Genomic DNA, 144,179 nt, shown 5'->3' on the forward strand with positions numbered 1-144,179 from the left:
ATTGTGTGCTTCCTTTTTGAACCTAGTTGCAATGCAATATAAGGATATACGAGGAGCAAAGGGTGTTGAGCACAAGATAGTTCTCAAGGAATCCCTTTGGTAGGAGATCAACCAGCTGTTAGATGGAGGTATTCTATACCCCGTGAAGGAGTCTGAGTGGGTTTCCCCGGTGGTTATCACTCCTAAGAAGAATGGGAAATGGCGGTTGTGTGTTGACTATAAGACATTGAATGCAGTGACTAAGAGAAACCACTACTTGTTGTCGTTTCAAGATGAGAGCTTAAATGAGGTAACCAACCATGAGAGGTATTCCATCATGGATGGGTTTCCAAGGTACTTTCATATAGGGATTGTATTTGAAGACCGGTTGGAGACAACATTTGTCTCTCCATGGGGATGTTTTGCCTATCATAGGATGCCATTTGGGATGGTAAATGCCTATGCCACTTTTCCAGATTGGATGAATATGGTGTTTGGTTCCTACTTGGGTAGATTCATTAGGGTGTTTTTGGAAAATATCGGGTGCTATAGCTCAAGGACGGATCATTTGTTGAAGTTGTGGTTATGTTTTCAGAGGCTTGATGAAGAAGGAGGTCAATTGAACCCCAAGAAGTGTAAATTAGCATAGCCTTGAGCATCATTATTAGGCCATGTGGTGTCACAGAATGAAATTGAAGCTGATCCAAAAAAGGTTAAAGCTCTAGTTCTTATGGAACCTCCCTCCAATGCTTAAGGTTTGGCATTGTTTGTGCATAAACTGAAGTATTTATCAAGGTTTTTTTGGATGTTGTCCCAGTATGTATACCCCCTTCAAAAGAGGGTGCAACAAGTGCATGCCTTTGGATGGGATGAAGAAGCTCAAGAAGCCTTTGACAGGGTGAAGAAAATCTTATGTCAGTTACCTCCAGTGTGTCCACCCAATTGAGAGGACAATTTTTATGTTGCCATGGTGGTAGGTACTGTGGCTATTGGAGCGGTGTTACTAAAGGTGGGAAGAATCTATAAGCCTATCTACTTTGAAAGAAGGGTGATAAGTCCTAGAGAGGCAACCTACACCAAAGCGGGAACAGTGGGATGGCCTTGGTCTTTGCTTGCATGAAGTTCAAAGTGCATCTCATTGTACAAAAGTTTTATGTGTTGACGCCTAACAATTTGTTACCTGAAGTGGTGTTGCACTTGAAGCCAGGGAAGCGGGTCATGAAATGGGTGATAGAGCTACATGAATTTGGGTTTGAATTCAAAATCAACCATACGAGTTGGTCTCACTTCACGGATATTTTCGTCAGCAAGGAGCCTGATTTAGTGGGAGCTTTTACTATGTGGTTTGATGGTGCATATAGAAGGGTGGTATACAAAGCAGGTGGAGGTGTGGTGATATAGGATCCACATGGCAAAATTATTTTCTCAAACGCTTATGACTTGGAGGATGTTCACACCAACAATGAGGCAAAGTATCCTAATTTGCACTTGGGATTGAAGCAGTGTGTAGAGTTCGACATTTTCCGATTGGTGGTAGAAGGTGATGCTTTATTGGGCATCGAGCAGTTGCTAGGCCAATGACAGGTGAAACGAGATTCTTCAAAGCATTGGTTTTATGCCATCAAAAATTTGTTAAAGTATTTTGAAGAGATTTAATTCAAGCATGTCAAAAGAGAGCAAAATCAAGAAGCGGGCCAGCTTGCAAGTAGCAAAGTGCAAGTGCAAATTACAGGTATATATGTGGTCCCAGCCACTTATGCAGGTCGTGAGATTTTAAAGGAAAATGAAGACATTTTGAGCACATGCAAATGTCCAGAGAGGTTGTCTGAGCTGCAAAAACGGAGGATAGCGCTAAAGGCTCACAAATTTACATTGATAGGGGAGGATCTAATGATCTATGGACGAGATGAAGTGCTACTAAGGGTGCTTTACAAAGAAGAAATTGGCATGGTGTTGTAGTAGTGTCATGAGAAAAGTGGATATCAAGGTAAAGACCAGGTTTTTTTTCAAATTTTAAGAGCAGGTTTTTGGTGGCCTTCAATAGTACGTGATGTGCACTATTGGTGCAAAACCTGCCATGAATGCCAGACTATGGGAGAGAGAAGGCTAGTAGCCGAGTCATAGGGGGCTATCATTGCCCAAAATTATTTTGAAAAGTGGCGATTGGATGCCATTGGTCCACTCCCAAAGTCTACAATTGGTAAGAAGTATGTTGTGGTGGCCATCGACTACCTCACCACGTGGGTCGAGTCCAAAGCTTTGAAGGAGGTAAATACTCATGTTGTGGCTCAGTTTGTTTTTAATCACATTTGTTGTCCTTTTGGGATACTGTGGGTGCTCATTTTTTATAGAGGACAGGGATTTAAAAGCAAGCTTACGAAAGCTTTGGGTGAGAATTTGGGTATTCAGCACCGGTTCTCTTCACCATATCATCCTCAGTGCAATAGTTTAGTAGAGAGTGCCAACGGGAAAATTAAAAATATGTTGACAAAGTATGTTTATAAGTAGAAAACAGAGTGGGAAGAAAATCCTAAGAAGTGTTTATGGGCTTTTATGATATCCTACAAAGTGGCTACCAATTTTACCCCATTTGAATTGGTCTATGGTAAGGAGGCAGTGTTTCAAGTACATACATAGCTAAGTGCTTTGAAGGGGATGTGGCGAGTCAATGCCAAGCAACATGAAGTTCTACAGGACTGGATTGTTAATCTTGAAGCTGTACAAATGAACACGGAGGCAGCAGCAGACTATTATGTAAAGCAATGGGAGAAAAGGATCACTAAGTTAATCAAAGCTTTCCAGGTAAGAAGATAAAGGAAGGGGATCTGGTGATGAAGTACGAAAGCTGCTTTTACTTTCCAAAGAAAATTTAAGAAGAAGTGGACGGGTCCGTACAGGGTATATAAGTCTTTTCCAAATGGGACCTATTAGTTGGTGAGGACGAATGGTAAGCTGCTTAGAAACGGGGTGAATGGGGTGGACTTAAGCTCTACTTTGACAATAGTTTGGTACGTGATGTGAATCAGATTGTAGCAAGGGGGGTTGGGCAACCCACCTGAAGAGACTCAATAGCGGTGGAGATACAATGCTATACATACTGTATATATGGTTGTGTGTTTTTTTCAGTATGCTTGAGTGCTAGCAAAGTGTTGCAGGTTTCAAGTTCAATAAAGCTGTTTTTGGTTGAACATGAATGTTTGATAGGGGGGTTAGGCAATGATGGTGTAGACAAAGTTGGTCAAAGCTAGAAGTGATGCCAAGTAGTGCTATGGGTGCCTACAGGTGTGGGACCAAATGTTAAAGCTAGTGTGTAAGGCGTGGGCAGGCAAAGGCCAATGGAAATGCATGCATAGTGTGGTTTTTTTGGGCCAAGAAGGCTCCAAGAAAGGTCGATTGGGATGTTGAATCCAAGTGTCCAAAGTGTTATGCTAGTGCCCGAGAATGTAGTGTTCAAAGTGCTCTAGAAGCTGGTCCAAACGGCTCATCAACTAGAGCCACGGTGTGAGAGATATAGAAGTCCAAAGTTAGAAATATTTGAAGATCCCTGATGGAAAGGGTAGGCAGGGGTGGATGGCCAGAGTTGATGTCAGCAGATAGGGTTGAAGAGATCAAATTTTAGAGCATGCCGGTCTTCTTGGTTTGTCAATAGGAGCTCAAGAGAGGAAGTTATGGTCAACTTAATGTTTGTTGGGGGCCAGCTATGGGCCAACTTACTTGCATTGAGAAGCGTGCCTACTAAGAGATTTTTGGGCCTTGACCAAGTTCTCGAATGTCATGTGCACTATATGGGGCTAGTCAAAATTAACGGCTCATCAAATGAAATCACAAGGGCTGAGAGTTGGAAGTTTGTGCCAAAAGATAACAGGGAGATGCCAAGTGTTTTTTGCCAATTTTGGCGGCCTCTATTGGCGGGCATGGGAAAATTAAAATGTGGCCATGTCGATATGGACAATAGTCAAAAACCATGTTTGCAGGTGTGGCTTCAGGGCTCTAGAACTTGATCAATGAGGAGAAGAAGGCAAGGCTTGGAAGGAGGACCCAAAAAAGGGTTTACTTTTGAAAATTTTATGAAGTTGGGGGGTTTTGGAAAGAGCTTGGGGCTTGGTTCTCTATAGCAGTGGCACATGGTGCTACCCTTATCCCACATGCAATATGGGAAGCATGAAAGGCATGGTTTATAACCTAGAATGTGCACCCCCCATAAGACAGTGAAGTGGAGAGGAGAGCTCTCCTTGGCTCGATCGTGAGCTATGGCGGTGCCCTCTTGCTCGTGGTTGGCTCTGTGTGGGCTCGCGATAGCCGCCCTAGCCACAAACGACGGATGTTGGTGGTGTTGTTGGCGTTTGGTGGTGCTCGATGAGTGCTCGACGGTGCTGATGTGGCAACTTGGGTTCCCATGAGGCTTCAATACGATCGCCCTTTTTAATTGAAGAGAAGGAGGTGCTTAAGGGTTGTCATGGCGCCGTGACAACCAAAATGGGCTCAAGCAGGTGACTCTCAAGCGGTAAAGGGAGAGAGAGAGTGTGAAATGGGGGTCATGAAGGAGTACGAGCGGAAGTGCGACGCGAGAGAGAGTGCGAGAAGAAGAGCACGACGATATGGTGAACTCGCTCTACTGTAATGTGTAGAGCATAGTGAGTTCTTATTAGGTTTTTACAAAAGAATATGTGTACATACCTGGCGGCCCGCCCACTTACCTGGGCGACCACATTGGGCTTTATACCCCAACAACCTCCCACTTAAAGTCCAATGTGGTACTTTAAGTGTGAGAGAAGCTACTATACAAGCTAATATACAAGAGATGTAGAGAAGTGATGTACTACCCTACACCTAACTGCTTGCGAAAATGCGCAAAGCTCTCTGAGGGAAGTCCTTTTGTAAGTAGATCAGCAGGATTTTCTGTGGTGTGAACTTTGACAAGCTGAAGTTGCTTATCCTCGAGCATTTCCCTGATGAAATGATACTTCACATCCACATACTTTGTCTTTGAGTGATAAACTGGATTGCGAGCCAATTGTATAGCACTTTGACTATCACAATATAACACAGGCATCTCTTCTTTGATTCCCAAATCTGTTACTAGTCGATTAAGCCAAATTGATTCTTTCCATGCCTCTGATGCTGCAACATATTCAGCCTCTGTAGTAGACTGAGTAACGCAATCTTGTAATCTAGAACGCCATGATACTGCTCCACCAGCCAATGTAAAGACATACCCTGACGTACACCTTCGGTTGTCTAAGTCACCTGCATAATCTGAGTCTGTAAAACCCTTTACACTTAGCTCCTGAATCCCATAGCATATACGCATACTCTTTGTAGCTTTCAGGTATCTCAATATTCCTTTCACTGCCTCCCAATGTTTCTTGCCTGCGTTTGACATGTATCGACTTACTACTCCCACTGCAAATGCAATGTCTGGGCGAGTAGCAATCATTGCATACATCAAACTACCCACTGCAGACGCATATGGAATCTTATCCATTTCAGCCTGTTCTTCCTCAAACACGGGACAATCTTGTTTGCTAAGTTTCACATATGGTTGCAATGGAACACTCGATGCCTTTCCCTTCTCCATATTGAAACGTTGCAAAACCTTGTCAATATACTCTGTTTGAGATAACCAAATCAACTTCTTTGATCTGTCTCTCTCAATGCGCATACCAAGTATATGACTTGCCTCACCCATGTCTTTCATGTCAAACGATTTTGCCATCTTTGACTTCAAAGCTGAAATTTCTTCCAAGTGCTTGCTAGCAATCAACATGTCATCCACATACAAAATAAGGATCAGCCAACTACCATCCTTAGCCTTCTTTGTATATAGACAGTGATCGAACTCACTACGTTTGTAGCCTTGAGAAAGCATAAACTTGTGGAATTTATGGTACCATGCCCTCGGTGATTGTTTTAAGCCATAAAGACTCTTTAACAACTGGCATACCCAATCTTCCTTGCCTTTCTCCACAAACCCTTCTGGTTGCTGCATGTAAATTTCCACATCTAAATCACCATGCAAGAACGCTGTCTTGACATCCATTTGGTGCAACACCAAATCTAATATGGCAACCAATGCAAGAAAGCATCTCAATGTAGTCATCTTGACCACCGGAGAGAAGACTTCATCAAAGTCAATGCCTTGTTCTTGCTTAAAGCCCTTGGCAACAAGCCTTGCTTTGTACTTTGGTTGACTATCATGAGCGGTGATCTTATACCTGTAAACCCATTTACAGGGTAGAGCCTTTTTGCAGTGTGGTAATTTAACTAGCTTCCATGTCTTGTTTTTATGCAGAGCTGTCATCTCTGACTGCATGGCCAATTGCCAATTCCCGGAGTCCTTCATTTGCACTGCTTCCTTGTAACATGAAGGCTCATTGCAATCAGTCAAGTTCACGTTTTATACCTTTTGACTCACAAAAGTCCTGAAAGGCCTTTGAAACATACTCTCCACCATTGTCAGTGCGTAAGCATTTAAGCTTCTTGCCACTCTGATTCTCCACAAGTGTCACAAACGTTTTGAAAACACTAAATGCTTCATCCTTGTGCTTGAGAAAGTAAACCCATACTTTCCTCGAGTAATCATCTATAAATGTCATAAAGTAAGAAGCTTCCCCTAGAGATAGGTTAGGTATGGGTCCACACAAATCACTATGAACAAGTGCCAACTGTGTATCTCTTCTACTGCTTCTATGCTTATGTGGCTGCTGTGTTTGCTTACCATACAGACAATGTTCACAGAATTCAAAATCATTAAATGACAAGCCAGGCAAATAACCAGAACGAGACAAGATTTCCATTTCCTTCTTGGACATATGTCCTAACCGGCTATGCCACAAAGAAACGTTCGGCTCCTCGGTTACATTGATTACATTTTTAGAGACATTTGATACATAAATCATGTAAAGTCCTCCAGACTTTACTCCATGTGCTACTGTCATAGAACCCTTGGATATCTTCCACATGTTCTGTCCAAACGTGGTGACGTAGCCAGCATCATCAAGTAAACCTGTGCTGATCAAGCTCTTTGTAATTGCGGGAACATGTCTCACATTCTTCAGCGTGAAAGAAGAGCCATTCTAAAACTTCAATTGAACATCTCCAACACCTAAGATCTCACATGTTTGCCCACTGCCTAGCCGAACATGATCTTTAGTGGTCACATAAGAGGTAAACCACTCCTTGTTTGGAGAAACATGAAGTGATGCCCCTGAGTCTATAATCCAGTCACTCGGTGCATTTCCATCAGATGCTGTAAGAAGAGCCGAGTCCATTGTATTCTTCAAGAAGTAGATGTCTCCTGACACTAGACTGTCATCCTTTGCAACAGTGTTTGTCACATTTATTTCTTGCTGAGGACTTGTTCTTCTCACCATGGTCTTCAGCTTTCTCTTTGCCTTTTTCTGCTTTCCATTCTCTGCAGTCTCTTTTCATGTGACCCTTCTTGCCACAATGGTAGCATTCTATGTCACTCTTGTCTTTAGCACTGCGGGACTTGCTACGAGACTGATTCCTCTTTCCACCTTTGTAATTTTCTTTGGTCCTTCCCCCGACAACTAAGGCTGTTCCTTTGCCTTTGTCCATTGTCTTTCTATTGGTTTCTTCAGTAAGCAGACTTCCTTCTACACCTGCTATGTTCAAACCATCTGGAGGTGCAGAATTACTCAAAGCTGTGCGAAAAGTGTCCCAACTTTCCGGCAATGTGATCAATAGGAACATAGCTCTAACAGGTTCATCAAACTTGACACCTTGAGCTGACAACTGACCGTAGATTGTGTTGAATTCATTCAGATGATTGGACATAGGTGTCCCTTCTTTCATCTTCAAGTCAACAAGCTTCTTAAGCCAGTATACCTGTGAAGCTGCACTCTGCTTCTCATAAAGATCACTCAGCTTTAACCATGCTTGATAAGCCGACATCTCGTCTGCTACATTGAAGTAAACGCTTTCTGCCAAAGTCAGCATAATGGTAGAAAGTGTCAATTCATCCATTTCGCTCCATTCATCTTCGTCCATATCTTCTGGTTTTATTCCCTTGAGCTTTATAGGTTTTATCTGCTTCTTTTGTACCAACACGTGCCAAATCTGCTTCTTCCACAATGGGAGATTGGTTCCATCCAGCTTCTTGATATTGTAAAGAGCAGTGTCCTGTGATCCAGCCATAGCTACGCTTCACAGTGGTTTACTTTCCTGGGAAAAATTCGGCAGAGTTTTCCCTTTAAACTGACCTCTGAACCAATATCAACCTGTCAAATGAACCAAGAAAGCTTCAGATTCTGCATAAATTTCGGCAGAGTCTCCTTTGTAAAATGGCTCTGGTGTACTCAAAAAACAGACCAAAAAACAGCTCAAAAAACACTGTCTCTCTGACACTGTAAGCTGCGGGTAAACCTGTCCTGCACCTGTACTGTCTCTCACTGTCCTGTCCTTTCACTGTCCTGTAAGCATAGACTGTGACAATGCCTCAACGGCAGTAAAGCAAAGATGCAATCTTAACTGTCTAACTCACAGTCAATACATCCTAGCTGCCTATCTAAGGGTGCTCGAGGGATCGCTCCAAGACCTATATCACCGAAAGGATCTCAACATTCGAGAATCCCCCAGCTCAATAAAACCTCACTCGACCCTCAACAAAGGCTGCAGTAAATCTGACAGTACATAGACTTCCCACAAAGTCATACATCCACAAATTTCCCACTGTATATTGTAACCGCTGCGGCGGTTGTTTGCTGCGTGACTCACAACCAACAAACCCTCAACAGACATACATCATCTCTGACAATACATCCCATGTGGAAGTACCTGCAATGTCAGGATGAAATCTGGAATATCAAGCAACAAACACAAGCTACCTGATGAACTAGTGGATGTCGCCTACAGTCTGTGTGTAGATGCGCCCGTGTCGTATGTGACACGCCTCCAAGAACTGTGAGCCGTCCTTCGATGTGTAGACAGCCACAAATCAGCACTCTGGGAGTGTCGATATCCTCAGCACCTGCAGTCGTAGGCCGAAAACCCCAATTTTGCAGAGTCGGATCTGCACCCGTCGAGACCACGTAGTCAAAAATGGCCTGCGCAGACCTTTGTCGAAGCCGAACGGTGGCCGAGTTGACCTCAGAATGAAATTCTGAGAACACCAAGCCCTTCGAGCTTACCCACAGGATTTGGGGTCGTGTCTTCGCCTGTCGAATTTCACTCCAATCTGAGCTGGTGGCTCTAGCCTCCTGCAGTGCTGCCCCGAGCCTCGATCTGAGCTCTGATACCAGTTGAAGGAGTACGAGCGGAAGTGCGACGCGAGAGAGAGTGCGAGAAGAAGAGCATGATGATATGGTGAACTCGCTCTACTGTAATGTGTAGAGCATAGTGAGTTCTTATTAGGTTTTTACAAAAGAATATGTGTACATACCTGGCGGCCCGCCCACTTACCTGGGTGACCACATTGGGCTTTATACCCCAACAGGTCAAATTAGTCCCAATTCAAAAAAATGGTCTCCCTTGACTTGAACAGGTAAAGAAAACCCACCTTTTTTGTTTATTCTGTATATGAATCCTCCCTATAAGAGGGCTTTTCAAAGTTTTGTAAAGGGGCCTTTTTCCAAGCAATTTTTTCGGAGCAAGTAAAGAGGAGCTTTTGCTCTACGTCAGCCATGGAGTCTTTGTAATATTTTTGCAAGGAGAAGTTCCCCCCCCCCCCCCCCCCCCCCCCTTCGGTGTCGATTCCCTGCTCCCTCTCCCTTCTTTTGCTCATATGCCTTGCTTGTGTTGCCAGTGTTGATGTGGTCGAGTGCAACCCCATTGAGTGCAACCCCAAACCAAGGTTCGTGCATGCAAAGTGAGTGAGAGAGAGAGACAGAGGTTTGTGTGAATCTGTGGTGTGGAATAGAGGTGTTGGGTGTGTGATATGCGTTGGAGCTTCCCAAGAAGCATGCATGTACGTTGGTGTGTCAAAACAAGCATATGTAGGTGAGATTGTGTGGATTTTGAAGTGAATCCTAGTGAATTGGGGTGTTGTGTTTACCCTAGGCTATAGAGAGGTACACATTTTGTGTTCTAGGTGTGTACCGCCTTCCCTCTTTCCAACATGTACTAGGTGTGTACCCCCTTCCCTCTTTCCAACATGTTCTAGGTGCACAAATTGGCACCCAAACAAGGTGAAGGTTGACCCAAGGCATCAAATTCATTCGTTTAAGTAGCTTGTAATTGTAATGCATGTAGGCTCATCCAAGTGATTGACAAGCTAGGTTTTTGTGTCAATATCCCACATGCAAGCTTAGAGACTACTCTAAGAGAACATTACCCCATCCTCAATTACCTCTCTTCATAAGGAATTAGCATGCAACTAATCTTTACATAGTTCTCGTCAAGAATGCTCCCTCCAAACCTCAACTCGTTCTTGAGTAGTCTTCCATTCTAGTCTTGCTAGAGCCTTTTCCTTGGGCTTGTGCCATTTTCATAGAGAGCATGTTACTCCTCACACTAACTTTACAAATATTTTTATACACAAAAAAGTAGTGTAAAATTCTCTTGTAATTTTGCAAAAATATCCAAAATACTCTTGAAATTTTATCAATTCTCAAGATACTTCTCATATTTAACCAAAAATCATAAAATACTTTTCAACTTTTACAAAATTTTCAAAATACTCCTCATTATTCTTGCAAATATCCCTAGCTTAGATTCTGACTATGCTACTCATATTTGACCAAGAAATCACAACATGCTTTCAATTTCTTCAAAAAATTTAAAATACATATGTCTAACATATAGCCTTAAAAAATCTCCTTAAAGATAAAATAATATTGTGAAGTTCCTTAATCGTCTCTCTCTCTCTCTATCTCTCTCTCTCTCTCTCTCTCTCTCTCTCTCTCTCTCTCATTTACATGTCTCTAAAGAAACAGAAACTTAGTGATCAGTGTTGAATATGTGACATGTATTAATGTATATGGTTGGACATACATGTTTTATTAAACGAAGATTGTTTTTAATATATATATTTATGGTGGTTTGTGGTGAGGTTGTTTTAAGCATGACATGTTTTTAATGTATATGGTTGGACATACATATCTTTTCAAGCGTGATATATTTCCAATGTATATGTTTTCTTTCTTAATTAACCTTTCTAGAGATGATGCCGGAACAAAAAAGGATCATCATGCGTGCAATCCGTAAAGAGCCCATATGTGGAATCTCATTGTGTGCTAAACCTATAATTCAACAAATCTTCCTCCTTGTCGACTCTTTCGCCTTTTTCATATCTCTATGTGTGTGTGTGTGTGTGTGTGTGTGTGTGTGTGTGTGTGTGTGTGTGTGTGTGAGAGAGAGAGAGAGAGAGAGAGAGAGAGAGAGAGAGAGAGAGAGAGGTATTAGGGAGGTTGAGACATAGACAAAGATTTAGGGTTTAGGGTACTGAAAACAATAACATCCATTAATAATAGAAAGTTACATTTTATTGCATTTGCATTACATGGACAAATGAGAAACAGAGGGTAAGAGAAGAAGCACAAGCAGAAGCAAAAGAACGCATTGCAAAAAGAAGGCTTCTACGACAACGACAACAAATTGGATCACCGTTGCGAATAAATGCTATTCGATTAACGAATTATAATGAAAACACAGTGGATCCAATAATTGCAGTTAAAGTGGGTAGCAACCAAGTTGACTCGACGGTATTGCTTGATTCAGGAGCTCAAGCAAATCTGATTTTAGGAGTAGATGTGCTGCCTTCGAGTGGCAAAAGAAGACTCACCACGTTCCCTAGCTGCTGCGTCATTTCCTCCTCATCCTCCTCTATGATGAGCCCAATCTTCTTCCAGCAAGAGAAAGCAAATTGTCCCTTCACGACCAAGCTGAGTAAGCTCCGCATATTCAGTTCCTTGCGGCAATGATAGAGGCGATACACATTGATTGTTGCCTTTAGAGCCTCCCTAAACCAGCCGGCTCCATACAACGCCTCTCTGTTGGGAATGGCTTCCATGGCATCCCACGCAGACTTGATTTTATTCTCAAGATAGTCGGTCATCGTGAAAAGTAATAGAGGTGCGCAACGGAAGCTACTGGAAGATTTCACAAAAATAGATTCAAGCAATGGTAATTTATAGCCATTGTGCAAATGTTATATTACTTTATTCACTATCTGACAAATAAACAACCATTTCCCAAATTTGAAAAAAACTGCAAATCAATGTACCAAAATGTGGCCATCATAAGATAAAATTAGAAACTAGTACAGTTGTCCATTTTGTGAAGCATACTAACAAAAAGTGAGAATTGACAAATGCTATGCATCCATGCCTGGATAGGTCCGGCTTCGGCTCAGTGCCCTGAAGATATCAGCATCTGCCAGAATTGGTTGATGGATAAACATGTTCTCATTTTGGCTTAACCCTAGCAGACGCAGATAAATAAAATACAAATGTTTACATGCAAGATATGGTTTTTGCTTTGACACACGTTCCATGAAGTCTGGACATGTGCACGATGGCTGGTTGCAAATACAAACTTTGTACATCCCGACATGACCATCTTCACTTTTGGTCTCTACTTTGAAGACCTCATTAACACCATTTGCTGCACATATCTCTTCTATGACCTTCGCTCTCATGGCTAGTGGTAAACTGATCTTGCGAGCAGCATCATCGGAAATGGAATTCCAATATCGTACACGCACACCATCTCGCACTGTGGCTCTTGCACTGCCTTCAAGAGTGGATGTATCTTTTGACTTGAAAGGAGAGTTGGTCATATTTTGTGCAGGAGCAACCGGCATTACATTAGATATTCCTTCTTTGCTGAGCTCCACTTGATACCCCCCTTCATGCAATATTTGCACCTCATCCTCTGATAGGTTGGTGCCCACATGCACGGGCCAAGTGTGTGGTGGATGTTGAGGCTGCGGCTCAATGTTCTGGTCTACTATATGGCAATGAAAGACATGAGCTAGACAAAACCAAAACCATTGACGCACCAACCATTTGGATGCTTTAGATATCCTTCAAGAGATGGGGCCGGTATACCAAGGCTAGAACATGCAATACTGCATCCACACCTTTGTCCTCCTCTTGGTGTGCCACTACATGTGACCCTACTACCTTGTGGAGTTCGGCGTATGGCCCACATTGCCTCATTGAGCTTGCGCTCAACTACATACTGCCCACCAAAACCTATACTTCGTTTTGGGGTTTGTGATATCCCTTCTTCTGCAAAGTTGATCTTACGTGGTCTTCCACACTTCTTGCGATCTTTGGTGACCGAGTTGTACTCATGCCTATGTAATGCATCATCTTCCACGTTGATAACCTCATTTGGCTTGCGTTTTTGCCTTGATGTCTCCTTATCTCCTGTCAATGGAGTTGGTTGTTTATACATTGGAGTGCCCTCAGTAACCGCATTCACTGCTCTTATCACTTGGCTGGGACGTTTTTCATGGCGTTCAGCAAGATTTTATATTGATGGACCCTTCCCAATGTGTTTTCCATGGCTGTATGAAATGGCCTTTGTGCTCTGTAAGATGGAATTTGCAAGGTCGGTTGTACATGCATCATATAATGAAATGCGTTTACGAAAACCCTCCCCTGCTAGCCAGCTTTCATGCTTGCTCTCCGCAAGGTTAGTGCGTGGAGTGTTTGGTCCATCAGAGCTACTTTCCCACCAACTAAGCCATGAATCTATGTATGGAATGTTACGATCTATGGAATGACCATTACGCCACCATTGGCATATCAGACGAGCCTCTGCTACTGCAGCCTCTTTTGTTGGTGCTTGCCTCCACTTCTCGCACATTTGTTTATGTGTGTGTTGAGAAGCTTGCACCACATACTTCATTGTGTGTTGATTCAAGATTTGCTTCCAATGGAAAAGACAAGAACGCTCTCGATCGCTCATTGTAGTGGTCTTGTCACCACCATTGAAAACAATTCAAAATGCATTCCAATTTGCTTGAGCTTCATCCACCATGAAGCCAAATAAATAAGCTTTGTCACACCCACACGATATCATTACATCATTGAGGCACTCCCAAAACAAACATTGCGTTTCCATGTCTTCCTGTTTCATTTCACAAGTTGCAATAGTCAAAAGGTCGTGCATACTGCAAACAAATTGTTTTAGAGAGAGTGAAAGGCAACCCACAAAGCTGTTAAGGTGCGCCATGTACCTTGGATCATAGACATGACAGGCCATAGTCACCCATTCGTTAACACGTCTGATGTGATCAAACTGGATCCACGCACGTCAAAGATCGCCATCCCGATCTTGTCTCATTCGGTTCACTAGGTCCACACCGAATGCTCGACCAATTGTGAACATTTTGAATACATAACATTTCTCCCCCTTCGTACCTTGACCAGGAAACCGGCTTCCATGGAAAAAGTCATATGTGCAGTCTCGCTTCAGCTTTAGGAGTGCATCAATGCCGAAAGATTCTTTGTCAACCCCTCTACGTAAAATAGATACTGACCTTTGAAACCTAACAATGTTCAAAGTGTTTAGATAAAAAATAACTTAGCATAGAGTTTTGCATCGAAATAAAAATCTAGGAAATGCTCATACCAATTATTTTCCACCAATGGCCCCAACTCCTCAGCGACTGCAAAGAGCTGTTGCTCCCCTAAAATTCCTTCGTTGGTGTTGTTGCAAAGAAGTGTTGTACTTATAATTTCTTTTGCCAAACACATTTGAACCTTCCTGGCTCCTGTGTGTGGATCAACAGTCAAAATCCTTTGCACCATCACCTTGGTGTTGTCCGTTAGTGTCTTGGATGTGCCGCTGCGCACATCGTGTCGATGTGTGCCACGATGAATCATGACTCTAGTGGCAGTCTCATTGGATGGCATGACATAGTATACTACACAATCACATGTTGCAATACAGAAAGCAATTGCCTTACAAAAGTGGCATGTAAGGCTCTTATCTCCAATCTTACAATATTGCCCAGGTGCAGTTGCCTTTTGTATGTACCCGTTGAAATGACTTGTATTCGGAATATGATAATTAACCAAGCGGACACATTGTTCATTCATGCACTTGAGAGATCCTTATTTGTGGTCGAAGCCACAAACGTCCAATATTGTTTTTCCAGGTGTAGTGCGTCTTAGTAATTGCATAGGATGATTTGCATTAAAAGCTTTGTCAATGTGCCCTTCTTTTCGGCCTGTAAGAGTTTTTGTCTTGTACTTTTGAAGCTATTTGAGAGCAAAACTCGAGGCGGGGTGCATAGATCTATTAACTCCTTTTGACCGAATTGCACGTGTGATAGACTATCCACAATGGCAATGGGAGTCGTGCTAAGTGAGCCTGCATATTGTGTTTGATGGGATACGTTGACTTTGTATTTACGTGAAAGCTGTTCATCCAGTACATAGATGAATTCACCCAAATTGTTGAGCGTCCTCTCAAGAGGCAAATTCATTTCAATATCACCAACTTCGATGACTGCATCTAAAGTTGTAAACTACATTGGAGAAATTAATTCTAAAGGAAATGATTCAGATATTATAAATTTACCATTGTAAAAAGGATAAGAAAACTCTTTACCCAAGAAAAATAAAGAGCAAGCCATAATAATATGCTAAACAAATAATTAAGCACAAGATCACATTGTATAAACTAACAAATTGTTTATATACTCACGTCTAATATAGCCGTTATAAATTTAAAATTAATAATATTTTATTATTTTAATAAATTAGTGTTAAAAATATACAAAATATTTAATAAAAAAATATTTGTTTGTGAATGTGTGACTGTGTGATCACGTGAATATTAGTTTAGTGCAATAGATAAAAGATAAAATTTTGGTCAATTAATTATTTAATTCTTTTTTCAATGTTTATGTGTAAGGGGGATGTGTGAGCGGTCGGGTGTGCTAACGAGAGGGGGGCAAGAAGTTGTAAGTTGAAGGGTTGGGGAGGAGGGTAACGGGGGCGTGCAGGCGATAGTACACCCCGCCCCCTCCCTCGCCATGCGGGCGGCGAGGAAGGGGAGGGACGTGTCGTTAGCGCTACCGGGGACATGTGTGCCGGCGCGAGCGCTACCGGGGACGGAGGCGGGGTAAGGGGGGGGGCGGGGCGGGGTTTGCGGACAGGGCCGCTACCAGGGGCGGAGGCGGGGTAAGGGCGGGGCGGGGTTTACCGGCGTTGGCCATTGCGGCCACGCGTCCCTGGCTAGCATGTTGGTCAAGGCGTGGCCAGCGGCAGTCTACACACACACACACTCATCTGCCAGTGTGTGTGTGTGTGTGTGTGTGTGTGTGTGTGTGTGTGTGTGTGTGTGTGTGTGTGTATGTGTGTGTGTGGACACGCACACGTGACAGTCCACGTGGCCACGCAGCGGCCACGCTAGTCGCCACGTGGACTTGCCACGTGTACCGTCGTTACACCTGGCATGCCACGTGGCCTAGAGCACTGCCACGCAAGCAACGTGCAGGCCACGTGGCCTGCCATGTGTACTACAGGCAGCGCGCAAGCCATATGGCTTGCCACGTGTACTACCGCTGGTCGAGAGTACACGTGGCACACCACGTGGAGCCTAATATAGGCTCCACATGGCATGCCACGTGTACTCTCGACCAGCAGCAGTACACGTGGATATTAGGCACCACGTGGCGTGCCACATGTACTATTGACCAGCGGCAGTACACGTGGTAGGCCACGTGGCCTGTGCGTTGTTTGCGTGGCACGCCACGTGTACAGTCGATTGTCAACGGTACACATGGCAAGTCCACGTGGCCACGAGGTTTTACAAGAACATATCACTTTGTGTCGGCATTATTGATTGGGACATTCTACTTAGAACCCCGAATAAGCAATGTGAGTGCGCGAATGCGATGCATGTGTGGAGAGTGATAAGGGGGGAGAGAGAGAGAGAGAGAGAGAGAGAGAGAGAGAGAGAGAGAGAGAGAGAACACAGGATGTGGGTGGAGCTTTCAAATATCATTGTATGAGTACAATGTGAGAATGAGTGAGAGCTCCTTATTCTTTGTATGTATAAAGAATAAGGAGATAAATGTGGGCGATTGGAAACTAGCCGGCGGACATGGGCAAAGCATGATGAGGCACACCGCCTTTACCTAACATTCTCCCACTAAAGGCCGTGTGCTCATAAGTGGTGAGAAGACTAGCTTACAACTAGTATATACAAGAGGTGAGAGAAGATGGCTCTTAACCTATGCCCACTCGCTGACTCCAAACACGTGAGTGCATATGTAACCTCTCTGGTGGAAATGCAACATGCATAGCACTAGGGCTAGAGCCACGATGGCACTCTTGATGCAGGTATCAAGTGATGATGTGCATGGCTTCACAATGCACAATGCCAGTGTCAGTCATCGCACAACTGACAACTCCCATTGCAAATGCACCAACCGCATAAGCAAGATCGGGTCTAGAGACCAAAAGGTCAGACATAAGAGACCCAAAAGCCGACGAAACATGCACTATGTGTGCCAACTTATCCCTATTAGCAACCTCAGTGCCATATGCATCCTCATTAGGAACCACCTGACTATGCATCACCATGTCAGCATCATCTGGCAAAGACATATCTACTGATAATGACTGCAAAACCAAAAAATTAGCACCACTGCAATCACACATAGCTGTCTGAAGGACATTGTTTCCCTCAAACGTATCAAATGCATCATAGAACAATGCATCGGTCTCTGGCTCAACTGATGTCACCTCAACTGATTGACCAGGTTGTGCATCCCCAAAGATATCACTATCTGCATGAACATCACCACATGACAAATGCACAACCACTCTCCATGCAGCACATACACAAAAGAGACACGCCTTGTCTCTTGCTCCAAACATGGCTGCAAATACACAGAGACTACACTGCCTCGTGTGTCAAAAATATGCAAAGGGTATACCAGACCACTCCTAGAACCTCTCGCTATCACCAGTGATCCCCTATGCATCTAAAATGATCACTCTCCAAGCAGTACACAATGTCCACTACTTTGCAACTAACTCACTGAAATGAGACTCTGGTTGAGTCTTGGTACATAACATACATCTCGTAGCACAAGCAATGCACCGCTAGGTAAAGACATGCATATATCTCTAGCACCCTCTATGTCATATGTTGAACCATCAGGAAACTATACACAACCAAGTCTCCCACTAGAGAAGGAGCAAAAAAAATCATGACATGGCATCACGTGAAAAACTACATGCTTGTCTAGTAGAAAACGCGTAGACAATGTGCTATCCCAAGACACAAAGTAGTCTAAAGGCAAGCTAGACTCAAAAGTGAAATGGGCGTCACATGCATACTCTCTAGCATCTGTCCTCATAGCAGCACCATGCATCTATCTCTTCCGTTCCTCATATGCCTGAAGCAATGATGCCTAATATACCCATCGTGGTTGCAATGGCAACATGTCGGTCCGCGATCGTGACCAAGAACTGCCTCTAACCTGAAGCATATTTATGCCAAAACTATGGCAAACAATGCTCAAGATCACAAGACTCTCCCACCGAAGTGCGAACCACTATCTCAAGCAAAGAAGGTGAGCAAACGGTCAAGCTCTCTAGCCTCTGCAACAATAGGCATACATATTGAAAAAATTTTGGCAGAGTCTCCTCTGTAAACTGGAGCAAAAAACTCAACAGTAAATCGTAACGAAGAGAACAACAAATGCCCAAATGGCCAATCCGGGAATGTACTCATCCGAAATCACCTCACAAAGTCATACACAAAGCCAAACCGCTCTAGAGAGTATCACTCAACGGTGCCACAAATGACATATACATATGTATGTGAAAAATTGATGCCAAAATGTTACAATGAATGAACAATGTGCTAGAAAACCGTAGCATGCACAACCTGTGTAAAAGTGGGAGTCAAAACTCAACCACTATCAAGAGTAACAAGAACTGTACTTGTAGAGTAACACAAGCTCATGTATGGCTGAAAAAATATGACTACAAATCAACCCCAAATTCAGCTCTCAAATAGCTCAAGAAACAGGTCACAATTGTGCTGCAAATTAGCTTACAATTGAGCCATATATAGGCACCTTCAAAGAGGGAACGATGGCTGAAAAATTTAGCTCACAAATGACCCTCAAACCTGCCTGTAAACCTGTCAATGTGAGAGCTAAGCTCGATCACAAACTATGGCGAGTAAACTCCAGTCACTATCCCACAAAATCATACACAAAGCAAAAGCTCAAGACACATGTTGTGTCTTAACCGGTATGCAAGCCAAAACACTACAAAAGATGTCCTCAATTGCAAATGGAAACACCTCTAGGAGTACTAGACTCAACCTATAGCTGGGAGTCAAAATTGGAAGCTCCAAATGGTCGAGTACTCACAGCTCAAGACCAAAAATGTAGAGCAAAACACGTCCACGATGCACCACCCAAAAGGGAAAACACTGCACGCAAATCCTGAGTGCTACAAGCAATCGCAATCTCGATCGCACCAACGATGCGCATAAAACTACTGGGAAAATGTCGCCAGAGTTTTGTTAGCAAAACGTCTATAAAACCAGTAATCAAAGTGCTTGCACACTCAAAACCATGAGCAACCAAAGCGCATCAAACCGCACTCCAAATGCATGCACCAATCTCCACACTTTGCATACATCATTGCAAACACTTGCAAATCTAGTACACAAATACCTGCTCTACCTGTGACTGCCCAAAAGCATGCTTGAGGCATACATTGACGAGCTCAAATTGCAATCACATGAGTCTCCCTAAGCATCAAATCACATAAGACATACATGGTATCCTCCCACCTGTGAGCAAACTTGCAGCCAATACCAGCCATGTGTGGAATCCTCAACACACAATAAACAACTGCTGCAGCAAAAATTTCAGAGGTCAAAATCATTCCAAATGGACATCACCATTGCATCTAGAGCATGCCAAAACCCCAGTTTATACCCTAACCTTGCATAATTTGCATTCCATATGCAAAAGTTACACAAAAAACACTGTTTTGGAGCCCAAAAAATGACATGCGGACATGAAAATCTACATTCTTTATGCAACTATGGCTGCAAAAAAGCATACACACTTGCAATACACCCTCCTCTCAAGCCTGGGAATGTCACTCAAGCTTCCATGCGTACAGATCTAGTGGTTTCTCACCAATCTCAAGCTTCCATTGAAAATGAGCTCACCATAATCGAAAGCTCACTTCTCTCTAGCACTCCATTTGTCATGAAGCCAAAGCTATGATACCAATTGTGAGTGCACAAATGCTGTGCGTGTGCGGAGAGTGAGAAGGGGGGGCGGGGGAGAGAGAGAGAGAGAGAGAGAGAGAGAGAGAGAGAGAGAGAGAGAGAACACAGCATGTGGTGAAGGAATGGATCGTAGGCCTGTGTGTGTGCAGCAAAGATGGAGAGAGGGAGAAGAGAGGGGGAGAGAGAGAGAACACAGGATGTGGGTGGAGCTCCCAAATCTCATTGTATGAGTACAGTGTGAGAATGAGTGAGAGCTCCTTATTCTTTGTATGTATAAAGAATAAGGAGATAAATGTGTGCGGCATTGGCCGACGAATACGAGCAAAGCACGGTGAGGCACACCGCCTTTACCTAACAAGCGAGTAGCAAAAAACTATGTATGCAATGCAATTTTTCTTTCAAAAGCAGTCAAGGAAGCAAGCACAATTGTTGAAGCGGCCATGGATTGCACTTTTTATATATGATCCAATGTGTAATTATGCATACGAAAAGGCCAATGACATTTATGCCCTTGGTTTTTTCATGGTGGGACAATGATAGATTTTTGGCATGCAACCAGAAGGGTGTTCTTCAAAGATGAAATATTTCATCATCTAGACCAGGACACACTTAATGCTATACAATAGAAAGTGGACACATGGATGAACCTGAGGGTTCTGACATTTTGTTATTTTTTAAAGAGCAATTAAAAATAGATCCTAGCCCTATTCAACCGCTATTAATCGAACTCATGCCAATTTTTATCTTGGTTTACTGTCTTTCATTGTCTACGCATACTCTATTTTGAACAATGTTTGTTCTTAGTCTACTCTCTCAGTAAATTTCTCAGTGAATTTAAGCATTTTCAGGTAAATTAATTCTATAAGTACTTTATTTTTGGATGGTAAACACATTCTACTTCCTCTACTCTGACCATGGTCTAATTTTAGTTGATTTGCTTAAACCCTGAAAAGTGCACATTTATGGGGTAGACAAGGAAAAAATTATAGGACATATAGTGTCTAAAAATGGCATAGCTACTGATATGGATAAAATTCATGTTATTGATGATTTGCCTAGACCGACAACAGTCAAAGGGGTTCAAGCTTTCATGGGACATTGTGGATATTACAGACAATTCATTTACATGTACGCTATAATTGCAAAACCCATGTATAGCCTGATTACACTCTTTGAATGGACTGATGAGTGTGAAGAATCGTTCATGAAGCTTAAGCAAGCTCTCATTTTAGCTCCAATATTGAAAGCAGCAGATTGGAATAAAATATTGCATATACATGTAGATGCTTCCAATATTGCCATTGGGTGTATCTTAGCTCAACCAGGACGAGAAAATTGATTTTCCTATTTCTTATTCTAGTAGACAATTGAATATGGTAGAGAAAAACTATACAACCATAGAAAGGGAAGGATTAGTATGATCTATGCCGTAAAAAAGTATAGACATTACCTATTAGCTAACAAATTTGTGTTCTTTGTGAACCACCAAGCCTTATTGTACTTGGTCAACAAGCCATGCAACACAGGAAGAATCGTGAGATGGTTCATTATTCTTTTGAAATTTAATTTCACTGTAGTTGTGAAAAAGGACACCACTCATCAAAGAGCAGATCATTTGTCAAGGATTGTTTCAGGAGAATCACCTAAGGGAGTAGACAATGATCTACCAGATGCATATCTGTTCTCCGTGGAAATGATACCTCGATGGTCGGAAAAATGGTATCATTGATGACAACAACTCAAGTGGATTCACAAATACCACTTCCTATTACAACTGGGTCAATTGAGCAATTGGCTATGTATCAATTACTAGCTAGAAGGTTGTACAAAAGAAATCGAGATGGAATATTGATGTTATGCATTAGTCCTAAGGACAGAACCCAATACCTAAGTCAAGCATGTATTACCATAGTAGGACTTTACTTTACAGAAGACCAAACTATACAACGGATCTTGAGACTTGGAGTATTTTGGCCAACTATGAGGAGTGATGTTCATTCATTTGTAAAACAATGTCCTCAATGCCAAAAACAAGCACCCATACCTCATGTGACATTGTTCCGAATATCAATTTTTCCAAAGTGGAGTAACTATCTAGTTGCTTACTTATCAAGCCAAACGTTTCCTGAGGATATGAGTAAACGCTGCCAAAGAGCAATTGAAATTGAAGCAAGAGACTACGCTCTTATTGGAAACCAATTGTATCGGAGAGGAAAAGATCAACATCTACATCTTTGTGCAAATGAAGACGAATATATTCCCATTATAGAACAAGGCCATGTTGGATTAGCTAGAGGTCACTTTTCTAGTGAAACCACCACAAGAGCAAATTTAATGGCAGGCATATGGTGGCCAACACTTTTTGCAGATGCCAAAGAATATGTTCGAAGGTGTGATGCATGTCAACGAGCTAAAATTCCATCCCGTGTAGATAGCATTCCCTTAAGACCAATGATGGGGGCTAGAGCTTTTGCAAAATGGGGTTTAGACTTTGTTGGGCCAATACAGTCACCTGCTTATAGAACCCAAGCTCAATATATCATTGTAGCTACGGAATATTTGACCAAGTGGGCTGAGGCTAAAGTAACTCAAAAGAATGATGTCAGAACCACAGCCGCATTCTTATATGAGTATGTGTTCACAAGATATGGACTGCCAATAGAATTTGTCAGTGATAGGAGAACTCATATCCTCAATGAGGTAATTGAGTATCTGCTTAATGAATTTACGATCATCCATAATAAATCGGCTCCCTATCACCCACAAGAAATACACAAGTTGAGCATACAAATAAAATTCTTAGCTCGATATTGACTAAAGTGGTTAGTTCAGGACGGATAGATTGGGAAATGAATCTCCATGCTACTCTATGGGCTTATCAAGTTTCATTCAAAACAACTTTAAATGCTACACCTTTAACCTTGTTTATAGTCTTGATGCCATACTGTCGATAGAATTTCTACTGTCGAAACTAAGGGTAGCTAAGGATCTCGAGTGGACTGGACATGAATTGTCAGAGAGGCTTCAAGATCTAGAAAAGCTTGATGAGCAAAGGCTAACAATTGTAGCTCACATCTATGCACAAAAGCAAAAACATAAAGAGTTTTTTTATTCCCATCTAGTTACAAAAATATTCAAAAAAGGGAACTTAGTTTTAGTCTATTCCCTTAAGCAGCACATTCCCAAGTTAAGAAAAAGAGAAATGGACCGTTTATCATTGAACACGTATCTCCAAGTGGAGCAATTAAGTTGTCCACCCTAGATGGTGAACCAATGGCTAATTGGATTAGTGGATGCCGTTTAAAGAAGTACAATTTGCCACTAACCAATGAATTGCTAGAAAAGATGCATGCAACAAAGTAAAGAAAGATAAAATGACAGCAGGTTATTAATGAAGCCCAAGAGGAAGCTTGGCTTTGAGTACTCAAAAGAAAAGCTGCTCTCAAAAATCAACAAATACCTATTCCCATCAACACTGTGGAACTAGATGGCCGACTATGGGAACTACAGAAAGATGCAATATCAACAGATGATGGATGGTTAGATGGAATGGACCTTCGCATCAAAAGTACAATTGAACAATCATAGCACAAATACATTGGTCGATATAAGAGCTCGGGTAAATGCAGTCAGTTATTCCACATACAAGAAAGCAACCAGTCAGTCTTTGACAACAGGAATATCGACTATTAAAGGATGCAATAAGAACCCGGCACCGACATTGGGAGTAGTCAACTTAAATGTGATGGTACATGGATGTTCATGCCCTCATCAATTTTTATGCTTACCAGATGAACACGTGAATGAAACAATGATTCTTTGAATCTCATGGATGCGGACGTACAAGGCAGTACCAGATTGAGATACCAATCGGCTCAAGCTATCACCTAAAGGTAGACAACTCATTGTTCCAATTGCACCAAGCAAAGAGGAATGGAAAGGAGGTTACCAGCAGAGCGAACCACAAAGCAATAAATCTTCTCCATCCTATAGACAAGCAAATGCTACAAGTAGCATGCAAGGAGTCGGGCAAATTTGGGTACCAAAAGCACAGCTTAAGGACAAGCCGATTCAAATTTGGGTGCCCAAAACCTCATCTACTGTATCAAAGATGGTTCCAAGGTTCAAAACACAAAGAAGAGCATCCCCAAGAAAGGAACCTATAACACAATACATATGGAAGAAAAAGGAGCACTTATCTTCTCCGTCAACTGTAAAACCAATGAAACAGTGGAAAGTTAAGTCTCAAAATACTCAACCCCAACATTCGGACCAAAGCAAACCAAGATACCAATGGCGGGTAAAAGCTTGACAACCATCAATATTGATACCATAGGCGCAGGAAATTATAGTGCCAAAGCATCCTGATGGTACAATCAAGCAAAGAGGACACAAGCTACAAGATTTGCTCTTTGGAAGACAGCAAAAGAAAACCTCGACATCAGAAACCCTTGAGTTAATTACTCAAGATACAACTCATGCACAACATAATGGTTTGAAATGCATTGATCTTCAAAGTATGGTAGAGCCAACCAAAGCTATGCATAGACATGATTGTTCAACCCATGCACACAGTCGTCCCGGAGTACGCCATCTAGGAGGGGTGGAAGGGAACTAAGTAATTAAGGGCAATGTTTGAAGAGGGAGGAAAAAGTTTGATGTTAATGTGTGATTTTTTGCAAAATTACCTAATAATGCCCTTAAGAAGTCATCAACGGGGGAAATTTAACTGATAACATCTCTTGATGAGTGTAAATAGTGTATATACTATCAAAAAATCATCAAAAAATGGTCTTTTTTTGTTATTTTTCATCATTTTTCTTGATATTGGGACTAAAAAATATAAAAATTCACCAAAAAACAATAAAGCTGTGTTTTTTTATGGATTTTCTTAAATATTGGGTTTTCATTTTTTTGCATTTTGTTATTTTCTTCGATTTTTCAATAAACATGTCAAAAATTAATAATAAATAGCAAATGAGCTCAGATGGAAAAACTGAAGATACACTGATGATCAGAAGGACAATGCGAATAGGCACAAAAAATTTCAATCAAATCGACTGATGGAAGCGGGAAGCATAAATCAGGCTGCCAAGGCCTACTTTTGCAAATTCTTGCAGAATGAGCTATCAGAATCCGATTGAAGAAATTTTTGAGTCTAACATAGATTTCACGGTTTAGTAGGACTAACGGGGGAATTTAGGGAAAAATAGTTTGGGAAGTCCGAGTATAGATATCCAAGGTAGTCCAAATTCACCTCATTTCCACTAGTCGCCCTTGGAGAAGAGAGCTTTCGACCTTCTTCGTGCACGATTTTTGGAGTCCACAGTCGCCCGTTTATAGCGTCCTCTCACACGAGACATGAGGAGTAAGTTCTAAGCTCATCAATGATCAATTCTAATTGGCCGATAGCAAGTCTAGGCTCAAGGAAAAAACCCTAGAAACCGAGCAGTGCACGAAGACCTACGACCCAAAATTGACCATAACGGCCTGTCACCTCAACCAAATCGGACAAGACTTGAATTGTAGCATGCCCCTATATAATAGAACACTTCTATATCACCAGACGATTATTCGGCAGGGGTCAAGGGGGGTCCCAAGTAGAAATTCTAGGTTTTTGCCAGATGCCAAAATTGGATTCTGACTCCACAGACAGCTTGTAGACTGGGTCTATACACAATGTACATGGATGGTTTCATGAAAACAATCAAGGCAAGCTCTCGAAAAGCAACAAATAGCTCGAAGGCTACAAAGCGTCAAATTTGACATATGAGGTCAAACTGACTCCAAATGCGCGAAAACTGGATGGGAAGCTTCAAGACTATGTAGCGGACAAGTCCATAGCTTCAAAAGTGACTAACCAACTCCACATGCCATTTAGTCAAGAAAATCAGTGATTTCAGAGTCGACAAAGCACGAAGAGATACCGACACGACAAAACTTTACCAAATTCAATTTAGGACTTGTCATAGATGTATTGAATATAGTTAGGTCAAAAAATTATCAAGTTAAGCAAAAAAATTGAATGTTGTAAATAATCATGATTATTTACTTTTGTACTTTTCAAGCTTGAAAATGGTACCTTCACTTCACATATCACTTGTACACATCTATTACATGTCACATTTCAAGTATGAGCCAAAATGATCAAGAAAAACTTTAAAAATTGTCAAAAAATGCAAAGAAGTCTTTCCAATCCAATTTTTTAGTTATCTGTCACATTTTTTGATCCAAATCACCCCATATCTCATAAACAGAATCTACATCATGCCTAGAACCCAGTTGCAACAAAAAATGTGCATTTCGATTTAAAAAAAAGTTAATTATCGCGATTATTTACTTTCTTGCCAAAATGGGAGAAAATTTCAACTTTGACCTTATGGGACCAAAGCACATGATGTCCCAAGTCTATTAACCAAGTTTGAGCAAGTTTGGATCTCAAAATCTCAGTATATCTACTGTTCAGAGTATGAAAGCCTAAATCTGGCACCATTTCCACCCAATGCACTCAATTTAGCCCACACTTCACTCAGAGCACCTAAATGCTATATGCTTCAAGCCTATGATGTCAAAAATGCAAAAAGTTGGAAAAATTTCCAGCTGTAAATAATCGTGATTATTTACCTTTTGTTGCAATTTTTTGCCTGAACTGTATGATTTTGAACTTTACATGTTTTTATACATCTATGAATGCTCCAAAATTGATTTGAAGCAAATTGGACTCAATTTGTCAGCAATTCAGACTCAAGGCAACTCAGAGTGGAAATTGCAAAATTTTCTAACTTTGGCACTGTATTCCCCTAACAGGAGCAATGCAAGCTGCCAAGAAGGCCAAGAAAAGCGTGTCCCAGAAGGAAAAGTTGCAAGAGCTGCCACCCTACCAGTTAGATCCAAGTTCAATGAAGACGGCCAAGGCAACATATTTGTCAAGAGAACAGTTTGAAGAAAACAACACCACGGTTTTCACAGGCAGGTTCAAGAGCGAAGAAGGACACCAAGTGGAGCTGCAAATGCTACCAAAAGAGATATATGATGTAGTTGCCAAGCCAGACACAAAAGAAGCCAATAGAAGGCTGGGCCTCTGAGAATTCTACGACGAGGAACCATGCGGTGTAGATTTCCAGAAAGCCTATGAGTTATTGTCTACTATCAAAGAGGATGGATCAGCCCAAATCACCAACCAACAAGAGCAGAAAGTAGAAGTCGTTATCACAAAAGAGATTGTGGTCGAGGCACTGAAGTTGCCTACTGAAGGGATGACTATGCGGGCCAGAGACAGAAACATAGTAGGCACATTCACCAAGGAGACTGCTGCTGCAACTTTTGCCGACCTCATCCAAAGACAAGTGGAAGAACCAGCACGTCTATACCATCAGCACTTCCACTTTTTATCAAAGAGACCACCACGGTACACCACCCCAGTTCATGCGGTTGCGACTACCTTCACCCAAGTGTTGAAGTCGACAACCAGGCAACCAACTGATCATGCACAGTATGTGCTGACAACACTGAAAGGCACCAAGAAAGAAGGTAAAATCACATATCTGGGCGCGCCTGAAGTATTGACAAGAATAGCATCTCATGCTATTGGCATGGTCGACAATTTGTCGCCAGGCCCCCATATCAAAACACATGGATTGTGTTTGCACAGCCTTCTCCAAGAACTACGCGTTCATCAAAGAGAGTTTATAAGTCAGATGAAGAATCTGCCAAAAGCTCCCACAAAGCTCATAGCAGTGAGAACTCAAACAATGAGGAAAGGTGAGCTAGAATTGAAGAGATGAAGAAGAAAACATTAGCTGCACATCAAGAAGAGCCTCAGCAAAAGAAGGCGAGGTTTGAAAGAGAAAAACAAACTTATGAAAGAAGCTGCCAAGTTGCAGGTGAGGACCTGGAAAGATGGCTTCCAAGAGAGATAAGAGGACCCACAACCAAAAACCCTACAAGGAAAGAAGCAGAAGACCCCACAGACTTCCTTGAACACAAGTATGCAAAGGCAGAAGCCCTAAAGTTAAAAGAAGCTCAAGAAGCTGAAAAGAAAGCAAAGGAAGATGCAGTAGAGCAACAAAGACAAGCGGAGGCTACAAAACAAAGCGAGACGCAGTACTACAAGGAGGAGATGTCTCCAAAACCCACCTCACCTGCTACAGAGCAGGCAGATCATCCAATGCCAAGCCCTCATTCTTCACCAACAGCTAAACCCAATGAGGGCAAGGAAGCCAAAGAAAAAGAGCCTAAACACCAAGACATGCAGTAGCTAGTTTTGAGCAGTCAAAAAGCACAAGAAAAAACTGAAGTGGACCCTTCTATGACCACCCAACAAGAAGCAACAGAAGCAGCTGAGGCAGCCGCAACGCCTCAAGGTGAAGAATAACCCTCGCTACAACCACAAGCAGCCACCACAGCACCACCCAAGGAGCCACACATTGAGACGATTGAAACCTCTACACAACCTACAGAGCCTAAAGAATGGGAGACAAATGATGAAGTCATCATGCAGGTGAACAAATATGCCAAGCAGATGCAGGTGATGACCGAAAAAATGCGAACAGCAGCACTTAGCCGTAGTGCTAAGGCTAGAGATCTTGAGTTGGTCATCGATGCTCTACAAGGAGAATTAGATGATAGGATGAATATAATTTCAAATCTACAAAGACAAATCAAAGAGCTGAAAGATGAAGCAGAACAACACCACTGGCCAAAGAGAAGCAGCAAAAAGAAATGGAGGAGCTAGGAGAACTTCTAACCAAGTTATCCGATGCATGCAAGACCAAAGATCAACAGCTGACAGAGGTAACAAATGAACTCCTAACCACGACTTTGTTGTATAGAAAATCCAAGTGTAGCTCAATGTAACAAACGCATCTCTATCATACTTTGAGCAAAGGATCAACGATCAGGCAGCATTTTTGAGACAGATAAGGAAAAATCTTGTTGTCACTTCAATAAAAGGTATAGATGAAGTCTTTAAGACTTTGGAAAAGAAAAACAAGGAACTTGAGCTAGAGCAATCACAGAGAAGAGACCTTGCACTTATCCGGGTACAACGAGAAGAGCAACTACTTAAGGAGATAACATAGCTAAAAAGAGTCAATCAGCTGCTGAGAGAGGGACAACCAAAGACACAGGAAGAAGCAGGTCCCTCAAAGAAACCAACTATTGACATTCCATCAGTCTCTTTTGCTGAGATGGAAACACAGCCGACAAAAGCACAAGGAGGAGAAGAAGATTTTTAGATACCACTGACTGATGTTGAGCAAGTGCCCATGGTCCAGCTATCTAAAGCTGAGGAAGATGCACTAAAGGAACAGGTTGCCGAGGAGACAGATGCCAAATGGAAAGCAACGATGGATTGGGAGTTGAGAATTCTTCACTCAATCAATGTAGCTCAACTCACTCCCAACCAAATCAATGCACACTGGCATCAGCAATCATTGCCATACCCTTTGATCAAAGTAGAGCTCTTAGAGGTAAAAGAAAGACTATACAAGGATATGCAGGTAGAAGGCACAGAGGATGTCCACCCCAAGTGGAGAAAGAGCTGGTTGAACAAGAATCCAAGATATCTGATTTTGTTCACAAGAGCACCTGCCGCACTACAAAAAGATCCAGCAATTTGTCATGTACCAAGGGTAAGAACATGGCAAGCATTTGAAGCACTGAGAAAGAAGCGGCCTACATGGCTGAACTATCCATGATTGCCAGCTCCACAGCAGGGCACACCAACAGAGAAACACGTGGTGAAAACCCTAACGGGCGCCATGACTTTCTTCAAGATCCTTCCTGACCTCTCATGTGCCATGTTGTATAAGATTTGTAGAATGTTGCTCACATGTATTCAAGCTTTTCACGAGCCATAGTAAGCAGGAGCACCATAGATGTCGTTCCTCAAAGGCAATTAGGGTCTTTGCTATGACTTAAGTGGCCAGCCTTCCGAAGAAGTCCTTTACGACTTCTACACCCGATACATGTTTTTACTCTCAAGCAATATGTTGGCGTTTGAGGAAGCATTCTATACAGGTTTCTTTACTTAGCGAACAAAGATATTTGGGCCATTGATAAGCAACCTCATATCCAGATTTGTTGGCTATTCAGCCATTGAGCTTAAAAACAGAGTCACCATGCAGTTTTTGTAGGTTCCTGACAAAGAGACAAGACTCATATATGAGAAAGCCTTACACGCACTTAAAGACTGCCTTGCCAGCCGTCAACCAAAGACTACTTCAGCCCATGAAGCTATGTCAAGGGACGACACAGTCAAGGAGGGGGGGAATGTTAGCAGCAAGCTAGCTTGGATAACATTTTTCGGAGCTTTCATTGTATAAACACTTATTATTTTGATGAATCGGGAATATTGTAACTCTTACTTTCTAGATAAATAGTGTAATTGATGAGCCGGGGCTACAAGCTTCTAAATTGTATCAACCTATCCTTAGTTAGAGCTCCCAGATTATTAGTTTTGACCACAAAAACCTTGACGAAGGTATAAAAGCTAATTTTTGTAAGTTTTTTACATAATAGAAACATAGCGTGAGCTAACGGCGCTCATTTCTCTCCTTCTCGCGCTTTATTCGTCACAATTTCAACATCCATAAAAAATTACGATCTATCTTTGTTGACATCCACCTTGCCATCTAAGTCTTCCCCCTTCCTCTTCCTCAACATGTCTCTGGTTACTTTGCCCATGTCCACCCATTCTACATTCTCTTTAGAATCACCCATGCCTCTACTAGAAACCAAGCAAAACAATTATGCTAGCATGCTAGCATCAAGTGGTGCAACAATAAACACCAATGCCTCTACAACTCGCTTTATCTTCAACACATTGTCATTATAGACATGCTGCTAGTATTTTTCACATGTTCTAACTCATTCTATGTGGTTGCAAACTTTGGGGATTTTTTTTTTTGGATTGTCATATCTACAGAAACTTAAGGTCAAGTATAAAAAGTGGGATTTATTTCAAGAGTCATAAAACAAGGTGAGGAAGCACAAAGGTTTTCTATGTTAAGGGGGGATGAGATTTATAGAGAGTAAGTTTAAACGAGTGCTTACAATCTCATGGAATTTTGTTGTAATTTAATAAAATTATGTTATTCATTATACGTATATATAATAAAAAAGGTTTATACATTAGGAAAGGCCCTACTTAAATAATAAGGTGAAAGGTGCACATTGCACATTATCATTTGAAAAAAATAAAAAAATAAAACAATTATATACATTATATTTTTCATTATATATCCACTTAAATAATGAAGTAAAAGGTGCACATTGCACATTATTATTTGAAAGTAAAATAAAATGAAAAAAATAAACTAAACATAATCAAATAAAATGACACATTAAAAAACTAAAACAAAAGAATATTTTAATGCTTTTATAAAAAAAAGATGGATTTATTAAGTATAGAGAATAATAAAACAATTTAATAGAATGAATCTTTTGTAAAGTCCTTAAATGAAAGGACTCTATGTAAATGAGAATATAAAAAATTTATTATTGAAAGAATACTTTACATCATGGATCAAACTTCTATGAATACATCTTTACTCTTTTGTTCTCTAAAGTCTTTTTCAACATGCTAAAACAAGGTAAAGACTTCATAATGGCCTCAAGAAGACAACATTTTTTGCTCTAATACATTGAGTGATTATTAGAACACATTTGACATGTTAATGGTTTGTGTATGGGAGAAATGTGTCTCAACTTAATGTCGTGTCGTTTTCAATTTCAAAAATGCCGGTTGAGAGCAAGGTGACAAGGGGAAATTTCATCCCAAAATAGAGAAACATAGTGTAAAAACCTAAAAAATAAATCTAATTCTCTAAGATTTCCTCTTGGCAAATTTAAGAAAAGGAATTTTGTATGCTTGGAAAAATGTTTTTTTTTTAATACGTTAGGGGGGAGAGAGAGAGAGAGAGAGAGAGAGAGAGAGAGAGAGAGAGAGATGCGCGTGCACACAGACACACAAACTCACTTTCATAATGAAAATCTTAAAATGAGTATAGTAAAGCTTGAAATGTCCACCATCAAAGTTAATGTGGCGGTGGTCATTGGATGGTGAGAGGTGCAAAGAGGAATTGCACGTTTTCTCTACCACTCCCCTATGACATTCTTGGCCAGAAATGAATGCATTTTTGGGAAATAGCATTTGAAAGGACATAACTTCTTTCTGTTCAAGACTTTTGAGGATCTTTTGAGGGACACATGTCAAACACTTAGAATTGAACGACCTTCACCCATATGGATACTAAGGCTGGACTCAGACGATCTTGGTGGCACATTAGGGCTGGTATTGTTCCTTTACTACCTCCGTTCATAAGGTGCAAAGGAAGATCAACACACAAAAACGACATGTGGAGATCAACTAATAGGTTTCATCCAAGCTATAAAGAGTATGAATCAGCTATTGTCGATCTGTGATCAAAACTGCATTCCGTATTTTACGCTGCTAAGCTCTCAACAGTTGTGTTTACAAGGGGGGTGTTGCCCATGAAGTGGGGGGTTCAAAAGCGTCTCTGCTTTTCTCTCTCCAACCTCTTTGTGCCACCTAGGCAACACGCACCTTTCTCTCTGTTTGTCACCGGGTCATCTGAACCCAACCTAAGGCCTTTACTAGGCCAAAAAAAGGAATTTATTTCAAGAGTCATACATTTAACGGCTTTTTGTTGTAGGTAATTTATTCAATATGCTCTTTTTGTGTGTCAAAAGATGTATTTTCTCGTGTACTCACTTTTCATGCATGAAAAAAACACCATTGAAGAAATGTACGTACCTTAGGGTAAATTTTTTGTAGAGTTTAATCTAAACTACCTGCGTTCACAAGGTGCAAAGAAAGATCAACACACAAAACGACATGTGGAGATCAACTAATAAATTTCATCCAAGCTGTAAAGAGTATGAATCAACTACTGTCGATTTGTGATCAAAATTGTATTCCGTATTTTACGTTGCTAAGCTCTCAACAGCTATGTGTTTACAAGGGGGGTGTTGCCCATGAAGTGGCGGGTTCAAAAGCATCTCTGCTTTTCTCTCCCCAACCTCTTTGTGCCACCTAAGCAACACACACCTTTCTTTCTATTTGTCATCGGGTCATATGAACCCAACCTAAGGCCTTTACTAGGCCAAAAAAAGGAATTTATTTCAAGAGTGATACATTTAACGGCTTTTTGTTGTAGGTAATTTATTCAATATGCTCTTTTTGTGTGTCAAAATATGTATTTTCTCGTGTACTCACTTTTCTCGTGTACGGACCTCAGGGTAAAATTTTGGTAGAATTTAATCTAAACTTAGACCTATAAAAAGTTCAAATTTGAACTTTACTACTCTCCAAGTTCAACTTGTAGAGCTATAGAGCTTATTGTAAACTCCATGATAATTGAATAGGTTTTGCAACAAAAATGAAGCCTGACATGGGCATTCTAAAGGGAAAAAAAAAATAAAATCCCTTAAAACCAAGCACACAAAAATTACACGCCTTTCTCTCTTTGCCTCTAGGGCTTGTTTTAGCATGCCAATAAATTCTAAAAAGGTATACTCAAGAAATTTTATCGTTGCCTAGCAATTTACTATTGCTTACTTCAGTTAATCCATTTCTTCTACTATGCTACCTTGTGAAAAGTAGGGGATGCATGCTTCCTTGTGAGTAGGTCAAGGACTTGTCCCTTGCCACCCTTGCCAAACAAAAAGATGATATTCAAAACAATGCTTTAAATTTGCCTTTTACGATCCATTTAGGGTGGCATCAATTTCCAGTGATAACTTTTGAGAGGGCTCTTCTTACATTCGGTATCCATTGAAACCCTCCTTCTGAAAGCCTTAAATGTGTTACTGGGCCAATTGTTTTGAGCCACCCCAAAGAACAAAATTAGGAACTTAACAATGGGGTGGAGGGAAACTTTGACATATTATAGTGTATGGAACATTTTGTTGATATTGCCTAATTTTTTTTCAAGGACGCAAAGAGAGGGATAGTCCATGTTGCGGAACAAAGAGAGGGATCCCCAAGCTTGCACCTCTTTTAAAGCTTGGTTCACATCAATTGGGTGGAAGGAAGCTGAGTTGTAGCCTCTTCTAGGCGGAAGGCAGTGAACTCTCTTTCTTCTACCCTGTTAGTGTTCACATAAGGCTGGGTTCACATTGGAGAGGTGGAAGAAACACTCCAAAAAGTGCTTTTCTTGGTGGAAGAGTTATAAAATGCACACTTCCGCCACCCATTTGTTCACATAGAGGGTGGAATAAAAAACGACTCGATTTTTTTCCGCTATCTATTGTGAACGTTGGGCGGCGACAGAAAAAATAGTAAAAGAAAAAAATATTTATCATGTGTACCGATAAACCTTGGGAAAATTCCCCTCTGATTTGTGAAAATTCCCAAAATAGCTCTCTAATTTCGAAAATTCCAAAAATACCGTCAATAGTCAATTAAATTGCCAAAATGCCCTTCAAATTTTCTAAAATTTCCTTTGGTTGTGAGAGTAAATTTTTCCAATTTGTTTTTTATAATAAAAGAGTATTTTGGTAATTTTCATAAACCTTAGTGAAAGAGGGTTATGAAAGTTTATTTTATTAATAGCTTAACGTGAGGGTCTGACACGGCAACCCACGTGGAGGGTGGAAGTCCTTTGGGCGAGGGGGGGGGGGGGGGGGGGGGGGGGGGGGGGGGGGGGGGGGGGGTCGGAAGAAACACGCTGAAATGCTTTCATGAGTTGGCACGCCTTTCTCACCGTTTCCGCCGCGCTATCTGAACACCTAATCCGACGTGCGCCCCTGCGAATTGGTTGCCTGCAAGCCTCTGTGTGCTGTCGCCGCCTAGTTTGAATCCACCCTAAGAGTGGAGGAAGGAGATTCTCTTGAGGGTGGGCTAGAGATGGTGGAGGCATCCCATTGGTTCCTTTTTGTTGTGTTAGGGGTGGAAGAGAGTTTGGGCTGGGGGTAAGGGAGGCCAAAAGCGTTGAAAAGGGGGGTTGGGGGGGGGGGGGGGGGGGGGGGAAAGAAAAGCTTTTTCTTCAATGATGTGGTAAAAACTTTTGTTTCTCCCACTGCTTGATGTGAACCCCATTTCTTTTCTCCTAAGCTGTGATTGGTTGGAGCCTTCATAGCTGAGCTTCCGTCGCGTGATGTGAACCCAACCTAAATAAGTAAGGTTTCTTGGAGCTAAGATATTACATCTATATCTATACTATATATAATTGAGCTTAACATTTTCAAGGAAGGATAGGGCATCCATGTGTCACTCTCTCTTTCATTTCAAGAACCTTCAGAAACATTTGGTTTGAAATCTAAAAGTAAAGGGTAGGTTTGAAATGTAAAAGTGAAGGGTAAGTAGCAAGTATGTACCAACGATTTTAAAAAAATCGTAAGTTATAAGAATCTCTGAAGATGCGAGCACTCTCAGGAGGGTAAAGGGGTCGTGCTGCGTCGGGCAAGGGGCGTAGGCAGGAGGCGCAAGGTAAGGGCGAAACGAAGGCAGGGCAGAGCATGAAGGGCTCCGAGCGTGGAGGGTAGGACAGGCGCATGTATTTTTTAAAATATATGTGAGGCTTCAATCGTGCATCACCGAGTAGCTCTGGCTGGGATGGTCAGAGCGATGAATAGTTTGTAATGTCGCCGCCATGGTTCGAATCCTCATGATGTGAAGAGCTTTTGCTCTACATGAGGAGAATCGAATGGATCTCAAAGGGATCTGTGAAAGATTCGGGGGCAATATAATAACGAAGTCACCAGTATCCTTCACTAGTATCCTTCAAAGGGATCAAGTATTGTGACGGTAGAAAATGAAAAGACTTAGTTTTGACTTCTTTGTTCTGTCAAAAAGTCACAATATTTAGTACTACATATATATTTATATTATGCAAAGTTCTTAGCAAGCCATCCTTCAATTTTGAAGGGTGATTACTTTTGTTTTTGTAAAGGGTGGCTCTACTTCCCAGCTTGAAAAAATAACGAGCAGCGAGCTATGTCACGCGTCGATAAGTTGGTCCGCCTCAAACATTCGTGCGTGTGTGTATGTGTGTGTGTGTGTGTGTGTGTGAGAGAGAGAGAGAGAGAGAGAGAGAGAGAGGGCCAATCCCATTTAGTCATGTTGAGGAGTGTGTGTGTGTGTCTATTTTTGTTCGAAAGAGAGAGAGGATGCCATTGATTGGCCTTGGCGCTTGACATAGAATCCCCCCCCAAAAACTCGATCATGAACACAACCCACCACTTACTTCATGTACAACTTCTCAAATGTTGTTGCAACAAGCCTCATGTAATCTCCTTATTTAACACCCCTGGCTGCCAACAGTTGATCCGCCACAAGCCCCACACCCTTATACAACCTCAATCTTGTGCTGGCCAGGACGTCAAGAGTTTGGATCCAATACATGTCCCACTCACCACAAGCGCTTGCTGAGCCACCTACTCCTCTACCGCTACCTGTCTGCCACCCTTGATCTCGACGGACTCCATTTTTGCATAGCTGCGGTCCTCCACACCACGAGCGAGAGAGAGAGAGAGAGAGAGAGAGAGAGAGAGAGAGAGAGAGAGAGAGAGAGAGAGAGAGAGAGAGAGAGAGAGAACTTTCTTTGTCTTTTTTGGCAAGTCAGCGGATGCTACAATGTTGAGAGCTCCAACGTGAACATCCAAGCTTTTTAGCTTTCCCAAGTTTTTACATCTCAAACTCCTGACATAGGCAAGAAAAAAGGGGTTCTACAAGGGGACAAGTGGCATTGCCTACTGCTACAGTGCTCACGGCAACGGTCGTGCAAGGCGGGTCTTCAATTCAGTGTTTGGGAAAAATGTGTCTCAACTTAATATCATGCCGTTTTTAATTTCAAAAATAGCGGTTGAGGGAAAGGGAAAAAGGAGAAATTCTGCCCGAAAATAGAGAAAAATAGTGTTAAAACCTGCAAAATAAACCTAATTTTCAAAATTTCCTCTTGGAAAATTAAAGGAAAGCAATTTTGTATGTTTGAAAAATTATTTTTCCAAAACACTGATGTGATTGCATTGGAGGATAATCATTGCCAGTCGAGGGTATTGGCCTTGGTCTTGGAGTTAGCAATCCTTTGCTCATTTGAATCCTCCTTGGTGTTGCATACCTAATGTGAGCCCTTTTCCTCCATGCATGTGCCTCCATTGTAAAACTGTCTCCATGTCATTTTGCTTTCATTTAGAGCCTGGTCACTGGAACGGCTAATAAGCCTTCCAGCTTTGTTTGCAAGTCAAGAAAATCGGTAGCTTCAAAGATAAATGCTTGATTTGATTGAGTGATGAGATAGACCTTGAGCAGGTTCCTGCTAGCCAAGAGGGCCTTAAAAGTCAACCAAGTCAACCATGTGAAAGGCTATGCCCCTTTCAAGGCTCTTAATTACCATGATTAGATAGGTAAAGAGAGAAGATCCGGGTCCTGCCGCCCGGACAAAAAGCAGGCTTGCTGGTACACGTGACGAGGCTCTTAGCCTCTCACATGCTTCATTTTAATACTACAAACTAGACATGCAGCCTGAGAGAGAGAGAGAGAGAGAGAGAGAGAGAGAGAGAGAGAGAGAGAGAGAGATTATCTTTAAAGGTTAGATTGACCTATGGGACCAAGTACGACATGTAAATTGCTTGAAGACTATGGATATAAGGGTGGCCACTAACAAGTTGAATCCATGAGGTGGCTAAGAGAGAAAGGTATGTAGGCCATGGTATGGGCTAAAATGTGGGTAAAGCAAGTTTGATGTGATCAAAAGCTGACTCATATAGGGTATGATGCTCGCACTCTCAAATAGTTAAGGGATATAATTCGCGTACAAAAAGAGACTCTCCTCCACGTAGTGCCTCAATGCTCTGTCTCTCATTTAAGGGAGTGGGAGCTAAGCCAAATGGCTGCTATGGTATAAAAGATGGGTAAGGCAAGCATGTGAATGGTTGAATACAATCTTCTCTTTCAAAGAAGAACGTGCATGTGTGCTCCATGTGTGTATATGTGTGTGTGTATTTTGTAGCATGCCCTTTCTTTTAGCATGATGCCCAAAACTCTTGAAAAGAGAAATGATTCAGTGAACTTTTTTGCTTTCATTGCCCTTACATTTTAAGGTGCCAATGGTGCCCAAATGTACACAAACAAACAATATGCGCCTTCATGCTAGCTGGATTGAGTGCAATCCAACCTTTAAATTTTGAAATTTATCCACATATAGAGACAAAGTTGCTATAGCCATGCAAATCACCCCCATGTCACACACCCATCATGAATATTTCCTTTGAGAAGCAAATAACACACTACTCACCAAATCGGTTGTGCATACCAATGTCAAAGTTTCTTCTACTACTATGTGGTGTAATGTTGGCATGTTGGTTCATGGCTAGTACATGCATCCTAAGTGCCAACAAATAGAAATTGATGATTTAGTCGAATGTGATGCCCTAAATGCAAGACCAAAACTACACGAGAGAAGCATGGGAGAGTTGCTATTATGACCAATGCCTTGATTGGTAAGGATGGTGAGAGGGGATGCTAATGCATCTAAAGAATTCGTCGTTCAATGCAAACACTATAATCATAGAAGGATACCAGCTCTCTGTTAGTCTATTTAGAGGGCCACTACCACTCAGCAGGGTCCCATATCAATTGTCTGAGGGAGACGTCTCTAGCCTAATCGCAAATTCGCTGCCTCCTTAGAGAGAAACATGGGATGTTAAAACAAGACATCATGCAAAGGGAGCCCATTACTTAATTCATTCCCAAGAGACCTCAAATTGACTTGATGATTCTTGAAAACACACACACACACACACACACACACACACACACATAGATAGAGACGGGGGGGCGGGGGGGGGGGGGGGACAAACTCGCCATGACTAGGAGGAGAATGTTGGAGCTTGGCATGATCAGCTAGAAGGAGATTTGTCCCTGGTCATTCCACAAGAATGTGGAGAGTAACTACACTTCATTAGTTGTTCGATCTTAGTCATATTGTTGATCCAAAAGATAGATTTGTGATTGGTTGATGTGAATGTGGAGGGCACTTAGACCTTGTGTGTTGTCATACATTGTCATCTAGAAAGTAGTTATAGTGGTGGTTGATGCACAAGTGTATTAAAGAGCTATAAAAGCTCACATGAATCATAGGGATTTGCCCACATTTGCCCTCCCACTGAAGGGAAGGAGAACAATGGTTGCTTCAATTGACGCACATGTAGCCGCGGCAACGCGCGGGTCACATACTAGTAAGAATATTTAAAGGTGATGTATGGAACAAAAAAGGTGTCGTCACGGAAATATGACCCTTTTTCATGAAGATTAAGGGAGCTTTACCCAATCCTTACGCATTTTTGACATAAAAGGAGATATATTTGTTAAGTCCAAAGGAGCTAGCTTGGTTGGTTGAGTGCTTGACCTATGTGATTGGCGTGGCTAGGCGACCCTCTGCGCTCATAAGGATGTTTGCTTTGACTCGCATGGGATTTGTGCAGTTGGAACAAAAAAAAAAGGAGGCATATGTCTATTCTTTTTAACTTTATATAACACACCCCATAAATATAAATGAAGTGATATAAACGAATGAGTAACCTCAAAGCGCTTTAGTTTCTGATTCAAAATTCGGTTGGGTCAATTGACCTACCCAAAATGTTAAACAATGGCAAATAATCTGCTTATTTCAATGCTATGTTATTAAACATAATAGGTTGATGTTGCATACTCTTTGTCTATCAAAGTCGATGGTTTTGTGGGCAAACCATATGCACCCTCCAATCTATAGGCACTACATAGTAGATTTCTGCTTGGAGTTGCTTGATGTTTGCCAAGTCAGCACTCAAAAAATAGTGCGTCCTGTCGTAATCAAAGTCAGCCGACTCATAATAAGAATTGCCACCTCAAAATTCAGAGTTTCCACCTATCATAGATAGCAATCAGAGGCAAAGTATTGGCCCCATTTCCATCCCAACTTTGATTGTGACTAAAGGTCTACTGGTGATCTTTCCTTGCAATGCTATTTCCACCATGGCTCTCGGCCTCCGTTTGTTGCCATGTGATGGCTTGGGGATCAGGAACCTTTCCCTACCCCTCCTCCCCAATAAAGAAGAAATACACATCTTTTAGTGATTGAAGACACGCTAGAAGGTTTTGCTTGGAATTCCATTACTCTAGATGTGACACAAGGACTTTCATGAATAGTTTTGTCCTACTCATCGAGCTCGCTTGTTAGGCGATGCTCATATGGCCCTTCCTGCCACTTCATCTCGTAATTTGAGTAGTGGTTAAGTAATGTTCATACAGCCCTTATTGCTTGTGAGTCCCCCCTTTCACTAGTGGTTTGTGTACTAGTACTGCAAAATGCAGCATATGTGTAAGGCTCGGTTCAGACGGGGCGGCTGCATATCCATCCACAGGGGCATTGTCATGAAGTGGCATGCGAGCATTGGAAGAAAGAGACGAAGAGTTCTCTGGACCCACCACGAAAATGGGTGACACCCCCCCTCGGAAGATGAGGATTTTTGCACACTTTTCAACGTGAGAGACGGAGACGCTCTGACGATGCCCTCCATAGCCTATCGCATGCGAGCATGGTTTTTCTGCAAGCTGAGGCACACTTTTTGGGTAGCAGAGAGTTGCCGCCCTTTGTGAACTAGGAGTAGGAGGGTGGAGGCAGAAGAATTCGACAAGGGCTGCCGGAGCCTTCGTTTGAACCAGCCTAATTTTCAATCTTACCCGGCCTTCACATGTGCATCACATTCTTGTGAAATTCTTGCATGGGTTGAGAATTAGGGAAATTCTTGCATGGGTTGATAACTTATGGTTTGATTAAGGTCTTCCAAAGGAAACGGAAGGCGCCGTCTTTGCGCTTCCATTTTTAACGCCTCTACCTGCCGTCATCGCCATGGTGTAGTGCAGGCAGCACAACAAAGCCTTAAAGGAAGGGAGAGAACCCATTTCTCGGGAGACTGCAGAGTGGAGAACAGCGGACAGCTGCGTGGGGCGTCTGTGTGTGCAAGCACAAGGAGGCGGCCTGCGGGCCGCTTGTGGATGGGTTCAAACTGGCTTATGCAGGAGGCGAGATAGTGGTGGCTTCATCAAGTGCCGACGCAGGTATCACGTTGTGGGACTTGGCCTCAGGGGCAGAAATCGCCCATCTCAAGTCATGTGCCTCGCCTCGCAATGCGCTTGCTTGTGTCGGCCGTTCCTCCATAGCCTCGTCCCAGGTCTTCAAACCAGGGTCTTCATCAGCCGGTGGTGCCATCTTCTTTTGGGCATGGAACAAGGTTGGCATTTTGATTCCTTTGCTTGCTATTTTAAAATCCTAAAACCAACTGTCACACACTCTCATTCATCCTTGCTGCCACGTCAAGTCTTCACTTGATAGACCTCTTCCTGAATCTGTCCTTCCTTATGTGCGATGATAGGTCAATTAGGCATTACCTCAGTCCTATAATCTGTACCACGAAACGTCAAAGCACACGGCAGTTTTGCATTTGGAATTCAAGTTTTCTTACACTTCTAAAAAACGTAAGACTTATAAGATCTAAAGTCTGGCCAATTTTTGTTGAGAAAAGGGGAAGTACCTATAAAAATATCACTATTCGCAATCACTGATCCTATAGCTCCTCACCCAAATACCTTAGGTGAGAATATTGAAGTCTGCTACTTAAAATTCTTATGACAGTTTACTTTACGTTTTTCTTTTAAGTGCATTATGCATGGGTTAATTTTACAAGCTACACCTCAAGAGGATCTTGAAGGAGGCATTTTAAGGACATATCATTTTCAAGTTTTTTAACACAATATCATTCTCAAGTGTTTCGTATGTTTGCCATTTCTATTTTGGTAATGGTTGCTCCTCATTGGTTTGAGTTTACACAAAGCATTTAAGCACCAATCAAGTGTAGTTATACACACTTTGTGTTTTTGTCATAATCTCTTTCCTCTTGGTCTCTCTGCTTGTGCATTGCCTCTCTACCCTTGGTATGTCATCATGTCTGGAAAAGAGCAGAAGCTCAAAGGCAAAGCTCCTCTGGTTGGTATTTCCCCTAAGGAACCACTAGTAAGAGTAAACTCGAGTTTTAACAGATTCTTGGCTTTCTCATCAGAGATACTATCTTTGGCACCACACAAGGTGCTTTCTCTTTTACGGGAGGAGACCTCTACTCCTCCGGGCGTAGAATCTATATTGTTTGATACATGGCTAATCCTATGGCGACGTGTATGGTGCCTCTCCATTGGGCTCCTGCGACTATTTTACCGACACTACAGTCCATGCAACATGTGTCACAAATTGCTAATTTAATCAAACTTCACTTGAGGAGCTTGAGTAGCTTGAAGTGCTCACGCTCTGGACCTTGAGGTGCTTGCTGACCAAAAATAGCAGGTGGTTGATATGGCAACCCAAAAAGAGCCGGTGGCTGATTTGGTGACCCAAAAATAGGTGGCTGATTCGGGTGCCTAGAAACAGTAGGTGGATGGCTAACTTGGCGACTCAAAGAAAATAGGTGGTTCGTTCGGCTGCTCAAAAATAGCAGGGGGCTGACTCGGCGACCCAAAAATAGTAGGTGGATGACTTGGCGAACCAAAAATAGAAGGTGACTGATTTGGCAATCCAGAAATAGCAAGTGACAGATTTGGAGATTTAAAATAGCAGGTAGTTGAAGTGGCGATCCAAAAATAGTAGCAAGAGGACACATAGGTTGTCACAAAGTGATGACGTGGCAAGGCCAACTGGACGCACTCCAGACAGAGGGAGGTCCAAACCCTAGTGAAAGATGCAGATAAAGTTATAACAACTTGCCCGAGAGGCCAAAAATGAAAGATTCTATTTTTATAAGTTGGTCCAACTTATAGGGTCCTGTCATATGGGGTCCAGGGGACACAAGAACCCTAAAATGAAGCAAGGATTCCAATTTGTGTAAGGATTGCTGATGTGGCAGCGCTCTACGGACATCCCACAAATTGCGCTGGCTGCTAACATGTCACTTGTACGGATTTCCGCGATTTGTGCTGGCAGCTTTTGGTGCTAGGCTTTGGGACGAGATGCTTTTAGACTTTTCATGTACACTACTTTTGGAGGCCCAGGGCCTATAAATAAGTTGCCAGGGCCTAAGTCTCAAGCAGATGAGCTTGGGAGCACTGTTGAGTACTTTTTCGGGTTTTTGAGATACCCACAAGGCCCTTGCTTTCATCCAAGAGTTCAACATAGCCTACTCTAGAGGACGCTTACTCAGAGCACTCCAAAGCTAGGAGAGCAGCGTCTTATCTTAAGGGAAATGTGCAAACATGGTGGTCTACCCTACTGCTACGGAGGGAAGCACCAATGAAGTGGCTACAATTCAAGCTAATTTTTACCTCTTCCTGGCTCACTCAGGAGTACGAATGTGACGTGATCACCACTTTGAATCATCTACGGATGAACAAGGAAGACACATTGGACTTCTTGTCACAAGATGGGCACCACGTGCCAAGAAAAGAACAGACTGAACAGACTTTTAGCACTTCAATAACAACTGAACTGAAATAGAGAGAGCACACACGACATGGAGTGGCGGAATTCCACCCCAGAGAGTATTGGCCCCAAACCTTGGCGCCCCTTTTGGTATTTCTTTATATTGCATCAACATAGTACAAGCCAGTACTCCAGACTCTACACCTTCTCCAGGAAGCATGCCAGAGACTGAGTCCTAGCCTCATATTTAAAGGCCTTGGCTTGAAAAGCAGTTACAGTAAAAAGCCTTTAAAACTCAAAAGCTTTTGGTCCAAAAGCAAAGCCAAAAAGCTGCCAGCGTAAATCACGGAAATCCCTACAGCCTGCCACGTCATCAACCAACGCAAAACGCGGAATTCCGTACAGCTTGCCACGCCATCATGACAGCGCAATTTTTGGAAAATCTGCCACGTCATCAGTTTTTGCGTGTGCAAGTCCTGCTTTATTTTAATCCTTTATGTCACTTGGGGCCCCATCGGACGGGGTCCCCATAAGTTGGTAGGACTTCTTTTATTACTTGCTCTTCTTAGGGTTTAGGCCCCTCGGCCGGCATTTGTAAGTTGGCTCCATTCTTTAGGCTTTGACACGTCAGCAGTTTGTTACACACTTCTACTGCCAGAGATTCTCGAATACTTTTCTACCGGCCTCTTCTAAAGATCACCTTTAAGCAGCAGATTGAGCGATTTTGTTGTGGTCTACCTAAAGAGATACAGGACTATTGTTTGTTGCAGAAGTCCGAGTCCATGCTACAGCTAATGGGGCATGCCAAACAAAGGGTCTGCAATGCACGCGAGAACTCTTACGTATCCTACTGATCAACTTTTGACATCGCGGACCGGACAAAATTCGAACGATGGTAATAGAAGAAGGGGAAAGCTTTAGAAAAAGAAACCTTCAGGCCCTCAGTGGTCAGCAGAGCAGCGAGCTAAGTACTTCAAGGAGGGAAAGTGTTACGGTTGTGGAGAACAAGGGCATGTGCTGGCCTGGTGTCCACACATCTGCATCATGTGGTCGCGGTGGGTTGCCCAAAACGCTAGCATGGGGGCTGCCCAAAAATATTGGGTTGTTCTCCCTCTTGCCCTTTGGCGACTGGCAAAGATCTGCCCCCTGGGGCCCCTAAGGAAGGGTGCCCTAGATTGGGCTGATATGCAATACCTAAGGAGGGGACCCCCCCTTGCCTGCCTATATAGGGCCTCGAGGAATTTGCTCGACTTAAGCTCAGCCCTCACGACCCTAGTAAAAAAGGAAATAATGGGAGAGAGTGGGAAAAGGGCATGGGATGTCCATGGGGCCAAGGGGAGAATTGTGCCAAGAGTGGGGAAAAATATTCCCAGCCTGCAGGACCACTATAGATCATGTAACCAAGACAAAACCCAAGTTAAACATGGCTAAACACAACCCTACATGAGAGAACAACCTCACATCGGCCGGGCACAGCCACAGAACAACCCTCACTCTAACACCTGTCCTTGGGAGAAATGGGGACCAAAGAGATTTTTGAACTCATATGTCCCATAGAGCTAACAACACTTCAAAATAGGCACGAAACATGACCTATAATAGCAAAATACATCAATAAAACATCGATGGCATGATGGCAAATTGTCACGTGACACATCCCAACCCTATGTGTCCGTGGACAAGCTACATCACAACAGGGTTCAGTCAGTTCACTCAAGTCTAGATTAGCAGTGATCTGGCACTTTTGTGAGTCTATTCGTAGTGAAGGGGATTGGGGAGCACCACAGACGGAGAGAGAGAGAGAAGGAGACACACACACGATGTGGGTGGGGAGACTGTGAAGTGGCAGCTCCCCCTATACAGTATACTCACTATAAGTATAGGGTAACAGTGAGCGGGCGCCCATGAACTGGGCGACTGGTCAAGGCACATAGGCCTTAACCCCAACAACCTCCCACTTAAAGGCCAATGTTTTTTGGAGCACCACAGATGGAGAGTGAGAGAGAGAAGGAGACACACACACGATGTGGGTGGGGAGACTGTGAAGTGGCAGCTCCCCCTATACAGTATACTCACTATAAGTATAGGGTAACAGTGAGCGGGCGCCCATGACCTTGGTGACCGGTCAAGGCACATAGGCCTTAACCCCAACAACCTCCCACTTAAAGGCCAATGTGCCTTTAAGCAAGATCTACTAGTGTACAACTAATAGAAGGTGAGATATTCTCTCAACCTATGCCCACTGACTCTCGAGCATCCGGCTCTAGTGATAGACAAACATCCCGCTGCGGAAGCCACACAGAGCTAGCTCCAAGCTCTGCAAAGAGTCTACAAGAGCTCATGCACTCCTGCAAGTATCGGTCCAATACCTGCAAACCTTCCCTATCCTCTATGCCGAGATCAGTCATCGAACAACTAATCAACCCTACTGCAAATGCTCCCACTGCAGCTGCTATGTCGGGCCTCGAGATCAGCATCTTGGACATGAGGACACCGAACGTTGATGCAACCCTAGCAACCTCTGCCACCTCCAACTTAGAACTCAACTCATGGCAATCCTGTCCCCTATCATAGAGACCATGACACTCTGACTCCGAGCTTTGGAGTGACTCCTCGTGCCCACCACATATCACATGTGTACCAAGAGTATCCATCTGCCCTGAATCTGCATCAAGCTTTGGCATAAGCATATCCAGAAACGACTCCATAATAGCCGACATCTCAGCATCCATGTGAGTCATCTCTGTCATCACATGTGATGACTTATCCTGCTGTGACTCACTAGAGCTGTCCCGCTCTACCTGTGCATCTGTAGACGCAACCTTCACAACAAGGTCACTGCTCTGCACTCCATGCAAAGCATCCTGCAACCCACAAGCAAAAGAGACTCGCCTTCTCTCGCTCTCTACCTGGCTGCAAGATCACAGAGACGACACCGTCTCTCTCGTGATCCACATGCAATGGGTAACCTGTATCACTCCTGGCACCTCTCGCAATCACGAGCGAATCCAAATGCATCACAAAATCTCCCTCTCGTAGCGAAATCTGACATCCACAGTCTCTAAGCTGACCAATCGAGATCAAACTCACTGTCAAATCTGGTACATAGCGCACATGTCGTAACAAGTAAGATGCACCACTCGGTAATGATAGTCCCACATCTCCTGCACCTGCTATCGCATGCACCGATTTATCGGTCAAACGTACACTGCCAAGCATCCCGCTAGAATAGCTACAAAACCATTCACGATGCGACGTGACATGAAACATAGCATCTGCGTCTAGCAATCACTGCGAAGGGAGTGCACTATCCACATGTATAGCATCTCGTGCATAGCTCGAGGTAAAAGTGACATCCCCGTCACTAGTATACTCCGACACTACATCTGCCTCAACTGTCAAAGCAACTGAGTCCATGGCATCACTACATACATCTCTAAGATTGCCATGTCTCCTACGATGTCGCATATGAGGAAAACAACGCCGTCTAATGTGTCCAGAATGACCACAATACCAACATATCACCTGTCGGCGTACTCGTGAATGTACATGTCTCACACGAGTCCTTGATGACTTAGATCTATCATACATATCATGTAATTTGCGCCAAAGTGCTCTTGAAGTAGTTTCATACGTAACAAGAGCATATACAGATTCCGCAAGGTGCAAAGAGAGCGTAGATAGTGCCATCTCCTCTAGCTCCCGCCACTGATCGTCAGACATGTTTGAAGGTCTACCTGCATCACCACTCAATGGTCGATGCAACCCTTGTTGTGTCAGTGCATCAAGCATACAATCTCTCCATGCCGCAAAGTCTGACCCATCAAACATGTACATTTCGGAGAGATAATAATCTGAGCGATCACCTGTCTCTGCCATGAGCACAATGTAGCAAACTAGAAAGCAAAACCACCTCACCAACAACACCTGGAAACTGTCTACCAATATGGCCAGAAACACAATGTTAAACCTGTGAGACACACTCCAAAATAGAGCTCCCGTAATGTCAATACAAGCCTCGCCTGCTCTAGTATCACACTGCAATCTGTGAGCTAATCACCAAGCCCACACTATGCGATATCCATGCATACACATGCACAAATCTCCCACCTGCAGAGAACACCGCACGCAAATGCTGAGTGCAATCCGCAATCTCTACCTAGATCGCATAAATGATGCGCATAAAACTCCAGGGAAAATTTCGCCAGAGTTTCGACGCACAATGGCTATCAACACAAAATAACCAGTGTCCTGCAAGCTCAATACAATGAGCAATCAATGCGCATCAAACTACACTACACATACATGCATAAGCTTTGCAAACCTGTGGCAAACAATGCTCGAGATCACAAGACTCTCCCGCCCGAGAGCAAACCACTGTCTCAAGCAAAGAAAGATACACAACTCCTCACTCCTACGAGAGTGGGTACAAGAACACCAAACTGACAAAACCTGTCAATGTGAGAGCCAAGCTCGATCACAAACTATGGCGAGTAATCTCCAACCACTATCCCACAAAAGCATACACAAAGCAAAAGCTCAAGACACCTGCTGTGTCGAAACCGGTATGCAAGTCAAAACACTGTAGAAGATGTCCTCAACTGCAAATGGCAACACCTGTGGGAGTACTAGACTCAACCTGTAATAGCCGGAAGTCAAAACTGGAAGCTCCAAATGGCCGAGCACACACAGCTCAAGACCAAAAAAGCAGAGCAAAACATGCTCGCAATGCACCACCCAAAAGGAAAAACACTGCACACAAATCCTGAGTGCTATAAGCAATCGCAATCTCGATCGCACCAACAATGCGCATAAAACTCTTGGGAAAATTTCGCCAGAGTTTTGTCAGTAAAACGGCCACAAAACCAGTAACCAAATTGACTGCACGCTCAAAACCATTAGCAACCAAAGCGCATCAAACCGCACTCCAAATGCATGCACCAATCTCCACACTTTGCATATATCATTGCAAACACCTGCAAATCTAGTACACAAATATCTGCTCTACCTGTGACCGCCAAAAAACATGCTCGAGGCATACATTGCCGAGCTCAAAATGCAATCACATTAGTCTCCCTGAGCATCAAACCACATAAGGCATACATCGTATCCTCCCACCTGTGAGGAAACTTGCAGCAAATATCACTCTCATATCTCCTCGACACACAATAAACAACTGCTGCTGCAGAAAATTCAGTGTTCAGAATTTTAAAATTCTGATATGACGAGCGCGTCCGGAGCATGCCAAAACCCCAAGGTAGACTCCTGGATCACATGTATCCAAGTCCGGGTGTGAAAGCTATGCCAAAAACCTCCGTTTCGACCCAAAAACACAGCATAAACTGCCAAAAGAGGGCTGAAAAATGCAGCTCCTCAACCGTAGCTCGAATGAGGTTTTTGATGGCTCGAATAGCTTCGAAAGGGGGGTAAAACTCTAGGACGCCTGGTGGAAACGCTCTCGGAAAGCTGAATTTGCCGATGCCGAAGTCGAAACCCTGTTTGCACTCTTGAAAGTGCGCGCGCGTGCGGACGCGAAAACAACAAGCACAAAACCTCGCTCTGATACCAATTGAAGGGGATCGGGGAGCACCATAGACGGAGAGTGAGAGAGAGAGAAGGAGACACACACGATGTGGGTAGGGAGACTGTGAAGTGGCAGCTCCCCCTATACAGTATACTCACTATAAGTATAGGGTAACAGTGAGCGGGCGCCCATGACCTGGGCGATCGGTCAAGGCACATAGGCCTTAACCCCAACACGTAGACCCTGCATGCCCAATCACTTAGCATAGATGCATATCCTCCGGTTGCACACAGCATGATCATCGGAATTCCCATCAGAATCCATTAGCATCAGTTAGGGGAATTTTCCAGTGCATTTAGCCTATTTTCCTATTTATTGGGATTTTCACTTATTATTTTTAAGTGACTTTCCAACAAAAGTAGGTAGGGCAATTTTGCTAAGTTTCTATATAAGCAAACCCAAGTTAGCACTAAATGGCAGAAGAGGCAGCAGGAGCTTCCCGCTCAATAGGCAACTTCTCAGCAGTACACCCCTCATGACCCCCCATCGCCACACCTCCCATCACCTTGGCGTTTTTCATAGAGCATCCTCGCCTTGAAGTTCTCCCCCCCTTCTGGCGTTAGTCCCTTGCAGATCAGCCCGCCCTCGGTGTTTGTCCCGCGATAGAACCAAATCAGCATTATCGTTTTTGCTACACTTCAGCCAGCGTTTTTGTTGCCAAAAACGCCAGCCAGCCCAACAGCAGATTTCAGCGTTTTGTGTTCAGCCACATCAGCGTTTTGCTTTCAGCCTTTATCCACAGCAGATCCACACCGTTTCAGCCAGGACACAGTAGCAGAACCACCCCAATAAGGTAGCAGATTGACCCCCATTTTCAGCCAAGAAAACGCAGCCCAAAACAGTCCATTTTTAGCCTTGAGACAGCCCCAGAAATTCAGCATCAAGAAGATCCCAGATTTCAGCCATCGTCATCATCATCATCATCATCATCGTCATCGTCATCGTCATCGTCATTGTCATTGTCGTCGTCGTCATCGGCATAGACCAAGTTGCATAGTCCATTGCATACGCATTGTACACCTTTGTGAAATCAAAGAATAGACCACTCTCGCCGAGACGAGAGTGGGGCCTTTGGAGGAGGGTTTTACAACCTCTCGGGTATCGTATCTCTTCTCTCTCCTTCTCTCAGTCTCATTCACTTGCACGCACAATATCCACTCACTTTGTTCGTGATCATAGCACTCTCCATAAGACGGAAAGCTCTCTCTTTCCCTAAGAACTAAAAGGAACCTTGAGCAATAAAGATCACTAATCTTGAGAAAAACAACATTCATTCCGCTGCACCTAACACAAATACAAGTAGATAAGTACACTCCTCAAGGGCTTCAAATATCAAATGATAAGAGGCAAAAAAGTCTAAAGTCTAACTAGGGAGGGTGTGGGCGGTCACATCAAGCCCTGAAAGTGCTTGCCTCATGAGAAGGTCGAATATGAATCTCAACATTTTGAAAGTCGTAGTCATCAAGACTGAGATGAGGATCCACCTGTGCCTCTGTATGGTCCTCTAAATGCTTATTGGCCGAAGTGGTCTCATCCTGTGCACTCAGTGAAGGGATCAACCTTCTTTGTGTGTCCCTTGCAAAGCATGTGCAGCTTAGCGCTCACAAACACTAGATCATTGGCGTTTGGGCCCAAAGACAGTTCATCTTCCTAGATGCAATGTGGCTGTATACGCTCCAATGTTGCTCCAAGCAATTGGAGCTCATGGCCTGGCCAAGAACACAAATGGCAAATTGTTGCAACTCAAGCCCATGTGATTCATAATCCTCCTTGATAGCACCGCCCCAATCTTGGTGCGATCCAACTGTGCATCTTCAGAAGCATAGGAGCCTTGATTTTATATATATATACCTTCATAAGTTCAGAATAGCTTGAACTTACGAATTATAAGAGGGGATAAAGCACTCATAAAACTATAAAAGCAAGGGACACAAGAAAAGAAAAGAAAAAACTATTCAATAGAGACTAACCTTGCGTCGGTCGTCTTTGTCAAGGCAAAGGTGGTTCAAGACAATGTAAAACCCATTGCCCGCCTCCTTGTCACTCTCTTACTTCTTGCCTTGAAATTTGGGGTCGATTATGTAGGGGAGAGTAGTAGGCATTCCACTTGGAAACACACAAGGACTTGATTTCTTCGTGAGATCAAACTCATCCATCGCAAGCTTCTTGAGCTTCTCAATCATCCGATCCATGGCTTCATTGATTGTGTGTCACAAAGTGATGACGTGGCATGTCCAACTAAACAGGAGCTGTTTTCAAGCACTCGAAGCAAAGCAATTGAAGAGGACTAGTTTAGTGTCTAGACGTGGTTGATTGTAGAGACATCTCGAAAATTGCGCCGCGAATCGTGGAAGTTGATGCGGCAGCTCGGAAATTATAGGAGCAAGCGAGCTTTTGACGCTAGCTTTTGTAATGGATGCTTTTAGGGCATGGGGCCTTTAAATATGTGCCTTGGGAGACCTCTTTGGCATTCAATTGTGTGTAGATTGCAAAGAAGGCTCTCTTCGGCAGTTGTATATTTGTGAGAGCAATATAAAAGAAATACCAAAAGGGGCGCTAGGGTTTTGGGACCAAGGAACTCGGCCACTATGTGTCTATTGTGTGGATCTTGTGTGTGTGTTTAGTTGTGTTTGAAGTGCTAAAGTCTTTTCCAGTTCTGATCTTTCAATTGGCACGTGGTGCCCACGGTTAAAGTTGTATCAAAGCTTCAGTCGTTTGCTGTGTTGACAAGCAAACCGGTCCTATCAGAACAGAGAAAAATGGCTTTTTCTTGAAGCAGGATTGATTTGAAAAGCGGATTTCATCAGATCGAAATCGCTCTGGGAGATGTTTACAAGACACAAATGGTGGACCAGTTTCAAGTAATCCTCCTTCTACACAAACTCAACATTGGGGTGACTCTGGAGTGAGCAAGCGTAAGAGTGATGAAAAGCCAATGGGAGGTGAAAGCCCCATGCTAAAGAGAAAAAAGGAAGAGATTGTGGCGACCTGTAGTACTAGAAGCACCGAAAAACCTGGGCAAGTGGTAGATGTGACAACCGCTGGTTGTGTGAAGATGGTTGGTGGTCATCAAAGGCAACGGTCCAGGAAAATTTCACATGACATGCGAGGCATAGATCCCGACTCACAAGACTTCTTCAATCAGCAAGTTTGATTCAGAACAACCTTAATTTAGCCTTTCGAACAAGCTTTGGTTTACATGAATTTTTGGTGATGCCTTTTGGACTTACCAATGCTCCAGCAACTTTCAACCGAGTGAAGGGTATTTTTCAAGAGCACCGATCTTTTGTGGGCACTTACTTTGATGATGTTATAGTGTTCTCCAAGAATGAAGCAGAGCACCGACACCATCTGCTACAGGTCTTTTAGGCATTGCGTCATCACAGATTGGTTATTAATGCCAAAAAGAACGAGTTATTCTTGTCGAAGATACATTTCTTGGGACACATCGTCTCAGCAGCACGGAGTACAGATGGATCCGGCCAAAAGTGAAACCATCCGCAATTGGCTTGACTTGAAGAATGTTCATGAAGTTAGAAGCTTTTTGGGCTTGTGTTCTTACTACCGGCGGTTCATTCTTCGGAAGTTTGCAGAGATAGCTTCTCCTTTGCACTTATTGACTAGGAAAGGAGTCCCTTTCTCGTGGGGACCGACAGAGGTGACTGCTTTTTAGACACTAAGAAAAATTGACTACTGGACCAGTGTTAGCTTTGCCAGACTTGCAAAAGCCATTCGAAGTTTATTGTGATGCGTTCTTGATGCAAGAAGGCCATGTGATTGCTTATGAAAGCAGAATGCTTTCAAGGCCAAAATTGGTAGCACAGATTTATGAGAAAGAGCTATCAGCACTGATCCTTGCTCTTACACAATGGCGACATTATCTCCTCGTAGCGGATTTCATGGTCTTTACTGATCATCAGAGTCTACGCTACTTCTTGTCACAGAAGCAACTTTCGGAAAAGCAGATGCGGTGAGCTAACAACTTGTCACAATTTCACTTCCAAATTGTCCATGTTTAGGGACAAAAAAACTTAGTGGCAGATGCATTGTCTAGGAAGCCCCTTGTTTTGGCTATTTCCACGATACATCACAGAAGCTTCAAGGATATAGTTGACCAGTACGCCACCGATCCGGATTTTACCGATGTTTTTACTCGGATACAAAACGGGGAGATAGCGCCAGGATATTGCATACAGGATGGCTACTTGATGAAGAAAACAATGTGTGTCACAGTTTCACTTCCAGATTGTCTATGTTCAGGGACAGAAAAACTTAGTGGCAGATGCATTGTCTCGGAAGCCCCTCGTTTTGGCTATTTCCGCGATACATCACAGAAGCTTGGAGGATATGGTTGACCAGTACGCCACTAATCCGGATTCTACCGATGTTTTACTCGGATACAAAATGGGGAGATAGTACGAGGATATTCCATACAGGATGGCGATTTGATGAAGAAAACAATGTTGTGTGTTACACAACCTTTGAGGGAAAAGGTTTTGATAGAGTGCCATTGTCCACCATTTACGGGTCACCGCGGGATTGACACCACCTTGAAGGGAGTGGAGCAATATTTCTTTTGTCCGAGACTCAAGAAAGATGTGGACGATTTTGTTCGCAGTTGTTTAGTATGCCAGAAGGTTAAGTTTGACAGGCATAAGGCACAAGGATTACTACAGCCTTTACCCATTCCCACCCGCCCCTGGGAAAGTATTGCAATGGATTTCATCTTTGATCTCCAGAAGACACAGAGTGGGCACGATGGCATTTGGACTATCATTGACAGATTTAGCAAGCAAACTCACTTTATTCCAGTGAAGAAAACAGTCAAGCCAGACCATTTAGCGAGACTGTTCATTGCACAGATATTTCGATTACATGGCATGCCTGAGACAATAGTCTCCGACAGAGATCCCCGATTCACGAGTTTGTTTTGAAGGGCTATGTGGGAGAACATTGGCACGCGATTGCAGTTCTCGTCATCATTCCACCCGCAAGTAGATGGGCAATCTGAGATCGCAAATTGTCTTTGGTGGAATTTGCCTACAAATAGCACGGTTCACTCTTCGACGGGGAAGGTGCCATTTGAGATAATTGAAGGTGCTAGAAAGGTTCCGCCCTTTCTCAACACTTAAGACAAGACTTTTGAAGCCGAACAGTACACGAGGAACTTGGACACTGCTTTTGCCAAGGTCCGTGAGGCTTTAGAGAAGTCTCAAGTACGACAAAAGAAGGCAGCAAATTGACATCGACGTGACTTGAAATTAAAGGAAGACGATTGGATGCTCCTACGTTTTGAGAAGGCACGCCTAAGGAAACGAAAGGGAAAAGAACGGCCTTTTCCAAAGCTTAGCATGAGGTATTATGGCCTTTTCCAAATTAAAGAGAAGATAAACGATGTCTCCTTTTGACTCAAGTTGCCAGATACTTGGAAGATTCACGATGCATTCCATGTGAGTCTCTTGAAACCTCTCAAAGGTGAGGTGCTAGTTGATGGGGAGCCATATGAGCAACCCGAAGTGGAAGAGAGCGAGGAGATACTCGTTCCTGAACAGATATTGCACACAAGGAAAGAAAAGTGAAAGGTTAAGTGATTCGGCCGTTCTTAGTTAAATTCAAGAACTATCCGGCATTAGATGCGAAGTGGATGGAGGAGGAGGACCTAGCAGATACTCCTCAAATTTTGGAACTTTACCTTGAAGCATTCGGTTTAGCTATGTCTACTCCGAGAGATCCCGCATATCAGCAGGGTTGAATCTGGGGTAGAGGGATTGCACAAGAGGCGAATCATTCCGCTCCTTTGTCACAGGTTACCTGGATTGAATAGAGTCATTGACATCCCCTTTCGGTTTTAGGGATACTGTTGTGCTGACAGTATGACTTTATGAAATGAAATTCCCGAAATTGCACATGAATGATTTGTACTCTCTCATCTCACTTGTTTGAGTGCAGAAACTGAAAGACGAAATGACTGCAACATTTCGGTCTCATGAATCTCTATAGACATGATCCCAAGGGTCTCACTTCTCAGAGCATCTGGACGCAGAGTCTGAGAGCTAGCACTCGTGGGAGTTGTATTGTGCTCAAAGATTAATATAAAAAGAAATACCGAAAGGGGTGCGAGTCTTTGGGGCAAAACTCTCTTGGCGCAGAACTACGTCGCGCAGAACTACGTCGGGCCGTGTCGACTCAATAACTGTGAAGTATTTTAAGTGAATCTCTATTGTGTCGCCGCCCACTGTCGCGACAGAGTCTGGACTTGGGGTGTCCAAGTTTGTTACACCGCGCTCGTCTTTTAGGGGTGTCTCAATGCACCAAGACCACATACCTTGTCTATCTCATCCAAATTGGAACTATTAATGAACCACATTCATATGCTTCACAAAATGCTATATAAATGACACAGATTCACATGTGTGGTCACAAAACATAAAGACATCCAACTACAACCAAACGTTCCCCACACTCCAGCTTGCATCGTTTAAAGGGTTCCACTAACTATACACTCCCCAAACCGTACCCTGCGTCATTCAAAGGTTTCCATCTACAACTAAATCCCCAAACCGTAGTTTGCATCGTTCAAAGGTTCCAAGTATAACTAAACCCTCCCGAGATTGGCAAATTGTAGCCTACGTCGTTCAGAGGTTATCAAGCAGCATTGAAACCAGAATCAAATAAATCAAATTGGCACCAAGACAAGTTCAAGACAGATATAATCTATAATTTGCAAAAGAGTATTTGCAAACAATGTTCCAAAAAGTTATCTAAATATAAAGAAAAACAAAAAACATTCAGGGCTGGTTTCCGTGAGTCGGACTCGAAGGACAATTGCCTTGCCATCCTAGTTCAGAATGATGGTCCTATTGCAGATCTGAATGGTAGCATTGTTTTCATTGTGCCAAGGCATTTCCAAAAGAGCGTCGCAATGCCCCAATTTCATGATGTGAAAGTCGACCTTGCCATCGTACCCCTGAATGGTGACAATAAGGGCACCAATAGGAGAAACAATGGTATTGCTTTCTCCTAGAGCCAGCTCGCTGCCTCAATGCGTCCAACAACTTGGTCGCACTCAAGTCCATGAGCTTGAGAAATTCTGGATTGATGAGATTTTTGGTGGCTCCGGGATCAAAGAAGATAAGTGCTTTGTGGCCATGAACACAATTCCTTGGAAGCATCGGGTGTCGATGTCACAAAGTGATGACGTGGCGGACAGGAGAAACCCTAATTTCTGCCAGAAACCCTAAAATTCCTGCAAACCCTAATTTCTGCCAAAAACCCTAATTTCCGGAAATCGCGGAGGCGGATTATTAAAAAAAAAATAAAAATATTTTTTTTTTTTTGGAAAATGATGAGCGACGCGAATTTTGCTTTTGCTTTTTTTTATTAAAAAAAGAGAAAAGACTCTCTAAGAGAGAGAGAGAACTGATGCTTTTGATTTTAAAAGCTTTTGGGGCTCTGCTTTTGGGCATCCCTTGTAACCTTTAAATTAGTGGTGAGGGCCTCACTTCTCAGAGGATGTGGACGCAGAGTCTGAGAGTGAAACCCTAACCGCTCTCTTGTACTTTGATGATTGATTAATACAAAAAGAAATACCGAAAGGGGCGCCAGTCTTTGGGGCCAATATCTCTAGGCACGAAACTCCGCCGGGCCAGTGCAAATCTATTGTGATCTGTGAATTGTTTTGAAATGGTTATTTGGTGCTGTCGCGGTTGATTCTTGACTTGGAGTGTCCAAGTTTGTTACAGTGGTATCAGTGCACGGCCGATTTCTCTTCTACGGGAAATCCGATCCCCGAATTTTTTCTCTGCGGCACCTATGGCTTCAGGCAATGATCAGTCGACTCCCTCTGCATCTGGAGATGCGGGCTGGGATCACAACGAAGATTCAGACAGAGAGTATGGCCCGCCTCAGCCTACTCAGGCGGAGCAAAGAGAGATGGAGCGTCGTCAATTGATTGGTGATGCAACAAAGATGATGCTCAATTTTGCCAAGGATCCAAAGATGGCAAAATATATGAACCAGACCTTTTTGAAAGAGGTACAGATGGAGTGGCAGAGAACCACAACACCACTCCCGAAACCCGCTCTCAAGAAACCTTCTGCCTCCAAGAAATATACGGAGAAGGAAGTGGAGAACGTGGTTGATGCACGGATTGCTCAGCTTTTTGACACGCAAAAGAAAGCCAAAAAGCACGGCAAAAAGCAGAAGAAAAGCACCGACTTCCCGGGATATTTGGGTCGTCGGTTGACATTTGACAAGGCAAAGAAACGGAAGAAGCGTGTTCGATTTGAAGGAGTACCCAGTTCTTCTTCTTCTTCTTCTGACAGTTCTTCTAGCTCCTCCGATTAGAGCGAAGAAGACAGAAAAAAGCAAAAAGCGAAGCAAGACACAAAGCTTCGGAACGGGCAAGAAAAAGGCAAAGAAGGCTACATCTCGCCCAGAGACTGACAGTTCTACTGAGGACTCGTCTACAGACAGCTCAGATTCCGATGACGGAAAGTTTTATGCGAACAAGAAGAATTTTTACAAAGCCAACCAGTATGACTTTCTCGAAGATAAAAGCAAGAAAGTCCGAGAGTTTAAGGAAGGTGGCCACTCGATCAAGTTTGATACTTTTCAGGATACTCAGATGCTTCGAAGGCTTTGTCTTTTATACAGCAGTTTGACATCGCTTTCGCGGGAGGACGCTATTCAGAGCACTCCAAGATTCGGAGAGCTGCCTCTTACTTTAAGGGGAATGCTCGTACTTGGTGGTCCACGCTTCTATTAAGCAAGACTGTGCCAGTTACATGGCTGAAATTCAAGAGGCTTTTTATTTCTTCTTGGTTGACTCAAGAGTTTGAGCGAGATATACGAGCTGCTTGGAACCATCTCCGGATGACCAAGAGCGATACAGTGAATTCTTATTGTGAAAGATTCTGGAGCTCTTTTCTACCCACCTCTTCATTCAAGAAGATCTCGTTCAGAGAACAGATTGAGCGGTTTACCTTGGGTCTAGCTACAGAGATCCGAGATCACTGCTTGGAATAGAAGTCAGCTTCTATTCAGGAGTTGATGAGTCATGCGAAGCGGGGCTTTGCCATTCACTGTGGCAGTCTGACCTACCCCACAGATGAGGCCATGACACAACGAGCCGAACAGACTTCTGGGAATGAAAGTAGAATGAAAAAGAGCAACCCAGAGAAAAAAAAGGATGCACGACCCAAGCTTACTCCTGAGGAGAGAGCTCGCTTCATCAGAGAGGGGAAGTGCTTTGGATGCGGGGAACATGGACATATATCCGCGAAGTGCCCTGATACGGCACAGAAAGAACATAATGATAAAGACGACGACAAGTCTGAGAGTTCGAGAGCAACTGAGGAATGTGGCAGAAAAGGCAGATAGAAAAGCAGAACTGGTACCACATGGCGTGGGACCTGCACCGAATCTAATGAATGAAAGTACAAACTTTGCCGCTTTCGGGGCAAAGCGAAGGATCAGGAAGCTCTTTTGAAGGAGCCAAGGCGAACTTCTTTTCACTTGGAATTGGCGGCTCGATTTGGAACTACGCCCGACAGACTGACGCCACAGGCGGAGGTAGTTCGACTGGCACCCGTATGGGATGTTTCCATTACACCGAGCATTGGCAAACTTCGTTTGCAATGACAGGGGTGTTCAGGGCACGTGAGTGACGTTCTACTCGGGATCCCTTGGTACCACAAGAACTACGCCGTGGTTGACTACCGGGCCGAGAAAGCGACTTTGATAAATGAAGGGCTTAGAGATTGTACTTGATGAACTTCAGTTTTCTTACTCATTCTTTTGGGAGAACTGAACGATGGATAAAAGTTCAATATGTTTTGACGTGAAGAAAAGAACGCCAAGATTTTTTTTCTCCACGCTCATGCCGATTGCTTTTGAGAGGACCTGAAGATCATACCATTGATCTGATATCTGGAAGCACGCCACCGAATCGGCCACCTTATCGTGTGAGCCGAGTACAGAATGAAAAGATTATGAACTCAATGAAAGACCTCTTGGAAAAGGGTCTTGTCCAGCCTAGTACTTCACCGTATTGCTCTCCAGTGTTGTTGGTTTTGAAGAAAGACGGATCTTGGAGAATGTGCATCTATTATAGCACTCTCAACGAAATCACCATCAAGAACAGATTTCCGATCCCTAGGATCGATGATATACTCGACAGGTTACAGGGATCCTCGTGCTTTAGCAGGATTGACTTGAAGAGTGGATATCATCAGATCAGGATAGTGCCAGGAGATGTCTACAAGACAGCTTTTCGGACGACTTTTGGGTTATTTGAGTTTTTGGTGATGCCTTTTGGCTTAACCAATGCTCCTGCGACATTTAACCGGATGATGGACAGGATTTTTCGAGAGTACAGGCTATTTGTTGGCACTTTCTTTGACGACATCATTGTTTTCTCCAAGAATGAGGCAGAACACAGAGATCATCTGCTTCAAGTCTTTCAGGCATTACGAGATCACACGTTAGTGATTAATGGAAAGAAAAGTGAATTTTTCCTACTAGAGATACACTTTTTGGGACACATTGTGTCAGCAGCAGGAGTGCAAATGGATCCGGCCAAGATAGAGACTATCCGTGATTGGCCCGACTTGAGGAATGCCCATGAAGTTAGAAGCTTCTTAGGACTATGTTCGTACTACAGGCGGTTCATACGAAAGTTTGCAGAGGTTGCTTCCCCTTTGCATATCTTGACACAGAAAGGAGTACCTTTTTCGTGGGGACCCACAGAGGTGACTGCCTTTCGGACATTGAAAGAGAAATTGACTACGGGACCTATTTTGACTTTGCCGGAGTTGCAGAAGTCATTCGAAGTATATTGTGATGCTTGTGGTCGTAGTCTGGGTGCGGTCTTGATGCAAGAAGGCCATGTCATAGCTTACGAGAGCCGTTTGTTCTCTAGGCCGGAGATGATAGCACAGATTTATGAGAAAGAGCTTTTGGCGGTTATCCATGCTCTTACTCAGTGGCGGCATTACCTACTCGGAGCGGATTTCATTGTCTTTACAGACCATCAGAGTTTGCGCTACTTCTTGTCACAGAAGCAGCTTTCGGAAAAGCAGATGCGGTGGGCGAACATCTTGTCACAGTTTCACTTCCAGATTGTCCATGTGCAGGGACAGAAGAATGTGGTGGCAGATGCTTTGTCTCGGAAACCGTTGGTTCTGGCTATTTCCGCGATACATCATAGGAGCTTCGAGGATATGGTCGATCAGTATGCCACAGATACAGATTTTGCAGATATTTTCACACGGATACGGGATGGGGAGACAGTAGCGGGATACTCCCTTCGGGAAGGCTACTTGATGAAAAAGACTATGTTGTGCGTTACACAGCCGTTGAGGGAAAAGGTTATGACTGAATGCCACTGTCCACCTTTTACGGGTCACCGCGGCATTGCTACCACCATGAAAGGGGTAGAGAGAGATTTCTTTTGGCGGAGACTGAAGAAGGATATGGAAGAGTTTGTGCGCAGTTGCTTGGTATGCCAGAAGGTCAAGTTTGACAGGCATAAGGCACAGGGATTGTTACCCATACCCACCCGCCCCTGGGAAAATATTGAAATGGATTTCATTTTTTTTTTGATCTCCCGAGAATGCAGAATGATCACGATGATTTTCCGATTACATGGCACGTCTGAGACGATTCTCTCCGACAGAGACCCCAGATTTATGAGTTTGTTTTGGAAGGCAATTTGGGAGAACATTGGCACGCGGTTGCAGTTCTCGTCATCGTTCCACTTGCAGACTGACGGGCAATCTGAGATTGCCAATTCAGTGATTTTAGATTTATTGAAGTCTTGTATCTCGCATCAGAAGACTCAATGGGAAAAGAACTTTACCTTTGGTGGAATTTGCCTACAATAACACGATACACTCTTCGACGGGGAAGACGCCATGAGAGATTGTTGAAACTGCTGCGAAGGTTCCATCCTTCCTGAGCACGAAAGATTAGAAATTTGAAGCGGATGAATATTCGCGAGATTTGGATACGGCTTTTGCCAAGGTTCGCGAGACTTTGCAGGAGTCTCAAGAACGACAGAAAAAGGCAGCGGATCGCCATCGTCGCGACTGGAAACTGAAGGAGGATGATTGGGTGCTCTTACTTTTCAGAAGACACGCCTAAGAAAGAAAAAGGGAAAGGAGAGGCTTTTTCCAAAGCTTAGTATGTGATACTACGGACCTTTCCAGATTACTGACAAGATAAATGATGTCTCCTTCCGATTGAAACTGCCAGATACTTGGAGGATTCACAATGCATTGCATGTGAGTCTCTTGAAACCTGTTAAGGGTGATGTGCCTGATGATGGGGAGCCTGATGAGCAACCCAAAGTGGAAGAAAACGAGGAGATCCTTGTTCCTGAACAGATTTTGGCACATAATGATACGAAGAAAGGTAAAGTTTGAAGGCTGTTCTTGGTTAAGTTCAAGAACTTTCCTGCATTTGATGCGAAGTGGATGGAGGAGGAGGACCTAGCAGATACTCCTCGGATTGTGAAACTTTACCTCGATGTTTTGGTTTAGCATAGTCTACTCCAAACGGAACCCAGAACTCAGCTTGGCCGAAGATCTGGTGCAGTGGGATGCACAAGAGGGGAGTTACTCCGCTCCTTTGTCAACAGATGCCTCGATTTTGATACTAAAGTCACTGATGTCTCTTTGAGCTTCAAGGATACTGAGAGCTTACAGTATTCTGCTGGATGACTTTATGAAATGGAATTCCTGATAATGATACTGATTTGTTCTTGACTTCTTGTGAGTGCAGGAACTGATGCCGAAATGACTGCAGCATTTTGGTCTGATTGATCTCGAATAGACATGGTTGCAATAGGGGTTAGTCAATCGGACATCGATGAGGTCCCGATTGGACCTAGATGTGATTGCTAGCTACATTGCTGATAAATCATGGTCTAAGATCCGAATGAATGTTGAATGTCATGTGATGTCCTGTGATGTCTGGTGATGTCCTGTGATGTCGTGTGATGTGACTCGATTTTGTACATGTGCTAGATGTGCGTTCCTAGTACGTAGGTACTAACAGTCAGTGTCTGCTAAGACGGTTTATGGCTTTTGTCGGTTTTGCAGGCGTAATCGCGGTCGATTACAATGCTTTCAAGAGGGGGGTATGTCACAAAGTGATGACGTGGCGGACAGGAGAAACCCTAATTTCTGCCAGAAACCCTAAAATTCCTGCAAACCCTAATTTCTGCCAAAAACCCTAATTTCCGGAAATCGCGGAGGCGGATGATTAAAAAAAAATAAAAAAAATAATAATTTTTTTTTGGAAAATGATGAGCGACGCGAATTTTGCTTTTGCTTTTTTTTATTAAAAAAAGAGAAAAGACTCTCTAAGAGAGAGAGAACTGATGCTTTTGATTTTAAAAGCTTTTGGGGCTCTGCTTTTGGGCATCCCTTGTAACCTTTAAATTAGTGGTGAGGGCCTCACTTCTCAGAGGATGTGGACGCAGAGTCTGAGAGTGAAACCCTAACCGCTCTCTTGTACTTTGATGATTGATTAATACAAAAAGAAATACCGAAAGGGGCGCCAGTCTTTGGGGCCAATATCTCTAGGCACGGAACTCCGCCAGGCCAGTGTAAATCTATTGTGATCTGTGAATTGTTTTGAAATGGTTATTTGGTGCTGTCGCGGTTGATTCTTGACTTGGAGTGTCCAAGTTTGTTACAGTCGAAATTGCATAAATGTCTTGAATAAGTTCAACTATGGTTATGACTTTCTTGGCGGAAGGTTGCTCGGGAGGTTGATCTCCATTGTAGGGACATATATAGGAAGTGTGTCTTGTCTGGAAACATTCGAAGCACCTGTAACAGACTTGGACACTCCAAGTCAAAAATCAATCGCGACAGCACCAAATAACCACTTTAAAACAATTCACAGATCACAATAGATTTGCATTGGCCCGGCGGAGTTCCGTGCCTAGAGATATTGGCCCCAAAGACTGGCGCCCCTTTCGGTATTTCTTTTTGTATTAATCAATCATCAAAGTACAAGAGAGCAGTTAGGGTTTCACTCTCACACTCTGCGTCCAGATGCTCTGAGAAGTGAGGCCCTCACCACTAATTTAAAGGTTACAAGGGATGCCCAAAAGCAGAGCCCCAAAAGCTTTTAAAATAAAAAGCATCAGTTCTCTCTCTCTCTCTTAGAGAGTCTTGCAAAATTCGCGTCGCTCATCATTTTCCAAAATTTTTTTTTCAGCCTCGGCGATTTCCGGAAATTAGGGTTTCTGGCAGAAATTAGGGTTTCCAAGAATTTTAGGGTTTTTGGCAGAAATTAGGGTTTCTGCTGTCCGCCACGTACAAAATCGACAGTCACATCACACGACATCACAGGACATCACCAGACATCACAGGACATCACATGACATTCAACATTCATTTGGATCTTAGACCATGATTTATCGGCAATGTAGCTAGCAATCACATCTAGGTCCAATCGGGACCTTATCGATGTCCGATTGACTGACCCCTATTGCAATCATGTCTATTCGAGATCAATCAGACCAAAATGCTGCAGTCATTTCGTCTGTCAGTTCCTGCACTCACAAGAAGTCAAGAACAAATCAGTATCATTATCAGGAATTCCATTTCATAAAGTCATCCAGCAGAATACTGTCAGCTCTCAGTATCCCTGAAGCTCAAAGAGACATTAGTGACTTTAGTATCAAAATCGAGGCATCTGTTGACAAGGGAGCGGAGTGACTCCCCTCTTGTGCATCCCACTGCACCAGATCTCCGGCCAAGCTGAATTCTGGGTTCCGTTTGGAGTAGACTTTGCTAAACCAAAACATCGAGGTAAAGTTTCACAATTCGAGGAGTATCTGCTAGGTCCTCCTCCTCCATCCACTTCGCATCAAATGCAGTAAAGTTCTTGAACTAAACCAAGAACCGCCTTCGGACTTTACCTTTCTTGGTATCGTTATGTGCCAAAATCTGTTCAGGAACAAGGATCTCCTCGTTTTCTTCCACTTCGGGTTGCTCATCAGGCTCCCCATCATCAGGCACATCACCCTTAACAGGTTTCAAGAGACTCACATGCAATGCATTATGAATCCTCCAAGTATCTGGCAGTTTCAATCGGAAGGAGACATCATTTATCTTGTCAATGATCTGGAAAGGTCCGTAGTATCGCATACTAAGCTTTGGAAAAAGCCTCTCCTTTCCCTTTTTCTTTCTTAGGCGTGTCTTCTGAAAAGTAAGAGCACCCAATCATCCTCCTTCAATTTCAAGTCGCGACGATGGCGATCCGCTGCCTTTTTCTGTCGTTCTTGAGACTCCTGCAAAGTCTCGTGAACCTTGGCAAAAGCTGTATCCAAATCTCGCGAATATTCATCCGCTTCAAATATCTAATCTTTTGTGCTCAAGAAGGATGGAACCTTCGCAGCACTTTCAACAATCTCACATGGCGTTTTCCCCGTCGAAGAGTGTATCGTGTTATTGTAGGTAAATTCCACCGAAGGTAAGTTCTTTTCCCATCGAGTCTTCTGATCCGAGATACAAGACTTCAATAAATCTAAAATCACTGAATTGGCAATCTCAAATTGCCTGTCAGTCTGCAAGTGGAACGATGAGGAGAACTGCAACTGCGTGCCAATGTTCTCCCAAATTGCCTTCCAAAACAAACTCATAAATCTGGGGTCTCTGTCGGAGACAATCGTCTCAGACGTGCCATGTAATCGGAAAATCATCGTGATCATTCTGTGTTCTTGGGAGATCAAAAATGAAATCCATTGCAATACTTTCCCAGGGGTGGGTGGGTACAGGTAAAGGCTGTAACAATCCCTGTGCCTTATGCCTGTCAAACTTGACCTTCTGGCATACCAAGCAACTGCGCACAAACTCTTCCATATCCTTCTTCAGTCTCCGCCAAAAGAAATCTCTCTCTACCCCTTTCATGGTGGTAGCAATGCCGCGGTGACCCGTAAAAGGTGGACAGTGGCATTCAGTCATAACCTTTTCCCTCAACGGTTGTGTAACGCACAACATAGTCTTTTTCATCAAGTAGCCTTCCCGAAGGGAGTATCCCGCTACTGTCTCCCCATCCCGTATCCGTGTGAAAATATCTGCAAAATCTGTATCTGTGGCATACTGATCGACCATATCCTCGAAGCTCCTATGATGTATCGCGGAAATAGCCAGAACCAACGGTTTCCGAGACAAAGCATCTGCCACCACATTCTTCTGTCCCTGCACATGGACAATCTGGAAGTGAAACTGTGACAAGATGTTCGCCCACCGCATCTGCTTTTCCGAAAGCTGCTTCTGTGACAAGAAGTAGCGCAAACTCTGATGGTCTATAAAGACAATGAAATCCGCTCCGAGTAGGTAGTGCCGCCACTGAGTAAGAGCATGGATAACCGCCAAAAGCTCTTTCTCATAGATCTGTGCTATCATCTCCGGCCTAGAGAACAAACGGCTCTCGTAAGCTATGACATGGCCTTCTTGCATCAAGACCGCACCCAGACTACGACCACAAGCATCACAATATACTTCAAATGACTTCCGCAAGTCCGGCAAAGTCAAAATAGGTCCCGTAGTCAATTTCTCTTTCAATGTCCGAAAGGCAGTCACCTCTGTGGGTCCCCACGAAAAAGGTACTCCTTTCTGTGTCAAGGTATGCAAAGGGGAAGCAACCTCTGCAAACTTTCGTATGAACCGCCTGTAGTACGAACATAGTCCCAAGAAGCTTCTAACTTCATGGACATTCCTCAAATCGGGCCAATCACGGATAGTCTCTTTCTTGGCCGGGTCCATTTGCACTCCTGCTGCTGACACAATGTGTCTCAAAAAGTGTATCTCTTGTAGGAAAAATTCACTTTTCTTTCCATTAATCACTAATGTGTGATCTCGTAATGCCTGAAAGACTTGAAGCAGATGATCTCTGTGTTCTGCCTCATTCTTGGAGAAAACAATGATGTCGTCAAAGAAAGTGCCAACAAATAGCCTGTACTCTCGAAAAATCCTGTCCATCATCCGGTTAAATGTCGCAGGAGCATTGGTTAAGCCAAAAGGCATCACCAAAAACTCAAATAATCCAAAAGTCATCTGAAAAGCTGTCTTGTAGACATCTCCTGGCGCTATCCTGATCTGATGATATCCACTCTTCAAGTCAATCCTGCTAAAGCACGAGGATCCCTGTAACCTGTCTAGTATATCATCGATCCTAGGAATTGGAAATCTGTTCTTGATGGTGATTTCGTTGAGAGTGCTATAATCGATGCACATTCTCCAAGATCCGTCTTTCTTCAAAACCAACTGTCACCAGCGTGTGACTACTATCTATCCTTTTTGTTGATTTCTTTCTTAATATCTATTTACTTTCACTTTTTGGAAACACCCCTCGGGAAATCTAACTGCCCTGCATTGCATAGCTAGTGTGGAACTGTCCAGAGGGAGTCCAGGCCTGAGGGCAAGAGAGCACTAAGGTTGGACAAGGACTATGGTTAGCCAAGTGGGGTCATTGACTAGCCAAAGTGGAATCCTTTGCTACAGAGGCTACATTTCAGTTTTACAAAGGGGGTCGGATGACCTAGAAAGATACAATGGCAGCATCTCCTAAAATTTAGGGAACTGCTATTTTGGGACCTGAAAATGTGTTTGCGTCATTAGCTCCGGAATGACAAGAGGAACATTTTATTACTCTGCTGTCAAGTCAACTGACGCACCAGTTGAGATATTTTTAGCCCAGTTGGTCAAAATCAGTAACTGGGCGAGGTGTCACTCTGTGAGCCTTCTGCCACTTCTGGCCAGAGGAGGGGGCGCCTAAAATGAGAGAGGAGGCTGATTTTCAGAATTTGTCACAGGTTAAGAGCTATGGAGTGTTTGCTTTCCCTCTTATGCACAGTGCGGTGCCAGGAGTGATGCCCTGCACGCTACGCACTGCCCTCTCTCTCCCCTTTGGCAGTATGTTATGCCCCACTAGTGGGCTCTTCATTTGACCAATGTACAGTTGTGTGGGTTCATGCGCGAGTGCCGAGGCAAGAGCCTCTTGCACAGGTACTGGATTAGCTAGCGGCTAATCCCCCCGCATGTACAAGTGAATTCGGAGAGGTTTCACGCCAGAAATCTCGTCCGATTCAAAGGGCAAGTAGCCCTACAGGTGCGGGAGCTCGAGGACTTGCTAAGGATGCAACCGGCACGCGAAACGGAACCCGAAACAGTAAATTACAGCCTGCTGTGTATTTTTGCAGGTTTAGGGTTTTGGCCCTAAACGGACCCTAATACCCCCAGGAGGTTCGGGGACGCAAGGGGACCGCTGTATAGGCGATCTGGCGCATTTTCAGGGCTGAAAACAGAGAATTCAGCGTGCTGCAGATTCTCGCCAGGTTTTACAAAGTGCCCGTATGCGTCGGGAAAGTCATTTAATGCGTGGGAATACTGACCGTGAAGGGTTCTAGTACAGTTATGTTGCCGAAATCAGGCCAGAACAGTCAAAATTCAGCCAAGGTTGTGCGGGGCAACTTGGAATGAACCACTGCGTTTATTCCCTCTTTTAAACAATAAAGAAATACCGAAAGGGGCGCCTAAGTTAGGGGCCAATCTAGTGTCGGTCTTCTCATACAGGTGCATTCTAGCATCTGTATCCCATTCCCCTCTCTTGTGTCACTATAGCGCAGGTATAATAGACGACTAATAATGGGTGAAAGCTAAATCAAGGTTTGAAGTAAAGTCTACCGCCCTTTTTAGATTGAACAGGCCGGTTTCACCAACAACACTGGAGAGCAATACGGTGAAGTACTAGGCTGGACAAGACCCTTTTCCAAGAGGTCTTTCACTGGGTTCATAATCTTTTCATTTTGTACTCGGCTCACACGGTAAGGTGGCCGATTCGTTGGCGTGCTTCCAGGTATCAGATCAATGGTTTGATCTTCAGGCCCGCTGAAAAGCAATCGGCATGAGTGTGGAGAAGAATCTTGGCGTTCTTTTGATCAGGTCAAAACATATTCAACCTTTATCCATCGTTGAGTTCTCTTCCAAAAGAATGAGTAAGAAACTGAAGTTCATCAAGTACAATCTCTAAGCCCTTCATTTATCAAAGTCGCTTTCTCGGCCCGGTAGTCAACCACAGCGTAGTTCTTCTGGTACCAAGGGATCCTGAGTAGAACGTCACTCGCGTGCCCTGAACACCCCTGTCATTGCAAACAAAGTTTTGCCAATGCTCGGTGTAATGGCAACATCCCATCCGCGTGCCAGTCGAACTACCTCTGCCTGTGGCGTCAGTCTGTCGTGCATAATTCCAAATTGAGCCGCCAATTCCAAGTGAAAAGAAGTTGGCCTTGGCTCCTTCAAAAGAGCTTCGTGATCCTTCACTTTGCCCCAAAAGCGGCAAAGTTTGTACTTTCATTCATTAGATTCGGTGCAGGTCCCACGCCATGTGGTACCAGTTCTGCTTTTCTATCTGTCTTTTCTGCCACATTCCTCAGTTGCTCTCGAACTCTCAGACTTGTCATCGTCTTTATCATTCTGTTCTTTCTGTGCTTAATTAGGGCACTTCGCGGAGATATGTCCATGTTCCCCGCATCCAAAGCACTTCCCCTCTCTGATGAAGCGAGCTCTCTCCTCAGGAGTAAGCTTGGGTCGTGCATCCTTTTCTTTCTCTGGGTTGCTCTTTTTCATTTTACTTTCATTCCCAGAAGTCTGTTCGGCTCGTTGTGTCATGGCCTCATCTGTGGGGTAGGTCAGACTGCCAGAGTGAATGGCAAAGCCCCGCTTCGCATGACTCATCAACTCGTGAATAGAAGCTGACTTCTGTTCCAAGCAGTGATCTCGGATCTCTGTAGGTAGACCCAAGGTAAACCGCTCAATCTGTTCTCTGAACGAGATCTTCTTGAATGAAGAGGCGGGTAGAAAAGAGCTCCAGAATCTTTGACAATAAGCATTGATTGTATCTTTCTTGGTCATCCGAAGATGGTTCCAAGCAGCTCGTATATCTCGTTCATATTCTTGCGTCAACCAAGAAGAAATAAAAAGCTTCTTAAATTTCAGCCATTTAACTGGCGCAGTCTTGTTTAAAAGAAGCGTGGACCACCAAGTACGAGCATTCCCCTTAAGGTAAGAGGTAGCTCTCCGAATCTTGGAGTGCTCTGAATAGCGTCCTCCCGCGAAAGCAATGTCAAACTGCTGTATAAAAGACAAAGCCTTCGAAGCATCTGAGTATCCTGAAAAAGTATCAAACTTGATCGAGTGGCCACCTTCCTTAAACTCTCGGACTTTCTTGCTTTTATCTTCGAGAAAGTCATACTGGTTGGCTTTGTAAAAATTCTTCTTGTTCGCATAAAACTTTCCGTCATCGGAATCTGAGTTGTCTGTAGACGAGTCCTCAGTAGAACTGTCAGTCTCTGGGCGAGATTTAGCCTTCTTTGCCTTTCTCTTGCCCTTTCCAAAGCGTTGCTTCTTGCTTCGCTTTTTACCTTTTCTGTCTTCTTCGCTCGAATCCGGGGAGCTAGAAGAACTGTCAGAAGAAGAAGAAGAAGAAGAACTACTGGGTACTCCTTCAAATCGAACGCGCTTCTTCTCTTTCTTTGCCTTGTCAAAAGTCGACTGACGACGCAAATAACCTAGAAAGTCAGTGCTTTTCTTCTGCTTTTTGCCGTGCTTTTTGGCTTTCTTTTGCGTGTCAAAAAGCTGAGCAATCCGTGCATCAACCACGTTCTCCAGTTCCTTCTCCGTATATTTTCTTGGAGGTAGAAGGTTTCTTGAGAGCGGGTTTCGGGAGTGGTGTTGTGGTTCTCTGCCACTCCGTTTGTACCTCTTCCAAAGAGGTCTGGTTCATATATTTTGCCATCTTCGGGTCCTTGGCAAAATTGAGCATCATCTTTGTTGCATCGCCGATCAATTGGCGACGCTCCATCTCTCGCCGCTCCGCCTCTGCCGGAATCTTCGTTGTGATCCCAGCCCGCATCTCTAGATGCAGAGGGAGTCGACTGATCATTGCGTGAAGCCATAGGTGTCGCAGAAAAAATTTTTCGGGGATCGGATTTCCCGTAGAAGAGAAATCGGCCGTGCTCTGATACCACTGTAACAGACTTGGACACTCCAAGTCAAAAATCAATCGCGACAGCACCAAAGAACCACTTCAAAACAATTCACAGATCACAATAGATTTGCACAGGCCCGACGGAGTTCCGTGCCTAGAGATATTGCCCCCAAAGACTGGCGCCCCTTTCGGTATTTCTTTTTGTATTAATCAATCATCAAAGTACAAGAGAGCGGTTAGGGTTTCACTCTCAGACTCTGCGTCCAGATGCTCTGAGAAGTGAGGCCCTCACCACTAATTTAAAGGTTACAAGGGATTGCCAAAAGCAAAGCCCCAAAAGCTTTTAAAATAAAAAGCATCAGTTCTCTCTCTCTCTTAGAGAGTCTTGTCTCTTTTTTTATTAAAAAAAAGCAAAATTCGCGTTGCTCATCATTTTCCAAATTTTTTTTTTCAGTCTCCGCGATTTCCGGAAATTAGGGTTTCTGGCAGAAATTAGGGTTTTTGCTGTCCGCCACGTCATCACTTTGTGACATCACCAGTCTTCTTATTGAAGAGTATCTCATTGGCAAGTAGTCAAGCGAGCTCGTGCAAGCGGAATCGAAGTGTCGCAAGAATCCCAAGAAAAAGAGCGTTGTGGTCGAGGATTCTGTGTGGATATCAACTGGTCTTCAATTGTAAATTCAAGTCTTCTCTTCATCGGTATATAACTAACCATTGCATGGTCCCTAAGCTCTTGTATGGTAGAGACTTGCTCGGACAGACAGTATTCTTGAAGAGGTGATGTGATGGTAGTCCGATAGTGTAGCGCTCACCTTGGTCCTCCAACGGTTTGAAGAAAGAGACCGGGAGGTTTTTTCAATGGCCAGCATTTTCAAGTTACCCCATTCTGCCAGAAGCTACACTTTAAGTAAGGAGGTCATGTAACTTCGAACAAAATTACTCTTGAAAGCTTGCCAAGTTTTTCGAGCATGAGGCTTTGTGGCTATAAAACTTCACTGTCTTTGAGAAAATTGACTCCTTGAGTAACTTCTTATTCTTTTGTGTAGTAACTAGTTCCCCAATGAATAGATATTGTCGAGCTGCTGAAGGGACTGCAATGCTTCCTTCGATCTTTCAATCTCAAAAATATGAAATTTACTGGTAGATCCACCATTGTACTAGAGGAGGATGATAGGGGTTGGCATACCGGCTCCAATTGTGGAACACCAATGGCAGTGGGGGAGGTGGTGGGAAAGGAGAGCAACGATGGTGAAAAATCGAATGGTGCAACCATCTATTAGAAAACTCCCAACTACGGGAAGCTTTGCACAATAGGTCTGTTCAAAATGCTTCAAGAGGATGTCACGAAGTTAATCGAAGAGAAAATGCAAGTACTCGGTGGAATCAAGAAACACCCATCTTTCCCTGTTCTGATAGGACCGGTTTGCTTGTCACCACAACAAACGACTAAAGCTTTGATACAACTTTAACCGGGGGCACCACGTGCCAACTGCAAGAACAGAACAAGAAAAGACTTTAGCACTTCAAACACAGCTAAAAACACACACACACACACACACACACACACACACACACACACACACACACAGGATCCACACAGTAGACACATAGTGGCCAAGTTCCTTGGTCCCAAAACCCTAGCACCCCTTTTGGTATTTCTTTTATATTGCTCTTACAAACGTACAACTACCGAAGAGAGCCTGCTTTGCAATCTGCACACAATCGAATGCCAGAGGAAAATGCAAGTACTCCGTGGAATTAAACAGGAGGATCCCTGAAGTCTGTCAAGAATATCATCGATCCTTGGAATCGGGAATCTGTTCTTGATGGTGATTTTATTGAGAGCTCTATAGTCTATGCACATTCTCCAAGATCCGTCTTTCTTTAGTACCAATAAAACCGGAGAACAGTAAGGTGAAGTATTAGGGTGGATGAGACCTTTTTCAAGAAGGTCTTTCACTTGGTTCATGATTTCTTCATTCTGGGCTCGGCTAACACGGTAAGGTGGCCGGTTCGGTGGTGTGGTTCTAGGAATCAGATCAATAGTGTGGTCCTCGGGACGAGATGGAGGTAACTCGCCTTGCAGGCCTCTCTCTCTCTCTCTCACACACACACACACACACACACACACACACACACACACATTGTGTATTGACAAAATATTAACTCCTATTGTCTCACATTTTTTAGACGTTGAGCTCAGGAGTTAAAATAAGTTACTTCAAGCGCGCGCGCACACACACACAGAGACTGTCTTCATTGTAAAATTGTCGGTTCTTTGGCAGCATCTGCTCTGCTCAAGGCTTACTAGGATAAAATCAAAGAATTTGGTGTGGACAGTTTTTCCTTACTTTCACTTGTGGAAACCCCTGGTTTCTTTATAGCCTACTGCCATTGCTCACAAAAAACCATTTGATTGATAAAAAAGTTTGGATGTAAGTTTGGAATATTACCAGGTTGAAGACCATTTACATTTAGGGATATTAATTTTAATATTAAATTTTGATAAAAAACTATATTTTTTTACAATAACGAGGAGACTTCCACTAGTCTCTACCTTTCACTAGGTGCTAAACTAGCTTGGTGCGTACACTGGCCATTATCAACACCACTCACCAAGGAGTTAGTGGAATAATATTGGGATGTTTTGATCTCCCGTGCAATTCAGAGATATCTGTTACCAATGCATTAATTTTTCGACAATCGGACACCATGTATATAGTTTTTTATACATTCTATACTTAAGAGTTGTTCAAGTAGAGGGTACCCAATGATGAAAAATGCAAAAAAACAAGCGAATTTGAGTTGATCCGTCTCGCAAGCTCGCAGTGAAGAGCGGGATAGTGACTTAGAAGTTGATGTGAGGCGTCAACGAGGCTCGAGGCAGCAGACCAAGAAGCTACGGGGCATGAGGGTCGCGTGCAAGGAATTGCAGGACGCTCGTGCAAGATGCATGTGTCACGCGCAGGGAAGGCAATGCAGGGATAATGTTAATCCTTTTTTTTAATGTTTTTTTTTTCCAGAAAAAGATCCTTCTATTAGTTAATGAAGCTGCCCATAGGGCTACAATGACCTCTACAAGAGAGGGCTACAACAAACATGACGGGGAGACTCTCCCAATGAAAAAAAGAAGCATATGTACAACGAGGCTAAATCAAGAGATGGCAGGAGGGAAAAGACACACAGGTGGACGGTAGTGCCATCTGAGTACACCGTGGACCATGGTGAAGAAAGGCCCAGGGCGCCAAAGTTGAAGAAAAGCCTCTCTGCGCTCCCTCATGCGGTCGGAGCTACCTGGAGTCTCTCGAACTGTCCTCTGAGAGTATGGATCTGCTCTAGCCAAAAATCCCGAACAGTCTCTGCTGGTGGTACAGGGCGAGCCTCGAAGATGCGGAAGCAGCGGGCCCCCAGATGGACCAAAGTGTCTGGCCGCAAATGAGCTCCCAACACTCCTCTCTCTCATTGCACCACTCCTGTGGCGTAAGGTCTGTAGCAGGCTGGAGTGTAGGTTGACCCCCTTGCATCACTATCATCCTGCTGGTGGAGGATAGCTCAAATTGAAGTGCCGGGCCCGTGAGAATGGACCAAGCAGCTGCCCCCCTCTTGTACTACCGAGCAGCGGAAAGAGCTGGCATCAGCCGAAGAACACGAAGCCAAACCTGCTGTGCCAAGGGACAGTCCCAAAGACAGTGCCGCTGACTCTCCACAAGATGGTCACAAGCTCCACATGCTACCGATAGACCACTATGTACCAGCCAACTCCCAACTGCTGTAGCTCGATGTGCAACTAGCCACTAAAACAACGTGACTCGCCTCGGCTGTCTGGAGTCCCACAACCTCTCCCAAAAAGCTGCCAAGAACTCAGCTGTGAGACCCTCCTCTTGCCAATGAGGTGCTGCAGCAAGACGAGCCTCTCTCTGCGTTGCCAGTATGTGATGTCCCAGCCGAACAGCGTACTGAAAGAATGGGACACCTGGATGATGTGCTGAGGAGAAGGGGTCCCTCCAAAACCACTCTCCAGGGTCCCATTGCACCCGTGCCAGTGGACAACTCTCCCAAGCCCATAGTCTCCAGTGTCCAGTTGCAAGAGCTATTGGGTCAGGATCAATGACACAAGTCCTACCACAGATGCCCACCACTCGGATCCTCTGATAACAACACTGCCACTTGTGGGGCCTCTACTGCAACTCGGTGTAAGCGTCCTGTAGCTCGAAGAACAAGGAGGGTACAGTCTTTGAACAAGCCCGAATTGAGATGAGAACCTCCAGTTGCGTGAAGGCCCCCATCCATCTGGGCACTGCTGACTCCAGAGGTGTGAGCCACTCAGCAGGTAGTGCCTCTGAGATGTCCTGACACATGCTCTGCACCCCTCTCATGCCTTATAGCTGGATGCCTTGAAGCTCCTCTGACAAGCCTGAAAACTGAAGCCAGTCACCTAAAGTGCGTGCCGGACCCTCTGCCATGGGGCCTCAGAAACATGAGGCCTACTACCAACCAAGTGGCCTCTCTGAGTGCTAACCATGGGGTTCCAAACAAGGGCTGTCTCAGGCGCTCCTCCGTGCAAGTAGGCTGCCGCTGCTCCAGGCCTCTCCGTAGCTCCTCCCAGGAGTGGAGCGGATTCACAGCAAAGCGATCCTCCAATCTCGTGCTCAAGCCAACTCTGCGCATCTCTGTGAAAATCCATCTCGTCGAAGGTTGCCAGGGGCCTCCAGCCTGAGGCACTCTAGCACTAAGCCGCTGCAACAAGAACTCCAAGAGCCCTGGAAGGAGTCCTCTGACGATGAACTTCCCTAAAAGGGCTATGCTCTGCTGTGCTGGGTCTATGATCCCCAACCCTCCCTGAGAACAAGGAAGGATGATGACCTGCCATGCCAGTTTGGCCCGGGCTATCTGAGTGTCACGCCCTGACCAAAGGAAGTTCTTGATCAGCCTCTCCACCTGGCTGATGCAAGAACTCGAAAAGATCCAACAAGAAGTGATGTACCACGTAGTAGCCAACAACACCTGGTTGGCCACTACAACTCTGCCTGCTAAAGAAAGTCGTGCGGAGCTCCAATGTAACAACTTTCTCCTGATGGACAGGAGGAGGGGAGCAATCTACTGCTCGGGAGACAAGTCCAAGCCAACCTGACAGCCCAAGTAACGAATTGTAGTCCCTGGGGGTATCCACCTGAAACCCTCACCTGACATCCAATCAGGCGTAGGAGCACTACCAACCGAGAAAGCCATAGTCTTTCTCCAGTTGATGATCAGTGCGCCTGATGCACAACAAAAGGTCTCAAGAGCCTGCTCACACTTGTGTAGGTTGGCCTCCTGGCCATCTAAGTACATGGCTGAGTCGTCTGCAAACTCAGCGTTCAATAGCTCATCTCCCCGAATCGGGAACGCTAAGCCTCGTAAACCAACCTGCTGTGAAACCAAAAACCTGCTCATCGCCTAAGCATAGAACAGAACGAGGAAGGGGGCAAGCGGGCAGCCGTGTCTGACCGAACGTGTGAGCATGAAACGATCACCTCTACCTCCTGACAAAAGTACCTGACTGTGTGACTGTCTGTATAGAGTTGACACACCTATGATCCAAGCATCTAAGAAGCCCATCCTACGTAGAGTACCCTCCAAAAAGTCCCTGTCAACTCTATTGTAGGCCTTCTCAAAATCCAGAAGAAGTATCACCAGATCCTCACCACGGAGCCGCGCGAGGGCAAAAGCCTCCCAAAAAGTAAAGATGTTGTCAAGGATACTACGCTCCTCGACAAAACCTGTCTGTGTCCCATGTATAATGCTCCCTAGAAGTGGCTGAATCCTCAAACTCAGAGCCTTGGCAAGAATTTTGTAGGATGACTTGAGAATGGTGATGGGTCGCCACTGTTGAATCTCATCCAAGGAGCCACCCTCCTTGGGAATGAGGTAGATCAGGCCCTCACTCATGCTGTCAGGCATCTCTCCTGTGTGCAAGATGTACTGAAAAGTGCTGCAAAGATCTGAGCCAAGCAAGTCCCAATACTCCAAGAAGAAGCTGGGAGTCAAACCATCCTCACCTGGACAACTACCAGGGGGGAGTGCTCTGAGAGCCTCGTGAATCTCCTCTAGCTGAAGAGGTAGCTCAAGCCTCTGGCGCATCTCCTCAGTCACAAGACAAGGCATCTGTGCCCACACCTGCTCTCTGCATGCCTCTTGGTGCTCTGACTGGGGCTCTGTAGACAATAGATCTCGATAAAAGTCAGTAGCAACTGCATGCATATCCTCTGGCTCTAAAGCGACTGACCCGTCGGGCCTCCTCAACTGATTGCCCTTGGCATGCGTATGCCGGGGTCCCACTGCCTCAAAGAAAGCACCTGTCACTCTGTCACCCTCCTGGGTCCAGTGAGATGTCTGTCTATGGAAAGCAAACTCATGGCGCCTCTCTGTGCTGATGAGCTCCTGGTGAGTCTGCTGCAATTGCTCCTCCAACCAAGGACTGTCTGGATGTTGCTCCTGCATCCTCTGCAGGGAAGCAACGCCCCGTCGGAGACGTTGCTCCACCTCTCCCGCTGCAGCCAGGTGACCCGAAAACTCCTGAAGGAAGAGATGACTAAGTTGAGCAAGTCCAGAGGCCACTCTGTCAGCAGGAGAATCTTGTAAGTCTAAGCTCTCTGTTCAAAGAGCCTCCACTTGCTCTCTGAGCGCAGAGTCCAGCAAGACCCTGCTCCCCCTCCTCTGCCTATCAGTCACTGTGAGGATCACTGGTGTATGGTCCGAAAAGGAAGTCCCAGCCAAGATGCCAACAGTCCCACCCAAGTCACAGAAGCAATCACTAGTGTAGAAGCGATCTATCCGAGATAGATTCACTCCTCCCACTCGACGGTCCGAACGAGAGAAGGCCAGGCTGTCATGTGGCCGCACAAAGCTAGAATGCTGCCACACATCTGAAACCCGCAGTCATACATAACCTCTCCCAAGCTACCAACTCATCTCCATGCACAGTAGTATGGCTATCTCGAACCTTGTCAGCTGGGTCCTCCAACATGTTGAAGTCTCCCCCAATGCACCATTGCTTTGCCTGCGCCAGAGACTCTGCAACGTGAGCCCAAAACTCTGCACGTGCGCTCGCCACATTGGGCGCGTAGATGTTCAGGAAGCCCATCAGGCAACCTTGAACCTGCATAGTAATCCATTGAGCCCTGCCTGGCACAATAATCTCCCTGTCCACAATGGTTTGCTGCAAAGAGTCCGCAATGGTCATACATACCCCACCCTGGATGCCTCCAGGTCCAAAAGCAGCTTACCAAAAAGTCTCATAGCGACCACGCAAAATCTGACCACATCACCGAATGTGGCTCTCACAAAGATGATGCTCTTGCAGCATAAGAATGTCAATCTCACTACCCATAAGGCATTTGTGCAGCTCCTGACGTAGCCGATCCCTCTGACGCTGAAATTGGGGCCCTCCTAATCCCTGCACATTCCATGAGATGATCCTCATGGAGTCAGTGAGAGAAAACAGATGTTGCCACAACAGCCAACCTCACTATCTTTGAGGCCGGTTTGGATGGGGAGTAATCCGCATCCGAACGACCTCTAGACAAGCGCGCAAGAAGTGACTGTCCCACCAAGGCCCAAGCCGAACGTGCAGCCCGAAGGGCTACATCCTCTGTCCAAGAATCCTCATGCACAAAAACATAACACGGAGGGCACTAAGTGTCAGCAAACAAATGCACCACAATGTGCCTACAACCCGTTGCATCTGGAGGTGTCACCCTGAACTTCGCAAGTGGCCAAAGTGTCTGCACTAGATCTGTCACTGCTAAGTCCCCTGTGTGGTGTGAGAACTTAGTAGCCTGGGTCTGGAGCGAGTTAAGGACTGTGTGCTAGGTCCACTCTGTGATATTCCTACCACACAACGGAAAGGAGAAACCCACAGCTGTGTCCAGGGCCTCATTGCCTCTAGCTGCAAGTAAGATGACGTGGACTCGAAAGCTTGCCTTCTCCAAGTCGGGACAGGAGTCACCCAGAAAACTAGTGAAGCTGTAGTCGAAGAATTCCCAATGTCTGCGAATGTCGAAGTTGGTCAGACCTCTAGGGACCGCTGCAAAGGGAGAAGTGAGCACCAAAAAAGGCGGCCTCAGGTGGGGCTGTCCCTCTCGAGCCACACGGCTCGTAGCGAAAGCACTACCAAGAGAACGCCTCACGGTAGAAACGTGTCTAGTACCGTGCGTCTGAGGAGGAGTGGCGGAAGGGTCGGGAGACGAGGCTGTAGGCCCCATCGGGGAGAGAGGAGGGGCGGGAGGCGAAGGTGAAGGGGGGGGGGGGGGGGGGGGGGAGGAGGCGGGGTGGCGGTGGTTGAGGGAGGAGGAGGTGGTGGTGGAGGAACAGAGGTGGACGGGGCCTCAGGCAGGTCCTGCTGAAGGGGGTCAAAACGGTTCCCAGTCGGAACCCAGTGCTGTTGAGCTGCAGAAGGTCGGTCACCAGGAGCAGCAGTGGGGCGAGCTCTCCCCTGACGGTGGCGGCCAGGCACCTGCTGCCAACCATCAGCTGGCTGGTCACTGGTCTTTGTCGATGTACCAGCCTGTGCATCCTATGTATCTGGCTGCTTGGCATGCTCAGCCTTGGGAGGCTGCGCATGCGCTGTGGGTCGAGGTCTTTTGCAAGGACATGCCTTTGCCATATGGCCCATTTGCCTGCAAATGAAACACTGGTTCGGGAGACCCGAATACTCCACACTCTGTCTGATCCATCCCCCACTCACCCTAGGCAGCAGTACCACCTTGGGGAGGGAGTGCGTGCCACGAACGAGAACCCGCACAGCAGGTAGACCTACGGCCTTGGCCACAACTGAAGCTGCCGTGCGTGGAGACTCCAGAACTGTCCCGAACATGGAACCAATCCTGGGTAGGAGGGGATGGTACTATAGACCGAAATTGGCAAGTCTGCCTCCTCCTCAAGCACATCTGTAGTAGGGTCAAAACCGTGATGCCAACGTCGGAAGTAAGCTCAAGCTGCTCTGATGCCGAGTGGGCTCATCAAAATCACCTTGGTTGTCATATCTACAGACTCGAACTCGACCTGATAGTACCTTCTACCGAGGTTCTGGACATTGGTGATCTTGCCCACATCGGGGAGAAGACGGGCTTGTAGTAAATCCCAAACCTCGCCCCGAGTGGGCCGAGTGCCAGTGATCTTATAGATAACCGAAGTGGTTTGCAAGCGCTCCACTTCGGCCATCAAGCTCGCTTGCTCTTCTGGCGAAAGAGCAAGTCGAAGGGTCGGCTCCGTGGTGTCGGGCGAGGGGGCTTCAGTGGAGTCCCTCTGAGGTGGAGCAGAAGCCGCCATTCTGAGTCTGCTGTTGAGTCGAAGAAGGCGAAAATGACGCGAAGCTCCAAGAAGGTTGCAGGGGCAGACTCCTGCGAGCTAAACAGAGGAGAGAGGGGGGGGGGGAGGGGTTTGCGGGAACGCAAGGGGCAGACGGGCGGGCTGAGGCGGGAGAGCTAGGGGCGGGCGGGCGGGCAGGCTGAGGGCTGAGGCGGGCTGAATGCGGGCTGGGGTAGGCGGCAGGCTGAAGGCGGGGGACTGAGGGCTGGGGCGGTTTTTGGGGGGGGGGGGGGGGGGGGGGGGGGGGGGGGGGAGGAGAGAGCGATGGCGAGGGAGAGGGGCTGCAGGAAGCGTGCGCAGAGGGAGGGGGTGGAGGCAGCGGCAGCGAGCCTTTTTTATTTTATTTTATGTTAAGGTTCATTTCTTTGGCAACATGGGTGCGCATGTTGGGTTGGTTACAGCAATAGTCTTCAACGATGCTGCTACACAGCGCGTTTGAGTTCGAATTTCATTGTATGTTTTAATAAACGGTTAATTGGATAAACCGGCTCCAGCCCTTGTAGAAGGGAGGAATCTTCCAGTATGGCCCTACGATTTCAAGAACAACACTTATCAAATTTGTTAGTAACGGTGGTAAAGATAACCAATTTTTCGCCATGCATCATCGCGACAGATCTCTGCAAACGAAACCAAAGAAAACCAAAGAACACGCTCAGCTTTGCCAGACTACCTGTGGCATGAGTACAAATCACACTGAGATCATTCCACGCCGTTACTTGGATTCACTAAGTATAGATGTGTTTTACACACACACACACACACACACACACACACACACACACACACAACCTAGTCAAGAGGGCGCTACAGCTAAGCGACCCAGACATAAGAGAGAGATTCGGGTCCCAGTTGAAACAGAATTTGGCGCACACGATTTTCTTCTCTCTTTTTCTCCATTTTTTCTCCCTGTCTTGTACACACACACAAACACACAGTGAACCCTATTTAAACACCTCCTGCACAACCTACGATACATTAGCTTCACAATATGTCGAGCACCTGCACTAAGTTTGCCCTTGCATTCCCATCCCCTACGTTTGCAGCAATCGAATCATGAGCCAAAGCACCTCGTTCTGTTTCTTGTTCTCTTTGATCATGAGTTCTGCCAGTTCGGCAAACTTATATTTACTTCAATTTACAAACCTTAGAAGCACCATGCCACACCCCGTTTGCCGAGAGAATTGCCCATATAAAGCACTAACCTCACAAGGTCAAGAAGCCGTGCAATTCATTGGAGGATTACATGAGGTCGGGGGCGTCTTTTGACCGGTTTGTCAATACGGCCACCCTCATGGCAGAAAATAAAACGGAGATTGATACTATGGGCTCATCGTCCTCCTCTCAGGTGGAATACTTCCTCTACATCACATAATTCTTTGGATTTTAACTAATTAACCCAAGCATCGTTGTCTAATAGGGTATTACAAATTATTGGAAAAAACACGTGGTTTTTTACCATTTGAGACACTTACAACTGTAGAAGGTTTTAAAATGTTTACTGCTTAGAGAATAACCATAGATTAATCATTTTGCTTACTAGTGCACTTAGTTTGCATAAGGTGCTTTAATGAGTATTTCTATTATATAAGTTAATGTTCTGCGAAGATGGCACATACCCAGGGTACATAACCACAAGCTGTCAAAATAAACTTTTGCGATGTTGTAATTTTTCTAAATACATGAGTGCCTAGTACCTGATTTTGCTCTCTAACCCAAGAAAAGAAGGAAAACCATGTGTACAAGACGTTTTATACTACCTCTTGGATAGAGGATACTCATGCTTTGCTCAATAATGAGCTTTGAAAAATTATTCATGAGCCTACCTAGCTCATTTCTATGATTGAAAAGTTGGTATGTAACGTACTAATTAGTCTAAAAAACATAATAGTTGATGCCATTAGCATTCAGACAACACTTCTTGTTGTTATCGAACAAATATTGAACATATGGATAAGAGGGACATGGATGACAACTGTCGGGACCGTCTTATACTTGCATTCCATGACTAAACAAAAATGCTAATGATTTTTTTGTTTGCATGATGGCTGCAGGTAAGGATTCCGACTTCTTTTATTTGTGGATTCAATTGCTGTTTGACAAGACTAAGCAGGAAACTTCTACTGTTGCTACTTAAACTTTTTTTCTTCTTAGATGTAATTTAAACATCAACATCCTATTTCAAATGTACATATATTTAATGGAAAAAATGTATGTACTCATTTTTATTTACCTTTGTCAATTCTCATTTTTGAATCGTACGATTCAAGTTGTGAATAAGTATATGGTTTAATACTCAATTGAAACTTCATCGCCACGCCACCCAAACAATAAAGATACATACCCCTCTTTGTACTTTCATGACATGTTTTTATATGAGGATAGTGATACTTATCCCCTTGTAATTACATGGCTCCAACTTGTTAAAGAGCCTTTGAAGCATAGTTTTTTTTTTGGTTTTTTCTTGTTTTATGTGCCGTTGTTTCACAACCCCAGAAGTGGAATGTACAAGCATGAATGGATTGATGTGTCCTGTAGGTCGAGCTTGGCCTCCAAAGGACGTTAACATAATCTCTCTCTCTCTCTCTCTCTCCAAATGTCAAGGAACTTCTCTAAGCAAAAAACCAAGGAACTAAGTAGTAGCCCAACCGGGCAAGGAGGATTTGTGTCATTTCTGATGTGTGTCATGATCATCATCACAACACCCCCCCCCCCCCCGGCCGCAGCCCCGGCCGCCCCCCTCCCTCCATCCAAAGCTGCAACCACTCGCACACTGTGGTGGATACACTCTTGTTGCATCTTGTAAGTTGCGACTTCCAGATGATACGAGCATTTTGGATATGGTGTCTCATAGGCTAGTTCTTTATGGCCTCTACAAGACATTAATAACTATTTTATATTTTTGGCATGGACCGCCTCTTTGGCACCTCCAACTGTACAAGATCTTAACTCCCTCTAGGCTCTTGCTACCTCAACCCCTCGTACCTCTTGGAGGAGTTTATTGCGACAAAAATACACCAATCTGTGTTTTTGCAGCCAGAGATGGAGCTGTGTGTGCCTTTCTTGTTGCCCCCTCTTCTCTCCTTGGCTTGTGACAAAATGGTGGAAAATACATTCTTTGTCCCATACTGTACCATTACTTATGTTTCTGTTGTGTCTGGTTACTATGCTTTTACCTTTCAGATGCTTTCCACCATAGTTTCTATGTTCTGTGTAACAGATTTTTTCCCCTTCGCACTGAAACTTGTGCATCACCACATTTGCAACTCTAATATGCTTAGCACGTGTTTGTATCTCCAATTATGTCTCTCTCTCTTTTGTCTCTGATCCTGCTAGTATCCATTTTACCGTGCACTTAAAATTGAAAGTTATTTTATTGCTGGGGAGTGTGGAAAACAACTTGGTTATTGACCCAAATGCCCTGGTTGTGGAGCTAGAAGTTTGGAGGTGATATTGGACCTCCTACTGGAGGTTACTCCTTACTGCTTTCTCCCTTTACCCTTATGGAGGGTTAATATATTCTGTTAATAAGGCAAGAATCTGTTTTTTGCTCTTTATTTTGTGTGTGGTGTCATAATGCTATTAGCTTATTAGGATTACATGTCATGTAGGGAAGTTGTTTAATCTGTACTTTTCTTTATGTGGTTGTTTGTAAATTTTGTGTTGCCTTTCTTGCAGGCTCCTATTCTTACTTTGATGTTTATATCTTTCTGACCTTTTGGAGGTATATTTCCACTCCTGTAAATGTTTGACGTGCCAGGTGACACACAATGACAATCCTTTTTCCCAAAAAAAAAAAGAAGAAATTGTACATTCTACATGTCTTTTGATTGAGTACAGCATGGGGAAAGGAATTTAAAATACCTTTATGTACAAAAGTTTTCACATGTTTTGAGTGTTTATAGGTTGTTTCTCCTATTGGTTTCTTGTATCCTCAAAATTATACATTGTGGTGTGTGCCACCATGCTTTGTTTCCAATGAAAAAGGCAAGATCGCTCTCGATGTTGTAGAACATTGTATTTGACTTGCTAATGGATCTACTTAGAATATTACTGACTAGATCTTTGGAATTGCAGACACAGCCAGAGCTTAAAAGTTTTCCTGTCGAACCAATTGGACCTGTGGCTTGCACATCTGATGGGTCATATCTTGTTGGTGGAGGTGTCTCTGGAAGAATATACTTATGGGAGGTAAAACCCAGCAAAGTCTTGTCCGAGCTGCCTGAACTTCACCACTAACAGTAAACTAGCTTTTTAAGACCGTAGTTAAATTGTGTCAGTACCTAACTTAAGTGTAATAGAGTAGGTGAATCATTGTAACTTTCATAGCTGTTTTGCCAAAAATTCACTGTTCTGATGGTGTTTTCTAGTTTCCCAAGAATCTGGTGCTAGAATTGACAATTTTCTATAAATGGGACAGAGGTTACATTATGTTTTTTTGCTCAAATGTTAACCTTTCTTAGAAAAGATCTCACAATGGTTTGGAAGGTTGCAAGTTGTTCATCCTAGAACATGGGGAAAGTTTGTCATAGAGGATGTAAAGTTTTGACTACTTTTCTGTGGTCCTTCTCAAAGTTTAATAAATTCTTTTTTATATATGTTGCCTTTTTGTTTTGAGAGGGCCCTTCTTAAGTTTTTAAGATCAGACTTTTCTGACCTTGTGACCTTATGATCTCAGAAGGTATAGGTTTGTATTGTCAGTCTCTTTTGCTGTGATAGTTGAGACTGGGTTGGAATAGGTATATTGTCTGGATACTTATAACCTTCACTGGTACTCGAGAAAATGGATTGCTTGCTATGTTGGCGATCTTACCATGGAATTTGGAGAGCAATCAAATATTTGGTTGTCTTTTTGAAACTCTGGATATGTTTATTTTTGATTTCATGTCAACTTTCAACATCCCTACAGATTTTTCTTTTATAACCCCAAATTCTTGTCTGAGCACCGTTGCACATGGCTTAATGCTAATGACACATCAAAACCTTCTGAATACGGTGCAAATTCTGTTTGTAATTAGGTCCTGTGTGGTTTTCAATCTATGTCAGGTGTCAAGTGGGAGATTGCTAAGAGTTTGGGCTGCACATTACAAAGCTGTATCATGCCTCGTTTTTTCAGATGACGAGTCATTGCTTATATCTGGGGCTGATGATGGATTTGTGAATGTGTGGCCTCTCTTAAGGTATTGGTATCTTGATTGATGAACAAACAAACTTTGGGCCTGTTTTTCAGAAGTTTTACTTGAATCTCGTTATTATTGCTTCTCTCGGTGCCCTGTTTTAGTTCTTATTTTGCTACCCAGTGTTGTGCACTTGAAAATCCATGTTTCAAATGCTACAAATGAAGTTTATTTGCTTGTTTTTTCAAGTACAAGTATGGTTTACCTTTGGGACATGCATAAGTTAATTTTATGTTCTGATATAGGGAAGAGCATTTTGCAAGGAATTTTAATTTTTGATGATCATGGTGTAATTTATCCCGTTTCTCTTCTCTTCTGTGTTTTGAATCTTCTCACACTGTTGCAAGTCCACAGTTCAAACCAGGCCATTTGCTCTTTCCCTCGGAATGCACTCCTCTAAGATTTTGTGCCTGTGTATAGTCCTGGAGAGGGGTCTACTGCAGGTGCATGGTCATGGGTTTCACTGAGAATAAGTCATAGGAGGACAACACAATGCCGTAGGCCTTCTGAGGATTGGGTGGTTTTGCTGTATCGTTGAGGTGGGATCTTCCGGAGTAGCTGCATCTGGAGCACTTAGGGCAGCCATACAGTAGTGGATGCATCTAGAACACTTAGGACAGACGTATAAGCCTTAAGGTCTAAGAATCACCTAGATTGTGGCTGAAATTACAGCAGCAGGGGGAGCGTATTCTTCTGCAGGGCAGCTCCCATGAAAAAGGTGCCTCAGCTTTTTGCTGCCAGAATAAGGGGGCAGATGGGCCGCCTAAAAAAAGGGCAAGAAAAAATACGTGGAGACTCGAGAGAAAATCTTGCCAGGGAGAGAGAGGGCTGATTTGCATGAGGAAGGGAGAGAAATCGCTGGGATTTAGAGAGAATTTTGCTTAGAAAGTGGGCGTCCAGCTGGTATTTCTTTTACAGAACTGCTTAGAGAGACCACCCTCAGAATCTTCTTGCAATTGGCACATTGGCCTCTTGTTTGTATGTAAGTCCTAGGTGCTAAAAGCAACCAGAAAAGCAACTTCAAAAGCAACTTATGGATGAAAGTAACTTGTTGACTTTTTAACCCACATAGGGTCAAGCATCTGGATGCTGCCACATCATCAGCTGCATCCATGCAATCTGCCACGTCAATATATCAGTGTCTGTACAGTCTGCCATGGTAGCAAATCATCGTTCATATAGTCATGCATCTGTACCTTCTGCTATGTCATCAGTTTGTGACATACCTCCCTCTTCAAGAAGAGTAAGTGTCCTTGATTAGACCTATCAAAACCAAACCCGCCAAGACATATTAGTAGACATGTGTTTAGGCATGACTGCTTATAGCTATCTTGTCGATAGCTTAATCGTGAACCTGTCAAGCAAGATAGTACACATATGGCATGCAAATGCGGGGTCTAAATGTCTTAAGTGGGTCCATAAAAATAGACCCCGTGGGTCAAGAAACTGGTTCCATGAACCTGTGTAACATGGGTCTATTCCACAGTGCACACAAGGGGGGTCTCAACAGTACACAAGTCCAAACAATCTTCAACAAATTCAAACAGGTTCAGGTGGATTTTTGTAGGTGCAAACAAGTTTAAACAGGAACAGACAAGTCAGACAATAAATCCAAAGAGATTCTCAAACAAGTACAATCAAGTGCCAATCAAATATGATTAGGCTTATCCATCGAAGCTTTATCTTCATATCAATTTCATGCGTTTTGTGCTCAACTTTGTTTTTTGCAGATAGGCCAAATTAATCGCATACATGTTAGACTCGATAAGAAACAAAGAAATCATCAAAAGTCTTTGTTGTATATAATTTACGATTTATTGATATCCCAGTCAAAGTGGAAGGAGGCTGACCAAAGCTGGTTTGCATCAAGAAGAATTTTACGTGGGAGTCGGTTCTGAGACCAAAGAAGCTGAAGGTCATTGGCATCAAGTGGGTCTACAAGATTGATTTCAAGTCAGATGATTCAATGGACAAGCACAAGCTGGAAGTGGATGGAGACAAAAATTGATTGCATCAATTTTACATGGGAGTTGGTTCCGAAACCAAGGTCATTGGCGTCAGGTGGGTCTACAAGACCAAGTATAAGTCAAGACAGTTCGATGGACAAGCTCAAGCTCGGATGGTAGCCAAAGGTTTTTCCTAGCAGCTCAGTGTTAACTATGACAAGACGTTTGCACCGCGTGAGAGTATGACCATTATTTTACCCGCCTTTGCACTTGCAACACATCATAAATGGCCTGGGTATTAGATGGATGCCAACTCAGGCTTCTATGGTGAGGAGGTACATGTGTAGCAACCTCCCAATTCCTTAGCTCGAGGATCATGAGACAACGTTTACACATTGGAGAGGGCTCTCTATGGCCTAAAGGAGGTTCTGTGTGCTTGGTACAAGGAGGTTGATGCTTCCTTTCTACTACATCGTTGTTTGCAGACCCAAATTTATACGTTTTCAAAGAAAGGGGATTGGTGATGCTTGTCATCCTTTATGTGGGTGGTCTAGTTATTATAGGTAACTATAATGAGCATGTACGGTGGAGTATGGAGGCTTTGGCAAAGGCGTTTGAGAAGATGGGTCTTGGCTTACTTCATTATTTTTTTGGGCCTGGTTATTTCGCAGTGAAAGGGGGGTGTGTTCTCCTCTATTTTGGAGCCTTCGATGTGACCAGCTGTTCGCTGATCTCCACTCAGATGGATCCGAATGACCCTTTAGAGGTGGTTGATGCTACACGTATCAAAAACTAGTTGGTTTCTCATTTATGTACTTCATACCTGTTTCGACCTCAGTTTCCCAATGGGACTTCTTAGCCGTTTCATGCAAAAGCCCATGAAGTCACATTGGCAGCATCATTTACGGATCCTGCAGTCAAAGGCATTGGGCATCGGGTATGCCTATGGAGGTAGAGACTCTGGAGGATGAGGTGATTTCAATTGGGGTGGAGATTCAGACAAACAACGTTTGACTACAGGCTACACCTTCACTCTTGGTTTAGGAGTCGTTGCATGGGGCATCAAGAAGCAGCTGACCGTAGGCTTATCTTTGCATTAAGGTGGAGTGATTTTCAGTGCATAGTGCTACATGCGGATCAATTGGGTTAGGGGGGTTGCTTTTTGAGATAGGATTTCTACAGCAGACTGTCCCAACCAAATTTATTTAGACAACCATAGATTATAGCTATTGGAAGGAATCAAATATTTCATGCCAAGATCAAGCATTTAGAGGTTTAGTACCTATATTTGGGAGAAGTTATTGGATATTAGTGTTATTTGACTTGTGTGCTGTTCAACTGTCACGTGTGCCACGTGGACATGCTTCTGCCATAGTCTAGCGTCAGTCTTAGCGTAGGACCTAGCCTGGCACCTTGTGAGCCTCTAGCAGGACGTGCATATCCAGGCCGGTCATAGTTGCATACCCTCTCTTGCACAATACAATCATTTCAGCATGAGCATTTTCCAGAGCATAGAACCCTTTTTTCCAAAGTACACATTTTTTACTTATTTATTAATAAGTGACTTTCATTGGAAAAGTAGGTAGGGAAAATTGTTAAAGAGCTATAAAAGAAACCCATTGGGCACTCAGTAGAGGCAGAGGAGGCAGCAGAAGGTGGTGAACCAAGTGTTGCACTCGGCAGGTGGTCTCTTTCTCGCAGCAGTACCCCAGCAGCACTAGCGTTTTTGGAGCAGATTTCAGCCATCAGCATTTTTGCAACAGTACCATCCCTTTAGCCTCGTCGCATCCTTGATACCATTCCTGGTAGCAGATCTTCGCTGGAAAGCCATCCATCGCGACAGATTTCAGTTTTCAGCCTTAGCGTTTTTCAGCCTTGACGCGGTCGTCGTCGACATCGTCATCGTCATCGCAGGTCCCGGACTGGACGATTGTCATTGCCACGACACAGTACCGCATTTTCAGCCCTTCCATCAGCGCCAATTCTCAGCCTTACAGATCAGCCAACGTTTTCAGTTTTCAGCCCTTAGAACAGCAGCCGTGGTCGACATCATCGTCATAGTCGGCACAGTACCCGATCGCAACAGATTCCCAGCGATCTCAGTTTTCAGCCCTAGTGTTTTCAGATTTCAGCCCTAGCCTTGCGACATCGTCGTGTCCATGACGGTCGCCGTCGTCGTCAGCATTGTCTTTGTCGTCGACATCATCGTCTTCGACATAGACCAGTAGTACCCGTCGTCGACATCATCGTCTTCGATATAGACCAGCAGTACCCGTCGCAGACCTCCCCGTCGTCAACATAGACAATCAACACCTCGTTGTCGACATCATCGTCTTCGACATAGAACCTCAGTACCTCAGTACCCCTTTAGTACCTCAGTACCGAGTACCCAGCATCAGTGGCACGAGTATCCATTAGCATCAACATCTCAGCATTTAGTCATCGTAGTAGCATTTTTGCAAGAATAAAGAAAGTACTTGCTGTGGCAAGAGAGCAAGGGGGCCCTTGAGAGTTGGGACCCGACATCCCTCTCTCTCTCTCTTGTGATTTAGTTACCCCAGCTAGCTGCTCTGCGCTGTTCACACCTAGCAGTCCAGGATTCCATAGTATATTGGTTTTGTCATTTTGTTACTCTGACTTTGTATCAGATCCACCACATTGTAACTTTTTGGTCTCATAGGTCACTTTGGCCTTTTGAAGACGTTAATATAACATTTCATTTCATTTCATTTCTCTCTCTCTCTCTCTCTCTCTCTCTCTCGTGTCTCTCTTTCTTTCAGTTCGATTCAGTTCTTTCAAGTGAAGTAAAGCAACTTTCGTGTTTGTGCGCGGAGTACTATATCCGAGTAAATCCTTATTCTCTTCCGTTGCACCTGACATTAACTTTGGTTCTGCTGATGCTTCACCAAACCTATTCTTGAGAAGACACACACCTTTTACCATTGCTCTTGTGAATTTGTTCAAGTAAAAAAACCAAGAGGGGGTGTTCAGCTTCTATCCGATGGTGGCTTCCATATCTCGTAGGAGTAGACTATGGAGTGAGCTGCTTTGTGATTGTTCCAATTGTATTGATGTAAGCGTACCTACGCTCGGCCTCTTGAGCTATGCTAGTGTCCATCTGGTAGGTTGGGATCCTAGAACCTATGTCATATAGAGGTGAGTCTTATGCTGATGTGGCATTTGTTGCTTGGCGCCCCGAACCATGTTATAATGTGGTGGGGAGGGCCTCTACAACTCCAGTTGAGGGGGTGTTAAGTGTTTCAGCTTCTATCTGGTGGTGGCTCCGGTATCTCCTAGGGGCAAACTAGGGACGAGCTTCCTTGTGATTGTCCTACAAGTGTACCTGCGCTTGGCCTCTTGAGCTACGATAGTGTCCATCTGGTACGTTGGATTGAGAATGGACCCTAGAACCCAGTTCACATAGGGGTGAGTCTTTGATAAGGCATTTGTTGCAAGGCACCCCGGAATCTGCATTTTCTAGATAGTGGGATATTGTGATGCAAATGAGGAGGGCTACTACATAGGGACCCTGAAACGAGTCGTAGCCTCACTGAAGGGCGGTAAACTTTGGCTCACCCGATCAATTCGTTGTTTAACTTTACCTGTACTTTATGACACAAAGTAACTTCACGAATAAACTTGTAACTGGAATTCTCCACTTTACAACAATTTACAACTCAGTAGCTGGAGTGCTGCCAAGTAGAAAGTGACACCCTGTTGGCCCCAAACGTTGGCGCCCCTTTCGGTATTTCTTTATTCCAATTGAACTTGAAGAAAAATGTGTAAACTTCTACAAGCTGTCCCACTTTTATTGGGCTGAAAATTACTACTCTAGCCCAATTTTGGCAACGTAACGATAGTAGAAGGCTTTACGGACAAAATCCCCATGTAATAGGTGACTTTCCACGCGCATTCGAGCACTTTTATAAAAGTGGCGAGAAAATATAGCATCTCATTCCCGATGAGGAACTTAAGTTGCCCCCAGATGAGGCAGTAGATCAACCACCAAAAGGAGAAAAGCAAGACAAGGATTATAAGAAGAGTCGGCACAGAATTCCGGCGGACAAGGATTCCAAAGCTATCTCGAAGAAGCGGTCCCGACACCACAAGAAGAAAAAGAAGACGTTCAAAGCCGGGGATAAAGATGTTAAATTCAAATGTTATGATGGAAAGAGGATTGATACGAAGGCTCTTGCTGTTATACGACAATTCGTGGTGGCCTTTGCCAAAGGTAATTTCTCAGAGCGCTCAAAACTACGTTGTGTGAGCATGTAACTGAAAGATACGACTAGCAACTAGTGGCTTACCACAATTCTAGAAAAATGCAAATCCAAAGACTAGGAAGAGTTCAAAAAGGAGTTCTATGCTCAGTTCCTTCCCCCTGACTTTGTTGACGATGTGAACAAAGAATGGGATTGGCTTTCCCAAAGAGAGAATGAAGTTGTCTCCGACTACGTCGACAAATTCTGAAAGGTCCTTCTTAAAGTAATTCCTTTTATGAAAGTTTGTGATGAAGAGAAGATGCGCAAGTTTGAAACTGGACTCCAGCCAGTCCTCCATAAAAGTATGAAGCTTTACCCTCAAAACACCCTTCAAATTATGGTGCAGTCTGCCCTCATAGCTGGAAACTTGCATTCGAAAGGAACTCTTCGAAAGCATGAGTTTAGTACCTCTCATGCAAAGTAGAAAGCTCTCACTTTTGAGGCAGAAATCTCCACACGAAAGAGGTTTTCAGATCAGACCAAAGGCCCATAAAAGAAGCTAGAGGGAGCAAAGGAAAGCAAATCTTCACTCCCTCTGAGTTGAAGGCGTACCTGGAAGAGGGATAGAAATGTTAAATACGGTACGTAAAATGCGGGAAAAAATTGTTCTGTAATGGAACTTAACTTTGAACAAAGTCGACTTGTTCGGTAATCAAACTGAACTTCAACTACATTGTGAGGACATTGCCATCCTCATTGTACTCTGGGTTCTCCTCTCGTCCATCGTGAGCTTGGCTGATCAACCATAAAGTCTGAAGGAGATGCAACATCAGCAACCTGTCAAAGCAAGTAAAAATAAAAAGTACCGCTTGGACGATAAATTCATGGAATTTATGGAATATAACACTACATATCATCTTGAATATAACATCTTGGATGATAAATTCATGGAATTTATCAGCCTTGATCAGGATATACGGGTCTCAGCCTACAGGCTTGCTTTTTATCATAGTTCTGTACTTGCTTCTCATGATTGGTGTGTTTTTGTCGTCTGAAGGGGCATTCAAGTTCTAGAAATTCAGTCCTGTATCTTGTGAGCAGCTGGGAGGATTCTTGCTTTGACTCAGCTTGGCATAAAGAGAGACACAATGATTGATTCCGATTTTTTCTTAAAATAAAAAACCTAATCCTAAAAGCCCGTCGCACTACAGCACAATGGCCTCTAGGTGTCAACTTTTAACTGGAGTCCTTCAAATAGAGCTATCTTCTGGGATCGGCTCACTTCAGTCCTGTGAATCAATGCAAGGCTTGTTCTGATCTCCTAGGCTCTGTAATGGGCCCTTTTCCAGAGTGCAGTATAGATCTTAGAAGATCAGTGAGCACTTACAAATAGGCTACTTGTGAGCATTATTTGTTGGTCTATGAGGAGACCGGTGCTCCTTTCCTTCCCTTAATTTGAAATAATTGTTGAATTTTTTTCGTGATGCACAAACTTTCTACATGCCACTGTTTGATACCTTCTACATTCAAAGAGGGGCATATTTAACGGTGCTGCAAGAGAGTCTTGCAAACACTGCTTGCTTTTTAAGCATAATTAGGGCATATCTATGAGCTCAAGTTTATTTTCTCCTTGCAACATAGGACTTTGTATTTTAATTGGGGGGGGGGGCTTTGATACAAATAAACATAATTGGCTGCTTAAAGCAAGTGCATCAGATGATGGAAGATTGATATCTATGGTCTATATAATAATGCACTAAAGATGGAAATTTGTAGGTGCTAGTCCATGGGCCGTACTTTGATATCAAGAAATTTATTCATATTGTGTTGTTGTTTTTGTTTCGGCAATGTCAGTAAAGACTTTGAACATGATGTTTTCAGGGTACTAGACTCCACTGAAGATGGGGGAGCTCAAGGAAAAATGCAAATTGCATCTTTATATGCATGGTCTGGTCACACATTAGGAGTCACTGGCGTTTTTTGTGGAAGTGGGGGTTCAAATGCAATTGTTGTATCCTGCTCCCTGGATACATCTTGCAAGGTATGCCATGCCTATTCTTTGAGCTATTTGCAGGATTTGGGCTTTGGAATTGTCCTATTTGAAATCTTGTCCCATACCACTAGAAACCGGCTGCTACAAGATAGAGATGTCTACCCTTGTCTTTTCTTCAATTCTCTGATCAATAAAAATTTGCACAGATATGGAGTCTTGCTACAGGCATTCTTCTTCGAACCATAAAATTTCCAAGTGCCATAAATACTGTTGTTGTTGATCCTGGAGAATACTCCTTATACGCAGGCAGCACTGATGGCAAGATATTTGTGGCTGCTTTGAACTTTGGTGTACCTGGTGCAAATGGGCTGGTTACGGATGGTATGATGTCCTTCTTGGTTAGTCACAGGTATCACATCTCTACTGGGCTAAAAATGGATGTTAAGGCTCTTTGAGCGTTAAGAATATTATCATATTGTGTATTTTCTGTTAATGAGAATTTTCGAGTATCAGGAAACTAATATTAGCAAAGCTATAATTGTTTTGAATTGTGTATCGACTTTCATCAATATACATGGGCCTCTTCAGGGCCCCAAGGACGGGAGGGTTGATGGAGGAATAGGCGAGTTTTTATAATAGACAGAGCAACAGTTGACTTCATTGCCTTTAGACTTTTATGGCCTTGATCATAATCAAGGGAAAAAATGGAGTACGGTTTTGTAGGAGTCAACAAGCCTGGGGAAAGGTTTTTTTTTGGGCAAGAAAAAGATCCTTCCATTAGTAAAGAAAACTGCCCAATGGGCTACAAACTGCCCCATTAGAGAGGGCTACATCAAAATGGGGGGAGACTCTCCCAATGAGAAGGTAAGATATGTACAATGACCGCTAAATCAAGGGATGGGAGGAGAAAAAAGCCACACAGGTGGGTGGTACTACCATCTATGCGTCCCATGAACCATGTTGAAGAAGGGCCCTGGTCGCCAGAGTCGCAAGAAGGGCCCGCAACTCTATCCTTCCTGCCAGCAACACCTGACTGTGCGCACACCTGTAGAGAGCTGACACCCTCTAATCCATACCAGCCTTATGGGGTTGGTCTTGTTGGGCGCCTCTGTAGTGCATGCAGGGCTGATGCTCCTCTTGTCAGGATGATGAATGATTTGTGCCAATCTGACAGTTTTGCAACATATCAGTTTTGCTAGTTAGAAGCCACCTGAAAAATGCAACGCTCTTGTTCAGATTGCTTGTTAAACCTAGGAGTCGCATGTCTTGATCATCGAGTATATGTCATCTTTTTGGCCGTCCTTATGTAAGGTGGGGTTCTCTCAAAAGAATTTATTTATAAATGATTATTGTGTCTGTTTATCCAATTTTCATGGTATTCTTCATTGAGTGCAGTGGTCCTGTAACTGCGCTTGCCTTCAGCATGGATGGATTGCTGCTAGCCTCTGCATCGGAGGATTGTACAGTATGCTTGTGGGATACTGTTAGCTGCCAAACGCTCCGCATTTTAAAGCACAGCAAAGGTGGGCACTAAACACCTCAGTTCTGAGAGGCCATAAAGCCTGCTATTTAGATGTGTGGAAAGGGAGTTTGAGACGTTCAGATTTCTGATATGAATAAATTTTTACTAGTTATGCTGCAGTAGATTGCGACATCATATGCTTTAGCATACTATTGTGCTGATACGAATAGGTTTTGTAGTAGTTATAACTTATGCTGCACCAGATTTTGCATACTTTTGTCTATGGGATTCTGCAATGTTGCTAAGAGAGATTTTTAGCCCTTGGTTGTACAATAAGCGAATGGACGACTTTCTTAGTGCTAGAGGTGTTCTAATCCTAGCAAACGTTATTATTGTAAAGCTGTTTTTGGCTGGCACTCTAGTGATTGTAGGGTGCAATGTGACCATGCAGGTCCTTTAAGCAACTTGCTGATTGTGCCACGACCAGCCACTCTCCAACATGGCCTTGTGGTGGACCCCCAAGGCTGCATGACAAATAGACGACCTGCAGTCTTCATGGCAGCTCCATTAGGCAAGTATGTCGTGGCTGATCCAAATTCACTGGAGGCGAATACGTGTAAAGGACCTGTGGTCACGCTACCACCAGAGAGCCTGGTGGACGAATCTGCTCTTGATCGCTTTACGCATAGCTTGAAAGCAATGGAAAGGCAAATCAAAGAGTTCGAGGTAGTTCTTCAGACTCTGTGCTTGTCATCACTTATGCAACGTCAACTTCTATACATCCTTAATTCACTTTTCTTTTTTGTGCTTCACAATTATCAGCAACAAGGATCAACAGCTGCGATGCAGTTGGAATTGGAAAGACTTAGGTCAGATAGACGGCGAGCATTGATTATGATCCAGCAGTGGCAACAGGTTCATCAAGACCTTTACTACTTCTGTGTTGAAGAGTTGATGGGCGGCAGTCGGGAGAGGGAGGCAGAAGATGACACTGAGAAGGAAAGAGAACGAGAGAAAGGCAAAAAAGGTCGGAGTAAAGTGGCTGCCAAAGCAAGATAAGAGTCTTGTGAAGTGGCTGGAATGCAAGCTATAGAGTCTTTGGTACTCAATTTTGAATGTAACAAAGCTTCAGTTAAGAGGCAAGTTTTGAGTTATATGATGCTTTTCTGTTAATTTTCTCTTATTGTATTTTCTCTGCAGTGCTCTGTTTTGTCTGCAATTTTGTCTGCAATTATCTGGAGGTCTTTTCATTCTGTAATCCTTGGATTTAATTTCAATCTATCCAATCTATGAGCGGTGTTCAGCGTAGGATAAGACTATGATCAGGGAAGTTTGGATTGTTTTTGGAGTTAATTATCCTTCCATGCGAAGAAGTGAGCCCACAAGATTCTTAATGAACAAAATTCAGGATGGCCCCTTGAGATACTCTTATATTCGACAGGTCAGACACGGAGCTCTTTTATTATTATTCAAAGCCGTCTTTCTTTCAGGTCAGTGTTTTAGGAATTCCCCTTTCTGAGTGGCGTTTCAAAGCCTATATAGAATCAAGGAGTTTAGTGAGGAGTTGCCCTCTAAACGATGTGCGAGTTTCGTGATACAGGGAAATTTCTGTAATTTAGATCTGATCACAAAAAAGGAAATTATTTGTACATTTTCCAAACATGTTCACTAAGGATGTCAGAAACGATTTAGCCACTAATATCTCTATCTTCATATTTTGGCACCTAGTTTACACCCCCTATTGGGCATTGATGATGTTAGTGGGGATGTAGTAGTAATTAGTCGAATCTAGGCATGATGGAGCTGATGGTTATATTGTCTTGTGGAGGACTACCATGAGTCTATACCTCTCTCTCTCTCTCTCTCTCTCTCTCTCTCTCTCTGTGTGTGTGTGTGTGTGTGTGTGTGTGTGGAGCGACGCTCCACATGAAGGTGTGAGACTTATGGGACCACAGAGAAAGGTGTTACCTAGAATTGTAATGGATCTATGCGTTTTGATGTGGGTGCTTTTGAGGATAGTTTTACTGGAAGAGACATCATATTCTACTCTGAGACACATTAGGCCCCTAGGCAATCCATGCCTCACATCAAAGGATACAAATAGGAGACATCTTACAGACAGGAGACACGATCAGAGCACAAAGGATGGGGTTCAAGGGGAGTGGCATTGTTATTTAGAGAGGATTTGCAGCCATTGATACATATAGCCCGCAGGGATGAGCAAGCTAGGTATGTGTGGGTGAGATTGAGAACAGAGACAGACAGATATCTTTACATTGCTATTTGCTACTTTCCCTTGAGTACGTCAGTCTATGCATCACGCAGAGGATAGTCCTTTTCTATTTTGGATGATTAACTATGGGAGTTTTCTAGAGATGGTGACATTATCATTCTAGTTGACCTCAATGCTAGGACTGTCCATTACCAGATAGCGTTTTATGATACTTCAGAGGAGATGCTGAGAGAGCTAGATGTTGTAGAGACAGGCCTGTCCAGACTATCAGAGGATGTGGAATATATTGAGTATGGGCGACACCTGGTAGACATGGGGCACTACACATGGATTGCCATCTTGAATGGCCTATAGAGATTTCTTGCTGCGGGAGGTTCACATGCTTCCCACACAGACATGGAGCCAACAGAATGGATTATGTCATGGCACAATCGAGTCTCATCTCTAGTATCCAGGATCTCACAGTTGGACCAGATCGGTTGGGGTGGCAGTGGATCATGCCCTTGTGTGGATGACCATCCCCTTCCAGTTCAGTGTAGCACACAGGCCACGAGTAGCAGCCCCTACTCGCTACACCTTCACGCGGGAGACGAATTCTGTATACATAGATAGGATCTACAGACGCTTATGCACTGAGAAACCAGGGTGACCTTTGGAGGAGCTTACTACTATATTGACACAGACATTACATGATGCAGCAACAAAGGTATATCCACACACCCAGCAGAGGCATATCCACACACCCAACCTGAGCAGACGTTGTTCAGGGAGCATGCCTTAGAACAGTTAGTACGATGAGGGGTGCCGCCAGACTAGAGCTAGACTTGAGAGGGAGGTGCTTTTGGGGGACATCACTCACAGACAGTCACAGATTGACTTCTGACGCCTGGTGCAGCGGAAGAAGAGGGCATTTTTGGCTCGACTAGAGCAGGATCTATACTAGCTATTCTTGAGTCAAGACTCGCGTGAGGCGTGGTGGCTCTTCCATGATTAGTCCCCCCCCCTCGTTGTTACCTCTACATAGACTTGGGGTCAGTACGCATTATCTTTGTACACAGTACTTGTACAACCGTCCCTTCCCGACCCCCCCCCCCCCGGATCCATGCCCACACACATGCGCTTTCATTGATGAGATGGTGAAGAAAGCCATTGACAAGATGAGGATTGGGAGAGCATATGACCATGATGGCTTAGTGGCTGAGCATTTCATGCATGCCAAAGATCTACTAGCAAAGCTTTTAGCAGTTATGTTTAATCGTGCCATGTGTGAGGGCTTGCCTGATACTTGGAGCCTACCTACGATTGTACCTATCTTCAAGTTAGGAGACCCTATGGAGCTTGGGAATTATCGCACTATCATGACTGGACACACACTGGCGCGGTTGTACGCATCCTTTCTTGAGCAGCAGTTGAGTAGATGGGCAGAGAGGGAAGGAATGCGTGCAGCTGGGTAGGCAGGGTTCAGGAGAGGCTTCTCTACTCTTGACCACATCTTGACACTCGGGGCCATCGTTGAGTAGGGCATATCTCATGGGAGATGGATCTATTGTAGCTTTGTGGACTTCCGCAAAGCCTTTGACACAATACCCAGAGCTAGATTGATGCGCAGATTACAGGAGATGGGAGTACCCACAGAGCTCATTTGGGGGATTGTGGCATTGAACATATCAGTAGTAGGGCATGTGCGCACGTTTGAGGGACTATCTACATCTGTTGACTCCACTATCGGGGTGAAGTAGGGTTGCCCACTCTCTCCTACTCTATTCGGTATGTATGTGGATGAGGTTTCTGACTACATTGAGAGCGATGGTGATAGAGGTGCACAGCTGGCAGGGATATGGATTCCACTTTTTATATATGTTGATGATATTGTGTTAATCTCCGAATCTCCGGAGGGGATGCAACATCACTTGGATGCTTTGCATAGGTTTGCCCACGAAAGTGGTTTGTCTGTCAACCTTGGTAAAACCAAGGTTATGGTGTTTAATACCACACCACAGTGGATCAGGAGGTTAGCACCTACATTCACATACAACCAGGAGACTAAAGTATATAGATGCTTACACTTACCTTGGAGTGGTTTTTAGCAGACCTGCATTCTCACTAAGAGAGCAGCAGAGACCACGTTGACTAGAGCCCATGCAGCATTGGGTAGATTGGAGAGGATGTGTTCGCAGGTTCAGTTTCAGGAGCCTCAGACGAAGCTCTGGCTCTTCGACACTTTGGTGGCTTCTGCATTGCTCTATGGAGCTGAGATATGGGGATCTTCTTCAGCTTACGGAGGATGGTATTGTGACGAGACCCAGATACATGGACACCCACTTGTCTCATGGGATATGATGTGCTATTGGCCAATTACACACATCTTCTCACCAGCTCCGGATTGAGACTGGGAGATACAACGGAGTACCAGTAGAGGCCAAGACATGCCCCTTGTGTGACATGGAGCTTGAGACAGAGTTGCACTACACATGCCACTGCCCCGTCTACTACGAGATACGAGGCCGCTTCCATTGCTTGTTCAGAGAGGGTTTTGGACCACTCTCCAAAGTCATGGGATACGAGGATCAAAGATGCCTGGGTTTGTTCTTGCTTGAGCTGTGCAGACACAGAGATAGCCTGATGAGTGGCGAGGCTAGCCAGTCTCAGAGACGGATCACAGATTTCTTTAGCAGACACTAAACACCCGCAGGAGCTACTTCCACAGCAGAGCTCACATTTGTCTCACACCAGAGGCACATTGATCGACCGAGCGATTGAGCTGGGGAAATCTAGTCGCCCACGACTGCGGAGGACTACACATCATCGGCGAAGGCTACATCAGAAGATTCGGAGCACTCTGGGTAGGCATGCACGACGCCCGGTCAGACTACTGACCATGGAGGAGATTGATGAGATCCGCCAACGACCGATGCTAAATCTCTTGTGATTTAGCTATCCCAGCCAGCTGCTCATTTTGTTTATTTCACATCGACCCATATATTTTTTGTTTTGTTATGTTGTTGTTATTTCGTTACTCTGACTTTGTATCAGATCCACCACACTTAACTTTCTGGTCTCATAGGTCACTTTGACCTTTTGAAGATGTTAATATAACATTTCTCTTTCATTTCATTTCTCTCTTATGAGTCTCTCTCTCTCTCTCTCTCTCTCTCTCTCTCTCTCTGCGCATGCTTGCTCCCACGCGAGCAACAGGTGGGTTATTTGTGCCCCATAGAGATGTCATCATCAAAGGATGCCTGAACTTTTGGAAAAAATGAGACATTGCAAAGAGAACCTTCTTGATTACAAATCTTCCAATTTATTTTGCAATTACATACAATTTTCTGTAAGTGTTACTTTTTTCACAACCTTTGCACTATTGGAGGGCCCAATGTATACAAACGGCCTAGCCCTAGCATGTGAACCTACTTTGAAAACATGTCCCAACTCGAACTTTATTGATTACAAATCTTCCCACTTCTTTTAGAACTACGTACAGTATCGTAAAAACGCTTAACAACCCGTGCTCTATTGGGTGGAAAAATATTTTTTCCTTTGACGACATAGTAAAGTAAATATGCCAGATAATCAAGAAAAGATTATACAGATAATCAAGAAAAGATTATGAGTGCATGAGTGACGTGGGCGATTAGAACATAAAAGGAGAGTGAAGGTTTCCAACATTTTTGACAGATGGATCTCTAGTAAAAAAGTTATATTCTCTTACCTTAGCCATTTTTTGTTATCACTTACTCTATTTCGATTAAGGATATGCTAACTTGAATCAAAACTTGGCAGTTGGATGTTTTGGTTTCTTCTTATTTAGATTATTTAGGTATTGCCACCATCCCTTCACAAGTTTCTGTTTGGAGCTCGTTTGCATCTTCAAAGGGAATGCGTCTCATTGTAAATCATATGGATTCAATCTGGCATCAATGATGATAAACACTAATGAAGCCACAAGAAGGAAAATTTTAAGATTTGTTTGGACACAGACCTCTCCACTTCGAAGTGAAAAATGCAGTTATTAATGGTTTGTGTACATAAGGATTGCCACATGGATAAGTAACATTGTTGCCAATTCAACATCCTTTTGCACTAGCATAAGATGATTCAAGCATGAGATCCAATTACATTTACAAAAAACAAGGATATTATAACAAATCTTTTCTATAGAATGTTGCTAAAACTTTTAGGTATGATTTGGGGGTTGGTTGGTTGGTTCTCTCTCTCTCTCTCTCTCTCCCCCCCCCCCCCCCCCCCCCGCTCTATGCTTTCATATCGTCAACTTTGACATGGTATCAGAGCCCTTGGTTGAATAAAGCTTAGAGGATCAGGATGACGGTTTCATGACATTGCGCTTGGAAAAGCTGAAACTTGAGGACTGCGTTCATATGAGCTTTGCTTGGTTGCATACCCAAGGGCTTTGGTGAAAGATTCGTTGTAGTAGGTTGAGACGCAGGTGACCCCGCTCTAACAAGGGTCTTCATCGGTAGTCAAGCTGTAGAGCTTTGAGGTCTCCAGGGTATGTCCTAAAACGCATCCCATATGGACTACTACAATGGGCCAGTTTTCGCATCTTGAGAGGGTGTGAAGATTGGAGCCCTTATTGTGAGGAACGCTTTGTAAAGGATGGGCAAAGGCAAGCTTGACAAGGATAGGGCTAGTACTCAGTTAGCTTTCTTGGGCAATTGGAGTTCTCAAGGTAGATAAAGATGCTTTGTTTGGCAAATGGGAAGCCAACACAAAACCAAGAACTCACAAGAGGACAAAGGCAAATGCAAGCTTGACACAGACAACATTTATAAATATTTGATAGAGGAGATTGGCATGGCACACGACGTGGTGACCATGGATATTCGAGCACTATGGTCCTAAAAAACTTGGTAGGAAAGGACGACCCTTCCTAGCATAAGGAGGAGCATCTTTTCACCTCTATGCATGGATAGTACCAATAGAGACGCAAAAACTAAATAAAAGACTTCCAAGCATGGTATTTGACATTAATGTTATCAAGGGAGCTTCACTAGCTCATCAAACTGGTATAAAGAGGGCTACCATAACCCGCAACAAGAAAGTGGAATGAAGCAAACAGCGATACGTACTCTTCCTATGCCTCATCTTAAGAAACATAACCACAACAACTATGGCTTGACACCTCATTAATGTTTGTATGGAGTGGCATATAGTCAATATGAGGGACGTGTTGTGATTTGAGACACATCACAAATATTTTTGCACCCTCAAGGTAGCACCTTTCTTGAGAAAACATATCATTTAAGGCACACGGATGTAGCACATCCAATCTAGTAGATGAGCTTAAGATTTAAATTCTTCATAGAGCCACTGAAAGCCTCATCAATGTATGAACCAAGTTGGGAAGGGGGGATTCTTTTTACTAGGGAATGATAAACAAAGAGTACCAAGTTCTAGACTAGAGTCACAATCCCATCAAAAGCCTCAAAATAATGTTTCTCACAATCAATATCTCATGGAATGGGTTCTTTCAAAATGTGATAATGTAATATCAGACTTGTTAGCCTCCTCATTCTTTCCCAAACATGTTTTCGAGGATATAATTTCACCAAAAACATAGTCATTCAAATACTTTATTTGGTATTAGTTATGGCTTCAAAAAAATTAAAAGGTATCTTTAATTCAAAGATTCCCTCAATAACAACAAAAACGATGCGTTAGTCTAGCACGCAGCGACGGGCAATGACGAAGTACATAGATTTGCAACAATATCAGCTGGATGTGAAGATGTATACAATTTTGCATGAATGTGAGTGAGAGAGAGAGAGAGAGAGAGAGAGAGAGAGAGAGAGAGAGCAAGGACTCTTTAAAGAGAAGAAAATACTAAAAAGAAAATAAAATGGAAGAGAAACGCAAATATACAATGTGAATTAGACCACCTCTTTATATGGACACAAAAGGTCTTTGGACTTTCCACCTTCATCTATCTTTTCATTTCCTAAACTCACCCTTCACTACGCACTTAATATGTTTTGAAAGACTCTTTATTTTTCTATAGATTGGGGAAACCTAATATTTTATGGATTAAGAATAGGTTATCAAGAAAGTTAGGCACGTGCGCAGGGGAAGCTCACGAGATCTGCAAGGAGTCGGGGCAGGGAGGCCCAAGGGTTTGTTGCGGTAGGACGTGCGTAGTCTTCATCGTCGTGTGGCAGGGCTTCTAGTGGCGGATCGAGGAGCTGGCGCAATGGCAGGAGAGATAGGGGCTCCTGGTTGCTTCTCCCTTGGGTAAGCCATGCCTTTCATGTCCCTCCCCCTTATTTTTGTTGCTTTTCTCTTTTGTGGCACAATTTGCCTTGGTTGGGTGACGGTGAGGCCTCGCTTGGTGGCAGCAAGTGGGGCTTTGGTGGCTCTTCACCTTCCTTGGCGTTGTTGCGTTGGTAATGAAGGCTTGGAATCCCCCCATAGGCGGCTATATCTGTTAAGGTCTGATTGTATTTGATGTTTAACTGTTGTTGATGTATTGGATGATGGGCCCCTATAAAGCCTTGGGTTGGTTTTTGTTGTCATTTGGGAGGACGGCTTATTCTAGTTATCTAGAACGGTATGGTTGGTTGTGCTCATGGCACAATATGTGCATGAGTTTGATGTAGTTTTTGATTGGTCTATACATATATCTACCCACCTGTGGTGGGTTTTGTCCAAAAAAAAGAAAGAATAGGTTATCATCAACATGAAAGGAATAAATCAAGAAACTACACAAGACACCGTGCTAGGTACCAACCATCTTCCTCAATCAATTTGAGCTAGTATTTTCCTTCCATTCTTTTACAACAATAAGAAAAAAATTACGGAGATATATGTAAGAAATTGGCAAGTAATAGAGAGAGTGCAGAAGATATATGTGACTTTGATGAAGGTTTTGAGTACTCCATTAACTTTGGAAAGGGGTAAATACTGAGGTCACCTAGCCCGGATGCTTCTAGAGCACTCATCTTCCTCGTGGAAAGTAAAAAACATGCTGCTACTAAGAAAGTGCTCTTAGAGTCCTTCGTAAACTATCAATATGCATGCACTAAACAATGAAAAGTGCTCTTAGAGTAGTAGGCTTCTATTTAGAATACTTCTTGAATTGTTTTAGAATCTACATGTGTGTGTGTGTAGAATTGATATATTTGGTAATAAAATTAAGTCGTTGATTAAAATATTATTACAATCCCACTTGGTAGGTACAAGACAAATGAAGAACAATGTGAGCAAAAAAAGGAAAAACATGGCATCATATGCGTGTTCTTGGAATGTCACAAAGTAGTAGTTTTTCTAGAATCCCCACTCAGTAGATACAAGACGGTGGATGGAGAGAAATGTGAGAACAATGGAATCAAATAGGTACCCTTGGAATGTCACAAAGTAGAAGTTAATTGAATAGAAGGTTCCTAAACAAAGGCCTTGTCAAGTGATAAGAGAAATTTCTTTCTAATCCACATCAACTTAAAACCACCACCTCAGAAAAACACCTCCTTGTATAATAAAAGGTTTCTTGTGAATTGTAGATGCCCCACTTTTTATGTTGCTCTATTGCATGAACAGTGGGAGTCTCTAATGTTTCCTTATGGATCAGTTTTTGTTCTTTCGCCACTTTATAGATATTTTCTCCTCACATTTGTGGATTGGGAGCCCTTGAGTATTTTATAGGCACCTTTGAAGCGATTTATGTGGACATGATCAAGCTCTTGAATGCTTAGTTTCAATCGATCGACTTTGTGACAAGGGATATATATTTCAAAGACCATACTTATGAGACACCAAAATGTAATGGATGGGGCACTTGAAGTACCCAAACAATGAGAAAGTGTTACCAAGCCACTACATAAACAAGCAAGGGGGAATGACTTTCAAAAAGGGGATATGACTTGCAACAAGAGCCTTTTTATTTATGACTATTGTAGCAAGGATTTTAGAAATCTCATAGTGTTGGAATTAGGGTTGCAGGAAAAGCACACAACTTGGAGAAGAGAGATGATGAAGCTCAAGGCACACAAGAGAAAGCATATTGCTTAGTGCACAATGGAAAAGATAAGTTAGCCCTAGAATGATGGGCATATAAGCACGGGGGAATTAACCTCCGAGTGAGAGAAAAAAATACCACGACAATCCTAAGCGTGTTCACACACATCACTATCACATATATATGGTAACAAATCCCCCAGGAGTGATGCGGTGAATGAGAGCTGGCACATAGTATATATGAAAGTGCCATGCCTTGAAGACATGATCAATCCACGAAGGGGAGTAAGCCCAAAGCTTTGCGGAAAGCTTTGACCTTATCATGAGGCAATGCCTTTGTGAATAGATCTACAAGGTTTGCCTGTATTGGCACATAAGCCAAGCCGATCTCTCTTGTTGAGAGTATCTCTCTGACATAGTGATAATGCACCTCAATGTGCTTTGTGTGAGCATGAAAAACCTGGTTTTTGGCAACCACAATGCGATCTGACTGTTAGTGTAGATGATGTTGGCAATGTCTTGTCCAACACCCTAATCAGTCATAAGGCATCTAAGCCTTACACACTCGATCATAGCCGTGTAGACTGCCATGTACTGAGCTTCACAAATGGAAGTGGCCACAGTAGGTTGCTTCTTGCTTAACCATGATATGCATGAACTACCGAGCATGAAGCAAAAACCACTTGTGGACACTCACGAGTCATAACAACCAACCCAATATGAGTTCAAAAAAACATGTAAATATGGCAGAAATGATCCCCCCTTGGGATAAACCAACCCCATATGTAAAGTGCCGCTCAAGTAGTGAAAGATCCCTGTTGACACCCTACCAATGCTTAGACACTAGGCTATGCATAAATTTGCTAACTCCAAACTAGATATCTGGCCTCATATTGCATACATAATAAGGCATCCAACAAGAGTTCAATAAAGAGTGACATTGGCAAGATCACCAACATCATGAAGACTTAATTTCAAACTATTTTGCTTGGGAATAGCAATATATTTTCAATCCTCAAGTCCAAACTTACATAGTAATGTCTCTATGTAGCTTGTATGCCCAAATAATGATGCAAAAGCCCCAAGTCTTTCAACTTAAAAGTAATATTCAAACCAGCCTTGAATTCAACAATGTGTGTCTCATTCAAACTAGTAATCAACAAATCATCTACATATAGAACGATGATGAGAAATAAATCACCCTCACACTTGACATACAAAGTGCTTTGTTGGATTGTTACGAAAGCCTCGTTTAACCAAATGAGTGGTAGACTTCTCATACCAAGCATGAGGAGATTGTTTCAACTCATACAAAGCTTTCTTACATTGGCACACTTTATCTTCTTGTCCTTTCTTGACAAAACCGGGAGGCTGCATCACATAAACTTCCTCAAATATATCATTATTCAAGAAAGCAGTAACAATGTTTGATTGATGTACATCTCATCCAAAGTGAGTTTCCAATTCACATAGAAATTGAACAGTCGTGCCTGGTGTAACCATCAATGAAAACCATGAAGTAGAGGTAATTGCCTAGGGATGGAGTTTTCATAGCCCACAAGCATCACTATGTGCTACATGTAGCCTTAATTGAACCATCCTTTGGAAACTTCAAACGCTGCATCTTACCCAAAATATAGCCTTCACAAACATGCTTAGAAGTGCTTCAAGAGGCGACAAAGAAGCAACCATATCAGATTTATGCCTTTGAATACACGACTGCATTTGCAAAATTTGATCCACACTTGTCATACGAAGTGAGCTTATATAGCCCACAATAGAGAATGTTAGATGCAACTATTTCATCACCAAAACTGAGATCATGAACTGTACATCTGTCATTCACAAATTTGACAACAAGAACAAGTCTAGCAAGTGTAGATACAGACAATAGGTTCTTTATGATGATACATAAATTGTATCAACAAGTGTGAAAGAACTGCCATTCGTAGTAGTTAGCACAATCTTTCCAACTCCCTTGACTAGGTAAGATGCAGTGTTGGCACAAGTGACTGTATTCCCTTGAAGGACACGCTCGAGAGAGGTAAACAAGTCACGATGTGAAGTCATATGCTTTGTAGCACCACTATATCAAAGTACCACACATGTTAATCTACAACAACTGACATACATGCATCGTGGACAGAAGGATCATAAGTACACTCTACACTAAATGCCCACTCTACATCTACATAAGCATCACATTTTCTTTCCCAAAAGATTCTACAATAGTTGCATTTGTAGTGGATCTAGCCTCTTTCTCCTTGGTCTCTTTGACCTTCAACTTAAGAAAGTGCTTGATCAAGTGATCATTAGCCTTGCGATAAAGGGATTTTTGCCTCTTTCACCAGAATTCCTAGATGAGGTGCTACCATCAGAAGCATTAAAAACACGTGATTTGCTACTCACTAGAACCATGAGAACTGGCTACATTGATGTTACCACCTTTTCTTTGAGCAGTAACAAAAGCATGTTCAATTGCACGTTGTTTAGCCTTGTTCTTTCTTGAAAGTGACTCTTGCAACATCAATCTGCATAATGCATCAAACTTGACAACTTGAGGGTTTCCTTGGGTCTTAAGTCTCCAAGTACTAGCAAAAGTCTGGTAAGAATCTGACAATGCATCAAACTTGACAACCTTGGGTCTTAAGTCTCCAAGTACTAGAAAAACTCTGGTAAGAATCTGACAATGCATCAAGATCAGTCTACACAAGTGAATTATTAGAAATGACTTCGCCTGCAGAAATGAGTTGCTCATTAATATCCTTGATACCAGCAAAAAAAGTATACATGTCATTATCCTCATGCAGAATTGACTTTGCTTGTAGTAGAAATGAGTTGTTCATTAATATTCTTGAGACCAACTATAAAAGTTTCCATGTCATCTTCCTCATGCATCATCTTTGACAACAGCTCTTTATGCAACAATGCAGTTTTATCCTCATTGTGACTTGCATAAAGACCATCCAGAATATGCCAAGCCTGTTTTGCTGAGCAAATGTGAGGAGTAATAGTGCACTTCATAGATAATGCAATCAATGCATGGGACTGCGCATCTCTAACATCCAATCGAGACTACTCAATCATAGGCATAACAACTCCAGTAGTGACAGACTTGCCACTAGAGCCTGCACATCCTCAATAGAGCTTTATCCCACAGAAGGCGGACATACATCAATACCCTACAAAACATTCTAGATGCCCTTTCGACATAAGAACATATGTCATCATGTAAGCCCACATTAGGTAGTTATCCCCATCCAGTTTATCCACAACAACAAACATCTTGAAAACATCTGTGTTGTTGTCAGCCCCATGATGAGTGACTGCACTGGATATGAAAACTGTCTAGAAAGAGAAGAAAAAAGTAGGATCAACACGTGCTATATAGCACAACCCGAAGAGGATTGTAAGGGACTTGTTCTATGGATGATTGCATCAATAGGAATTATGCACAAAAGGACAAAATCACTTGCACAGTAGTGCCTATAGTGGAAAAAGAGGCCAAAATGAGCCCAAATGAAAATTTTGAGCAGACCAAACCCTTTGACCCTACTCGAAGTCTTTGTTGATCTATTTGACGCTCACTAAAGCTCACCCAATTTGGAGAAAGTGAGCATGTGGGTGCAAGTGCTGGCGGCGCTGACAACTATGTCCGAGAGGACACAACCTATTTTGATACCACATTAGGGGAAGTTTGAGGTCTCTTTTTTGTCCTTTAATGTTTAGAGAAAGAGATAGAGAGAGTTCTTTAAGCCAATGAGGGGAAGGATTCCGTTACGGAATTTTCTTTTTGAAAATTACATTTGATTTTCTAAAATGAATTTTCTTTGAGTCACAATCTGAGGTAACTCTCAAGTACTTGTTGCCTATTACCTCAAAAATCTCTCTTTCACCGACCCCAAAGATTTTTTAAATCTTCTCACGGTCTTCTTTTCCCTCTTGCAAGCAAGCTGACGAGAGTTTCAATGTTTATGCCCATCACTGTCTTTGTAGAGTTCTTTGCAAAGCTTGATGTGAAAGTCTTTAGAACAATGATGTCGGTTAAGTTCTTAGACAGTGAAGATGTGTTAGAATTTGTGGATGAGAGTTAGAGTCCAAAAACAAGGAATGGGATCCTTCACAAAGTGAAATCTGACTCCATTACCTATAAATACGTGATCAATATCCAAAACTTTATTATTTTCTTTTTTTATAATGGATGGCATCATGTGGGGGGGACTTGGTTCCTTTAGATCAAAACATGGATGATTTCAATGAGAACCCCATTCAAGACATTGATGTATGGATGCACAATGAACACTTGGTAACATTGAAGATAAGAACCAAGTGCTCATTGTACCAAGGGAGGCAGGACTTACACAATGAGGAGATAGATTTACCTTTAACTTTTACTTTTCAAATAGCTGGAATGAAGGTATGTAGGAAATAGTTTCTATTCTGATTGAGAAGAAAGTTTTATGCCAAGAAGTGACAGAAGGAATAGTACATCTTCTTCCAAGATAAAGCCTGCTAAAGCATATACAAATTGTATCAAACTGGCATTTTGTACAAATTCTATTTGTCTCTTCTTGTAGGAGACTGACATTTTGCATTTCCATATCAATGACAAATGAAATTTTGGTTCAGATGTCTTATCTTTTTTGATTTATTATTTAGATGTCTTGTTTTATATGTTATTTGTTTTTTAATGTTCGAATGTTTTGTTTGATGTCAATGTCATCAATATTGTATGCCTTCACATCACTATAAATAGGTCAACCCGGTTTAGGTTTGTCACCCTTTCTCCTCTTCCTCTTTCTATGAGCAATATGTCAATAGATATGGGTAAGGATTCTGGCTTCTCTTCCTCATTTCTTGTGAGAAAGAAGGAGAAGAGAAAAGCCAATGATGAAAGAGGTGGAAGATAAGAAAGAGAAGGAAGACACTAAGCCATTTTTCACTATCTCCACTTACTTGAAAGAACTTCCACCATGGTTGGAAGATTTCCTAGGCCCTTCTGGGTAGGGTTGGAGGATGGTATGGATTATGGACTAGGTCTGGACATGTTGCTATCAACACAGTTGGACTATGAAAAACAAATAGAGACAAATGCAAGGGCTGCCACAATTGCAGCTCAAAATAAAAGAATTTATTGGGAGCTACATGAGAAATGGAGACATTGAAAGTTGTAAAATTTACATCTTATTCTCAAGGAGAGAATTTGTTAATTTTTCTCTTCAGAAAAATATAAGTATGTAATGTTTTCTCTTTAAAAAATGTTCTCAAGTAGGTAATATGTAATGTTTTCAAGTAGATAGTATGTCAGAGAGAATATATACTGCTTTGCTATTTACAAAATTCTGCTTCAGAAAACACTTTTAGGGGTTCTTGGAGTCCTAGGACTCTTTCTTGTGCTATCTTTCTTTGTTTCCTTGGGCTCTTTCTCTGCTTCCTTGTGCTAGCTTCCTTTGTTTCCTTGGGCTCTTCCTTGGTGTTTTTGGCTCTTCTTTTATCTGCTTGCCCTCCTTATAGGCTCTATCTCCTTGGGCTTATCTTCCTCCTTGGGCTTTGGTTCTTCAAATTTCCGCTTCTTCTGCTCCTCTTTGGCATGTGTTTGTGCTTTTTTGGGAACAACATGCTTCTTTTCCTTCTTTGGAACCTCTTTGGGTTTGTGTTCCTTCTTTTGATTCTCTTCCTTTGGATCCTCTGCCTTTGCTCTTTTGAGTAGATGCTCCTTGACCTTTGTGGTTCTTGGACTCTTCCTTTGGATTATTTGGCCCCTTGGGGGCTTGGGTGCTCTTATGGGTAGTGTAATTTGGGCACTTACCATATATCTAATCAACTTTGCCCTTACCCACCAAATATGGTTGTCGGTGTAGCAGTTCCTATTGATCTAGCAAAGAAATATTAGGTCATTAGCTTACCCTAATAACAATAGCTTTCCATATTTATATTGTCAAATGCTTACCCTAATAGTCCTTTTGGGTTGCAGTAGGTGTAGTTAAACACTAGCTTTACATTTGTTATCACTCTCCATCCACATGAGAAAGGCTCCTCCTACAATGGTGGCAACACAAACAGAAGGGGCAAAATAAATACACAATGTTAAGCTCAAACTACTTACAACCTAACAATACCACATATAAGAATTTCATATCATCCATGAGCTTTGTGATAGGAGGAAATTGCTAAATTGCCTCTATCAATCTTGAGGCAGCCCTACTTAGGAAGACCCAAAGCATTGTTATAAAATAATTGAAAGTGGGAGCATTGGGTAAAGTATTGGACATTTACACTTATAGCCTAGCCATTCCATGGTGGCCCTCAAGAGAGTTCAATATGATACATTTTTTTATCAGTGATATCAATTTCTATAAGACTCCAGTGAGAGCTATGGCAAGAACATTGGACATTGTCAAAAGCTTCCAAGATAAAAATTTGAAAATGACCTAGGGTTGTAGTAGAACATACCTCTCATGGTAGGGGTAGAGAAGGAGTTTACAATTTTCAAAACCTATATTGGATACCCAGTTCCTTATGTTAGAATCAATTCTCAAATAGTGAGAGATGGTTGGGTCAACCATGTTCACTTCTTGTTGGACATCTAACTTATAGTCATGCATCAATAATCTACTAAGAAATTATAAGAACACTTTTTGATTATGGATAGGCTACAAAAACACATATAGAATGTTGATGGTTAAGAAAATCTCAAGGATGCAATAATAATATGGTCTTTGATCTCTCTTTGACATTCTTTGAGGATTTCAATACACTCAACATCCATGGTAATATAATCTGTCCTTTGAAGAAGGTCATCCTCTAAGAAAGCAGCCACCAAGAAGCCTATGGAATTGACAACTCTCAACAACAAAGGGAGTTAAGATTCAATCTTCCTGAGTTAATTTGTTTCCAGCTCCTCCCTGTCAACTTTGGGCTCTTCTAAAACATCATCCTTTGATATCTCCTCAACCAACATTTAAGGCTCTTTTGCCTTTCTTGATGGGGGTATGTTGAGAATATTGAAGGTTTTCTCATCTTGCAGAGATACTGGTTCAAGAATTTTTCTGAATCTGTACCTTAATCTCCTGAAGATAATCATATGCTCGTCCATAAGTATGACCTTGTGAGAGTGGGTTGCACATACGTATGCATCTTGAAAGAGCTCAATTAAAAAGTCTTCAACAATTGCATACATGCCAAGGCACCTCTTGTCCATCTCATATCAATCTTAAAAAGAACTCAATTAAAAAGTCTTCAAAAACTGCATACATGCCAAGGCACCTCTTGTCCATCTCATATCAATCTTAAACTGCTTTTTTTTTGTCTCTACAAAGACTTTGGAAAGGAAGCCTTGAAATTACAATTGTTAGAGACTTTTGTGCTCTCCTTATCTCCCTCAATCCTCTCACCTTCTGAGAGAATATCCTTTTCTTTGCATGTGGGAGTTTCATACCAACTCCCTTTTTGGCATGTTGCTTGAAGGATGTGACTCCCTTATCTCCTTGTGAGCTCTCACCTTTGTCCACCTTTGAGCTCTCACCTTTGTCCCCCTATGAACTCTCATCTTTGTCAGTGGTTTGAAATTAACTGGTGTTCCCTTGACATCTTTGGGTTTGACATTTTCTCTAGGAACCTTCCTTGCAGTTTGTTTGGTTTATGCCATATGTATAGATTAGACCTAAAAGGCGAAAAAAATTATGGACATAGAGTCGCTATAGATTTTTTTTCAACAAACTATCACTATAGTTTTTCTTCTACAAACTATCTTAGACCTCTTCATTAACCTCAAAAGGACACATTCTAACAATATTGCACCGAAAATAAGACGTGTGTAGCAAGGCGGCTACACTATTGAGAGGACAAATTCAAGTAAAGTTATAAAAGTATCTCTAATGAATATAGAAAGACCTATATAGAGATACATTGATTTTCCTTAACACACTATGTTAGAACTCCTCGTTAAGCTCAAAAGTACACAAGATGAAAGTTGTGTCCCCTCTATGCGAAAATAGTGTAGCCGGACCAATGTGCAACTACTCTATTTTTGCATAGAGAGGGCACTACCAAAAAATGTCAAAAAAAAAAACACTCCTCTCATCTCTACGCGATAATAGTGTAGGCGGACCACTGTCCGCCGAATAGTCTATTTTGCATAGAGACGACACTACCAAAAAATGTCAAACAAACATTTGCATCATCCCTACGCATAATTAGTGTAGTCCAACTACACTATTTTTGCATAAGGAGGACACATCTTAAATAAAAATATCAAAACAGCTCTTATGTCATCCCTATGCGAAAACAATGTAGTTAGATATGTGTCCGACTACACTGTTTTTGCATCGCGACGACCCAATGCGAAAACAATGTAGTGTCTGACTACACTGTCTTCGCATAGGACAACACGCTGTGAGTTTACCAACATTTCTACAAAAAGCATTAATATTACAATGGATTACCTTACAATAAAAATCCAACTATTTGAATTGAGGAGACGAGGAGAAATTTGGAGAAAACGTGAAGGTACGGTTGAAATCCAATATGTGAAGAAAGAGAAGAAGGCACGATTTAAGTCGACCTTGAATCGACTTTGTGGATCAATGCGGAGAGAGGAATGGAGCTAATAGAAAAAAATTTGCAAAAATCTTGTGCGAGTGCGAGCGTCTCTTATTATAGGAGTGCACAATTCGAACTAACACAATTTATGATGCATGGAGTTGACCATTATGTATGGATTTGACCATTGGGCACGTGTCCCAAGGTGCATGATTGGCATGTTGACATTCTATTTATAGCTCTCCAAGGGTCTATATATAACATTTAAAGATCAATCTATCGTATTTGGTGAAAATCTTTTGTACAGGTTCCAAAGCTAAAGATCTCAAAATGTTCCTAAGAAAATATAAAGGTAAGTAATTTAATTCGGATTTTTCTTGTAGCTTTTTTTGTGTGTTTATGTCGTCTCTCTATGCAAGAATAGAACACCCAGACGGATGTTCAAGTGCTCTATTTTTACATAGTAAAGACACAATTAAATGAATAAGAAAAGAATCTATGAAATCTGTTGTTGCCCGTATGCAAACCTAGAACACCCGAACAACCATTGGATTGCTCTATTTTTGCATAGTAAATACACAAGGTTGCAAAAGAACATATTGTGTGTTGCCCGTATGTGAAAATAGAGCACCCAGACAACCCTCCAAGTGCTCTATTTTTGCATAGCGAAAACAAAAAAAATTGTGTTGCTGGTATGCAAAAATAGAACACTTGGACACCTGCCCGGGTGCTCTATTTTTGCATAGCAAAGACACAATGTTATACGTCAATAGTATATTTTTGTGAATCTATTGTCTCACCTATATACAAAAATAGAGCACCTGAACAACCGCCTAAGTGATCTATTTTTGCATAGCGAAGACACAACGTTATGCGTAAATAGTGTATTTTTGTAAATCTATTGTGTCGCCCGTATGCAAAAATAGAGCACCCGAACAGCCGTCCGGGTGATCTATTTTTTCATAGCAAAGACATATGACTATAGTTATTGTGTTGCTTGTACGCAAAAATAGGACACCCGGATAGCCTTCCGTGTGTCCTATTTTTGCATAGCGACGACATATGACTATGGTTATTTGAGGATCAATATGACCAATATTTTTGCATAGCGAAGACATATGACTATGGTTATTGTGTTGCTTGTACGCAAAAATAGAACACCAGAATAGCCTTTTGTGTGCTCTATTTTTGCATAGTGACGACATATGACTATGGTTATTTGAGGATCAATATGACCAATATATTTTTCAATTATATGACATTCTAAAGGATCTTTTTTGTTTCTTATGCAAAAAAAGGCTACTAGAAAGAGTTTGGAGGGTGTTGATATTAAAGAGGTTGAGGAGACATGTAATGACATGTTGATGGAGCTACTATACGAAGAAAGAAATCTATACTAAGTTTTCCTATGTGAAAGAAATCTTTAATGTTCCTTTTGATATCGAGAGTTTTTTGAAAGACTTTAATGAAATTCTTGACTATTAGAAGGTTCTTGCTGACCTTACCAGGGAGCACAACTTGACAACTTTGTACACTTTAATAATATTTTTAAAGCAAACAATTTAACACCAAACAAAGGCTCCAAGAAGTTGGCATTACGCTGAGATGATTGGAAGAAGGTCCATAACCCATGTCAATGGCATGGAAGGCATGGTTGTAAGCTTGCGATTGACCATATACCATTTTTTCTCTTTTTGACTCTTATTCGAGTAGAGGAAGGAGAGTCCAAACCTTTGCAAAGTACAACATCTCTAAATGTCCAAGATGTGGAGGAAACACCTGAACATTTCAAAGAGGAAATGGAGAGGCTTGAAAGCAAAGAGATATCGAGATGTTGCAACATCACCACAGTGGAGGAGCCAATCCATATTCCAGAGGAAGAGCTTGATCCCTTGCTGTGCACACCAACCATGCCCACCTACAAGATAAACAATAAGGAGTATTTGCTACTCTACAGGACATACAAAACCTCTTTCATCTAAGAGAGGACTACTGCCTTGCTATTTTGGCAGACTGGGGAGAGGATGATAAAGGCTTTGTGGACTAGAGTACACCATGCCCATTATCATTACTTGAATACAAAATCTGAGAAGTTATTGATCAGTTCCATGTTGGAGAGCATGTGCTAAATGTTGTTCAAAGCTCTGAAGAGCAAGGACTTCCCACAAATGAGGAGTTCTAGCAAATTTAGAAAAGATTGAAGATTGAACATGTGGGCAGATAAGTTCCAAGAGAGATCAAATAGAATAAACCAAGCTTTTCCATTGACCTTTGAAAAGAGGACATTTTTGAAGATGGTGAAAACCCTAAGGTAAAATGGTAAAACTGTATATAATTTTTGCGAGCATATTATTTAGGCCATTGAAACCTTAATGAAACTTCATTTCTATTAATTTATTTGAGAGTTTTTTTTTTGCACAGATTGATATTGTAGATCCTGACAAGTTTCTAAGGAGAGGGAAGGACTCTAGGCCTTTGGATTTAAAGAGGGACAAAAGTTTGGGCCATTATGTTGGGAAGCTTAACAAGGAGACAATAGCTATCTACCACACGAAGATTTCCCAATCACCCACTCTCTCCATACTTGCACTAGATGCTCTGTAAAGGGTGGTAGATTGACATCCAATAAGAGTTGGAGTGGACAAAAGCATACTTCTTGAGAAGCAAGAAGCCATTAGAGTTTTTGGAATTGCTCCAGGATTTATGGACTCAAGAAGTGTGGGTAGAAGAATGTATTGGTGGTACCACTTTTTGCACTATTTGGTGGTACCCTTTAAAAAACGTGGGGACTAGTAAATTTTTTGCAAAAGAATTTAAAATTTGTTGGACTTTATAGTTTTAGCTCCTACATGAAAAAATATATCCATTGATATATAACATGCTAATTTATTTTACATGTACCACATGAAGATGGGTCTTGTAAAGTGTTACCGAAGGACTGTCCAAGACACCCCTTTTTGGTACGACCAATACATGCTTTGACCCACGTATACTTTGGCACTATGGTGAGTTATATCCTTGCCTCTTCTATTGACTTGAAGCAGGTGCAGGGTTATAAGAAGCAGGAGTACTTGAAGTGGAGAGGGAAAAATGAGAAGTCTCTATTGACTCAAGCAACCATAACTGATCCTTGTATTTTTCCCCATTTTCCTCCTTGCCTCTCTCTAGTGAAAATCTATTTTAAAAACCTTTCACTTGTAAATGATCTACTATATGCATCCTTCCTTTTTTGTATACTCCTTTGTATAGCTGTAGCAATATCAAAACTGTCTAATAATATTTCAGTCTTTTGTGATCTTGTTCTATGCCACACTTGCTTGTAAAACCACCGGAATACTTCAAGCAAGATGTTAGCTTTTTGAGCTCCTCCACCATGTCTAGTGTGTTTGGAAAAATTAGTTCTTGCTTGATAGTGTGACTCTCCATACCTTGAGTAGACTAGATTGACAAGCTTCCATATTTGTTTACAAACCAAGGAGTGTGATTGTAGATAGTGTGCTGCACAAAAACAGATAATTTCTTTAACAACTTAAACAAGTATTGAAGCAAATGAGTAGAGTTAAAATTCATAATTACTACCATGTAGTGGTGAAGTGCTCTGAGCTCTAAGAACTTCTCATAGCTTTCTTAAATCTACTCAACTCTTTCTTAAAGTTGGAGAGGTCATTCTTTTCCCAATGAATTTTATCACAGTAAGAAAAGACTGCATCCAAGGCTTCTTACACTTCTACCTTCTCATTTCTTGCTCTGCCAATCAACTCCATGGTCCTTCACAGCATTGTATAGAGCCTTCCATTGATTATACTAGACTTTAGATGAACCCCTACCAACCTTTCCATTGAATCCCAAGAAGGTTCTGGCCTTCATCCCACCAATAGAAGCTTTCCTAGGGATATTATTCCACCAGAAGACCTCTTGGGGTTTGACTCAATCACAACATTCCCCCATGAAGTTCAATATTAAACAATACCCTCTCAATACATTTTATTGCAGTTTCTCTTGTTGATAAAGTTGTAGTTTCCATGCAAACCCTATGTAGAGGTGCACAATCTTCTCAATGATTCTACAAAGTACATGCAGTGTGCAAAGGTGGACATTTTAAAGAAGAATATCTAAAACATCTTGAAAATTTGGATCTTTAGAGTGTATCAGGGGCTTTGTTCCAGTTAGCAAATTCAGATCCTCACCCATGCAGTAGATACAGAGGCTTTTGGCATTGGCATCCCTTGACACATTGTACATACACTTTAGTGTTTTTGAGTCCCCCCCCATGTGCCATTCCACCTTTCCCATTCACCTCAGTATGTTGAGGATAACATAATTTTATCATAGCCCTCTGCAAAGTTCTCAAGTCAAAGAACAGATTGTTGAAATTGTTAAACTTGAGGTCTTTCTTCTTATCAGGATATATGTCATTGATGTGGAAAGGCTCTCCAAGCATCTCCATGACCTTGGAATTAATTATGAGCCTAGCTTGTTGAACAATTGATGGATTTGGAAGCAAGGACCACTTCACTCTTGACTTCTTTAGGTTTCTATTGATGAGCTTGAATAGCTTTCGGTAACCTAGCCTACTTTGTCCAAAGTGCCTTGAACTTCATCTTTGTCCAGAGTAGGACTTTGCAAAAATCCATTGACACATATCTTCCTAGCAACCCTTAATCTTCTTTCATTCAATAGGCCAGCAAGAATAGGTGGAATCACTTCATAAAATGATTGTGATGCACCTCTCATTTTTCCTTGTGAGCAGTTTGGCTAAACTAAGGACCTCGATAAACGAAAGGAAAGACTATAGCACCCAAAGATACCAACTTGCAAAATAGACATCAATTTTCTAAAAAACAATCAATTTTACCTCACTACTTTAATTCATTAACTACAGCCTCTACCTTCTCGCTTAAGCTCTCAATATTCTTCAACTTCCTTTGTCTTTGTCTAAGTCCAATCTATGTCCTCTTTCCTTTGACTCTATTCAACAATTATTGGAGGTTCTTTACCTTCTACTTGCTTTCTTGAACCTGATGATTAAGAGAATCCTTGAAATGTAATGGAATTGGTCTATTAACTTGAGAGTAGAGAAAATTAATGAGAGTACTTTTGAGAAATTACTTTGTGAGCATAGCGGGCGAACATAATTGAAGATAACAACATAGGCATAGAAATTAGTTACCTTGGTATGAACAATACTTTTGCAAGAGAGAGAATTTAGAGAACATGACAACAGTTGAGGACCGGATTTACGTGGAGCCGGTCCCCCCTCCAATATGCATTTGTATTATGATTTCTCCCATTAAGAGAGACTTGTTACAATACAATCTTTGTGTTACTTGTGACTAGGTGATGCAATGAAGATGGAAAGCTTCATGCATCACAAGAATAACATAAACTTTGTGGAAAGCTTTAACTATCCCAAGCCTCAGTCCCAAGACCTCAAACACCTTCGAAGGTGGAGAGAGCTAGCAGGGAATGAGGGTAGGGAAGAGGAAGAAGACACATTTTGCAGGAGAAAGAATTAGTTACTCACTTATCATCACTCTTCTTGCTAGCATACATAATAGCATAGTAAGGAAGATGGAGAAGATGGAAAGCTTAAGCATTGAAGCATGGATCTTGGTTGGATTGGCACTCCATAGCCAAGAGTGTTGGTGTAGTCTCTCAACCTCTACTTGCTTGGAGAAGGAGAGGGAGCTGTTGCACTTTGCACATTGCATAATGATAGTGTGTGTGAGTGTGTGTGCGAGAGTATACCCCTCAAGCACCCCCCTAGCTTGCTTTGGTCGACCCCCCCCTTGTAGCTCATGCTTGAAGCTCATTGGACCCCTCCAAGCCTAGCCAATCACAAGCAGGAGGCATTACAAGCAACAAGGTTAGCCTTGGGATAAGTGTCCCCCTTTCCCCTTTGAGAGAGAGGACTTCATAAATGCAAAGACAATTAATTAAATCTCCTAAATTATCATTGGACCTCTTGGGTGGTGAATCAATAGGCTTCAGGCACACCATGAGGGCAACATGAGGAGGAACTTGACAAGTGTCCCCTTTGCTTTCTTTGTACTAGGCATACCTTGTGTGAGTGTGTGTGTGTTTGATCTCATCCCCCCTCATGTAGGGCTCGCCCTCTCCTTGTAGGGATTGTGTCTTTGACTTTTTGACACCTCAAGCCCCTCAAGCTTAGGCCCAGTTCCCACCATAAGCTTGGCCCTTAAGCACTTCAAGCTTGGGTTGGGTTCTCACCTCATGTACAACCCTAGCATCTCAAGCATGACAAGCACCTCAAGCATCTCAATCATCGAGCACCTCAAGCACCTTAAGTTTAGGTCAGGCTCCCACCTCAAGCACCTCAAGCTTGGGCCAGGTTCCCACCTCAAGCACCTCAAGCTTGGGCCAGGTTCCCACCTCAAGCTCAGCCCTAGCTTACCTAAGGTCAAAGGACTTTTACACTAACTATTGGAGGTCTTCAATGAAGCTAACCCTAAGGTCTTATGATCCATTGGTTAGCCTTTCTCTTTGATAGACCATCTCTCATTTGGGCCCCTTTATCTCTCATTTGGGCCGGCCCCTTTACCATTGGACCCGTGTTGAGATAGATCTATAAGCACATGTCTATATCTTAACCCTTGTTCCCATTTATTCTCCCACATTAAATGATTAGTTTAATATGAGAAAATCATTTGGGTTGGTTAGATATTAGACATACCCCTCTCTTGAAATCGTAGTCGTTCTCGACTACTATGAGGTAGAAGAGATAAAGCCTTAGTCATTAGTCAATCTTACTTAGCGGGTAGAGGATCCCTTTTTATCCTACCACACCTTTCCAAGATGGATGACTAATCCATTTGGTGCTTGAGAGACATAGCTGCGGCAAGCATGTCTGCTCTTTACTCCATTTCATTCTCCCAAGGTAGAGTGACAAATTCTACTTGGTGTTTGAAAGACGTGGTCATCACAAACATGATTCTAAGCATGCATACTGTTTCAATTTGTGCACAATTAAAAAGAGAAATAGTCTTATAAGACAAAAACATGGGTCACTTAAAAACAAATTGGACATTTGCTAACTCTAATGTAGCATTGTAAGCATTGACAAGGTTCATACTATCCTTAAGTTGTATTCCTTACATCTATCTAGCATCTTTAAAAGGATAATTTTTGAATTTAATAAGATACCATCAGAAAATCTTACCATGTCGTAGTGCCTTGCCTTCATGCCGAAGGATAGCTTTGGGTTGTAGCACCTCTTCTTGGTCTTCAACTTTGGGAGGGTCTTCGATAATTGGTTCACTTGGTGGCTCTCCTTTGTAGGGCTTAAGTAGGCTCACATGAAAGGCATTGTGTATGAGCCAATGGTTCGACAACTTGAGTTGGTAAGCCGTCTCATTGATGGGCTTCAAGATTTGGAAAGGACCATAGTATCTTTTTGCTAGCTTAGCATAATACTTTTGATGGGCCATAGGTTTTTTGCTCGTGGTTTGCCTTAATCGAGCCTTAGGAAACTTAAGCAAGACCCAATCATTTTCTTTGAATGTTAAGGCCCTTCTGTGTTTGTCAACAACACCTTTTTGCCTTTGTTGAGATATGGATATAGCCTTCTTAATCTTTTGAAAAGAATCTTGTAGGTCACGGCTATACTCATCAGCGGCGGCGAAGATCTTCCCATGTACTTTGAGTAGCAAGGGATTTTTAGGTCTTCCCTCAATAATCTCAAAAGGTGCTTTTCCTGTAGAAGTATGTACTGTATTATTGTAGGCATACTCTACAAGAGGTAAGTACTTTTCCCATTGTGAGCGTTCATCTACTTCGGTAACATAAGTCTTGAGTAGATTGAGTATCGTAAGATTGGCTATCTCACTTTGGCCATCCGTTTGTGGGTGATAGGCCAAAGAGAAATTCAATCTTGTTCCTAGATTTTCAAAGAGACCTTTCCAATATGGAAATTAAATTGCAAAAGAAAATTTGCCACCTCATTTGTTTGTCGGAAAGCTTGGTTTGCATCATGAAATACTTGAGACTTTGGTAGTCGGTTCGTAGGATAAATGGAGTCCCCAATAGGTATCGCTTCCATGTGTCTAGGACATGTAGAGCAGCTAAAAGCTTTTTCTTATAAATACCCAAGACTCGTTCATTCGTATTGAGCCTTCCGCTCTCATATGCTATGGCATGCCCTTCTTGAAGCAAACTGCTCCAAGGAAATCACCACAAGCATCAGATTGGACTTCAAATGGCTTTGAGAGATCCGGAAGCATAAGGATTGGTTGGGAGAGGTAAGCTTCTCCTTGATCTTATCAAAAGCATTTTGCTCCTTAGCAGTCCATACATACTTAATGTTCTTCTTAGTTAAGTCATGTAGTGGTCCTGATATTTGAGAAATTTTGCTATAAAGAATCTATAGTATGCGTACATACCCATAATGCTTCTTAGCTCATGTAGATTCCTTGGATCAGGCCATGCTTTTATTACCTCTAACTTTGATGGATCCATATGGATACCATCTTGAGAGATAATATGACCTAGGTATTGAATCTCTTGAAGGAAAAATTCACTTTTCTTTTGGTTGAGAAAAAGCTTGTTCTTCCTCAATGCTTGAAAAATCACTTGGAGATGTTGCTTATGTTCCTCCAAAGACTTGGAGTAGATGATGATGTCACCAAAGAACAGCCCAGTGAATTTGCGGTAAGGTCTAAAATTTTTCTCCATTAAACAATTGAACGTAGCTGGTGCATTAGTCAAGCCAAAAGGCATGACTAGATATTCATAAAGACCAAATGTTATGTGAAACCGGTCTTTAGGATATCTTCATCCACTATCCTTATTTGATGATAGGCACTTTTAAGGTCAATCCTATTGAAGTAGCTAGAGCCTTGTAGCTTATCAAACAAATCTTCTACCCGAGGAACGATAAATTTGTTTTTGATAGTGATGTGGTTTAGTGCTCATGATAATCCACACACATACGGTATGTACCATATTTCTTTTGCACTAAAAGGACTGGAGAACAAATGGGAGAGGAACTAGGCCTCACCATCCCATGTTTATCAATTTCCTGTACTTGCCTCATGATCTCCTCTTGTTGATCTTGAGAGAAAGGAGGCTTGTTAGGCGGTGAGCTTCTTGGAAGGAGCTCAATACAATGGTCATCATCCCCTCGTTTTGGAGGTAAGTCCATAGGGATATCATCGATAACACATCTTGGAATCCTTTTAGAAAATTAGACAAGTCTAACTCTTCTTGATTCCTACCATTTACATTTGATGAAACATTAGGATCTTTTAGAGACTTTTTGACAAAAATCATGTACGTAGAAATTGAGCTCTTCATTGACTTATCAAAAGTAGAGGGATTTACAAGTGGAATAGTGTGACCACGCTCACTAGCATCTATATACATGTTCTTTCCCCTGGAGGTGAAGTAGATTCTCCTTTTAGGGAACTTCATATTGGTAGCCATGCGATCAAACCATGGTGCTCCTAGGATAGCATCCTCATGTTGGAGAGGAGAGATGAAAATGTCTTCTTTGTTGACATAGCTTTGGACACGAAGCCTCAACTTCGCAATCAAGGGAGTAACGGAGGCTTGTTGTCTCTTGAAAGCTGTGTCAGCCACTACCATATCTCCCATCTCGAAAGCTTGAATGCCCAACTTGGTGGCTAACTCCATTGATATGAAATTGTGAGTAGAGCCAGGGTCAAACAAGATGAAGGCATCATGCTCTCTTACCTTTCCCCAAGCATAGAAAAGTGATGATACTTTGCAATGAACATCCTTTTTTGGAGCTTCGATGATGGAATCCCTAGGAGTCTCATTGCGAGCATCTTCTTGGGGCAAGAATGATAGCCATGTCCTTGCTCTCCACACTTGAAACACTTATGGTCCTTGCAAAAAGCTTCAAGCGAGAGTTTGTTTTTGCCTTTGTAAACTCCCTTCTCCTTGGAGTGATTGTTGTTGTTGTTGTTGGAAGTGCCTTGGGAAGAATTTTGAGCATCGGTTTTCCCCTTTGCATCATTTTTGTCTTTGTTTTCCATGGGCTTGACATTCCGTCTAGCCCCTTGATGGAAATTGATGCATGAAGCAACCATGGCGTGATGGATTACTTCGGTGATAGAACCAGGCCGTTGAGAGTTGATGTATTTGGCCATCTCTTCAGGTAATCCACATAAAATTGTTGCTTTTGCTCAGCAAAGTCTATCTTTTGAAAGACAGTATCCTTGGGATGTAAATCCCAAAACTTGTCTACATATTTGTGGAAGACTCATGAGAGAGAAGCTTCAAGCTGCGCCATTCAGTAAGCACGTTGTCCTTTGCATCGCTTGCAAGGAATTGCTTCATGATGGAGACTCGTAGCGTTTTCCATGTCTTTGGGGCTTCGCCGTTGCCACAAATGGTGTAGCTTGGAGGACTCTGTGAAGCCCTCATCTCCAAAGGCCACATCAGATTGCTAGATGAAGGCCAACACTTTGTCAATAGCACCAAAGGTGCCATCATAGGTGAGAAAAGAGATACTCTTTCCTCCCTCCTTGAACTTCTTTAGCTTTTGTGACCTTTGCCATGCAGGGTATGATTTACGATGTCCTATCCTCCTGTATTTTGTGGGAGAATAGCCATAGCTTTCATCGGAAGAGGAGGAAGGTGAAGAAGTAGGAGAAGAAGAAGGAGAAGAGGGTGACCTCTTTCTAGCCCTTTGTTTCCTTTGTTTCCTCTCTTCCCTTTTTATATGACAAGGAGAAGGACTATACGTTGATATTTTCCTCTTAGGAGGAGTGGGTGATCGTCTAGACTGCCCTCTTCGGGGAGCCACATCTTCAGAGGAACTTAAAGTTTCATTGCTTTCTTGCTCTTTGGATTCGTCCTCTCAAATGGGAGAGAGTCTTCTTTTGGGGGTCTCTTCAAGAGGCCTCCTAAGCTCTCTCTCCTCTTGGAGAGGGAGGGAAATCCCATAAGCACGAAGTTGTTGTGTAACTTCGGCCTGCAAGGCAGGGTTGCCCATAGCTTGCTGCAACCTAGTAACGAGATACGCCACAAACATGGGGGCATCATCATTAGCACCTTCATGTGCAAAATCAAAGCTATCAATGTTCATTCTACTCTCTTGATTATTGTCAACCAAGTTACATATGTGTACGTACTTAGTGTATGCTTTGGCAATTCAAAAACTTAGTTGCCACTCCTCTTAGCCTTTGAAAATTGGCTCTTATGTATCTACACCCATGGTTCAAAGTGGTTAATTATAGAGAGTGTGGAGTAGGTCTAACACAGTAGAGTTGCCAAGGGCTAGCTCCTTTCAGACTTCTTATGGCTCAATAAAGGTAAAGCCATAGGCAAGTCTAAGAAGACTCCATTATTAAGTCCAAAGCTCGCGATGTGTACACCATATACCACATAGTGGATTCAACAAAACAAACAATAGATCCCGGTTCCACTTAATCTAATATAATTAACAACATTAACCATTTATAGGCTACTTAAGGACCTCTCTTCTTAAGCAAGAAAAGAGAAACCAAATGCTCTGATACCAATGTAATGGAATTGGCCTATTAACTTGAGAGTAGCGGAAATTAATGAGAGTACTTTTGAGAAATTACTTTGTGAGAATAGTAGGTGAATATAATTGAAGATAACAACATAGGCATAGCAATTAGTTAACTTGGCATGAACAATAATTTTGCAAGAGAGAGAATTTAGAGAACATGAAACAATTGAGGACCCGATTTATGTGGAGCCGGTCCCCCCTCCAATAGACATTTGTATTATGATTTCTCCCATTAAGAAAAGATTGTTACAATACAACCTTTGTGTTCCTTGTGACCTAGGTGATGCAATGAAGATGGAAAGCTTTATGCATCATAAGCATAACATAAATGTTAAGTATGGAGCCTGATTTACCTCTTGTAATTTTCTGTGTTAAAAATGCACATTTGTAAGGCCGGCATTATGAGGAGAATCCATCGTGCGTGAAGAAAAATAACTCCCCAAAAAATAAAATCACTCGCCGGAAACCAAAATTTTCACGCCTAGTCTCGAGCTTCAACCAAAGGGGTATGAAGTAAAAGGTAAGGAGAAAATGGTTTGCAGATTAAAGAAGAGCTTGTATGGTTTAAAGCAAGCATCAAGACAATGGTACTTGAAGTTTGATCGATGGATGTTGTATCATGTATTCACGAGATGCAACTCGGATCACTGCGTCTACACGAAGAATTTGGGAGATGGGAAGTTCATCATCCTAATGTTGTATGTTGATGACATGTTGATTGCAAGTGCTAACATGCAGGACATCAAAGACCTAAAAGAGGAGCTGTCTAAATCTTTTTCAATGAAAGATTTAGGTGCTGCAAAGAGGATACTTGGTATGAAAATATCAAGGGACAGGACGAAGAAGACAATAAAGCTATCTCAAGAAGATTACATCAAAAAGGTACTAGAAAGGTTTGCCATGCAAAATGAAAAACCAGTTTCTACACCTTTGGCTGGTCACTTTAAACTAACCAAGGATATGTGTCCAAAGACACAAGAGGAGATAGCCTATATGTCTAAAGTTCCATATGATGCAACGGTAGGTTCTCCAATGTATGCTATGCTCTGGACACGGCCAGATATTGCACATGCAGTGGGAGTTGTGAGTAGGTTCATGGACAAACCAGGTAAAGAGCACCGGCAAGCTCTGAAGTGGATACTTAGGCATCTAAAAGGTACAACAACAAATGCTTTGTATTTTGGAGGAACTGATATTTGTGTAGAAGGGTGTGGTGATGCAGATATGGCAGGTGAAAAAGATACTTGAAGGAGCACTACTGGCTATGTCTTCACGGTTGGAGGCACATCACTAAGCTGGGCTTCAAAGATGCAGAAAGTGGTCTCACTTTCTACCACGGAAGCAGAGTATGTAGCAATGACGGAGGCAAGCAAAGAAATTCTATAAATTCACAGATTCTTAGAAGAGCTTGGATTCAAACAAGACAATTGTGTCTTGTACAGTGATAGCCAAAGCGCTATCCATCTTGCGAAGAACTCAGCCTTTCATTCAAGGACAAAGCACATTGAGGTAAGATATCACTTCATACACATGCTTTTGGAAGAGGGACGACTAAAGCTAGGAAAGGGGCATACAAGTGAAAATCCTGCAGACATGTTTACAAAGGTGGTCAACAAGGAGAAATTGAGCTTTTGCTCATCTTCAATTGGCATTCAAGGATAAGAAGCCAGGATGGAAAGCAGTCATCACAGGTTTGGTTTGGAGATCAGTCTCCAAGTGGGACATTGTTAAGTATGGAGCCTGATTTACCCCTTGTAATTTTCTGTGTTAAAAACGCACATTTGTAAGGCCCCCATTATGAGGAGAAGCCATTGTGTGTGAAGAAAAATAACTTGTCGGAAAATAAAATCACTCGCTGGAAACCAAAATTTTTCACGCCTCGCTGGAATATTCCTTTTGGCGGAATATTATGGCCGGACAGAGGCCGGAAAGTGGTCGGAAAACGACCAATCGGTTGGTCGGTGGGCTGGTGGTCGGAAGTCAATGGTCAGTGGCCGACTTCAAAAGAGGACTTGTCTTCTCAAGGGCGGCCACACATGGGCGGATTGGAGGGTCCGATTTGGACTTATCTACATAAGGGCGGATACACATGGCTGCCTCTCATGAGAGAGGGCAACCCTTTTGGCCTATAAAAGAAGGCCATTTCTACACACATTTCATAGTGTGAAGTTGATGCAACGAGGTGGGTGTGAGGTGGTGAGAGTGAAGCAAGGCGGGAGCAAAAGGGTATCATCCCTTTGTAACCTACTTCTTGTTTTGAAGTACTAAAGCCATTGAGTGGCTGCTTTCTCGTGGACGTAGCCCACATTGGGTGAACCACGTATATCGTGTGTACTTTCTCTCTCTCTCTCTCTCTCTCTACTCTATAATCTCTTGTGTGTGAAATATATCTCTCTCCATCAAGTAATCTACTCAAATAACTATTTAGCTACGTCACATTTCCTAACAATAAACTTTGTGGAAAGATTTAACTATCCCAAGCCTCAGTTCCAAGACCTCAAACACCTTCGAAGGTGGAGAGAGCTAGCAAGGAATGAGGGTAGGGAAGAGGAAGAAGAAACATTTTGTAGGAGAAATAATTAGTTACTCACTTATCATCACTCTTCTTGCTAACATACATAATATCATAGTAATGAATATGGAGAAGATGTCAAGCTTAAGCATTGAATCATGGCTTTTGGTTGGATTTGCACTCCATAGCCAAGAGTGTTGGTGTAGTCTCTCAACCTCTACTTGCTTGGAGAAGGAGAGGGAGCTCTTGCACTTTGCACATTGCATAATGAGAGTGTGTGTGAGTGTTTCTGGGAGATTATACCCCTCAAGCAACCCCCTAGCTTGCTTTGGTCAACCCCCCCCTTGTAGATCATGCTTGAAGCTCATTGGACCCCTCCAGGCCTGGCCAATGACAAGCAGAGGCATTACAAGCAACAAGGGTAGCCTTGGGGCAAGTTTCCCCCTTTCCCCTTTGAGAGAGGACTTGATAAATTCAAAGACAATTAATGAAATCTTCTAAATTATCATTGGACCCCTTCGGTGGCCAACCAATAGGCTTCAGGCACACCATGATGGCAACATGAAGAGGAACTTGACAAGTGTCCCCTTTGGTTTCTTTGTACTAGGCATGCCTTGTGTGAGTGTGTGTGTGTGTTTTATCTCATCCCCCCTCATGTAGGGCTCACCTCCTCCTTGTAGGGATTGGATCTTTGACTTTTTGACACCTCAAGCCCCTCAAACTGAGGCCCAGCTCCCACCACAATCTTGGCCCTTAAGCACCTCAAGCTTGGGCTGGGTTCTCACCTCAAGTACAACCCTAGCATCTCAAGAATGACAAGCACCTCAAGCATCTCAATCATCAGAAACCTCAAGCATCTCAGTCATCAGGAACCTCAAGCACCTCAAGCACCTTAAGCTTAGGCCGGGTTCCCACCTCAAGCTCAGCCCTAGCTTACCTAGGTCAAAGGACTTTTACATTAACTATTGGAGGTCTTCAATGAAGCTAACCCTAAGGTCTTATGCTCCATTGGGTAGCCTTGCTCTTTGATAGACCATCTCTCATTTGGGCCCCTTTACCATTGGCCCTGTGTTGAGATAGATCTATAAGCACATGTCTATATCTTAACCCTTGTTCCCGTTTATCTCCCACATTAAATGATCAATTTAATATGAGAAAATCATTTGAGTTGGTTAGATATTAGATTTTACGACATGAACTATACTAGAATATGATTTTCCAGCTTAAGAACGTCCCTCTTTGCTACAAGGTTTTGTGTCTAGCCTAATAACCCTTTCAAACCATCTCCTACAAATCTCACCAATGGGGTACATTTGGTGATGGGGTTTATGGGATACAATCTACCATCTATCCATAGATCAATGTGCTTCTTTTGTTGTAATCTCAATGCTTCTATGGCAGGAGGTTGAGTGTCACAAAGCCTATTTCTTTTTTGGAGAGGGGAATAATCATCTTCCAACTCGACATGGAGATGATAGTTACCTCTTTTAGCAGGATTCAAAGAGATAATGTGGGGAAGATGATGATTTGGATATGGTGTAGAGAAAGATGTAGAGAAAGGTGTAGCGAAAGGACAGATTGAGTAGAGGAAAATTTGAAATTTGGACCAAAAGAGAAAAATAGTGCATGGGGGGGGGGGGAAGTTTGGGGAAAGGGACACATTCCCAAGAGTTTTGAAAACGACACTACATATGGGGCCCCAAAAAGTAACTTCCGGTGTACCTAGTAAAAATATAAAGGTTTCCCTCCAATTTTGAGTTTTAAAATTCCTTGTTCATTTTTCCAAAAATGAAAAGCATTTTCTTTCTCTACCATTTCTTGCAGGGCAAATTTGAGGCCTCAAACTTTCCCTAATGATTGTTGAAATTAGGGTTGCAAGGAAACACACACAACTTGGAGAAGATGAAGAAGCTCAAGGCACACAAGAGAGAGTATATTGCTTACTACACAATGGAAAAGATAAGTTAGCCCTAGAATGATAGGCGTATATACAATGTGGGAGAAAATAACTCCGTGAGGGAAAAATTCCTTGACGATCCTAAATGTGTTCACACACATCACTACCACATATATGTGATAACAAATAACATTATTAATACGTTGAGATGGAACGCCACCTATGACCACTCAAACAAAAACTTTGGTTGCGTTACTTTCCATGTAGCTAGTCTCTCTTTGATTCTCTCTATCTCTCCATCTCTAGCCTTCTCTGTCTTATTATTAAAGCATGATGTTGACAAAGAAACCATTGCAATGAGAAAATATCACAAGTCCATCCAACTTGACAAGATAAAATAGTATTCCCAACTTTTATAGATGAGATTGACACAAAGGGGTAGGGAATGATCATTTAGTGACCATTCTCCATAATATTGACGACCACATTGTGACTTGTAGAGGCTGAGAGCCATGGTGGGAGTCAATATTATGCGAATGTTCATTAAATGACCATTCCTGACCGTCAAGTTTGCTGGGAGGGGGCCCAGGTACAGAGACTCGGATTATCATATACAATGGTTTAGTTGCAAAGAGCACGTAGCCCTACTATCTACGTCAGTCATTAGGTGATCACCCAATGCTAGTTGCCATGCAATCCTTGGTAGTGATGATTGGCAATGATTGGAGGAGGTAGGGATCATTTTGCATGCTGAGTTGGACACCTAATATTGGTCAACTCTACCTCTCAGATTTTGAGTGCTCAGATGTCGTTCATCCAATAGCCCTCCACACTGATTTTGTCCATTAATGGTAGTGGGATGGACGGCTAGGATGGCTTACCCCCAACCAATGACACACACACACACACACACATGCACACACGCACACACACGCACACACACACACACACACACACACACACACACACACACACACACACCTATGTGTTGTGGTGGTGGTGATGGTGTGTGTGTGTGTGGGGGGGGGGGGGGGGGGGGGGGGGGGGGGGGGGGGGGAGGGGGGCTTCTACTCGTAGTAGTTTCGGGTGATTGAACTCTTCCATGGTCACCAAGTCCAATGTCTCAATGGTTTGGGCTTGAGGGTGGATTGTTGGGTTTCCAAGCCCTGGTCTAGTGAGTTCTACCCATGGGAAACTACTCTTGAAGCTTGTAGAGCTACCTCCTGTTTAGTGGAGTCTTGCATGGCATAAGTGCATTTAATTTTTCCTATATATACAAAGGTTTTTAAATCAAATCAAATAGAGTGTGTTTTTTTTCTTGGTGTCGAGCTTCTCTCTCTCTCTCTCTCTCTCTCTCTCTCTCTCTCTCTCAATTACCTTGTTCTATGGTGCACGCTCATCACGCCATGGTTTCCTCGGCTATCATCCTCCATAGCCCCGACACCTAACACTTGCTGCATTCTCCCCAAGCTTGTTGCATTCTCCTCAAGTTGAAGTTCTTCATTGCTCCATGAACCTCACTACACACATCTACCTAAAGCTGAAGATCTGCAGCTTATCCTTCTACTAGATCTTTCCTTAAAAAATTTCTTGCTCCTTCTCCATTAAGCTCTCTAGAGGGATCTACTCCCCTCTGAAGCTTTGCAGCATTATCTTTCCCATTTAGCTAACTTGCAGGTGGAGCAATATAGTAGTAAGTGGCATTAACCATCTTTGTGTACCATCAATAATCTTGCTCTTTATGTAGTTGAGAACATGGATGTGCATAGATTAATCATAAGTGTTTGTCCTAAGGTCATGCCACTATTCCCATGGCATCATCAAGTACTCATCGATGACCTAGGAGTGTCATTGACTCCATTTCATGCATCAATGTACAAGATGGTAGTGGATGTTGGGTGATGATGGAGTTTAAACAATTGATGTGGGTGACAATGCAACCCAGCCCAAGAGGTGCACAAAAGGTCTCAAGGAGACATATGGCTTCTTGAGCACACCATTGGAAGGGAAGAATCATGGAATTCAAGCAAACCCAAGATGGCAAGAGTCTTGCAAAGGTGCAACATGTGTATGTTGCTTCAAAACTAAATCTAGAGACAACATTGGCTCCATTGAGGTCTCCTGCAAAATGTAATTTCACTCCTTTGTCAAGTTTCTAGATTGTCTATTTTGTATTTTTTCCATATACGTTGCTTTGATGATTGTAAGATTTCCATTGCTTGTTCATCTTTGCAGATTTTTTCCCATCCAATTTTGTAGAGTGGGAGCCAATAAAGTCCTTCATTGAAACTTTTGAGGCCATCCATGCTAACCTTGGCAAGTTGCTCTATGATTTCTATCCATCCTCTAAGCTTGCTTCACGGGATTTTATTTTTTTATAACCATACTTATGTCATGCCTAGGAGAAATGGGTATGGTAATCTTTCTCCGGTTCACTCGCTAACCTTACAGAGTCTGGAATGGCCTAAGCCAACAGACATTGCCTTGATCGCAACAATCAAAAGGAGAATTGAGGTGGATATGCATGCAGCAACGAAGTGCACCTATGGTTCCCACAAAGCCACGGTAACATGGTTTATGTCTCTTCATGTGATTGTGTATATCTTTTGATTGCAAAGTGTGCACACAAAGTGGTCAGCAAGCTTACCCCCTAAAGCATTTTGAAATGCTGTATGTAGAGAAGCAAGCCTCAACAAAGCACTACGTCCCAAAATGCTATCACCTTTGACAATTTTACAAAGCGTTCAAAGTTTTGTCTCTATGGGTGTTGCCTAACAAACAAGTTTGTTGATGTTGAACAACATTTTAAAATGTTGTCCGCTTGTGGGTAATTTTTGTAGTAGAGGTTTTTTGGATTTAACAAGCTTTTCAAAATTTTGTCTGTAGCTAATTGACTAGCATCTCAACATGCTCATGATAGTAGTAGTCCAAGCAAAGGTCTTGTAGGAAGCCATACCTTGGTTGCAATTTTTCTTTTTTGTAGCCTTTCAAAATGCTGGAAGAATCTAGCAATTGCATTCAAACTTAAGCACCTTGAAGTGCCCCTCTTTTTGGGTTGCATGTGCTACACACCAAAGAAAACATAGATGGACAAAGTGAAAGCTCTTCAAGACGGGAATAGTCAACAATGGTCCTCATCATCACACTTTGTCAAACTTCAAAAATGGCATCCAACAGTTGGAAATTCACAAGCTCTCGCAGCACATCAAGGTAGTCCTACAGCATTGAGGATATTTTGAAAGTGGTTGATACATCTGAAAAGATGCGATCTCTTTCAACTTGTTTTGGATTTTTGGCAGTACTCTTCAACTGCTCTGTAGCCTAATTGTCCTAGAAAAAAATTATGTTTTGTCTTTTCTTTATGTTGTCATAGGTTTGTTATGGTTTTGTGTGTTGTCAGTTATTGTCATGTCAAAATTTTGTACGGGTTAGACACTACCACGAATAAAGGTGGTAAGACCTCCCATTCTGTTTGGCCGAGTTCTTGCTGTCCTGCTTTGATTGTTGTCTGAGGAAAGTGCACGCACACACACACACACACACACACACACACACACACACACACACACACACACACACACACACACACACACACACACACACACACACACACACACACACACACACACACACCTATGTTGTTGTTGCGGTGGTGGTGGTGGGGGGGACTGCTTCCCCAAGCAATATCTCTTTGTAATCAACAAAAAGGTTGTTCGTTCCAAAAAAGGGAAGAGCTTTCTGTGCGAGAACATTGCGTTTCCACAATGTATTTTTGTAAAATCTTGTAACTAACATGGATTTCACTCCCATTAATGCATATGGTGTTTTGAATTTTGTCTCTGTGCATACTTGTTCATGCTCAATTTGTTCAAGATTTTGATTGAAGTGTGTAATATCTCTGATTGGGAGCACAAATGCTTTCAATGTTGGTGTCTTTCAATGCTTTGCCCCATGATTTTGTTTAAAATTATTTTAAAGTTAATTTTATGTTAATCTTAAGTGCTTTTTAAAAAGTGACCTCGGGTATATAAGTGACTTTTTAGGTTTTAAACTTCATTTCTCACATTCACAAAACTCTAGCTCTAAGTTTTCTTCCCATCTGCTTCACGAACGAACCCATGGAAATGTCTTCTAATGGACTTCTCACACAACTAGAAAAGGTAGGACTTGCGGATCAAGCACATGAATTAAGTGTGTTCGAGGGGATGATCGACATGCAGGCCACTGCCAATGTGCATGCAGTGAAATGCCAAAGCTTTCTTGACTACATGGCACATCACATGGAAGAATATGCCATAGTGTTCAAGGGATCCAACATGGCGTCATTGCTAGTGGATTTACTCAAACACCTCTATGCAGCTGACAAAACCTTTTGCTTTTGCTTGTTGAGGTTTATTAAAGGGCTCACTAAACGAGACTACATGAAAGAGGATGAGGATGATCTCATAGAATTGGGCATGGGGCGCATAGGCACCTAATTCATTTCTTGGGACATGCTTCTGGTCTTACTTGTGCTTGAGGGCATGGAGAAGGGAAAATCAAAGGAACATACCAACCAAAATCTCCATGTGATCATTTTGGAGGAATCAAATGAAGTTATAAAAGGAGTTGATGAGCAGACTGAAGCATCTCTGACACTCGTCCTCTTGCAAGAGCCCAACTCCACCGAGGAGAAAGATCGGATAATAGAGGGAGATGAGGTGTTGGAGGAGTTCCTTGACCTCCAAATTCTCACTTTGCATGCAGTGGTGGTGGATGGTTGTCACTTTTTGTTCCTTGACGACATTGCCAAAACACTGGGACACAAAGAAGATGAGTCACTCTCAATGCCGATGGGTAGGGATAGCTCCCTGCGGCACTACCTGAGACACTTGGGGCCATCGATTCTTTGAGTTACTCACACAGAGTTCTCCAAGCATGGTACTATAGAGCTACTCAAGTGCAAAGCATTAAGTGCCATCCTTGCTGAATATTTCCTCACCCTTAATGCTCACAAATCTATATTGGTGGATCGGGAGGTGGCATTGTATGCCTTTATAGGAAAGCACCTTGGGTCAGTCCTCTCCCACTGTTCCTTAAACCTAGGTCAAGGGGTGACAACCCAGAAGAATTGTAAAATCCCTTTGTGTCAAGTCAACCATTCACTTCATACCTAGAAATGTAATTTGTGGAAAAACTAATCAACCATGATGTAATATCCAAAGCAATACATAATGATTTATCCTTTCTACTGTTTTTCATCATTATTCTAAACTTGTTTTTGTTTGGTGTATATTGTCCAATAATTTTCATTTCCGCAACACGTACACAAAACCTCTACCATTCAAGCACCTGGTAGCCAAGGGGCTTCGTCGGTGAATTTTGTACAGAATTGGGCAATGGGGGTAGCGTACAAAGGTGGCATGATGCCCACAGTGGACGGTGGTGCCTAGGGGGCTCAAAATTTCCCCGTGTGTGCCGTGGTGCACAAGGTTTTTTTTTGCACTGTCGGGCACCGCCTTGCACCGCCATGCACCATCAATTGTTACAATTGCACCGAATGGTCGAAAGTCGACTCATTGATATTATAAGAAAAGATAAAAAATCTCATAAAGAGAGGTTACATGGGATAAAACTAATTCTTATGCAGGCACCCTTCATTTCACAAATTGATTGCTAGAGCTAAATCTGTATTTTTTAGGGCAACTCTCATTGCATGCACCATACAAGAAACACAATTTTCGAATAGTTGCATCAAAATGTCCTCGACGGCATCTTGTAGGGCCAATAAAGATGCGCGCTATGTGCAGGTCACAAAATCACTATATTCATTCATTATCTCTCTCACCACTTGAGAGAAGGCCCTCAGCTCTCTGCCACTCCTCTTGGTCCCTTTGTCTTCTCTGTTCTTCTTGTATTCTTTGTGCTTCTCTCTAACTCTTTATTTTCCATCTCTTCATTTCTCTTCCTTCTCTTGGCTTCGTGTGCTTCAGAAATGGGGTCACCTGGAATTACTTTGATCATCCTTTGTTTGAACTGTTGGGAAATTTTTTGTGGTATAGATGTTGTGGTTGCTTGAGCACTGGGTGTTGTGATAGTAGGCCAGGGCTCCTCATTTAACAAAGGAGCCCGATATTCTTCTTCATTTGGTCTTGTTTATTGTGTGGGTTTATTTAGAGATGAGATTGGTGGAGGACCCACCGACAGAGATGTGCAATTGGCATGATGTAGTGGTGGGAGATCAGCAAAAATATCCCGCATGGTGGTTTGATCATCTGGATTTGAAGGCTATGGAGGTTGTTGGGTGTCTAAAGCGGGTTGCAGTGTTGGGTTATCCACATGTGATTGAGGATGTGGATTTTGAAGCCGTGGATTCTGCATGAGGTCTTGGTTATGGATTTTTTATGGTGTGAGTGGTGTGGTGACATTGATGTGCATAGTGGAGTGCTCTTGTGTATCGTCCATGTGATACAAGATATAAGTGCATTCTTGTTTGGGCTCTAGAGGATCTTCTAAAATGAGCAAACAAGAAATGAACTTCAAGTTGTGAGTTTTTGACTTATGTACTACTTTAAGTTTTACAAAAATTTAAAAAATCAATAAAACTAATAAAAATCTAAAAAACTCCAAAATAGACAAAACTTGACCCACAGGACCATTGATTAAGGCGTCAACAAATCACTTGGCATTACAATGCATGTTCACAATAGAAATAGTTAGTGTCAAAAATTTATTAGTTTTCCACCCAATGCCTGCCATTTTCCTGCCTTGTCTCCAACCATCGCCGGAATTGATTTTTTGTTCTCAAAGCATGATATGATTGTGATCGCCTCACACTAACCACTTTTCCTATTCTACATTTCAAACTTCTTTGCACTCTAGTCTTCTTCCTCTCTCTCCCTGCCGCTAAAACTCTGTAGAACTAATTGAACGTCTTGTGTAGGGCATTGCTCCTTTTCCTTCCACCTCCAACGTGTATTTTTGAAATATACTGCTTTTGATTGATAGTGTGAGCACTCCATTCCTTGGCTACTCCATATGCCCAATGAACCATAGGCGTTGATAAAAAATGCACTATGTGAAAAAAGAATGCGTGGAAAAAAAAAATTAGTTCAAACACATGCATTTTGACTCTAGAGACAAGTGTTCAATCCACCATGTAATGTGTTATGTGTATGTCTCCTAGGCATCCACCATTTACACTGTGAAACTATTGATTACAAATCTTAAGGTGGATATCTCATCACAAGTGAGCATTGTCTTTTCAAGCAAGCAAAAAATATCATCATTAGACTGCCACACACGAGTACACTTAATTCCTAGGGCTAGTTCATTACCTCTGTAGGTGATAATGTCACACACCTTTTTTCACAACTAAATTTTTTTGGGACTTTGAGAGTCAAAATAGTATGAAAGCAAATGCCTAGATTTACTACTACCCATACATATTTTATTGGGACGATCGTGTGTAGTTCTAGATGCCTTCTTGTCCTTTGATAGCTCAATTGCACCACCATGTAGACCGACACTCGATAGAATAGCCTTGAGTTCTCTTATACGCTCTTCCCTTCCTTCTATAGGCTCCATATTCCAAGCATAATTAATATGGAGCATTAGAAACTTGTCAAGAATTCGCAGAAGGGGATGAAGAGTGCACATATGCACATTTTCCAGTGGAATCGGTAGAATTTGATCCCAATCTGAGTCATCCATGTTTGGATTAGGGGGTACACTTTGGTCACAACAACTGAGGATACCTTGAAATCATTGATGTAGTGCTTTACCCACTGTTTGTGTAGTGGGAGCACATTTTGTAGAGTTGAATGCAACCTTACCACCCTTACCCTTACCACCCTTACCCTTACCACCCTTGACTTGTTGGCCTTTGCACCCTTGCCCTCAGTTCCCATTGAGACTTTACTGTGGCAGCAATAAACACATGGAAAGAGGATCATTGCAACTTGCTTGCACCCTAACATAAGGTTGAGAGTTCTTAAGTCTCCTACCAAATGCCACTCAACTTGGAACGTACTTAGACCTGAAACCTGTAATCTTTGTCCTTCTTGTTGTTGATGAATGACGTCAACAACTGGGGTGTGATTGAAATACTATTTCAGAGACTCATGTGTCTCATGCGGGAGATAAAAAGGTACCAACCACCAAATATTCTTCTTTGAATGAACACCTAAATACATGTTTCCCTTCTTGTTGGCATTTAGCTCAACATCGATGCCCACCAAGGTCCTATTCATCAGTGTAACGCTTACCCTTTCGAGCCGTTGACCTTTGACAATTTGGAACTCATCATGCTTCATTACAAATATAACGTTTGCATCACACTCTTCTTGTCTCAATCCATAAAGTCAGATTATTGACTCTTTAAGCTTCAACAAGTCAACATACACATTGTTGAACTCATTGTATCAAAAGGATTTGTTGTCTCCTAATGACATGACATCCTCCACATATTGAAATCAACCTAATAAGATTGCAACATCATTAATGGCACATTTTCTTGCAAAGCTGACACTGTAAGGTGTTGGCAGCAACCTAAATAGACCTTTTGCCCTGTGACCTAGTGTGATAATTTTGTACAAAGCTTTGTAGGACTTGAAACTTATTCCTGTGCTGTCACACATCTCCTTCATCTCCTGAGGCAACACAATGCTATTGAATTCATTGAAATACTTTTGGCACAAAACATGGCAATGCCATCATTGGATCAATCATCCAATAGAGATATTTTGAGCCATAGCTAGAAATTACTTGAGCACTTTGGACTTAGTTTTAAATGGATACACCCATGCATGCGTAGAGTAATCATCAATGAAAGTCACAAAGTATAGGTAATTGCCTAAGGATGGACTTTTCATAGGTCCACAAACATCACAAGTTGCAATTTTCATGTAGCCCTTATTGAACCATCCTTTGGAAACTTTGAACGTTGCATCCTACCCAAAATATAGCCTTCACAAACATGCATTGAAGGTGCTTCAAGAGGCAGCAAAGGAGAAACCTATATCAAATTTTTGCAAATGTAGCAAGCTGGGAAAATTCAGATACCCAAAACATGCAACGACTGTATTTGAAAAATTCTACCCACATTTGCCATACAAAGTGAGCGTATACATCCCACAATACAAAATGCCAGATGCAACAATTTCATCACCAAAACTGCGATAATGAATTGTACATCTGTCATCCACAAATTTCAAAACAAGACCAAGTCTAACAGGTGCAAATACAGACAAAAGGTTCTTTTTTATACATAAAGTGCATCAACAAGTGTGCAAGAACTGCCATTTGTAGCAGTCAACACAATCTTTCCAACTCCCTTGACCAGAGTTTTCTTGAATGGTGTATTCCAAAAATGTGTGCATAGAGTTCTCAATCATATGCAACCACGTGGTTTTGAAATCACCATCTTGTGCATAATGAAGTACCTGTAATGATTGATAGACTATTAAGAGAGGGTCTTTGGCTCAAAGCATCAGCGACAACATTCTCCTTTCTAGGTTGGTATTGAATGTTGGGTTGAAAACTTTGAATGAAGGAATCCCACTTAATATGTCTATCATCTATTAAGGGTTGAGACAGTAAATACTCGATACTTTGTTGATCAATTTTGATGATTAAATCAACACCATTAAATAGTGTTTCCAAATTTTCAAAGCATGTACAACAACAGTTAACTCTTTGTCATATGTACTAAATTTTGCTTCAGATGGTTTAAAATTATGACTTTCAATTGCAAGTGGATGGTTATCTTGCATAAGGACTGCACCGATGCCTTTTTCACTAGCATCCGTGACTATGACAAAAGAATAGTGTATCAAACTCAAGAAATTGTAGTACTGGTGCATTTATCAAAGAAGTCTGGAGTGCATTAAAAGAACTTTCTTTCAAATCAATCCATACATAAGGAGAATTTTTCTTTAACAAGAGAGTGAGGTAATGAGATTTGTAAGCAAAGTTACAAACAAACTTCCTGTAATAACTGCATAGACCAATAAAAGAACAAAGTTCTTGCAAATTTTTGGGTCTAGGTCATGATTGAATGGCTTCAATTTTCTTAGGCTCTACATGGATTCCCTTGCCCGATACAATGTGTCCCAAATATTCAATTTCAGATTGGAAAAAGGAGCACTTTTCAAGATACAAGTGGTTGTGTGCAAGCAGTTCAAATACATGTGTTAAATGCTCTTTATGTTCTTGTTTTGATTTATTGAAAATACAAGAATGTCATTAAAGAATACAATCACAAAATCTTGATATGGTCAATGAAAATTATGTTCATCATGCGTATGAATGTGGCTGGTGCATTTGTCAAATGACATGGCATGACAAGAAATTCATAGTGTCTCATTTGTGTTCTAAAAGCAGTTTTGTAGAAATCTTGATCAAACATTTTGACTTGGTGATACCCTGATTTGAGGTCAATTTTGCTAAAGATGTTTGCCCCTTTTAGTTTGTCTAATAGATCATCCACTCTAGGAATAGGAAACCTATTCTTGATGGTGACCTTGTTTAAAGCCTTGTGGTCAATACACATACGAAAAGTTCCATTTTTCTTGGAACTCCGTATGGTGAACTACTAGGTCTTATAAGTCCTCAATTAAGCAAGTCAGTGATTTGATTTTGTATCTCTCTGTGTGCAATTTGATTTACACAATAAGGTGATCTATAAGGAGGTTCACTACCCGATATAATATCTATTTTTGGTCTTCTAGGCGTGAAGGTGGTATTCCAGGTGGTAGATCATACATGAAACAGTTATGAAATTGTGAGAAAAAAATATCATGTGAAGAGTTATGTGAAGTTTTGGTTTCAACAGAAATTTGATTTACCAACACTAGATATGTTTTCCTTGTTTTCGAATGGCTTCTTTGGCTTAAGTGTGAGAAAGAAGTTGAAATTTTTGGTGTGATAGTGTTGCTTGGATGGAGAAATATTTATTATTATGAGTGAGAGACATGGTACATATTTTATAATTAATCAACGGATCAAATTCATGATGAAATGGCATTCCCAAGATCATATCAAGACCATGCAATGGTGCTACCAAAAATGTACATGCTTGTGTAAATTCACCAATGCAAACTTCAACAGTGACTTGGGTTTTGCAATTAAAACGTTGATTATTAAAAACACGGGTTTGACTTTGTGGGGTGAAGAAATTTCAGAGAGAGAGAGTTGTTGTGATGACTGTGCATAAATAAAATCATGGCTATTGCCATCATCTAAAAGAATGGTGATAGTTTCACCCTTGATTGTGCCTTGTAGTTTAAACAAAGTGTGAGGAGATATAAGAGTACCTGAAGATGGGTTGTCATCATGATCATACTCAAGATCAAATCCCTCACCCCGTAATTAGCTTCCACTTCATTGTCATCGTGATTAGCATCTTCAATGAGGTTAACAGTAGCACCGTTGGGGTGATTGTTATTGAAGGGTTTTTGGGTTGGATTTTGGTTGACTCCATTGGATTGGCCATTGATCTTAGCAGGAGTTTTTGGGAATTTATCTGCATAGTGACCATATTGAAAACATTTGAAACACTTCACCTTTTTATTACCATTAGAGTTTTGAGTAGGACGTTGGTTGAAAGAATTTTGGTTTCCTCGTTGTTCTCCTGTGTTTTGTTGTTGTTGTTGCTATGAGGTTGAAAAGTTGTATCAGAATTGTCAAAATTGCATCTCTTGAAAAAGGTACGGCTTTGATGTTTGTTTCTTTCAAAGTTAAGAGAGAAAGAAGGTTTCTTGTTATGGTTAGTGTTCGCAGTTTTTTTGGTGTGAGAGGGTTGTCCACCTTTCTTCTTCTCCACATTAAGGGCCAAATTAATAGCCTTTGACAATGAATCCGGTACAAACATATGTGCCTCAGCACCAATTTGTAGTGCTAAGCCAGATATATACTTACGCTACAATTTCCTACGATTGACATGTTCAAAAGCTTGCAGCTAAATTAAACAGTTCCAAAAATGATTAGTATAGCCCTGTACATCTTCATTTCAACCATGTCCAATTAAATCCCACTGGCGTCGTCCAATTATACTGTGTGGGAAAAAATTGAGGTAAAAACAACTTTCTGAATGCATGCCAGGTACGTGGTCTTTTTTCGTGTTGTTTGGTGGCGTTCCACCACAATGCAACGCTACTGGTGAGATGATTTGAGGCACATTTTACCATTTGATGTTCGAAAAAGTCTTCATCATGAAAATAGTCATCTAATTGACTAACCCATGCTAGAACTGTGCTAGCATCTTTAGTATCATCAATTTTTTTGAAAGTGAAGGCTTTTCTGCTAATTTTGTTTTGCTTGGGTGCTGATGCAGATTCTATGTGTGCAGAATGCAATAATTTATCTTCAAGCTCTTACCTTCGCTACGTTCATACATGAGAGATTGTTGCAGATTGGCAAGCTGCTCAGCAATTGTGGGTGCATGTGGTAGGTGTGCCATGTTTGCGTGCTTTTTTTTCTTTTTTTTTTTTGCTTTTTTGTGTTTTTAAATTTAAAATGGCTATATGAAGATATTACAGATGCAGTATGCAAAATAAGTAAGAGAGAGTAAAAGAAATGGCAAAAATAAAATGTACCTGGCTTAAAGATCACATTGGCGTCCAATTCAGAATGGCAATGTGCAAGGAAATTGCTGAAAAAGTGAGCGGTCAGATGGTTGGTCTGCGGGTCGATCGAGTTCGCGGCACCAATCTCTCGTATCCCAAAAATAAGGGCAATACAATCGGCAATTGATGTTATTGTTCACCGTAAAATTGAATTGGTAGGCTCGACGGTAGTTGCAAAAGGTGTAGCTTGAGCAAGCTTTGAAGTAGTATGGCGGTCGATGAGAATGCTGCTGATGATGGGCGAAGTAATTTTTCAATTAATGCTTGCCTTTGAAGTGGTTTAGATGTTAAAGGGCGGCCGAGGCTAGACCGGCCAACCAAGAAGATTTAAGGGAATGAAGGGGTGAGTAGAGGCACTCTTAGGAGAAGGGGGGGAATAGAGGCTTAAAATAAGGGCTCAAGGCTTCAATGGGTGGCCGACCAAATTGAAGATTAAAATAGAGGACACCTTTTTGAACTAAAGATGTGAAGGGAATTGACATGCAGTGAGCAGGGGACAAAGGCGACAGTGTCGAGCAGTAGCAAGGGCGATCCTATGGTGTAGAGGCCGTTTCACACCATGAGAGAGAAGGGTAAAGTTACCAGTGGGCCTGGGCGCCTCTATTGATACCACTCTTGCAAGATTTGAGTAGGGTTGGCGTTGGAGCTCTCTTGCATGCAAGGGGTGTATCCTGCGGCCGTCAGCGACAGCCCTCCAAGAAATAAAATAAATTCTTTTATCCCTTAGAATTCAAACTTCGGTTATAGGATCACGATTGGTGGATTGCCGATGGATTCGATTGCTCCTATCAACTTTGAAAGATCTCACAAGCTATTTTTCTTCTAATCTCCTCCTTGATACTCTTTAATCTATGCCGGGTTTTGGCCGTCCAAATTTCCTTTTGAGTTCTTTGATATCGGATTCTTAATTAAGAAGACTCTTGTTTCAACTCTTGTTTCTTCAATTCTTGATCTCTTAGCTTCACCATCGGCAATAGTTAATCCCTTAATTGAAATTTAAAACTCCTCTTACCGAATCTTGATCTTTGTTGAGCACGATTAATGGATTGGTTATCCACTGATTTGCGTTGTTTGGTGAATTTGACGTGGCTTGCTTTGAAAATTCCTCTTCAAACTTGAAATTGGTTGCCAATCAATTTATGGGTTGCAGATTTGAGGTTGCCAATTCAGAAATTTTGAAAATTGATCACCAATTCCTCGAATCTGAGGCTCTAATACCACTGTTGGGAGAAGGGGGAGACCGGATGCTTAGAAAAATTCAACACTTGCTCACATACATCACCATCAACCTATCAACCTCTTTTTCCAATTTCCAAGCATGCGCGTGCGCACACACACACACACACACACACACACACACACACACACACACACACACACACACACACACACTAACACTAAAAGCATAGAATTGACAGAGACAAGTTATAAGAAGGTGTAAGAACATGGAAGAGAAGATGTAGACTTAATTAGGGAGTACATAGCAAACTCCACGACACCTCTCTTGTGGAGTTTGGTATTTGATATTTGATCTATTATTGGTGCCAAAATTGGAGGCCCCTCTTTTACACTTTAGTCCCACTTTAGTTATGAGTGGTACACACTACTTATTGCATGATCCTCTTAGGGTGGGTTCTCACTATCCTATTTACAAAGGAGCCATAGTGGCTTATATCTAAAATAATGTGCTAGGATAAAATGACTGAGGGAATTATTATTTACCGATGCCTCCTCGCCAACTTCCATTGTTCCAATCTACAAACCATCATGTACTCACTGTTAGTAAAATTCAAATAGACAACACATAATTAACCATTAAGTCAGATATCCCTATTGCAGTTAACCACATGCAACATGAGGGTACCCAGTCTCGTAACAAGATAAGAGGCATTGCTGTCACATGATTGTATTCCCATGAGAGATAGACTCGAAAGAGGTAAACAAGTCACGATGAGAGGTAATGTGCTTTGCAGCACCACTATCAAAGTACCATGTATGTGAATCTGTAGCAAGTGACATACATGCATCATGGACAGAAGGATCTTAAGTGCAGTCTACACTAAATGCCCACTATGCATCTACATCACCATCACAATCTCCATTCACAAAAGTTTTACAATAGATGCATGCGTAGTGAGACCATCCTCTTTCTTCTTGGCCTCTTTTGCCTTCAATTTAGGACACTGCTTTATCAAGTGATCATTAGCCTTGCAATAATGGCAACGCATCTTCTTTTTACGTTTTTTTACGAGAATTCCCAAACAAGGTTCTACCAATAGAAGCATTGGGAATAAGTGATTTTCCACTCGCTGAAGAACCATGAGAAGTGGCTATATTGTTGTTAACACCTTTTCTTTGAACAACAACAAAAGCCTGTTCAATTGCACTTTGTTTAGCCCTGTACTTTCTTGAAAGTGACTCTTGCAATTGCAATGTGCATAATGCATCAATTTAGACAACATCAGGATTCCCTTGAAAGTGACTCTTTCAATAGCAATGTGCGTAATGCATCAAATTTGACAACATCAAGATTCCCTTGGGTCATGCATCTCTAAGTACTAGCAAAAGTCTGGTAAGAATCAAGAATAGTTTGCACAAATGAAT

General features: G+C 42.7%; 1 protein-coding gene and 1 pseudogene across 1 annotated transcript; one reads left to right on the forward strand and one right to left on the reverse strand.

Moving 5' to 3' along the window:
• The first annotated feature begins 41,280 nt into the window (after positions 1–41,280).
• LOC147454929 (protein ROOT INITIATION DEFECTIVE 3-like) lies at positions 41,281–95,609 on the forward strand. Its single transcript, XM_086516755.1, has 10 exons — positions 41,281–41,412; positions 83,200–83,245; positions 83,427–83,508; positions 83,599–83,712; positions 84,568–84,701; positions 92,728–92,887; positions 93,046–93,248; positions 94,235–94,362; positions 94,753–95,027; positions 95,124–95,609. Exons 1-10 carry the CDS (start codon positions 41,292–41,294, stop codon positions 95,358–95,360), a joined length of 1,500 nt encoding a protein of 499 aa, XP_086372881.1. The 5' UTR covers positions 41,281–41,291; the 3' UTR covers positions 95,361–95,609.
• A 14,286-nt stretch (positions 95,610–109,895) lies between these two features.
• LOC147454930 (uncharacterized) lies at positions 109,896–111,460 on the reverse strand (annotated as a pseudogene).
• Between the last annotated feature and the right edge of the window lie 32,719 nt (positions 111,461–144,179).

This window comes from Adiantum capillus-veneris, chromosome 7, assembly GCF_014529385.1.
Source record: "Adiantum capillus-veneris isolate H3 chromosome 7, ASM1452938v2, whole genome shotgun sequence".
Lineage (NCBI taxonomy): Eukaryota > Viridiplantae > Streptophyta > Polypodiopsida > Polypodiales > Pteridaceae > Adiantum > Adiantum capillus-veneris.

Coding starts and splice junctions, on each gene's coding strand:
- LOC147454929 (XM_086516755.1), top strand. CDS start 41,292: ATGTGCCTCGCCTCGCAATGCGCTTGCTTGTGTCGGCCGTTCCTCCAT. Junction 92,888..93,045: donor CCCTGGATACATCTTGCAAG/GTATGCCATGCC, acceptor AAATTTGCACAG/ATATGGAGTCTTGCTACAGG. Junction 93,249..94,234: donor TCCTTCTTGGTTAGTCACAG/GTATCACATCTC, acceptor CATTGAGTGCAG/TGGTCCTGTAACTGCGCTTG.